Here is a 144,179-nt window from a genome sequence, read left to right on the forward strand (position 1 = left end):
CTAAATTTAACTTAACCTAAACTGATTTTTGTATGATGGATGGTTATAGAGAGAGGTCTGTTTAAATACGTGCCTCTCAAAAGCAAGTGGGTTCATTGAAAAAAAAAAAATGTGTAAAATGACTTTTGAAAAAAATTGCTTTGTCATGACAGAGATTAATTCAGTGATGCTCACCAATTGTGAATGTGCACTCTGAACAAAGCCAGATATTTGTTAAGTAAAACTGCCATTTTTTTTTTACTGAATGTAAAAGGAAATATATCATGTCAAAAAGTGCTGAATATCTTGATGTACTGTACTGACCGGTAATCTATATATTTGTTAGAGAAAACAAATACATAAAACATTATTAGGTTGACACAATTTGCATTTTATATGTTTTATATAATTTTCATACTATGCAGTGATCTGCATATGTCACCTGATATATAATAATTTGCATACTCCTTAACATACAATCTTTTGCATATTTTTAATAATGTGACAATATTTTACATGTAATTTGTACAACATCATTGTCTGTGTTTAAATGCGAATTGTAAAAGCATGAACTGTCAAAGCATTACTTGTCTGGTAGGAACTTCATTGGAAATGTATTTGCAATTGTTTTTGGCATTTTAAATCTAACTTACCATGCACTGTATACTTCTGCATGTAATCATAACTTTGATGGACTTTTAAATTAAATGTTCCCTTTTGGTGGAATGACCTGCCAAACTCAATCCGAGCAGCTGAGTGCTTAGCCATCTACAAGAATCGGCTTAAAACCCATCTCTTCCATCTTTATTTGACCCTCTAACTTTAGCACTCACTATTCTAATTATATAAAAAAATCTTACTAGCTTTCTATTCTTTTTGTATCCTATCTATTTTTCTTTTCATTTATTATACAATTATAAAAAAGAAAAAAAGCTTGCTAGCTAGCTTTCTCTATTCTTTTTCTGTTCTATTTATTTTCTTTTTATTTATTATATTGTTTAAAAGCCCTTGCTATTTGTACTGCGTTTAAGCTATCTGAGACTTGTTATAGCACTTGTATATCATTGCTCTCTTGTTGTTTTTGATTGCTTCCATTGTCCTCCTTTGTAATTCGCTTTGGATAAAAGCGTCTGCTAAATGACTAAATATAAATGTAAATGTAATCACCATATATACCATTTCCATGTATAATCTTTTTTTCTGGACTAGTGGACTATAAATGCAGAATGTACTATTTGAAAATGTTGGGATTACTCCACAAAACAATCATTGTTAACACCTATGAGCATGAATATTCATATTTTCACATTGCTCCATGTCAAGTCTTTCCCATGATGCATAGAAACTTGAAAGTCTTCAGGTTGAAAAGCTAAAGCAGCAGAAAGGACTGAAGAGGGTAAATACTGGAGAAAATGAGAAGAATGTGATGAAGAGATGAGGTGGACTGGAAGCAGTTGATTGACAAAAAAAAAAAAAAAAATAAGCAGAAAATGTAAGAAACGCAAAGAAAAATTTATAAAGGCAAGTCCATCAATATTTATAGACATTCTTTTCATGTCCTTCAGAGATGACCTTCAGGATGGACAAAATATTGGATAAACAGTTCAATGAGGAGTTCCAGAATTCCCACTGCCAATATCAGGAAACACGTTGAGTAGTCAATGTGAGGTCAAATCAGCCAGCACATTAAACAGCAGAACGACTGACCTGAACTGCTCAGTCATTCGATTGAGATGAGTGCAAATGAGCAAGTGTTTATTGGCACTGAAAAATATCACAAAATGATAATTTTTTCATGCAGAAAAAGCTCCCAAAGAAAAAAGAGAAACGCACACTGTAAGAAATATTAACATTGTATCCAGCATACTGGACTAAACAGGTTCTGGTCATATAATTAGAATATCATCAAAAATTTGATTTATTTCACTAATTCCATTCAAAAAGTGAAGCTTGTATATTATATTCATTCATTACACACAGACTGATTTATTTTAAATGTTTATTTCTTTTAATTTTGATGATTATAATTGACAACCAAGGAAAATCCCAAATTCAGTATCTAAGAAAATTAGAATATTGTGAAAAGGTTCAATATTGAAGACACCTGGTGCTACACTAATCAACTAATTAACTCAAAACACCTGCAAAGGCCTTTAAATGGTCTCTCAGTCTAGTTCTGTAGGCTACACAATCATGGGGAAGGCTGCTGACTTCACAGTTGTCCAAAAGACGACAATTGACACCTTGCACAAGGAGGGCAAGACACAAAAGGTCATTGCAAAAGAGGCTGGCTGTTCACAGAGCTCTGTGTTACAAGCACATTAAATTACAATTAAATTTATGTATTTACCTGTTTTGTGATTCGACAGCAGCTGAGAGCAGGCTGCCCTCCTGGTAACGTGATTGGGCTAGAACACATGTGCTGGAGATGTATTTATAGTCACAGGAGCGTTTTTACTGACGAAATGTGCATGAAAACCGCATTCGTCTTTTTGCACAGCACTAACATCTAGTTAACAAAGCTAAACAGCGTTGCCCTTTGTGTAAAAAGTTACAGAAACTGTTAAACGCACCAACTTAAATAATAAAATACACTTACCGGTTGTGGTCCATAAACAACGCCTTCTCCAGACAAAGAGGGAACTGCTCCATCTTTCAAGAATAATCTTTGTGCGAATCCGGCATTAAACTGATTTAGATTGAGAAAGTTGTCCTCAGCAAGCTGTCCTCAGCAAAATGAGCTGCACATAGTTTTACATGTGCATTATAATGTTCGGGAACCTAGTTAAACATAAATTGTAACCATTAAACTCAAAGTACAGCGTTCCTGGGAAGCCCAAACAAAGAGGATTGGACTCCAAGATAAAAAAAAACAGCGTTTCAACGACATGGCGATAAAAACAAACAGCTCTTCCTTCTCCGTCGGAGCGCAACAAGGCCACGCCCCCGTTTGTGAATTCATGTGGGCGGTGGTTAGTCAAAAAAACTGTTTTAGTGACGTCATTACTACAGGAACTAGAGGGCTGTAGTCCAAACGGGTCGTTTTTTGTAGGCGAATTCTGTTAAATCAAATATCTCGCTTGGAATTTTTGGCACTTTGAGCTTTAGAATTTTATAGATATTATTTATACTCTAACAACAACATTACACACTAACTAAAGTTTAAGACATGGAATCACGAAGAAGGGGACCTTTAAAATAAATAAACATTTGAAATATATAAGTCTGTGTGTAATGAATGATACACAGTTTCACCTTTTGAATGGAATTCGTGAAATAAACTTTTTGATGATTTTCTAATTCTAGAAGGCACGATTCTTTTGTCACATAAAAGTTTTGCTGGAAATGCCTAACTGTCTGAACACTGTGATCTTGTATTTATGCATTGAATAAGCACATCATTGTTTTAAATGGCCTTGAAATAAGGTCTCTGTGAAAACCCTGTGAAAGTTTTTATATTAAGATTACTTTAAAAAGCTTTCCTACCATGTGGTAAAATACACTTCCCTGCCCAGTTATTGAGGAATTCTATGGCCTGACCTCATTTGCTAGTCATGACTCAGGGAGTGGAACTATTTGATTACATGTCAGCTCAATAATTTGAAGCTGACATACAGCAAAGAGTGGATGACTTTTAGTGCATATGTCAATGTGGGTCTCACTTGTGATTAAGCTTGGATGCTGAGCAAGAATCAATCAATCTTAATGCATACCTCCAATGAGACAGTGATGGAAGGAACAGGGTACTGGAGGTCCAAGCAAGGAACCTTTTTCCAGTACCCCTAGTTTCCATTACAGTAATACTAAATAATAAGTGAATGAAAGAATAAAATAATAAAAATGTCTCTCTCTCTCTCTCTCTCTCTCTCATCAGAAGCCCTCTTATCACTTAGTAGTATAAAGTACATTAATAAAAGTGTACAGTATAGTGTACTGAAGCAGCAGTACATCTTTATTGATGCTATTTATGAGAGGTGGCATACTGCTCTCTATATAATCATTTGATAGTGGTCTTTATGCTAATCTGCAAAACATTATTAAGAATAATGGTAAAAATAAAACACAATGCATGAATAATAATAAAAAATCTACAAATAGGGATTGTTTTTATCTGTGCCTTAAATCACAAAGCACTGTAAGTAGAGATCAGTATGCTAAACAATAGTGTTGTTACAATGTGATTTAAATAAGTTTAAATAGTAAAGTGCAATACTTTGCTAATACCCTCTTATTTTGTTGGATGTCGTTTAAATGATGGAATTAGGCTATATCTTGAATCTCTGTAGCTACTAGCTAAATATGTTTAACACTGTAAAATGTTACCAATATCATTAGATTAACAGAGCATGTCCCATTATCACTCAACAACATACAGTAAATCAATAAAAGTGTAGAGAAGCGTACTGATGCACTCCGGCAGCAGCAGCACATCTCGAGTGTTGATGTTATTTATGGGAGGTGGCACAGGCTACTCCTAAATGAGGCGTGTCCGTGCTCAAATGAACTGGGACTCGAACATTTCCACTAAGGAGTCCAAAAACCCGAGGGAAAAGGAGGATGGTCTCACAGTTTTAGCTATATAACGCAGTGAACCCACTACCTCGAAGCTCACAGCGTAATATGAACGCTAGAATCTTGGATGCACGGTCTCGTGAAAGGTCCTGTTAGAGGAATCCTCACGTGGACGCAGCTGGAGCATGAAACCATCTCAGTAACGAGACTCAGGGATAGCACCTCTTTCTCCTCGTTGACAGTTTATAGTAGCGGTGTACGAACACACGCCGGTGTTTTCAGCACTTGGACTGAATATGTACGGGGGACATTCACAGGTAAGCTCGTGTACTTCTTTCATTTATTATTGGCCAACGGCGCATGTGGCATCTCATTTACCGATACTTGGGCATAAGATAATTAAATCTTCCTTAAATTGAAGAGTTTCTACTGTTCTCTAAGATGTATTTTAGCATGTGGCCAATGGGCAAAACAGATTTCATGACATAAGCATGAACTGTAGTCTAAGAGGAGGAGGACGTTAAGTCTGTAGAAAAAAAGAATGTTTCAAGGCATTATTTTGTCCTATTTAAACGCCTGTCTGAACATTGTGATCTTGTATTCATGCATTTAATAAGCTAACCATTGTTTTAAATTCCCTCGAAATAAGGTCTCTTTGAAAACCCTGTGAAACTTTTTATATTAAAATTACTTTAAAAAACCTTCCTACCATGTGGTAAAATACATCATAATCGTATTATTATAATTAGCTATATGCTATCCCATCCTGGATATACTATCCTATACTGTTTCATTATGTGAATTCAAGATGTGCTTGTATACATGTCTTGCACAATTTTTAAAATCAATAGTCACATTTACATTAACCAGTAAACTTGTGTGTATTTATGCACATGTATGTGTTCAGGTCTAAGTATGCACATGCAATTTATATAACAACTAGTCTTAGCATATGTTAGCTCATGGATTTTGAAGAACTTTAATGTGTTTAAAATAGGTTTATTTCCTTTTTAAACTTTTCAACACTTAAAAATTGGATGAAACTAAAATGAGCATTGATGTCATGACCCATGCATGACTGCTTGCTCAACATCTGTGCTTTGCACTTGAAAGGAATTTGATCATCATAGAGTCAGATGAACTTAGATATTGCCTTCTGCCATTCACATGACTGACGATCCTGTGCATAACTGCCATTAATTGTGTTTGCTTCCGAGTCTTCAAGATTAATGTGTCTTCTGTCTCAATAAGTCGTAAATCTGAGTAGTATGGTATTAGACCATAGGATTTTGTCACATTTCTCATGATTAAACAAAGGAAAATATGTGCTTTGTGATAAAATTAGTAATTGTGTATTGTATGTTTGCAAGTAATTTGCTGCATAATGATTTGTGGCTGCTTATTTTCATCAACAGTTCCCCTCTGGTACCTTAAAGGTGCAGTATGAGGAACAGTTGTGATGTTTTTAAATGTTTTTAAATTTCAAGTTGTTTAAAGGGGTCATGAATTGAGAAATACAATTTTCCTTGATCTTCCGACATGTAAGAGGTAATATTACTTATAAAAAAGTCCTGTAAGTTTCAGAGCTCAAAACTTCCTTGTTAGTCCAAAAACAGTTTTTATTGAAGTAAAGCTAAGAAAACGACTTGTTTGAGATATTTCCACTTTATGATGTAATAGTGCAGTGAAAGCCTACCTCTGCAGAATTAGATCCATGCTTACGTCTACATCATCACGTCTGTGGCCCTGCCCACTGGAGGATTAGAGAGATGAAGAGAGAAGAGCAAACTGGACTATAAATAACATTATCAGACAGTAATACCACAACATGTAAGCAACCGTGTTCATTCTAATGCCTAATCTGCGATCAGTGATTTCTGTATGTAATGATTCATGCACAGTCAGATGTTCTTTGACTGAAAATAATTTATTGCTGTTAATGCATTAGTAAATCAAGCCAGTGATTAACTATATGTTTTTTCTCTTAGTAGCATGAAAATAATCTGTTATTTAAATTGTGATTAAATTATATACAGAATATATAATAATAAACTGGAGCTGTCAATCACACAGTATGATTTTATAATCAATTAATCTTTTATTTACATCATGTTTGCACTGTTATTTATGATGAAAGCATTGAAGAAAACACGTTGCATCTGCTACAATGAACCTTTCATGCAACTGGGGTAGCTCTGAATATAATGCTATAATCAACACTTTTCACGATTAGTTAATCTCAACAGCTGTAATAGTTAAAATTTATAGAAGGGTTTTGAGAGCTCCACATGTAATTATTTAGTAGGTCAGCCAATCATAGCGATGGGCATTTCCTCTGAAGTCTCACAGCAGACACGCCCCTTCCAAAAGAGCATTCAAATCTGAGGGCTCAAATCAGGGTAGAAAATGGCCTTTTATTTCAAAATTGTGACATTTTCTGATGTAAAGATTGTAGTAACATTATAAGTGCACATCAGGAAACAATATGTAATAATTAAAAAATGCAGTTTATGACCCCTTTAAAGGCTCAAATGGTGCTGGTTTATGGATGTTACACAAGCTTCCCACAGATCTCTGCCACTCACAGCACTGCATGCCCTGAATCTGGTTATAAGACACAGAGAGTGACTAGTTAAATAAGAAAGAACTTTACATTTTCCTAAATTCTCAGATGAGAGAATGCATTTGATATGGTGCCCTTATGCCCACCTGGAACTCTTGTTATATTGCTATCGATTTTCAACCAACTCAGGGTGCATCAGTTTCATTTTACCCTGAGAAGGAATACTAATGAATAGTATGGTAGTAAATTCCATTTTATGATTTCAATCTCGGCAAAATAGCTTGCATGAAAAAAAAGGACTAAAAATGACAATTGGTCAACACACTTGATATAAACTTAAGGCTGAAAATGAATGTGATGGTGCCCTGGAAAAAATAGATCTCAAGCAATAATGTAGAAGGCAAAAAAGAAAAAGAAAAGAATAAAGAAAAATGATAGGAACTTTATCATGATAAGAGATCAGGAGGTCTTATACTGAACAAAATTATAAAATCAACACTTTTGTTTTTGCCCCCATTTTTAACGAGCTGAACTCAAAATACTTTTTCTATGTACACAAAAGGCCTAATTTTCCTCAAATATTGTTCACAAATCTGTCTAAATCTGTGTTAGTGAGCACTTGTCCGTTGCCAAGATAATCCATCCATACACCTCACAGGTGCAGCGTATCAAGATGCTGATTAGACAGCATCAGGGGCGGATCTAGAAAAATATTGATGGGGTGGCGAGAAGGGGGCAGGAATTTTTGAGGGGTGTCAGACATACGTATACTGAAATTTAGTCACAGTTATCACAGTTTGATGATAAATAGTATATGTACACACTACAAAGGGGCACAGGCTGCCATTTACAAACTTAATCTCATGCAATCAATGTCTTGCATTTGAAACAGTTCATATAAGGAATAAGTGACCATACAATGTGATCTCACTTAATAGGAGATTATCACAGGAAAGGCATTAAAGGGTTAGTTCACCCAGATAGCAAATTTATGTACTGTAATTAATAACTTACCCTCATGTTGTTTCAAACCTGTAAGACCTCCGTGTCTTTGGAACACAGTTTAAGATATTTTAGATTTAGTCCGAGACCTCTCAGTCCCTCCATTGAAGCTGTGTGTACGGTATACTGTCCATGTCCAGAAAGGTAAGAAAAACATCATCAAAGTAATCCATGTGACATCAGAAGGGTCAGTTAGAATTTTTTGAAGCATCGAAAATACATTTTGGTCCAAAAATAGCAAAAATGACGACTTTATTCAGTATTGTCTTCTCTTCCGTGTCTGTTGTGAAAGAGAGTTCAAATCAAAGCAGCTGGATATCCGGTTCGCGAACGAATCATTCAGTTCACCAAATCAAACTGAATCGTTTTAAACAGTTCGCGTCTCCAATACGCATTAATCCACAAATGACTTAAGCTGTTAACTTTTTTAATGTGGCTGACACTCCCTCCGAGTTTAAACAAACCAATATCCCAGAGTGATTAATGTACTAAAACAGTACACTGACTGAACTGCTGTGAAGAGAGAACTGAAGATGACCACCGAGCCGAGCCAGATAACGAACAACAGACTGACTCGACCCCTAACACAACCCTTTTCTTCCTGTTGGTGCAAGCAGTGCCACAAAAAGTGGGCATGTGCTATACCATGGGGGGCGACAAAACGATGGTTAAATTTTGTTTTTAATAATAAAGTTATATAAATTTATATAAAAGTTATATAAAAAAAGTTATATACATTTTAGAGGACTAACAGGCTAGGCGCCGGTGCCCTCATAAGATTCCATCAAAGAATTTAGACATAGAAGGGTAATATCGCAAGTGGGCGGGGCACCGTCAGCGCTGAGTGAGCAGCAGTAACATTAGTGAGTTGTTGTTGAAACTCGAAAAAGTTGGATAAAGCAACAAGCTTTCGGGGGCTAAATATAGAAAAAGAAAGAGGGAAAAGGAGATGGCATGTCAAGGGATGCGACAGCAGCTAAATAAGTGGATGGTGAAAGGCAACAGGTAGGATTTAAAATGTGACGTCTATGCTTGGAGGCTTGCAAATACATTATTCATGTTAACAGACTAGCTAGCATTTTCTAACACTGGGAATGTAGCAGACAGAATATGTAGACAGCTTATAATATGAAAAACCAAGGTTGCTGAGCTGAAAAGTGAAAAATATTAGTTAGCATGTACAATAAATGACTAGAAGCTGGAAAACATTACTTATGCAATAAGGCTGGTTTATCATGCAAACAAATAGATGTTATATTTGTACTTTTTATAATCCAAAATGTTAATGTAATTTCAACAGCAGCACAACCTTACTGCATAATAGTTGTCTTAGCTGATGCCATCACTAGGCTGATTTAAAATTTGAATTTAGGCTGCTATATTTAACAGTGAGTTTATTTCATTCAGGTGTGAGGATGGTGAATCAGGACAGACAGGGGAAGGCAACAGGTAGGTCTAACATTAGGTGGAAGTGTAGAGGGAGCCACTTGATACCAACAGGTTCATTTCTTAATATTATTAATATGGAAAAAAGTAATATGGAACATCTATTACATAATGTTTGTTTGACAATGTTTTAGTGGAGAAGAACACAGGGAAGGGGTAAAAGAGACAGACATGAGGTCGGCGATGGCATCAAGTAAAGATGAGACCAGTGATGATATCAGGTAGGAGTTATATTAGTTAGACCACACCAAACTAAATGTCCAGTTTGGTTTGAAGTTATGTTTACAAACCTATTCACTGTGTTCTTTTTGCATAATAATTAGTGCAGACAGAGATGGAAATAAACATTAAATAAACTTAATGAAACGTATAATTTCATGCCCATACATGATTATGACCGGCACACTTATTTATTTAGAAGTCGGGGTAAGGGGGGCACCCACATTTTTTGCTGTATACTCCTCTAACACTGGATAGTTGTGCCCCTTTGTGCGAGCAAGCGATCTGTCATGTGTGTGTAGGATGGCCGAGCTTAAGGAGCTGCCCCTGGAACTTACGCAATCGGCAATCAGCTGTTTTTTGTCTTATTTGTCTCTGTTTTGGACTTGCACAAACTGCTTTGCAATGCAGCAATTAAAAAAATATATATTTATGTGAAAATATGAAGTCTGTAAACGCCAGTTAACACAAGCCAGAGATGCTGAGACAGACACACAGAGAAAAATACTGTAGCAGGCAGATCACTCACTGTTCATGATGCACAAACTATTGGAAGAAAATCCTCAGTATTAATTTGGGGGTATATATGAATGTGTTTCTTAGGGGAACTGACGGTCTTCAGAAAAGTTTATGTGGTATTTTCTTTTAATCTCTTTATAGTTCATATTAAAGCAGTGTTTCAACGCAGTGCTGCTTTGTTTACAGCGGTAAAGGAAAGGCTTTATCTGGTGTTCTAGAAGTGCTTCCTGCTGTCAGAGAGTGAATCTGCATCTCATTCAGAGCATATGCTGTTTGCTTCGTTCAGGCATGTAGTAGAATTTCACAAAGCTAGTCAGAATATTCTGTTTTTGCTTCAAATTGGGTTATTCAAATTATGTATATGAAATTATATAACCAAATGATAAGAAATTATATGAATGATATGTTATGTATTATATAACTAAAATTAAATAACAGTATATATTTAGTTTAAAGATGTCAGTCTTTATTTTTATTCTTTTTAGGAAACAAAGAAAAAAATTCTATGTTGCTCAGAATTTTTTTTTTTACTCAGTCATTTAAAAGTAACACATTTTAGAGCTGTAACGGCAATAACGTGATACTGTGAAACCATGACGTTTTTGCTTAAGGTAATCATACAGTCAAAATCTCATACAGGCCCATGGCCAGCTTATCTCAAATTGTGCAGAACTTTCTTTGTAAACTAATGGATTGGATGGATTCTGTATCACAGTATGCTTAAATTTCATTGAATCCTCTGAGAACTGAAGACAGGACACATATGCTTGCTCACTATAAAATAAGTTCTCTCCTGCCTTCAGAAAGTGGGTCAGATGTGAACCCTGAGGCAGGTTGCTTTTCACTGCAGCTTCAACTGCTAATCACTTAAAGCATCTGAATTTGGCTGATAACACTGCAGCTGTTGTGCCACTTTTTCTGAACCGGATCACGCACCACAGACCACATACCACCATCTGACACAGCATCTGTGGTTGATGGCACACATATTCCCTGGTGAAAATAGGTGCAAAACACAGAGGATTATTGTAAATTGAAAAAAGCACAGTGAAAATAGCACAGGGTTTTTTTTCTCTTTGACTTTTAAGCATAGCACACAGATTAAACTTGCATCTTGTTCCGTCTTCAAAGTCTATTATCTCATGGTTTGTGTAAATATGCTGTAGCCAAACTTTTTTCTCTTGTTACTGTGACAATTTCATGGATTCATATAAAACTGGGGCTTTTCTCTTTCTTTGTTTAGAGTGTGGTTGCTGAATAATAATCCTTTGGTTGACATCAGTGGAGCTGACACTGACCTCGGATATGAGCAAAGATTAATGCAGCCTTAGGCTGCTTAATTCTCCATCGTATTGCTTGGAGGACTTTCAAGGTAGAATTTGTTTATGGTTCTTACCAGAAGCTGTGATCTTTGCTTAATATGTGTGCAATAAACTAGAAGTTTGGAATTATATTTTTCTTCCAGCTTTGAAGAAATCACAAGTTTATCATGAAGGTTTTAAAGGGTTAGTTCACCCAAAAATTATGACATGAATAACTCAACCTCAATTCATTTACTCAAACAGTACACTGACTGAACTGCTGTGAAGAGAGAACTGAAGATAAACACCGAGCCGAGCCAGATAATGACTCGTTCATGAGTCAAGAACTGTTTCTGTCAGACACGTCCGATTCGAGAACCGAGGAGCTGATGATACTGCGCATGTGTGATTCAGCGTGAGGCAGACTGACACACAGAGCGTCTGAACCGAACTGATTCTTTTGGTGATTGATTCTGAACTGATTCTGTGCTAATTTCATGAGCCCAGGTAAACCAAGGCTTGAATCAAGGGCAATAATCGCAAATGACGCCATTACGTCGAGATCAAAAGAACCGGTGAACCATTTTCTTCAACCTGTTTATTGAATTGAACTGTCCGGAAGAACTACTGGTGATCTGAAAACCGATGCAACCGGTTCTTGACTCGTGAACGAGTCAGTCTATTGTTCGTCATAAAAAAGATCCGGTTACATCAAACTATTCTATTCGTTCGCGATATCCAGACTGCTTTGTTTTGAACTCTCTCTCACAACAGACATGGAAGAGAAGACAATGATGAATAAGGTCGTTGTTTTTGCTATTTTTGGACCAAAATTTATTTTCGAAAAAAATTCTAACTTCTATACTAAATTCTATTCTCTGATGTCACATGGACTACTTGATGATGTTTTGACCTTTCTGGACATGGACAGTATACCAAGCACACAATTTCAATGGAGGGACTGAGAGCTCTCGGACTAAATGTAAAATATTTTAAACTGTGTTCCAAAGATAAACAGAGGTCTCACGGGTTTCAAACAACATGAGGGTGAGTTATTAATGACATAATTTTGATTTTTGGTTGAACTAAAGCTCTGGAGGACAATTGACTATCATTCAGTTTGATGTCCTTATTTATTTTTTTTGGAAATCTTATGGAACAAAGCTACTTCTAATTTGGAAAATTACTGTTCCTGCAGCAGTTCCATTATGATCTCCAGTCTTCTTCCAAGTGCTCCATCTTTGGCACGAAATAGCGTCAGTAGCTCGGGAGTGTGACGGTGTAACGCACCATAAATTTCGGTTCCAGAAGTACAGTAGTTGTTCATTGAAATTCTGCATTGATCTGAAACACGACGGCGACAAAGATATCACATCAGTTCTTAGCCTCTTAAACCTCTCATATAAATTGTCTAATCAATACTTTTTGCCACTGTCAGAGTACTGAAGTCCTCCTCCACAATAATTGTATATCTAAACATTCTGGAATTGTAAAGTGTAAAGAGTTAGATTTAATTTTAAGGATTTTAATGACATTATTGAAACTTTGTGGGGAAAAAAACGTTTTTTACGTCAAAGTAAGAGTTTTTATTTTTACATCTTGAATGTTTTCAGAAACTTTTAGTGTACGGTTTAGCTGTAAAATGAGAGAGTTTGTGCCAACTTAAGATTACCACACTTAAATTAACAGATTTCTGCATGAAAAGAAATAAAATTGCGGCTCTTAATCGTAACACTGTTAATAGACAGATTTCATGTCGATTTAGCTAAGTTAACTTCACATTTGCAAGTTGCAACAAAACAGTGAAACAGAGAGAAGTTATGTTACCTGCCTCGGGAAGACGAGCTCCACACACACAAGAAGTAAAGCCAACGGAAGTGCGTCAAGTGCCGTCTGAAATATAAGAGGCTCTTCCAGCGATAACCCCAAATATTGCGCTTTATGGAACCTTAAAATTAAACGCAATGTACTTATTTATGCAATTTCATAAAAACATACTGAGGATATGATATTAACACGCAAAAGACCTAGGAACCATGATAGAGAAAAAGGTAACCCACATCCTTTAAAATAAAAGTTTGACTTCGATACATAAGAATTCTTCCAAAATGTATAATGCTGTGTTCATATTATAGCGCAACAACATCACACTAAAGCCTTCCAACAGAAGCCAACTTTGTGTTGCTGCTGAGTCTCTTTTTCTTTAACTCATTTTATACTGTAATATACCACTACATGCGTTCTTCTTACTATCCCAGTGATAACAAACAAAGTTTTCTTACTTAAGTCAACCAGTTAAATTTTGCAAGATGAGCAATGTGGAAGAAAATGAACATTCACTGTCTGTAGCCTACTCTCTTCAAATGTCTTGTAGGCCTGCTGCATTTAAAAAAAAAGCGCACTTTAACAGGAAGTGCTTTTCAATTAAAATTAGCCTGATTACATTAATTTGAATTCACTCAGTGTTCTCTCCATTTGGGATTAGATAAATATAATGCTTAAGTTTTATTTAACTACAATGGATATATTTTATTCCAACCATTTTTATTTTTTAATGTAATTAAATATTTGCCTCAAATTCACAAACACAATTATATTGAATACATTTTAACCAAAAACATTAATTCAAATATACATGACGACAGAATAATTTCTTACAGTCTTGGGGGTTGGCTTGAGTTGTAGAGTTGTGGGCTGGTTGCAGTTTTTAATTGAAAAAATTATGTTTTAATGGTTTCTCATTGTTTATGTTAAGTGGGGTGACCTGATGAAAAATAAATTTCCCTGTTTGCCTGAGGCTATGGATTACAAGTAATAATTTGTTAAATAATGTTCAGTTTCTTGCACAGACCTCAACTATCATAGGCAATTTATAGTAAGGTTAAATTAGTTTAAACACACAACTTATTGATAGCATTTTTATGAAATGTATTTTGTTTTTTTTAAATGGCTTCAGAGTTTAAAGAAAAATCTTCCTGATGTTTTTCTGTTGCTGGACCATATATTGTTGCATTAAATGTTCACTTCATTGATCACAAAACAGCACAGTAAGATTATCTCGAATTTCAATAGGGGACCAACACTGTAGTTGTTAAACTCAGCAAATACATTGGGATGTTTAAATGACATTCTGCAGTGTTAAACATTGCAAGTGAATTGTTTCTGCTCCAGCTCTCAGCATCTCAGTATTGGCTTAAGTGCTTAGATGTGGTGCTTAGATATATATATATATATATATATATATATATATATAATTTTATATAAACAGAACTAAACTGACACAACTCGATGATTTCACTGTTGTAGGGGAAAGACTCTAGAGCGGTTGCTATGGTGCTGATGGAGCTACCAAGTATGGCATCCTCAGATGGAAAACCCCTGCTCACCGTGACAACCAAGGTGGGCTGAGACTGAGCACATACACCCAACAACAGGGAGCACTAAGTGTGAGTGTGAAGCCTTTTCCTCCCATAGAAAACCGTTATAAGAAAACGCTTAATGTGGCTTAATGTACTAAGACAGTGATAAAAAAAAAAAAAAAAAAAACTCATTAAACATTATACTAATGAAGAATACTACAGTATGTGCAAAAAATCAGATGAGCCCTGAATATGAATGCAACTTGTTTAATAACACGTTAAGCCTTATGATGTTTTTCTATAGGAGGAAAATTAAACATTAAACATGTTATTAAACATGTTGAGATCATATTCAGGGATCATCTGATTTTTTGTAGATAGTATACTTTATTAGTATGATGTTTAGTGAGTTTGGTCTGTTAATATCACTGTTATAGTAAATTAAACCATGTTAAGCATTTTAGAATGTCCCATAATTTTCACGCATCAGGAAGCCGCTATCAATATGCGAAGAATAATCTCTTTTGGATGGGTGATCACTGTTCACTTTCAATTTTGCGATTACGTGCACATTGCATAAAGGAAGATCAGATATTTGTCATTTACCTCAGCAGCAAATCCTCAAGCATGGTCTGTGAGCCATTCTTCCTCTCAACCCGTGATCAGTGAAATCTGACTCCTGCAGGTTGTGTTGGATGCAGGGTTTTTAAGTCCGCATTTATCAAATTGGGCTACATTGAAACTGTTGCCATGACTTGAATTCCCCCATGGGTTAAAGGTTTGAAATTACATTCAACTGAAAAGCTTGTATATTCAAACATTTTGCATTCTATAAAACTGTGAGATAAATTAAGTTTTGTGAAGATGGGCCTCTGGTAGGAAGCTTTTTAGATGTGTTTATGATCAATATGCTTAACAGTGACAGTAAAATATGTATATTAGGTATTGAATAGGGCTGGGTATCGATTCAGATGTTCCAGATTGATTCGATTTCGATTCACAAGCTCTCAAATCGATTCAATTTTGATTTTGTATTAGAGCTGTAATCGGGCCTTAAAAGTTAAGGGGGGGGGTAGTACTGCATCCTTCATACCTCAAAAAAGTCTATAGTTTTATTATATTCATAAGAGAAAGATAGTCTGTACCGATTTTTCCCGGAAAAACACGACCGGCTGGAGGCGTGACGTGTGGGCGGAGCTAAAGAATCACGAGCGCCAGTAGGCTTTTGCGTTGAGAGCCCTTGGAAGCTGTGACATTACGTGAGGACAAAACCAACCAAAACAAACCATGGCTAACAGTCAGATTCAGCGTTTATTTATGATCCAGAATCAGATCCAGAGGCTGAAATTTAACAAGAGCAGCATCAGCAACAACGTCTCTGTGTGGTATGTACTGAAACTGTATATATTTGCTTAGCAGTTTTGGAAAATGACTAAGTTCCACTTTGTCGTCTTTTTTTTTTTTTTAAGCTGTACATGTGGAAAGTGCAGTTTGTTGACAACATCGCATGTTGTTTACTTGATGTGCTTACGCGCCGATAGCTAAGTTAACAACACAGAGATATTTTAAGCAGTTTTACTCACCGCATGCGGTTCCAACACACGATCGTGACCCTTTTTCGTTGGGACTGCATTATCCTTAAGAAATAAATGATGTGCAAATCCGGCGTCAAACTGGGCCTGCTTTGTAAAACAAGCATCTTCGAAATGCAGGGGAACAAACAAAAACACTTGCACAACTCTGTTGATGCTCTGTAAAAATAAACTCCATCCACTGGTCCCTTAATGCTGTTTCTCTTTTGGTAATCTGTGCAGGGTTGTCTTGCCCTGGCAACCAAAACACACTCCTTTTGTGACATTTCGCGATGCTCTCGCTCTGATAAGTGAATGTCTGTTGTGCTCTCAGTGCTCTGCTATACCGGAGCGCGCGCTCTTCCGGCAGACGTGCCCTTAGGACCCATATAAGGAAATTCCGCTCCATCTAACGTCACACAGAGCTATACTCGAAAAAAACTTCCCGAAACTTGTGACAAACTGGAAGGAGTATTTTTGGAACAGAAATACTCCTTCAAACGTACAACTTAATTTTTAAAACTTTGTCCATGTTTAGCATGGGAATCCAACTCTTTAACAGTGTAAAAAACTCAGTATGCATGAAATAGCATTTCACCCCCCCTTTAAGCCCGACATGTCCCGAGCCCGACACGTACATTTTGATTGACAGCTTTTTAAAAGCCTGAACCCATTTACAACCCGATATTATTCAAATGTACGCAGCACACAGCTCTTTTGCCTTTTGTCAGGAATGAGTCATTTATGGTTTAACATAATTTATACATGACTAACGTAATAGGCCACTTGGAAGTTTGAACAAAGAAATAAAATAAGTCCTCTGAAACATCGTAACATCTCAGCACTCTATAAATAGCCCTAGGTATAGGCTCATTTAGTATATAAATAGGCCAACGCACCAATAAAAACAATTCTTTCTTAAAAAATTTAATTAAGATAAATTCTAAATTAAGATGGGTATTTGCCAATAACGAAATTAATTAAGATAAAGGCTCTGCCGGATTTGCTTCGCCATAGCAGCTGACATAATAAAATAATAATGCCAACATTAGCTTATATAGCCTGCTCTGTCTACATTATGCTTTTAAGACTCAAATAATATTTAGTTATTATTTGAAAAACATTTACTCACCAAGATTAGGTAAGGCCTAAGTGTTTTTGTGCAGGAAAATGATTGAATCCACTGTAGATGGCTTCAGCACGCTCCTGCGCTCACTGATGGTGCGTCATTATTCACTCATTATTCTCATTATAAACAAGTTCAAAACTTTTCCAAACTTCAGACTTTGCTTTAGTTGCTGGTGCTACCAAAACATAATCGTTAGAAGCAAGCCTCCGTTTCAACTAGTCAGCATACATTTTCGCATCTTTCTTGCGCTGATCGAAACACATTACATGACCGCTCATTTACCTCACAAGCCCGAGCCTGGCCCGATTGGTTCGATTGGCAATGGGCTTCTTCACACTGCCTGAACATGTGCAATTGTGCTTTTGAAGACAACTGACCATGCGCACCTGTCCGCGCGGTTGTCTGCTCAGAGCCTCGGTACACACTCTCCGATGGCGATGTTTACATCAAGCCTGCATAGCGGTCCATAACGGACTCGCGGACGCTGAAAGTATAAGAGGCTTTAAGATGCAGTCTGTAAGACGCGAACGGGAGCATGACCTGACGCACAAATGTGCGTTCACAAATGTAGCCTGTGTTGATCCAAATATGGAAAGAACTTTCGATTTTAATAATATGAGGTTCTCTCCAGAGATGTTTTGCCACATTTCTTCAATTAAGGATGATTGCTGCGTAGTAGATGGTGTTTTCATTTGCTTTAACTTCAAGCGAGTTGCAAAAGTTTTGTGTGTGTGTGTTCAGCATATGGTGAGCCGCATTTGAATTCGTGACAGGCCGCGGGTTGAGAACCACTGCTTTAAACAGAATGAATGAATGACAGGTTCGTTGGTAACATCGCACAAGGCACATAAGAGGGTGACATCTAGTGGAGAAGATTTGTAATTAGATTAACGCTAATCTTACGTTCAATGTCTGCGGAAATAAATATGAAAAAAAAATTGATTCATGGCCTTTGAGAATCGATTTTGAATCGACCACATTTTAAAAAACGATTAATCGAAAAATCAATTTTTTTTACCCAGCCCTAGTATTGAAATTACATATTTTGAGTTTTGATATTTGAGATTGCGCTACTTTGGGCGCCTTAGCCTTTACTTTGAACACCAACCAACCACACTGTCCTCTTTTTGGAAAACTAAATTATGGTAACCCTAGTTAAACTGGATTGTGGGTGATTTGTCAATAAATCTCTGCAACTATTTTGTGAATTCACCTTAGAGTGTAAAAAAGGAGTATGGTACTTGTAGGATTTCATGATGGACCTTGTATTCTTTACACATTACCAAGAGGCCTTTACCAAGGCTGATAAATGGGTTCCCTTATGTGTCCCATATTTATCATTTATTGCTTCTGTTATGAAGTGAGGGGCACTCTCAGTGCTTACTTGTGTCAGGGCCAGTTGTTTTTTAAATTATTGAAAGCCATAAAAATTTCAGTTATTGACAAGCCACAAAAAATGCCATTGTATTATGTATGGCAAAAATCCAAAGATTTGCATCACAATTTTTTCTAAGGCACTAGGCTAAACTGTTAGCTTGTGAACCAAAACTAAAGGTGCATTCACATTTTATTGTGTGATGTGACGTGACATACAGCCAAGTATGGTGACCCATACTCAGAATTCATGCTCTGCATTTAACTTATCCAAAGTGCACACTCACGGCAGTGAACACACGGATCAGTGGGCAGCCGGGGACCAGTTGGGGGTTCGGTACCTTGCTCAAGGGCACCTCAGTCATGGTATTGCCAGCCGGAGACTCAAACCTTAGACGACAACCTTAGAGTTAGGAGTCAAACTCTCTAACCACTAGGCCACGACTTCCCCAGAAAGTAGCCTATGCACTGCCCGGGAATCGAACCTGGGTCGCAAGAATGGGAATCTAGCATGGTACCACTACACCAGCGGTGCAACGGAGTAATATTAAAGGGTTAGTTCACCCAAATAGCAAAATTATGTCATTAATAACTTACCCTCATGTTGTTCCAAACCCGTAAGACCTCTTTGGAACACAGTTTAAGATATTTTAGATTTAGTCTGAGAGCTCTCAGTCCCCATTGAAGCTGTGTTAACGGTATACTGTCCATGTCCAGAAAGGTAAGAAAAACATTATCAAAGTATTCCATGTAACATCAGAGGGTCAGTTAGAATTTTTTGAAGCATCGAAAATACATTTTGGTCCAAAAATAGCAAAAACTACCACTTCATTCAGCATTGTCTTCTCTTCCGTGTCTGTTGTGAGAGAGAGTTCAAAACAAAGCCGTTTGTGATATCTGGTTCGCGAACGAATCATTCGATGTAACCGGATCTTTTTGAACCAGTTCACCAAATCGAACTGAATCATTTTAAATGGTTTGCGTCTCCAATATGCAACAAATCAACAAATTACTTAAAGCTGTTAACTTTTTTTATGTGGCTGACACTCCCTCTGAGTTCAAACAAACCAATATCCCGGAGTAATTCATGTACTCAAACAGTACACTGACTGAACTTCTGTGAAGAGAGAACTGAAGATGAACACCGAGCCGAGCCAGATAACGAACAATAGACTGACTCGTTCACGGGTCAAGAACCGGTTGCATCGGTTTTCGGATCTTTCGATTCAATAAACCGGTTGAAGAAAACAGTTTACCGGTTCTTTTGTGCTCGACGTAATGGCTTCATTGGCGATGATTACCCTTAATTCAAGCCTTCGGTTTACCCGGCTCATAACACTATCACAGAATCAGTTTAGAATCAATCACCAAAAGAATCAGTTCGGTTCAGATGCTCTGTGTCAGTCTGCTACACGCTGAATCACACATGCACAGTATCATCAGCTCCTCGGTTCTCGAATTGGATGCGTCAGACAGAAACAGTTCTTGACTTGAGAACGAGTCATTCTGTTGTTCGTTATCTGGCTCAGCTCGGTGTTCATCTTCAGTTCTTTCTTCACAGCAGTTCAGTCAGCACTGCTATATGAACAAAAGTGCAATTTTGGTTTGCAACACTTTAAACAAATAAGGTGCTTTTTTACAGCCGTATTCCTTTTACATAGTAGCAGTAAAATATTTCTTGTACATCTTAACTTATAACATTAATGTTATTAAATTAAATATAAAACAAGCTATTTGTAACTGACAGGACATTAACGTTTTTATAGAAAATATTTTATAGTTTGTTATAAAAAACAAGTTATGCTCAGAGTCCAGAGCCTCGATCATAACAGGCACTTCCTTTTAGAGACCTGCACGATCATGGGACCCATCACAGCAGATTGTGGTGCAGGACAACATTTGATGTGCAGGTAGAGACTCGTGTGTGCATGATGCGGGATATTAATTAGGGTGTGTCCACACTAGGCAATCTCAACCCCCAAAGCCTGGTTCGTTAGACTAGTGTGATCGCTCCATTTTTTTAACAGTCCCTGGCTCATTTGGAAGAGGTGGACCGGAGCGTGGTTCAGTTATATATAGGTCAGTGAGTGTGAGCCTAACCACACCAGAGTGCAAAGCTTTCTGATTTTGCTGCATGATTGCGTGAATATTTCTGAGTGGCAAAAGCAATAGATGTGTACAGTAATATATGGTGTTAACGTACCATACGACTCAAAATAATAAACCACAATAATTTGATCGGGAGCATCCCCTCCTGTGACCCATGATTTGTCTATATAGCAATGGACTTTCATAATAATAAAAAAACATAATAATGCATTAACTTGCCCAACCCTAATTTATTTACAGAGGTATATGATGTCACACTTGTCCATGTGTGAAGACGTTGTGCAGTGCAAATCCATGAATGAATGTTCCAAAGTGAAGTAAACTTCAACAGATTTCCCCTGCTCAGGGCGTAGGGAGCAATGAACACTGTATAGGGATCATGTCAATCGGAACACAGTTCATGCTCAGAGCTCACTTCTAACAAGCTGATTTTCTGAATCAGGCTTGTTAACAAAGAGAGACATGCAAAATATGCAGAGCTGGTGGGGGGGGGGGGGGGGGCACAAGGACTGGAATTAAGAACCACTGGTATTGTCATTATAATCCATAATTATGTCCACACTGGATGCAACAAATGTCTTGTTTTTAATGGGTTTTAATGCTTTTGGTCGGTTCTCCGGGACACACAGGGGCATAACATTTCCCTCACATGCTTGAGGTATTTGGCCAATCACAACGCACTGGATAGCTAACCAATCAGAGCACACCTTGCTTTTCAGACCAGTTAGCTTTGTAAAAATGTATGTGTTTCAGAAAAGTGAAGAAAAATGTACAGTATGTGGAAAATTTGTTTTTTGAAACTTAAACCACATAAACCCATTTCATTACACGAAATACACAAAATAATGTTCCTTTTAGCAACATCATATGACCCCTTTAACATATGTTTAATAAATAAAAAACACTGTATTTTTATAAAAATGGACCTCCAAACTTATGTAGGTATAAGGAAGTCACTGGCAACCATCTGTCAGCTTTTTGGTGGCCTGCCATTTTTGAGGATGTCCGCATATTACTCTCTCCATCCTGTGGCAATACTGTGATCCTTACCGTGGTAAACCACTTTTCTAAACTTCCCTCCAAATGCCTTGTAAAAGCCCTTTGCTTTGAGACAGCCCGGGTAGTCATTGACCACCTCTTTCAGATTCATGTTCTTCCAGAGGCCCCAGTTATCCTCCTATTCTTGGAGGCAGTTCTGTCGACAGCTGGGTGCCTCCAGCAGTCTGTCTTCAGGATTCCATCCACAGACCAATGTCCAAACCAAGCACACTAATCAGGATTTCAAGCAGATGCGCCAATGCCTGGCTATTCGTAACCCCTCATTTTTGAATCGGCAGTGTCCTCGAATGGTTGTCTTGGTTATCAGGCCCCTTTTTTTCTCTCCCATGCTGCCATTCTCTCAGTCCAGGCATGTATCCAGCACGGTCATTGTACCTGGAGGAGGGCCTGGGAGGTGTTGGTCCAGTCTGGGAGATGTACCAAAAGGACTTTCGGACTGCTGTTTCGAAATATGTTTGTGGGCAAAGGTTATGGCTCTCTACATGAGATTTGCCGCTTAGCGTTCCATCACGTAAGCTGGTACCTAGATTTATTCAACCATACCCTGTTGTCAAAGTCATCAATCCGGTAGCGGTGCAGCTTCTTCTGCCTAATTCTCTCCTTTGTGTTCAGCCTGTTTCATGTTTCTCATATTAGCCCTCTAGGCGCCACGGTCGAGTTTACTCGACAAGATGCGGCACTGAATAAAACGGACGATTTTGTCAAATAGGGTGTAAAATTTCATTTGACATCCCCTCCACTAGATGGCAGATGTCATACTTCATCTCTGACTCAAAAAAACGTCCTGCTTCTATACAAAATCTTCGAGCTAGAGCACATTGAATCAGTGCAAACAAAAGCGGAGCTAGTGTGAGAGTGAGCCATTTTATCAGAGCAATATTGTCAACGTCAGCGAGTATTTGCATTAGATGATGATGATGATTATTATTATTATTATTATCTAATGGCATCAATAATGCTTACCCGCAATAAAGTGTTGGGACTTCTATTCGCGGACCCTGATTCTAAAGGGGAATATCTGAATTCTGATTCTGAATATCTGCCTTCAGAAGATGATGGTGATTCTGAAAGTGAAAGTGTAGCCCTACACCAAGCACAAATGGTGAATCCTTTGCCCAATGTAGATGGTCCTTTGCCCAATGTCAGTAGTGGAAATAATGTTTCCCGGGGTCGGAGTGTTCATTGCAAAGTTTAGGGGAACGAGGCGGGAGATTTTTACTGCGCTAGACATGTAGCTTTGTCTTCGGACCATGTGCCTCTCCTCAATCGCGGCGACAATATTGTGGTGGAGACTTTGTCTAATGCCACTGGGTATGTTAGAAGAGGTTGAAGTATTCACAGGACAGTTAGGGGGCAACGTGGAGGCAGGGTGGGGAGTCGCAATGTCGACGACAGTAGTCCAGAGGTGTGCACACTCCGCGCGTGTGAGGCAGATCTGGCCACACTGCTCGTAGCAGGAGCAGAGGCTGTGTGACACGGGGCAGAGGGGCTTTTATGCATAGTCTATCACAAGCTGATGGTAATGCCAGTTTTGAGTACTTGGCCAATGAGGATGAGTACCAAAGTTGGATCACACCCTTTGATCAACCAATTGATCTTAAAGAGAACTCTCCAAAACCAATTCGCCCCTAGATTTTCTATCACGCTTTCTCTCTGATAATTTCTGAAATTTACTTGTAAATGAGACAAATTGATATGCCCATCAGTTTTTAGCCTCCCATCAACTCCATCCACACTCCAGATTTCATCAATGGTCTGACGCAACTGTAAGCCTTCTTTTCTCTCCATTTGAGTATGGGTCTGGTAGAGAAGTTAGAGTTGGAGGATTATTGGGCCGAATATTGGCCAACAGCAACACCTGGATTTGGCCAGGTGATGTCCAGGAATAGATTTGAGATGATTTTGTCTTTCCTTCAATTCACCAATAATGAGGAGTGTGTTGACAGGGGTCAGCCAGCTATTCAAAATCCGCCCAATCATCAATTTGGTCATCCCCCGGTTTTCAGCAATGTATAGCCCCAATGATTGCAAATAAAAACAGACACTATTTCAACTGAACAGAGATGACATAACTGAATTCAATGATGAACTGCCTTTAACTATCATTTTGCATTATTGAGACACTGTTTTCCAAATGAATGTTGTTCAGTGCTTTGACGCAATGTATTTTGTTTAAAGCACTATATAAATAAAGGTGATTGATTGATTGATATAGCCCATCTAAGCAGCTGTCATTGGATGAAATGACCATTGCGTTCAAAGGAAAATCAACCCTAAAAATGTACAACCCAAACAAACCAGACAAATATGGCTACAAAGTATTTGTTCTGTGTGAAGCAAAGTCAGGCTATGTGCTACAGTGGTCCATGTACACTGGACAAAGTAGGCCTAATTCAAGTGATTTCGGTGCTACACACCTTATTGTCCGTGAGGTGATGGCCCAGTACACAGGGAAAGGGCGTGAGGTGTACATGGACAGCTATTACATTTCGACAGCCATAGCAGATGAGCTGGCAATCAATGATTCGGGTTTGTGTGGGACTGTCAGCAGTAAGAGGAAGGGGATGCCAAAGTGCCTCAGCCATGAACAGTTAGCTTGTGCATGGCATGACACAAAGCGCCTCACAATGCTCTCTACACTACATTCCAACACATAAGTCAGAAAGCGTATCAGGACCAAACACACTGATAGTGGCTATAGGGAAATAAATAGGCCTGTTTGTGTTGATGACTAAAATTCGTTCATGGGGGGTGTCGACACAGCAGACCAGAGAATGAAGACCTACCTCTTTCCCCATAGGTCAAGGAAATGGTACAACAGAATTTTCAATGCCATTCTCAGTGTAAGCATGGTGAATGCCCAAATATTTTACTGCTGCTGCACTGCTGCTCCTCACAAGCCCCTGAAAGTCTTCGTGCAGGATGTCATCACTGCTTTACTGGAAGAATTCTCCAGGAAAGAGAGCAACAAAGGCCGAAAGCCGTCCTCACTGGGAGACTTGCCTCAAAGACTCACTGAGCGCCACTTTATCTGCCAGGCTGATGGTTACCCAGATTTTGTAGTTTGTTCTGATCGGACCTGCTCTAAAGGCCGCCGTCAGACAAAATACATGTGCAGACAGTGTGGGGTGAATCTTTGTGTTGTGCCTTGCGATGAAAGGTACCACACCATGAAACACTACAAGAAATGTCACCTGGATGGATAGGGAGTCATTATCTCTACAGCAAAAGGCCTGCTACATAATTTCTTTTTTTTTGTTTTGTCTGCCATTTATTAGTAATGATTTACACTGTTGATTTACTATCTATTTCCCTGACCATTTAGTTGTGTACAATATGTGTTCTTTTTTGTGTGTTCATGTCCTTGAGATTTGTCAGCTAAAAAAAACAACAACCAAAAAAGCCAACAAAAACCACAAGAAAAATAAAATAAAAATAACATTGTCTCTCGTCTTGTCTCGTCTGTCTCTCGTCTTGTATCATCGTCTCACTCATGATCTGTGTGATCCTTGCCGTGGCGAGTGAGCTTTTGAACTAAACAGGTCTTGTCTACTTGTGTTTGTGTGTCATATGAATAATATATATGTGCCCCATACATGGAATCAGAGTGCTTACTGTATGTAGTAAATGGAAAATCTCTAAAGCAAAAGGCCTACCGCTACATGCATTCGGTTTGTTTCTACCATTTATTAGTAATGATTTACACAGTTTGTTTACTACTTACTATTTACCTGAGCATTCAGTATTGTGCAATATAGCATACAGAAGGTGAGGGACATTTTGGGGTGAAAGAAGGGCTGCATTTTATAATTTAAATGTAAATTTTCATGAAAATCCAATAATCCAAGATGGCCACCACAATATGACGTCATAATATGCAAATTAGATGGAAAAATGTAATCCCTACATTAACTTTGGGTCATCCTTAATATTTCTACAATTTACAGAAAGTCTCTATCTTTTATCACTTTTAAGATATAGCCTTTTGAAATTAAGATGTCAAAATCTACCTTTTTAGGAAAAAATGCGTTCTCCCGATTCTCCTCATGTCTCAATTCCTGTCCCCCCTCCACTGCTGATGGTTGAGGGCACTCCTGCCTTCATCGTCAGATAAATTATTGAGTCCAGACTCCATGGATGGGTTTTTTTTATCTAGTGGACTGGGAGGGATATAGTCCGGAGGAGAAATCATGGGTCCTGGCTCGGGACATACTGGACCACTTGCTGATTGAGGAATTTAATTGCTGCCAGTCTCATTCCACCATGTGGTGTCCCTGGGGGGAGAGGTACTGTCAGGTCACAGGTTTGATCTGTCTCTTCTCCTGCACATGTTTTTGTTGCCCTTAGCGGATAGCCTTCTGCATTCGGCATGGCCATGCACATGCTCAAAGCTGTTTCTGATTTTCTCATTTTGTTTCTCATCTTCTTTTCGTTTTCACTTAGTTTTTTTCTGTTGTACCAGTTAGCCTGTGGCTAAACAACAATGGGAGGAAAGAGGGCATGACATAAACTAGAAACAAGAATTTTAAAATAAAATATCGATATATAAATATGAAAAAATTTAAATTGGAAACAATAGAAAAGTCTACATAAATGTTACAAATAAGATCAACATTTTTGGAAATCGATGCATGCAGACCTGCCAACATGTACGCATTTTTCGTACTCTGCACGCATTTTGTCCCATAAATACGCTTGTACGATTCGCTGCTCTCTAGGTACGCATTTTGTTGCGTCTCGCATTTCGCCGATTTCAGTTTCTATGCAATCTATGACGCTGATTACTGATGGCATGTAAACGGTTATTTTTTAAATGTCGGGAATTTCCCCAACTTATTAAAAAGCTACGTTCATTACAGTAGTGAGCATCATGAACATGATAAACATCAGACGGACATGACCTTAACACATATAACAAAGTGTTCGTTCTGAAATCTGAATTTATTCAGAGAAATAACTGACTATATACAGTACGGATTTAAGAAATAAATACAAAGCTTTATTTCCCAGATAGTCAGATAGTCCCAGATTTTTTTTTCATTATAGAGAAATATTAACAACATAATTGTATAATTCATTGTAATATATTAAAATCCATTTCTGATACTAATACGTTTGTTTAATAATTCCTGAATAACTTTGTTAATAAAGAAATAAGCCATTTTTTTGTTTGATCAGTTACCTGTGTCGTCAGTGCGCAGCAGCCAGACACACCCACCTACACGATTTAAATATATCGCTTATCCTGTCCCAAAGACCGTAAACACTGCAGATTACATCTGAAGTAAATATTACTTTATTACACATAACATAAAACCGAGTCCCGTTTGACTGATCAGCTTCAAATCGAGTTATTTTAGGACAGCAGTTTGAATGTAACTCAATGGTGCTCTCTGCTGGTAGGGATTAGTAAGATGGCGGATCGAACACTTCCGGTGGCTTCACTGCCTGTTGGCAGTTTAGAACGCGATGAGCGATCCAGTTATATATATATATAGATCAGTGGTTATGAGTCATTTTCTCCTGATAACCCCGAAAAGAACTTAAATTACGCTTTCAGTTTTGATCGTAGAGATAAGAGAAAAATCGAATCTGTAAAGGGTCTACTTTGTATTTGTATACATGCATAATAACAACAAAACTTTGTGAACATAAAATAAAGATAACAAACAAGGTGTGCTGTCTGCAGCCTTTGTCTGCTGTGATATTCATTTACAAACACGTCATTAAAATGAACTGTAACTCAGTGAATACTCAATGAAGAGACATGAGAGATATATCTATAGAAAGATTGACATGTCTACTTTAAAACTAAACAAGTGCCGCCGAAAACAAATATTCTGTGATAAAGTAATCCATATGAAAACAACGCGATGTCTTGTCCGTTTTTCACATTTCCCTTCATTATCTTCTAATTCGAACACGCCCCGCGCTGAACGTTCTATTCAAATTCTAATGTTAAATTATTTTACTGTTTGCTTCGGAATTACTGGAATAAGATATAAGTCGCGCCAAAATGTGATGTGGTTGAGCATTTGAGATTTGGATTTCCTCAGAAAAAAAGAATGAAGCACTTTATTCAGCAGAGATAATAAACATGAGTAAGTCTCTTATTATTTACTTATATACTTGTTTTCATATAACGTATAAACATTTTACTAGTTAGACTTTTTCCAAACTATAATTCCTGACTAAATGTATAATCAAGTGAAACATTATGAAGTTTCAATAACAATATGCAATACTATACCATTCAAAAGCTTGATGTAAATAATATAAATTTAACAAATAAATGTAACTGTAACAAATGTAACAAACAATGCTGTTCTTTCAATTAATTCCCCCGAAAAAACCTGGAAAAAAAAATATTCTCAGCTCTTTTCAACATTAATAATAATCTATTAATATGAGCACAGAGATGTTTAGTTCTCTGGTGACAAGAAAAGTCATGATTGCCTCCAAAGGCAGCATTTGTTACAAAGAGACTTTCACTGATGCACTACTTAAAAAAGCCAAATCTGCAACCTTTAACAAGTTAAACAATGCAAAAGTTTAAACACTTTGCATGGAAAATTATATAAAAAAAAAATGTTGTTTGTTTTTAGCAAACTGATTTTGATATTGATAACTGCTGGTTTTGCACATTTATTTAATGTTTTGATTTATTTATTTAGAAAGAATGTCCTCAGTTTACTTTTATTTCTGACTTGATTTTCAGGTGGAAGAAGTTTCCATGGGCTATGCCTCCAGAACAAAATGTTCGGAGTGATTGCAGAAATTGTATAACATTTATGGTCTAATTGTATATGTTATGGAGTAACTAATAAATCTTAAGTGGTGAAAGGATATTATGTGTATAATATGTATTATGGTGTTAGGTATCTAATAGGTTTCTCACAGATGTGTGTGCAACGGTGGCGCATACATTGGCGGTGGGCTGTAAGGTTTGCGCGCCCGCGCGTGTGTGTGTGTGTGTGTGGGGGGGGGGGTGTAGTACTCATAAAATTTCTTCAAGGTTGGCAGGTATGTGCATGCTAAGATGAAAAGAAATGTGTTTTATGTGTTACAGTTGTGTAGTGAGCAGCAAGAGAGCCGTCCGTTACTGAGCCCTTCTATTGATGACTTCCAGAGTGAGAGCAAGAGTGATACATCCACACGGCCAGTCACCTCCAACACAGCAGGTTCTCCCATAATTATTGCTCTGTCATCTGTTTCTCCTCTCCTTCTCACTCATCTGCTCTTCTTCTCCTATCCTATATCCAGTTGGTGTTCCTTGGCATTTACTTTTAGTCTAAATGAATCCTTTAAACTCAATTTTTTTAGGAATTAGTTTTTCACTATTCATGATTGAAAAGTGTATATTACCTAAGAATAGAATATCTTGAAGGATTTTTTTGTTTTTTGGTTAATAGAATAAGAGAATACAGGTTTTAATTTTGGATGACTCTTACTGGCAATGTTTTGTCTCTAGGTTTGTACACAGGACTAGACTTGGTGGACTTGAGTGAACCTTGTGAGAGAAGGTGGAGTTGGGACAGATGGAGTCCCTGTGGGTCTCGAAAGAATGGTTTCTCTAAGAGTGGCCTTCACAAGAAGAAGACTGAAGAGACTGAGCTGCTCCAGGTGGAGACAGAGGCATCATCTCCCAGCTGTTCTAACCCTGAAAGAGCCTTATTAGATTCAGGTATATAGCTTGTTAATGAAAGACACTTTGGCATTGTTTAAATTCACCATAAGTCAGTTTAGTTGTCAATTTAGATTTTTTTTATTTGCACTAATTGTATTTTACTATTGTACTTTGGTGCCATCAGAGGTTACTGAGACTTAAAGCATTAGTTCACCCAAAAATGATGTCATTAATAACTCACTCTCATGTCGTTCCAATCCAGTAAGACCTCCATTTATCTTCAGAACACAGTTTAAGATATTTTAGATTTAGTCCGAGAGCTCTCAGTCCCTCAATTGAAACTGTGTGTACGGTATACTGTCCATGTCCAGAAAGGTAAGAAAAACATCATCAAAGTAGTCCATGTGACATCAGAGTTAGAATTTTTTGAAGCATTGAAAATACATTTTGGTCCAAAAATAGCAACAACTACGACTTTATTCAGCATTGTCTTCTCTTCTGTATCTGTTGTGAGCTGTGTTAATTTTGGCAGCCATTTTTTATTTAGTCTTAGTCTTAGTTTTGAGACAAAAATAATTAATAGTCTTAGTCACATTTTAGTCATTCGAGTCTTTCATAGTTTTATTCTAGTTTTAGTCGTCGAAAAGTCATTGCATTTTTGTCAACTTTTAGTCGTTACTTTTAGTCAGTAGTTTTAGCCAAATTGTTTTATATGTAGTTTTCAAATTAAAATAATCATTAATTCTTCTCTCTTTAAACCCGATCAATTAAGCTTATGAGAAATTTGAATCAAGGACTGAATTTTGAAATTTTTGGGGTGAACTATCCCTTTGACAGAAGTGAAAAAGGAGCAACTTATAAAACTATTATAGCATATATATATATATATATATAAGAAGCACAATTAGACAAATACAATAGAGATACAAATTAAACTTTTTCAGATAATGTAGGTTTTACTTAACATGTATACATTTATTTAACATCTTCTGTTGGGTAACATTAATGACAGATAGGTATTTAATTTGGAATGCTGTCGCTTTAAGACGGAAGGCATGCATGAAATACTGACACACGTTCAGTTTTCATTCACCTGTTCATGTTCACTTAATCCATAACCTACTGTATTTACATGATATACTCTACATGATAAACATTTGGACTGTTGTGTGTGTTTGAGCGCTGAGAACTGAGAGAGAGAGCACTTCTATCAGCTTATTCCGCCTATCCCGCCATCACTAACTTTAAGTTAATCGACAACGAATTGTGACTCCCGGGAAAAACGAGACGTCTGGTTACCTTATCCCTACCCCTTCGGGTGCTGAGGCCTTTGTTTCAGATCGCTAGTTCACGTTTTATTAGTCTATCCGTCCACTGCAGCTGCTATACTGACTAGATATGCAAAAGCCCCTTCCTTATCTGATTGCAATCCAATGACATGGATGCACATTTTGAAAGACAATAGCCTATAGGAGACGTGGCATACACTATATTAAGACGTGGCATACACTTCACTGTCTCACAAGTCTTCACTGTTTTAATTCTATCTATCTATCTATCTATCTATCTATCTATCTATCTATCTATCTATCTATCTATCTATCTAAATAAATAAATAAATAAATGTGTGTGTGTATATATATATATATATATATATATATATATATATATATATATATATGTATGTATGTATATATTAGTGGTGGGCATAGTTTAATGTTTTTAATCTAGATTAATCTCACTGTGATCTTGAAATTTATCTAGATTAATCTAAATTAAAATGGCTCATTCGAATTCTGCCGAAGGCAAAAATGTTTTTTAGATGATAGTATACTGATTTAGTTACTACTTTGACATGACAACTGAAACTAAGGTCTGTCTCCAGAATCACACCAAGATTCCTGAGTTGATTTTCAGTTGTTTGACCCCTAGAGTCAAGGTATTCATTCACCTTGAAAACTTGAAAGTTCTGGCACATCCAACTATTAATTTCACCAATACATTGGCACAGGGAGTCAATGGGTCTGTAGTCATTTGGAGATAAGGCTAGGTAAATCTGGGTATCATCAGCATAGCTGTGATAGGCAATTTGGTTCTTTCTCATTATTTAACTTAGTGGGAGCATATACAGGCTAAACAAGAGCGGTGCAAGAATTGAGCCTTGTGGGACTCCGCATGTCATGGACGTCCACTTAGACTTATGCTCTCCTAGACTCACATAATAGCCTCTCCCTTCTAAGTATGACCTGAACCATTTGAGTACCATCCCAAAAAGCAGGACCCATTTTTCCAGTCTCTCTAGTAGTGTGTTGTGATCAACAGTGTTAAAAAGCAGCACTGAGATCTAGCAATACCAGCACTGATATTTTGCCAGAGTCAGAATTTAAGCGAATATCATTTATTATTTTAATGTGTGCTGTCTCTGTGCTGTGATGCGGTCAGAAACCAGATTGAAAATTGAACAGGTATCCATTTAAGTTTAAGTATTTTTTCAGCTGACTAAAAACTACCTTTTCTATAGTTTTGCCTATAAAAGGAAGATTAGATATTGGTCTATAATTGCTCAAAATTGTGTTATAAAGATTGCTCTTTTTCAGGGAGTTTGAAATATTTTCAGAAAGAAGTGAGGCGTTCACCACTTCTAAGGGATCTGCTTCTAAACAATTAAGTACAGTTTTGAAAAAAAATGTGGGAAGTTTGTCAAGATACCAGGTTTTAGGTGATTCACTATTTCATCAAAATTTTTTGCTATCAATTGCAAGTAGACATAGTATCTTTTTGATATTGTTGCCAAATCTGTCTGACCTCTGCATTGCTTTAGGATGTGCCAATTGCCTTCCTGAAAGGGCTGGACGATTATGGCCTAAAGTCAAAACCTTGATTAATTGAACATTTTACCTCGATTATTTTGTTGCTGTTTAGTTTTTTTGCCCTCATAGTTCACTTACAAGGTTTGTACTGTAAACAGGGCCATAATTGGGGTTTGCGGGGCCCCGGTTTAGGTTGTACCAAATAACCTGAAATAACTGACATGGGAAAATTACGTCGGTTAGAGGTTCTAAATTTCGGTTTTGATTACTTTTCGATTAATCGTCCAGCCTTACTGCCTGATATTGATGATCTTCTCAGAAAAGAAGGAAGCAAACTCATTGCATTTGCTGTCTGAGTGCATTTCACTTGGAATCTGACTTGGGGGGTTTGTCAGTCTCTCAACAGTGGTAAAAATAGTAAGAGTGTTGTTTAAGTTACTGTTTATAAGGTCTGAGAAGAAATTCTGTCTAGCAATAGCTAGTTTCACATTAAAAGCATGAAGGCTGTCTTTATAGATGCTACAGTAAATTTCAAGTTTCATCTTCTGCCACATCTGCTTGGCTTTTCACTAGGGCTGAACGATATATCGTTATCATATCTATATCTAGATATGAACTTTCAAGATATTACTATCGAAAAAAGCAATGATATACACGATATAGATTTCCCCTCTCCGCGCTCGCCCTGCATACAACTCTGGCAGTCACAACAAACATCAGTTTTACGAGTGCCCTTGACTGCACCGCTAAAGCCAGCGAATAGAGTAGAGTAAAAATTGAAGTTACTTACACAATGTGTATCTGATATGAATAAAGCGTGTTAAATTATAATGGAAAGGAATATTACCTCTATTATCCTAAAATAACTCTTCCATAGACATCAGTGTGTATTTTACAAACTCTAAATGTATTGTTTTTTTAGTACTTATGTGAATTTATATGTTTGAAACCTAAGATAAACAGTATGTGGTTCTGAAAAGTTGTGATATATGACAGCTCTGAGCGCGCCTGTCTCTGGCTTAATTCATCTTCGGCCGTTCCAACGTCTATGCACACTGTACAGAGACAGCGGATAAATTAGAAAGAAATAAAATGAGTGCGGGAGATAATGCGGCCATTGGCAGTGCAGAATCTGACTTGGTGCCAAAACATAAATCATCTTCCATAATTTGGAATTATTTTGGATTCAGAAAAGATGATGTAAACCAGAGTGATGTGTTGTGCAGGTCGTGCTTAGCAAAAGAACACGTAGTCATATCGTATTGTATCGATATCGAGATATCTGGCATAAAAATCGAGATATGAAATTTTTTCCATATCGTTCAGCCCTACTTTTCATAGTCTGAACTGCTGTTGATCTTCTGCAAACTGATTTCTGTCCGTTTGTTTTCTTACTAACTATTATTGGAACAATATCATCAATAACATTCTTAATTTTTGAGTTAAAGGAGTCAAGGAGAATATCAACAGAGTCTGCAGAAATGCTTGGTGTTAAAGATATAACCTAAGTACACTTGTGTTCTCGTTTATGCATCTCCTTCTGACAGAGACAGGTCTATATACAGTGGTAGCAGAGATCAATATATCAAAGAAAATACAGAAGTGATCAGATAGTGCTACGTCCTTAATAACAATGGATTAAATGTTTAGACCCCTACTGATGATTAAATCTAGAGTGTGTCCACCTTTGTGTGTGGGTCCATGCACATGCTGAATCAGATGTGGAGAGAGAAAAAGCATGGAGAGAGATCAAAACAAAACGCTGGTCACGAATAAAGAAAAACAAGGATTTTGAAATAAGCCAAGAGAAGACTGGTTTTACTTTTCTCCTACATCTCAGAGGAGCGTGCACGATGCATACGAGTAGTAGACTGTATACTATACAGAATGTCATGGGAGTGATTTATGGCTTTGACCTTTGGCCCCTCCCCCACATGACATTGACCTTTTGACCTTGACCTTTGGCCCCTCCCCCACTCGTCTTTGACATTTTGGCCTTAACCTTTTGACCTTGACCCCTCCCCGCCTGACTTTGACCTATGAACTTTTAATGGTGACAGGTGTTGCTATGACATGTTTGTAATAAATTAAGGTTATACATCATCGGCGTGAAATGACACCATCCGTGAATAATCGGCAGCTGTGACTTGTCATCTGTTTCCGTAATAGATCATGTCATAAGGGATTATCCTAATGACGAGTGTGATAGAGAACCTGTTTGAAAAATAGACACCAGCCCTCTGATACGTGACTATACAGTGCAAGGTGTCCATTAGGTGAAAGATAAATCTTGTCTGTGTGTGAAAGATTTTATGGTCTGTCTGTGTGGGGTGGGCTTTCCCCTCACCAGCGGCAGCATTGGATTGGATTCACTTAGATAAATAGGATCCCCCTCAGATTTATGAGGAAATCAGAAAAAGAACTGTGATATAAATGTATTTATTTATTTATTTTAAAAACATGTGTCCCAAGCTACAGATGTAGTCCCTCATTTAGGAACGAGCTCCTCATTTTGTCGTTTTGGCTTGTCATTCTCTACCTGGTTCTGTCTCCGCTTCACGCCTCGTAATGCCGTGTAAATATCACAGTCATCCAAATGACAAAAAAAAGCATTACCATAAACAGTGTATTTTGCGACACCACAAAATAAACGATATAGCATAAAATGACACGACAGACTTTTTATTTTGTCCATCCAATATATTTTGTCATATCGCACAGCCCTATAACTGGTGTTGTTCTATAACTAAAAGTGTAGGCACTTGGACCAATTTTTTTGGACCAGGCTCTCAAAATTGATAGACAAATAAATGTTGTTGTTAAATCAGCACTGTTTCAGTTTAGGATGATTGCAAAAATAACATATTTTCTTTTTTTTTAATGATCTGGAAACTGTTGTTCACACATTTATTTAAACAAGATTGGATTATTGTAATTCACTGTATTTAGGCATCACTCAATCTTGTTTATCTCACCTTCAGATGGTCCAAAATGCTGGAGCCAGACTTGTGACAGGAACCAGAAAGAGAGAAAGTATCACTCCAGTTTTGATTAGTTTATACTGGCTTCCTATCAAGTCTAGAATTCAGTTTAAGGTACTGCTATTTTTGTACAAATTCATGCCAGGTTTGGCACCATCTTACTTTCACTCTGACATTCTTTCTATGAGACTAATAGGCCTCTAAGGTCATCAGATACTTTATTGTTGTCGGTACCTATAACGTGCTTGAAACTAAAGGAGATGTGCATTTTCTGTGGCAGCACTAGGCTGTTGAATAATTTACCATTCATTGTACAGTATATAAGATCAGCCATCTCTGTCCAGGTTTTTAAATCGTTACTTTAGACTTACCTTTTTAAAACGGCTTATGGTCTGGAATAATTGCAGTATAACAGTTTATTATGTCTGATTTTATCTTTGTTATAAATTTGTGATTGTTTTATATTGTTATTTGTTTTATTTTTTTTTTGTGCAGCACTTTGGTCCACTTAGTCCTTATTAAATTTACTATATAAATCAATAAATGTAAACTAAACTTTACAATATGATGCAAAATTTCACATTACTAAAAAATTGGACAATGTGTTTTTATTATGATTATGATCTACCTGGGTTAACCCAGACGCCATAGATATGGTAGCTGCATGAAACCCTATAACACATTAGGCAAGTTGTCCCTTATAATCTATGAAAAGGCTTGGATTTATGAAATTGATTTAAGTGTAAAGCTCTTTTAATTAATTTAAGAGGCGCTTATGATTAAATTTATAGCTGATTTAATCCAGGCTCTCTTAGTGTAATACATTTTTTTGCCCTCTATTTTTTTTTTTTTTTATCCCATTGGCCACTTCATCAGGAAGCAGTTACCCTGCACTTTAGCACTCACATCAGCATATTATCAGATTTAAAGAACTGGAACTAAATGGGTGGAAAATTAAGGAAATGTTTCAAACATTCATAATTTTGGCTTTTATGACACTGGTCCCCCAAGTAGGAATGTATTAATTTTTATTTCAGCTTTGTTGTTTGTCTCAAGCTTATGCTAGAAATGGTTTAAAATGTAACTGTACACTGACTTATTTTAACCTTCTGGAAAGCTTTAAAAACTTGCACTGTAAAGCTAATTTCCAGTAGATTATGCCTTAAGCTTCTGTAAGATAAACCATTGCCATGTTTTCCCTGTTGTACTATATTTATCATTCCACAGCCCAGCTGCTTTAATCAATTGCGAGCTGCAAGCTATAGCCTAGTTGAGATAGGCAAGCCTTAAGCTGTAAGCTGTATCCTTATCTGCTGCTGGGTAGCCTTAATCTACCTTTTGCGCCAATGTGTTGTTTCATTAAAGGCAGTTTGTGACAGCCTGTCAGTTTTATTTCCTGTTTCACTCTATATTCACTTTCCTGTCTCCAGCGAGCAGCTCACCCTTGGAGAAATGGGAGGAGGTGAGCCTTCACCCAGACGGTGCCTTGAATGGAGGGCGGAAGTTGAGATATGAGAGGAAGATGTGCACCTCCAACCATTCATCTAGAGAGCTTTTGTGGTAGGGACAGGTTTACACGTCATTGTGCATGTTATCATGGTATCCTAAACAGGCCTGATATGATATGTTTCCATATTAAGTGTTTAATGTAGTCACAAGATGTGCTTAACTGTTTTTGGAGCCATAAAGATCAACTTTGTTCTGCTTTAATAATTAATATGGGGATAAAACAAAAACAAAGTATGTTGAAATGTTACATTCTATTCCCCAAAACCATTAAAATAAGTTTAATAAGCCATTTATTGTTCAAAAGAACATTAACACATAAAAAAACAGCTCTGTCACTAACAGTGTGTATGTTGAATTATAAAAAAAATCTGTTCTTAAATACACCATTCCAGTATTATAAATGGAAGTTAATATTTTGAGTCCATTTTACATATTTTATAATTTTCTCTTCAAATCATCCTAATTGGCCTCTTTTTCTGTCTTTCTGGTAAAGCTACTGGCTTATAAAAAATGAATGAATACAAAGTGTTTTTAAGAGTATGTTCATTTATATTAGATGTTAGATTTGAGTTGTTTAATTCAGTTGCCTTTGTGAATCATTACCATTATTGCAAGCAATAATATAATTATTTACAGCATCTTGTCCTTTTCAGGTCTGCAGACTTTAAAAGCACGGAGTCAGACCCTGGGCTATCCCCTCAGGTACACACTAATGATAATTTGATCTCATTGTAAAAGACTAAAGAAAAATTCAATATTGATCATCATCTCCCCTCATACTCAGAAAAGTATTCCTGTGTGCTCTTAAAATGGTACAAACCCTTCTCATTAGGGCCTTCTGAGAACAAAATTGTTCAATTAGAAAGAATAAAATAAAATACTGGAAGTACTAAAATCCAAATAGTAAGCTGAGGTACCTGAGAAAAAGGCACATACATCTTTGTATATGACAGGTACAGAATGATACTATAAAAGGCCTTCCATGTTTCTAAGATGCATTTAGCTTTCTGTAGCAGTTATCAGTAAAATGACAGGGATACAACAAAAGGTTGGAGTTACACTGCTGTGGTACTGCTGTAAAAATGTTTCTTCACAGCCTCGTTCTTTGGCATAAAAAAAACAAAAAAACAATTTACCCTCACAGCACAGCATCTTCTTGACATGATGCTTTCCAAAGGAATCTGCTACAGTGATTGAGGGAGGGGGTGTTCAAGTTTTCCCGGGTCTGTGTACGCAGCAAGAGGGTGGGCATTATGCTAATGTTATGTTAACGGCTTGGGATTCGCTTTAAAAATACTTGTTAAAATGACTTTGAGTCGACTCTTTCTTTTGAGAGACAATAACTTTATACACGGTGCACTTTCAGATTTAAAACTTTGCAGGATGTTTTCATTCACTGTGTTACACACTGCATGAAAGGTACATAAAAAAATCCATGATAGGGGCACTCTAAATATAGCAATAATATAGACTGAAACTTTATACTGCAGACAACTTTAATCCTGCCTACTGAGGAACTGAGATCATGAATAATATACAATGGCCCCAGTAAGTATTCAATAGACCAGAAATTGTCTAAATGTCACTGCATTAGATAACAAAATCTCAATGAACGGACACACACTTAAACATTTCACAAAAAAACACTTGTTAGTCTTTTCATGATAAAACAATAGATTCACTGTTCAACTGTTTAAGACAAAATATTTCGATTCTGTCACAGAGTCACCGGCAACACCAGATTATCCAACTTCATTTATCTATGTTGTCTCCTTATGTTTGCTGACAGAAGATAAGAACAACAACATGCAAAACAATGCAATGTCAAGCAATGATCAGAACCTGGACTTGTTCACTGAGCTTGTGCAAGCTATTCACCAATCGCTTCAACTTCTAACGACCTCTCCTTCAGTATTTGCCTTACCCAGTCCCATGGCCTGTCCAGCAACGTACTCTGGTGAGGTTGAGGAATGCAGTGGATTTCTCCTACAATGCCCGCTTTTCTTCAAGATGTAGCCGCAAATCTTCCCCAGCGAATGGGCTAAGATTGCTTTATATTAATTCACTCTTGAATTAACTCGTCTTGACACACATTGCAATTGTCACGGTTCATGAATGCACCGTCTCCGGCTGTGTTGATTGTTTCATGTGGGTGTTACCGCTGATCGCTGCAGCTCATTCCAACAGCCTACTTAATGCCCTGTCTTTCGTCTCTTGTTTGTCAGATCGTTGTTTGAGGTCCTTGTGGTTCATGTCTGTTCGTCCTTCAGCGTTCCTGCTCATGCTCTGTTTCCTGTTCGGCCGCTTCTGGATTACTGCCATCATTCACGGATCTATCACCACCATCACCTCTACCAACGCATTCAAATCACCCACTCACCTGTCTGTGCTGCCGTCGAGGTCCCTGCGTCACTCTCCAACATCCATTCATCATAACCTCCCTTCAATAAACATCATTTACTTGCATTTGCCTCCTGTCCTCCATTGCAGCATCACAGCAATATGCATGATCCATATGGGATGCCATCCGCCCAATAATGAACTCACTTATGGCTTTTGTCACCCACTTTAGAGGTTTTTGGACAGACAGCCAACAATCTGTCTGTCAATGATCAACTCTTCTGTTTCGCCAAGGCCAATTCACTGTGAGTGATTATGCGCTGCAAATCCCCATTGTAGTGGAAACCAGCGGCTGAAATGAGACAGTGCTCATCACTGCATTCAAACAAAGGCTGAATGTAAACATCTATCAGCAAATACCCATTTATGAGGATGTTGTGGGACTTGAGAATTTCATCCAAAAAGCCATCTGCATCTCACACTGCCTAACAGCCAGCACATTGGCCCAACCTCATGCTTCTCCTTAACCCGCCTCATTATCTGTCACACCTCCAGCAACAAAACCAATGCAAATTGACTCTTACCACCTCACTTGTACAGAGCATCAATGGAAAATGAAAAATAGGCTGTTTCTGTACTGCAGATCTGCCTGAAAAAATGTCTAGCATCTTATATTTGCAGATGCCTCTTAGTCTGATTCATCATCTGATCTTAGTCTGTTCATCATCTCATGTATATTATAGTGTGTAACTTAAGTGTCCAGATATTTTTTGGGGCCACTGTATACTAAAAAATGTATATTGGCCAAAACTTTTAGGTTGCTTATTCAGCATGATCTGAGGTCTAAGATGGTGTTACAAAACGACTGCTGGTTGACCTTATCTGCATGTGTGTAACCATCTGTGTGTGCAGCGGTCCCAGCTAGGCAGTAAATTACTGCGGAGACAACACTCATTAGTGGAGGAGTTTGTTCGAGCCAAGGCTGCTGTGGAGGTGAGACAGAGTCCTTAAAATATACACAAACACACATGCTACCACAAGAAAATCACAGCTACTTATTCATTTGAAAGGTTTGAAAAAGGTCTTAAGTAAAATTCCAAGTTTTCATACCTCAGGGCTTACTCGCAATGTATCTGGTCACCTGAGAATTTCAGTTTCTTGCATTCTGTAAGGTCTGTCTCATTCTGTAAGTTAAGACTGCATAATTGGTGTATTTTTAGCCGAACAGTGCAGCATCAACAAAAATGTAATCTCAAAGTGGCTGCTTTGTGATGATGTCAGCTCTTATCTCTCTAGTCTTCCATCCAGAGATGCTTATTGGGCAGTAATATTCATAAGACATCCATTTTAAAGTGATGTGCTCAGTAAAGAAACCAGTAAAAAAGACCAGAGCGTCTCTACTGTAGCTATATTAAACGGTGACACTAAGATCCAATGAATATCATGATTCAAACTGTCTGAAGTTTTCTGCTTCCCTTGTATGAAACTACTGTAACCTTTATAGCACACTCAAATATATGTATGTATTATTATTTGATCAATAAATTATTTTAAAAGAATAATTAAATTGCACTCAATTTAAAATAATGCTTTTCCATTTTAATATACTTTAAAATATAATTGCTTCTCAGAATGATCCTTCAGAAATCATTTTCAATATGCTGATTTATTTTCAATGATGGAAAGAGTTGTGCTGTTTAAATAATAGTATTTTTTTACTGTTTTGTTTTTTTTACCTGTGATAGGCCTACTTCTTTGGGGTTTATTGATAAATAAAAAAGTAAAAAAGAACAGCATTTATTCAAAATAGAGATGTTTTCTAACAATATCAATATTTACTATCAATGTTTCTACCAATTTAACAATTCCTTGCTGAATAAAAACAAACAAAAAAATAAAAATACTGACCTCAAGCTTTTGAATAGTAGTGTATAGTTACAAAAGTTATATTTTAAATAAATGTTTATTTATTTATAAAAGAATCACAGGTTTTTAACATTGATAATAAATCAGCATTACATAAAATGTATTTTAAATTAAATAAATTTATCAATGCAATTGCTGGCTTGATGAACTTGCAAAAATATAAAATGCGACCCTAGACCAATAAAACAGTTTTAAGTGTACATTTTTTATTTTTTATTTTAGATTTACACAAAATCTGAAAGCTGAAAAAATAAGCTTTACGTTGATGTATGGTTCATTAGGATCAGCCAATATTTGCCCAAGATACAACTATTTGAAAATCTGGAATCTGGAATTTGAAAATCTGGAATCTAAGAAAAATAAAAAATACTGAGAAAATTGCCTTTAATGTTGTCCGAATGAATTTACGTTTTTATATATTAACGGTAAGAAATTTACAGAATATCTTCATGGAACATGATTTTTTTTTAATATTCTATTTATTTTGGCATAAAAGAAAAAATCTATAATTTTGACGCATGCTATGTTTTATATAGCTAATATATAGCCCAGCAACTTAAAGCTGCAGTTGGTAACTTTTGACGCTCTAGCAGTTAATAAACAGAACTGCTTGCATCTTGTGGAAGAACATCGTAGCCGGAACTACTTTTCTCTGTTTATGTCTATGAAAAATCACAAAGGTACTGGGTTACTCCGCCGCGGTACCCCCGAAGCAATCTAAAATAGTCTGAATATAAACACTTATTATAGGTGTACCCTAGTGATTCAGGACAAGCTAAAAAAAGGGTTTGGGAAATGGATTCATGGTGTACTCGCTTATTATATACATTTTTCTACATTTTGAACACAAACAAAGTTATGGACCGCAGCTCTGATTGGTTATTTTTTACCGGGAGCGATGTATTTCTGCAAATGGCAATAGGACCACTGGGAGGAGCCAGAGGAGCTTGATTTTTTTCATAGATTATCTGTCTCATATTCTACTGTCAGGACATAATGACAGGTTTAACAAATATGTCAAAAATATATATTTACAAAAGTTACCTACTGCAGCTTTAAGATGGGCTTTGTGGTCCAGGGTAACAAATACTAATGTATCCAAACTTTTGACATTTTATATATATTATTTTTTTTTTTTTTTTACATTGTCCCAATTTTACATTTGAGCCCCTGCCCCTCAGGAACTCTGCATGTGCCTCCACATTTAATAATAAAACAGTTGATGAAAATATAAAGCTAGTGTGCAGGTTTTCTGTGCTAGTTGGCGATTATTTGAGTACAGATGAATGACTCTGGAGAACTGAGGCAGTTTTGCATCTATATGGCACCTCCTCTTCATCGTGACAGAGCTGTTTGAGGGAACCGCTGGTGATCTATAAAAAGATTGATCATCCATATACCCATATTGGGCTGATAACAGACACATTTATTCATTTGATTAATACCCGCGTTTCAGTCATGCAAATGTAAAAGATGAGTGTGTATGTGACTGTTTGTTGTATGTGATTGAATACAGTGTGCAGGATTTTCTCTGATCAATTGGCCAGTCCAGTGGGTACCTTCATCACAGATCCAGCACTCTCCTCTCATTTCCCTTTAATGCAAACTCTTAGCAATCGATTGTGTGTTGCAAGATTAATTTTAGCTGCCAAGAAAAATAAAAATATTTTTCCAGTCAGTGTTGCTTTAAGAACTGGGTTATTCAAGCAGTACTCTTAAGGGAGCCCAAGTAAGCAAACAAAGAATGCTGGGTGGAACACACACTAGCAAACCTTGAACAAATGCACAGATAGTTATAAAAAGCCTTTTAGATTACTGTCATAGGCATGAATGAAGTTCACAGGGATATTTGCTGTGTTTGCCTGGTAAAATAAATGCCCTCATTCATGAAAGCGATGCTGACAAGAATATTCCAATATTATTCAGACTTTGATTGTATTCCCAATATGTATGTTATGTAAACATGTAAATCTGTGAACTGATTTCCAGAAATCAGAATCTGAAGACAGGTGGTATAAACCAAAATTAATCAGACTTCTGTGTCATGTAACCAACTTATTCTGGATTACACGTCTAATCAAATATTCACTTGTACGGTATCTGTGCATGTCCAAATTTCAGTAATTTTTAGAACTACGTGATACATGGAAAATGTATCACACAAATGTAAATGATGTGATCTGAATGTGGTCACTAACGCCATCACTTTTTGTTCTTTTTTCCCATGGTGATTGAAACTGTTGAAAGGTCTCTCTCTCTCTGTGTGTACAGTATGTGTGAGTTTGTAAAAAAATGAAGACAAATTCACACACATGCACACCTACACACGGTCTGAGAGTCATTTAAGATAATACTTTCCTTTAGGGTTTTGCAGAACGTGATGGACTGTAACTGGAATCTGCCCGGATTTATCATACCTCATCCGACACATAAAACAGTGTATAAAAATACACATGCATACATTGTATGTGTCATGAACTGGGCTGGGAGGAAGGATGGATATGTGGATTTTAATAGATCCAAAACACAGGGTACATCCACAGAAGGAACTAGAATAGACACACATACGCAACTTGGTAGACCCAAAAAAGAAAACAGGGGGCAGACTATTCTTAAAATACTTAACGAGGGATAGACAGGTGAGGGTGATCAACTAATAACTGGATAATGAGGACCAAATATGGGCACATGGGGGAACACACAAAAAAAGGTCTATAATCCTGATATATCTCCCCCTCCCAAAAGGCGAATCCTCACGCCGTAGATACAACATGGAGAGGGATGTGTGGGAACTTGGCAGGAGGATCCAGGGGGCCAGGATGGAGCTGAGTGCTCTGGCGACCGAGGCGGAAGCAGAGATCCGCAGCGTAGCCGGAGGGTCTGAGGGCCAAGGTGGAGCTTGTGGGAGGGAAGAGCACAACGGAGTTGATGAGACAAAGCAATGAGGTGAGACCAGAGGAGCGGAGAGTCCTAAGGCTATGGCAGATCGACGCCCGGCCAAGTTGGAGCCGGAGTGGCAAGGGAGCTGGGAACTGGAACTGGTGGAACGACAGGCGAGGAGGCGCTGGGTCTACGGGCAGAGGCGGAGTCCGGGCCTCAGAGGCCTCCTTTCAGTCTCTTGATACTGCGCTGGCTCGTCAATCACAGCGGAACTTGCTCTCCATCCTCGATGGGTTCTGGCTCCGCACAGCGAGGAGATGGTGGTCTGGGCTCTGGGTCGAGAGTGGAACTGGCAAGATCCTTCTCAGAACAGACGGTTAATGGGATCCATTTCCATTTGGTCATTTAGCAGATGCTTTTTTCCAAAGAGACTTACAAATGACGACAATCAGGTTTCAAGTGGTGCCAATCACAACACACACTGGCCCAGCCAACCAATCACAGCACATTTCTTATTTCAGAAGACGGTCCTTCATTTGATACAGGAACTATTCAAGCCATTCATGACAGACTGGAGAGAGAATTGTAATAATGTAAAATATGTGAAAAATAATTTGTTTTTTGAACAAATTAGTATCAGAGACTGTTCTAGTACACCCCCCAAAACAAAAAAAAAGAGCATAACAGGACCCCTTTAATAGATCCAAAACACAGGGTATATCCACATGAGGAACTTTAGTAGACACACACAACTTGATAAACTTGACAAAGAACCATGGGGCAGACTTAAATACCAAACTTAACGAGTTATAGACAGGTGATGTGAATCAACTAATAATGGGATAACGAGGACAGGAACAGGAATGACCAAATATGGCCACATGAGGGAGAAAACACACACAAAACAGGTCCATAATCCTGACATTATGGTGCGTCTGCTGACCTCTCAGATTGATAAGAACTAGATACTGTATGAAAGCTGAGAGGTCCGTCTGTAATCCAATCATAAATGTGCTTCTAGCTGATTATATTCTTGTGAATCCATAAAGATGAATATGTTGACCTTGTGACCTTGCTGCTTTAAATCACTTAACAGCTTTTTTAGCTAAAAACAATATGTCCTTATAAAACTGGAGCATGATTGTGAGTCTGGCTAATCCTATGTGGAACAATTAAAATGAAATGTTCAAATGCTATGTAGTCTATCCTGTATTCCGTGCTGGAATAAGTTATTGTTAAAGCAGCATTTTATAGATGCCAAATAACATCTCTGTAATTCTGTACAAAGTCACATTTTATATGGTATTGCAATCTTGAATGTGTCCTGAAGGGCTGTTAAACTGTCTCCCACAGTCAGACACTGAGTTCTGGGATAAAATGCAAGCAGAGTGGGAGGAGCTGGCACGGAGGAACTGGTTGGAGGATGCTGACAGTGAAGGCCTGGTTCCACTCAACTTTTCACCCACTGAGAAGGTATTCTCAACCAATCAGAATGCTCTGCATTACTAATTCTACACCATGGGCTGGGCCCCCCTAGCAAATTCCAACAGGGTCTTAGGATGACTTTATTTTAAATGATAAATGATTATTATATTAAAAATAATCTAACTTTATACATCCCCTATGGTGATTTTTTTTTCTTCTGTTTTTTTTTAAAATATGCTTAAAGACAAACCGTGTGCATAATTTTCTCCTTAAAGTATGGAAGTTCTAAGGGGCCATGCATTATTATAATTTTTTCCTTCTTGTTTTCTCGTTATAACAACTTAATTTTCTTGTTATCTTGACATAACCAGAGTGGTTTCTCGTTATAACACTTAATTTTTTCATCTTGACATAACCAGTAGTGGTGGGCGATACTGCAAAATTTGGTATCGATCCGATACCAAATACATCTAGGGACAGTATTGCCGATACAGATACCAATAAGATACTTTTTACTTAAAAAAATAAAATAAAAATAATAATTTGTGTAGGGGAGTGCAGTAGGTCTATGTCATTATTTAGGCGGATGATTGATCAATTATTTAGGCAATATTTTTTATTAATGTATTCAAGTCCACAAAATTTTTAGTTATAAGGCACTGGAGAATGAATTCTTTACAGCGTTTAAAAAAATAAAGAAATAAAAATAAAGAATTAAAAAAATCCCTTTTTTCTGGTATTAAGAGCAAATGAAATAAAGTGAACACAATTATTGCTGAAGAACAAACAAAGAACAAATATACCTGTGCAATTACATTCCCTGAGCCCCCCTTCTGGACTTCAATGTGCTATCAGCTTCGCTCACTCTGTTTGCTGCTCCTTGGCACGTTGTGTTAGTGAGTCACATGACGACACAACAACGAATCACAGCAGAGCAGCTGGAGGGGGAGGATTTGCAAAGTTGGGCCAGGATGTGAAAGCAGCGTTTGGTTTGCTCAGGATTGTAGAGGTAGAAGACACAAGCAAAGTATAATGAACGTAGATGAGAGATATTTAAATTATAATATCGATTCAATTACAATTGTATCGCTCCGATAACAATACCAGTGTTGGCATCGATACTATCGATATTTAGATCGATCCGCCCTCCCCTAATAACCAGAGTTGTTTTCTCGTTATAACGACTTAATTTTCCTGTTGTCTTGACATAACCAGAGTTGTACCCACAACTTAATTTTCTAATTAACTTGACATAACTAGAGTTGTTTTCTCATTATAACGACTTAATTTTCCCATTATCTTGACATAACCAGATTTTTTTTCTCGTTATAATGACTTAATTTTCCCATTATTCTCTGTACATAACCAGAGTTGTTTTCTTGTTATAACACTTAATGTTCCCATTATCTTGACATAACCAGAGTTGTTTTCTCATTATAACGACTTAATTTTCTCATGATCTTGACATAACAAAAGTTGTTCTCTAAGAAGTTACAAAACTGCTCCAACAGGTGGCACTAAAGACCTGAATACGTATAACTGATGGGGTGTTGTATTCTGTATTTCTAGTTTACAGGTGCTGGTCATATAATTAGAATATCATCCAAAAGTTGATTTATTTAACTATTTCCATTTAAAAAGTAAACATTCTTGTTTTCTTGTTATAATGACTTAATTTTCTTGTGATCTTGACATAGCGAGAGTGGTTTTCTCATTATAATGACTTTTCTCATTTTCTTGACATAACCAGAGTTGTTTTCTTGTCATAACACTTAATTTTCTCATTATCTTGACACAACCAGAGTTTTTTTCTCGTTATAATGACTTAATTTTCCATTATCTTGACATAACCAAAGTTGTTTTATGACAAAATGTTAGCTTATACATATAAATCTTGGCTTACATAAATTTTTACGTATGCCATGTCATGCCATGGCATCATTAAACTAGCATCTAACAATGGACAATTGTTTTTTTGTTTTGTTTTTTAACTATGGTTATCTGACTATAAAGGCTGCTGTAATTTGCCCCTGACTAAGCATTTAAAGAATTTGGAGAAAGCGTTTCAATAATCCTGTGAATGCACTTAAAGAATGCATAATCTAATCGTTATAATCGAATCAAATAAAATTTAATTGTGAATAGAAACTAATTGAATCGTTCTAAATTTGCAAAAATCATTCTTGAATTGAATCGAAAAAAAATGTGAATCAAATAGAATCACTGCCTACCCAAAGATTCACAGCCCTACTTTTTAGGTTGGGTAGAATTTCAGACCCAGTTTGTTTGCTGGTTTCCATGGCTGCAATATGCTGTGTCTTCTGCCAGCTGGCCACCCAGGATGCCAAAATATAACTGAATAAATTTCCAGTGGGTGTAATTACACATATCAAAACAAAACATTTCAAAGTAGGATAATTGGCTATAGGATTGTTTTTCTGAGAAATGAGCAAGTGAACTGTATGTTTTCTAAATCTATAAAATCATACATTTACTGCTTAGTACTGTAAATAAATTACATACAGCACCTTTAATCAAAGGAAACCACTCTATTAACCCATCAAATGTGCTTTTCCATACCACCACATGAAAGAGCCACACAGATGGGAAATCAAAAATTACCTGTATTACAGTGTATGATGTAGCTGTCCATCTGTGTAAACAATGTGCAAATAATTAAACCAAAAAGTACACAATTTATAAAGTTATTGGCTTCTAAAGTAAGGAGTCGACTCTGAATCGCTGAAACGAGTCGTTATAGATTTCAAATCTTTTGCCCATCTCTATGTACGTCACTAGGAACACTTTGCATAATAATCTCAGCCTACCGTCTTGGGAGAAACGGAACTATGACCAGCACCACCCCCCACACACAGACGCTCTGGTTGGTGTGAGAGCATCATGTCGAGGAGACCGTTTGTTTTATTTTCACTGCCAAAGAATGAAGATCAGAAGAACCAATGGCTAAAATTCATTTTCACCACAATACCAGAGCAGTACAACAAATCCCTTTTCTTGTGTTCACAACATTTCACTGAAGACTGCTTTTCTAATCTCGGTGAGTACAGCGGGATTTTCAAAGCGTTTGGCCATAAAAGATGGTTCATTACCAACTTTATTTAGAACAACGAGCATCTCCAAATCACAACGCGAAGTATGATTATGAAGTTATGTGTCTGTTTTCTCCCGAGCGTCTTATCTGTATGTGTGCTGTCTGCAGCCTTTGTTTGTGCTGATCGTCATGTACAAACACGTCATTAAAATGAAGTGTAACTCCGTGAATACTCAACGAAGAGACAATTTGAGAGATATCTATAGAAAGCTTGACATGTCTACTTTAAAACTAAACAAGTGCTGCTGAAAACAGATATTCTGTGATAAAGTAATCCATATGAAAACAACGCGTCTGTTTTTCATGTCTCCCTTCGTTATATCTAATGTGACCACGATATATGGGAATACACCCACACAGAAGAAAAAGCAGCGAGACTGTTCAAGTTTTTTATTTTACTGTTTGCTTCGGGATGAGAGGAATAAGACATAATTCACCCCAAACAGATGCTAACGCATAGTTTACCGTGGAGGTGTGTGCGGAACAACCAATCCAAACTGATTATGTTAGTTGACCAATAAGAACACAGTATGCAACCGAAAGGTGGGGTTTAAGGAAACTGAATCTTTTGAACAGCTTCGCGCGAACCGTTTGGGGATCTCTGAGAATTGAGGTAATTTTAAAATGATATTTTGACAAAATGACAATGTTTTTTAACCTTGGATGGATTTAAACCTAATGTACAGGACTTATAAACAGTGATAGGAAGCTTAGAATTTTCATCTTACTGGCTCTTGAATGTATATTATGATGGTTGCCCTCTGTATTGCATATTATGTTGTGGCAGAACTGATAAAGTGGTAGATTATCACTTCAAATGTTATAGACTCCAGATACTGGATAATGCTCTCTTTAATCAAAAATGTTCTTTTATGTTTCATCATTGTGTACTTCCAAACAGTACTTTCTATTCATTAAATTTGCTTTGGGTGGTTGATAGGATGCTGCTTTTCAGTATCTTTGGTGTTGTGGATGGTTGCTTAAAATTAATTCTAATTTTGTGCAGTTCATTAAAAACTATTTAGAAGTTTCTTAAGGACATCCTCCTTTTTTATAAATAAGAAAATGAAAGGGTTTAGTTGTGTTTTCTAATGGTATGTTGGTTCTTGTAAAAAAAAAAAATATAATAATCTGCTGTGTGCATTACTGTAATCATGATATTTCTCTACATTATTTTCATTTACACTGGCTTGATGGGAGTTGAACACCCAGTGTTGCATTTTTTATGTGATGTTTAGTATTTTAAGAGCCTGTGGCAAGATGGAGCAGTCTGTTTTTGCATTCATTTGAGTCTTAGTTTATAGTGTAGTGTCCTGGATGGTGTGAATTTTGGGCAAATGGCTTTGCGGTGGATCATTTGAAGTGTGAGTTCCTGTGCCCTTTTCTTCTCCCCATGCCTCTTATTAGCCTGACTGCATTTTCCACTGCAATATTAAAGACCTCAACATGATCGAATTATCAACACACCACCATCTACCTCTTCAAATTTTGAAAAGCTTGCAATAAGTCCTGCTCTCAACTATTCCATTAAAATAATCCTAATACTTGCTCATGGTTTTTAATTTGTTTTCATTAAAGGATTAGTTCACTTTCAAATAAAAATTTCCTGATAATTTACTCACCCCCATGTCATCCAAGATGTTTACTTATTTCTTTCTTCAGTCAAAAAGAAATGAAGGTTTTTGATGAAAACATTCCAGGATTATTCTCCTTATAGTGAACTTCAGCACTGTTTACAAAATAAATTTAATATGTGTCATTGAACATTACTTTTGAACGGTCCTCCTTCTCCATATTTGTAAACATTGACTGAGTCAATGTGTCAAGCGTGACCTTTTCAACGTGATTACTTATTACGTGAAGTCCTGGAAGGAGCATCGCAGGGCAGTATAATGCAAGCATTTCTGTTTATAAAGCATATACATTTATTTATTTATTTATTTTTAGAAAATGACTGATTGTTTCGCTAGATAAGACCCTTATCCCTCATTTGGTATTTTGTAGAGCCCTTTGAAGTTGCACCGAAACAGTAATTTTGACCTTCATCTGTTTGCTAGCCGTTGAAGTCCACTATAAGGAAAAAATACTGGAATGTTTTCATCAAAAAACTTTATTTGTTTTCGACTGAAGAAAGAAAGATGTAAAGATCTTGGATGACATTGGGGGTGAGTAAATTATCAGGAAATTGTAATTTTAAAATGAACTAATCCTTTAAGCTTGTTTTATTTGGTCCTTTTGCTTCCAGGGTTACTGCTTCCATTCTAATAACCCTTACAAAGACTACACCGATGCCTTTGAACAGGGGCTGCAGAAATGCAGGGATGGGGATCTGAACAGTGCTGTACTACTGCTAGAAGCATCCATCTTACAAGACCCTCAAGACTCAGAGGTAAAGAACTCCAAGAGAAGTTCATTGAGTATTTGTGTGAGTGTGTGTGTGTGTGTGTGTGTGTGTGTGTGCGTGCTTTAACCTTTCATACAAATTAGCTCTTTTACAAAACTTAGCAAGTTTACTGTTTATTTAACCAAATTCAAAGGCAGCTTGCCATTTTTTGCAATTAATATTATTTAACATTACATAGTTAACCTTACATAGAATAAATGGGAAAAAAAGAATGCATTACACAGAGCATAAAGGGGGGGGGGGTCCAAGATGATAATGGTTGACTAAATAGCCTATATATATTTAGGTAACCATTATCATTTTGGTGCTGTATGTTTATCAATATTGTTGCTTAATATTTCTGTAAAAACCATTCAAAATACTGTAGCAGCAACTGTTTTCTGTATTGATAATAATACAAAATGTTATTTGATCAGTATATAGAGTAATGGCTGCTAAAAACTCAACCTTGCCATCAAATTAATAAATGTATTTTAAAATAAAGTAAAATTGAAAATAAGGAATAATTGTCCATACACCTTTGTTGAAGTCAAGTCACCTTTATTTATATAGTGCTTTTAACAATATAGATTGTAAAAAAGCAACTGAACAGTATTATATAGGAAAATAATGTGACAATAAAGCAAAAATCAATTCATCATTGAATTCAATGATCTCATCATCCAGCTCAGTTCAGTTTAAATAGTATCTGTGCAATCAAGTTAACAAAAATGCTGGTAATGAAGTGTCCCCAACTAAGCAACAAGAGGCGACACTGGCAAGGAACCAAAACTCCATCGGTGACAGAATGGAGAAAAAACCTTGGGAGAAACCAGGCTCAGTCAAAGACTGACTTTCCTCTGGCCAGACGAAACCAGCAGTTCAATTCCAGCCTGCAGCAAAGTCAGATTGTGCAGAAGAATCATCTGTTTCTTGTGGTCTTTTCCAGGTGGTCATCTGAGACAAGGTCATTACTGGGAATCTGTCTCTGGGGCTCATCTACTTGTCCTGGTGTCCGCTGACATTCAGGGTTGTAGAGGTCCTTTCTAGGTGCTGATCCACCATCTGATCTGGATACATACTGGATCTGGGTGACTGCAGTGACCATATGATCTGGATACAGACTGAATGTGGTGGCTACGGTGACCTCGAAATAAGAGAGAATCAGACTAATATTAGTGTAGATGCCATTCTTCTAACGATGTAGCAAATAAATAGTGTGTTATGGGAACATAAGAAGTAGCAGTGTCTCTTTTACAACATTCTCTACTAATAGCGGAACTGAAAGTTCAAGAACAGCAATGCTACCACCTTGCTACTGAGAAATGTCATGTAGCTTTAAAGTTGCAGTAATATTTTGCAGAAAATTCGCAGGGCAGTGCTGACAAGAAGATTTTACTGGTATGCTTAGAGTCTCCTAAATTGGAACAACTAATTTTTTTGCTTAATGCACTTTAATTGTGTGGAAGTAATGCTGAGGTCCAGCTGAAGATATACTTAAGTATATCTGATTGTGCTAAAGTGGAACTATTGCAAATATACTTCAGGTTCACTTCAAATATCTTGCACTTAAAGCTGCAGGTAAAGCTAGGTAACTTTTGTAAAAATATATTTTTTACATATTTGTTAAACCGGTCATTATGTCCTGACAGTAGAATATGGGACAGATAATCTGTGAAAACATCAAGCTCCTCTGGCTCCTCCCAGTGGTCCTATTGCCATTTGCAGTTACAGACCGCTCCCGGTAAGAAAACAACCAATCAGAGCTGCGGTCCGTAACTTTGTTTGTGTTCAAAATGTAGAAAAATGTATATAATAAGCGAGTGCACCATGAATCCATTTTTCAAACCGTGTTTTTAGCTTGTCCTGAATCACTAGGGTGCACCTATAATAAGTGTTTATATTCTGACTATTTTAGATTGCTTCGGGGTACCGCGGCGGAGTAACCCAGTACCTTTGTGATTCTTCATAGACATAAACAGAGAGAAGTAGTTCCGGCTACGATGTTCTTCCGCAAGATGCAAGCAGTTCTGTTTATTAACCGCTAGAGCGTCAAAAGTTACCAACTGCAGCTTTAAAGAAATCATAAAATCTTATTAAAAATGATATTTAAATGTTTTTGCCATAATATTAAGAAATGTGCATTGTACAATAAAGAAATAATCCAAATAAAATGTAATTATAATTTTATATCAGTAAGTCTTAAGTGATATACCAATAAATATGTAAATTAATTTGAAGTATACTTACAGTAGTATGAATATTTTTTATTTTTAATATGGCATAGGTTATTTTTTCCTAGGGGTGTGAGTGCGAGTGTGTGTGTGTGTGTCTGTATTGTATGTGTTTTCATTTATATGGGAGAAAGCAGGAGAAATACACTAGTTCTTCCATAGATAATAAAACAGAATTTTGGGGGGAAGACCTAAAAATTGTTTGTCATTTTTATCCTATTGTTTAATATATTTATATGCTTGATACATTTTTTTGTGGGTTTTTGTTCTTTTGCAGTTGTAGGCTGTAACTAAGGACATTTGAAATAACTGAAATCATTTGGCGAAGTGATATTAAACTGTAATGCATTCAAGACCTGCCTGGAACTCTTTAAAGGGTGTGTTTCCCTAAACATTCATTAACCAATCAGAATCAAGAATCCAACTGCCCTGTAGTATAAATTGTAACTATGTTACGCAATATAATCGTTTTATATAATTATATATATTTTATATAATTATATATCATTTTGTTAATTGTTATAATTTATTACTGAATTTTTTATTAAATAATTGCAACTGGTGAGTAAAAGACTTCTGTCAAAAACATAACCAATGCCAAATGTTTGAATAGTAATGTATAGAAGATTGGGGTGACCAATAAATCTTAAAGTTTAAGAATTTATATTTAGATCATTCTAAATCAGTCCCTTATGAGGTTCCATCTCTGAGAGCTGCTGTAATCAGTAGAGATCAAGGCGGCTCACTAGAAATTGCAAAATAATTATGTACTGTATTCAATTCAGTTTAGTTTGAATGTTTTATCCCTTTAAAAAATAAAAAAGTAAAAAGGCAAGTAACTTACTTAGTGTTTTTACCGACAAAGAAAAAAAATAAATAAAATAAACTTAGTAATTTAACTGCACAAAGCAAATATGTTTGATTTCCACTGCTAATCCATTTTATTCCTCACAGCTCCTGCTATATCTCATTATTGGCCAGTCAGCACCATCAAATATTTAATGAAGCTTCCCATGGTTTAAGTGCCAAGGCGATCCCAGACAGATGGCGTAAACCTCTGGGATGGCTTATGAATATGATCCTGTTTAACTTGAATCAAAACCACATTAAAGTCCAACACCATCACCCCCAAAGTGACGGGCCATTACATGCATTGGCCAAGCATAAAGAGAGGGAACAATAATATGATTCAGAAAACTGGCAGGCCCACTAATTTTATACTGTTTTACAGTGACCTTCAAGCTATATATGTTCAAGCTGTTATATTTTAGTTTTTCTCTAATAATTTTGTGACTTTGTTTCAAACAATACTGCTCTTTTCCCCCTCTACAAAGACTTGGCAGGTTTTAGGTACCATACAAGCAGAGAATGAGAATGAGCAGGCAGCCATTGTTTGTCTTCAGAGGTGAGTAGAAATAATAGGGGGGTTTGTGATTTATGCGGAGTCACAAGTCTTATTATATTTGCAAACATGTTACATGATGTATGAGGAAATTACCTTAATGCTTTAAGAGCTTTTGCACAATTAGTGGTAATAAGTCGAATTGCAAAAATAGTTGTTTGTCGTCTGTTTTTTTTTTTCAAACAGATGTTTGGAGCTGTGCCCAAACAATCTGAAGGCCCTGTTGGCCCTAGCAGTGAGCCTGACCAATACAGGACAGCATCCGGAAGCATGTGAGGCTCTCCACCGCTGGATTAGATACAACCCAAGATACAGACATCTACTCCAGGATCACAGCCCTCTAGATGGTTCCCCACTGCCTCGCCGCAGAGGGTCCTTCATATCCCACATTTCCACTCTCGGATGGTACATTCACATTCACTCACAGGAATTAACGTTCACATACTGCATATATAAATCATATGTATGTGGTCTGCTTTTTTTAGTTTTAATAAAGGCGGGACTAGCGTGGCATAGTGGATAAAGGTACTGACTGAAAGATTGTAAATTAAAATTAGGAGTAGGTGATATGACCAAAATCACAATGCTTTTTTTTTTATGAATAAGGTTATGTTACCAACATTTTTGATTTTGAAATGACACAATTTTTGTTAACAGTTTCAATACTACAGCATATATATTAGCAAGGGTGCACATAAGTGGTCCGCATGTGCGACCAAAATAAAAAATGCGCTATATAAATAAGTTCTGACAGCAAATTTGCGTACCGACATGGCTGACAGCTGTTAATACACAATTACCATTTTAGATTGACAAACTGTACAATATAAGATTTATTTTCAAACTGAAAGCATAAATCTAGGCTATCCCATGCCGTTTTCAAAGCACAGTGCAAAACTGTATTCATTCACTGACACGCTTTAATCAGCAGCAGCATTAAATTCCGGAAGCGCATGTCAACCTTTTCCTTCAACGCGGAAGTAAGCCTATGGGTGAGACTTCCGGTTCATTAGACGTTATAGGTAAATAATGAGGAGAATGACAACAGTAAAACTGTTTGCTCTACAAACAAGTATGCTCATAATTAAGATAATATATTAAAATAAAATAAGACACACCAACTTACAATATCAAGCAGCAAAACATTCAAAAAATTGCTGGACGGAGTAGATGCAGATGAGACTGGAAGCCACACCCATTTTACAAGAAGGAAAAGGTGGATAATTACTTGCCAGCAATCCGCCAAAATAGAAGCCTGCTGATTTTAGGTTTGAAAATGAATGAAAATGAATCAGGTACAATCATATGCACAAAACTAATAATGCAATCAAAAGTAGTGTATTATGCACTTTTTTCATTTAAAAGTACTGATATGAGCTGCATGATTGCGTGAATATGTCTAAGCTGCAAAAGCGATAGATGTGTAAAGCAATATATTGTGAGAGTGCCGTGTCACTGCGTCTCATACGACTCAAAATAATAAACCACAAAGTTAACAAAACAATGCATTCTACTGTGCTGAGAAAGTGCTTTTCTGCTGCATTCATGCGCTATTGGAAACGTCCTATTTCCCCTTTATGAAGTCGTGATTACAAGCTCTTGTATTCTTTTCCGTTCAAAATAATAGTGGACATTGGTTTGTGAATTCTGATGCTTAGGCTAAATAATTTGATCGGTAGAATCCCCTCAAGTGATTTGTCTGTGTGTGTATTCCGAGCCAGTGACCTACAGACTTTCATAATAATAAAAAAAACTGTGTTAACGAGGACCAAACCAAATCTCCAGGTTCTCTTATGAGAACAAGGCTGAAAAAATTATGTGCACCCCTGTGTATTAGGCTAACTAGTGCAAGTAATCAAGATGTTGATAAACAATCAATAGTGTAATAAAAACAAAGATACAAATGACAAGTAAGACAAATATGTACAGTAGAAGACATAATAATTTAATAAACAAAGCTTTACATGTTTTAGGTGTGTCTCACAGTAGTATTCAAGCACAAAATACTACATAAAAGTAATAATCACATTTAAAATACAACACTGTATAGTCATCATTATATGAATTAAGTTTTTCCTTTTTAAGCAATGAAAGTTTATCAGTCCAGCAATGAGTGATTTTCTCTTCTTTAGTTTTTTGATTAACAATAATGACACAGAATTACTGTTCATAATCACTGTTCAAGGCTGCTGCACTTTAAGTCTTAACACATGGATCCAATATGTTGATTAACATTTCTACCACGTGTTTTAGGTTCACTTAACCATATAATATGACCAACTGTATTTGTGTAAATACTTGCCATAATGAGCATTTCGACATGTTATTGTGTAATGAGGGGTAATGAACTACCTTTTTCAATTACTTTTTCAACTACTTTGAATAGGCATGGCAGATTGTAGAATTGGAAGTAAACATCCACTGGTATGTTTGGCTAACAGTTGTGTACATGTTTGATCATCCTTCATAGATGGATGCTGCTTTGATTTGGGTTAGAAATGCATAAATACTCAGTACATATTAAACAATCTGTAATAACAAACAAAGAAATAGTGACCACATAATAAAAACAGTTACTCACACTTGTGTGGTACAACATTACAGTCAGATCCAATATAGTCTAGCAGCATCGTCTCTTAGTTTAAATCTTTCTGAAAATCCTGTGTCTAATTGTGCCTTGTTTGTCAATGAATTCATGGTTAAATGAATTGAACAAAGGACCAATGTTTTACTGACGTGGTCTGGATCTTCATTGAAAATAAAGAAAATAAAAGATGTTTTTATAGTACAATGACCTCTCATATTTCTTAAGATCAATTTTAAAATTTGGATTTTTAATACTCAGTTGATGATCCCTTTAAAAAAACTAAACTAACTTGTCAAACAGATTTCATTCCAGCAAGTCACCCTCTTAATTTTCTCATTCATTTTTCTTTATTGCTCTGACATTTCGATAACTTTAAGCAGTCATGCCTGCACAGATACTGCAATAGAATCAATATAGTGAAATCTATATTGATTGACAGTTTACATTATCGCCATTAAATATAGCTTCATATTGCCCAGCCTGGTTTAGACTTTGGCTTTGTTTAGTGTTTTGCTAATGCTGTTATGTGTGTGTATATAGCTCTCAGCTGGTGGAGGTGTTGGAGTTGTATCAGGAAGCAATGCAGCAGAATTCTGAAGGAGTGGACCCTGATCTCCAGACAGGCCTTGGTGTGCTCTTCAACCTCAGCTCAGAGTTTGACAAAGCTGTCGACGCCTTTAATACTGCACTTTCTGTCCGGCCTGAGGTGAGCCAGAAGGTCCTATTCATCACTATTTTAAATACTATTCTATCTGTTATGCACATTGATTTAGTAGTTCATGCATACAAAATATAGCCATTGATTTGGGAGCAGGGTTGTTATAAATATACATATTTTCAATATCAAAAGTCAAAATAAATATCTTGTGTGGCTACCACCCGCTTTAGATTTAGATTTGAGTGCATCTCATCCTCATGGACTGAAAAATATTTGCCGGTTATTGCTGTGAGATGTTAGTACCCCATTTTTACACCAAGGCACTTGCAAGTTCTTGAACACCTCTGGGGTGACACATTGTTACACATGGTTTGATGCAGCAAGGACATCAGCTATCATTCCAGTGTCCCTATATTACTGTTTTAAGCTGTCCAATAAAGATCTATGAAGCGTATTTGGATTTTACAACATTATTTTTAAAATACAGTATCCTGAGAAAGGGACATTTCCTGACATTCTTAAGCAGTATAAATGCACAGGATAGTGAAAAACTGTCTCAGGTTACGTATGTAACCATAGTTTCCTGAGTAGGGAACGAGACACTGCGTCCTCTTGGGGCCGCTATGGGGAACACCTCGTCATGACCCGTGTCTGAAGCATACATTGAAAAAACACAAAGAGCACGTAACTATCTTCTTTGTCTGAAGCTTGCGTCCGAAGCATGGCAGGGAGCTAGAGGACACAGTGTCTCGTTCCCTCCTCAGGGAACTATGGTTACATACGTAACCTGAGACAGTTCCCTTCGAGGGAACTTCGAACTGCGTCCTCTAGGGGCCGCTATGGGGAACATTATATCCACGCCGCCATGCTGAGGGGAGTGCAGGCCAGAATCATGGCGAGCACTAAGTACCAACTCTACAATTTCCATGGGAGTTGCCCCTGGGACGTTTAGACAGCTGTCTGTGACAGTACCCCTTACAGCCAAAGGCCTAAGCTACATACCCAACTTAATTGTTAGGGCCTCGGCCCAGGGTAGAGTTGAAGGCTGAAAGGGATAAGGCTAAGAACCTAGCATTTCTACCAAGTCTTGCCTGTCACACAGGGGCTACCGCTAGCTTACACATAAGGTTGCTGAAAGAGCTGTCTCGACAGTTCTCTAGTAGCAACACCCTGTTTAGAAAGGTATCCGAGGATACATAGGTGGAGTGGTGCCCAAGATGAATGGGGCTTTTACCAACTCAAGAAAGGGCACGAAGCAACCGCGCAAAACCCTCACCATATTGGATTGTAGAAATAACACAGAATACTAGCGTGCGAACTTACCACAGTGTGGATTTCAGAAAGTGTGCAAAGACTTCATGTGCACACTTACCATAGCATGGATTTTCAAATACTGTTCTAAGGAGGGGCTCTCGTGGCACTCTGATAGAGCAGCTCATAGATGGAATGTTGCATTTCAAAACAGTATGTTTGTCATCTACTCGAGTCATCAACTCGATCTATGGAAACAATACTGGAGCGCTCTGGGGAAAAAACAGAGAACTCGGTCTCATATGAGAGGAGAACTCTGAGCTCAGAGTAGCGCTTGCTAGTTGTCGCCATAATAAACAGAGAAAGATCGCCCTTACCGGTTCTTTCAGATGCACGCTTCAAGCAAAACAGTCAGTGAAGATGAAGAAGATAATGACGTGCTCTCCCGGTGCAGATTTATAGTCGCGCCGGTAGTGACGTCGGAGGCTGTCGCCGGCCAACAAGTTGGTGTTTTTTCAATGTATGCTTCAGACACGTGTCATGACGAGGTGTTCCCCATAGCAGCCCCTAGAGGTTTTCCCATTAAACATAAGGTTATCTATACACTGTTCCAGCAGTTAAGCAATTAAGGGAGCAATAATTTTTGCTATTCATTTGTTGTGTCTCCCAAAATGCATAATAAACATTCTAAACATTTAGTCCTGGTGTCCTCTACAGTGGAAATGTATGAAAACCAATATCATGTTTCTTAAAAAGGAAGTTATATTTTGGTTTGAAACCCCATAACATTTTCTTGAGCTGTTGATTTAAGACAAACAATTTGAAAATTAATAAGATTTAAACAATAATTACAAGATATTATCATGTTTCCACATGGATGTACAGTTGTATCACTAAATTAATGTCAGCCATTAAAATAAATAATACGGTAATAATAATTCTCTTTACATCAGCTTTCAATTAGCAAGTAATTTATAAGCATTTTAAAGTGTGTTATGTTGTGTATAATTAATAACTAGATTTTAATTGATATTTTATGTATATATATATATATATATATATATATATATATATATATATATATATATATATATATATATATTATCTTTATAAAGTAGGTTTCATTTTTTCATTCGATCTTATATTACTGTATTTTTTATTGTTTCACATGAAGTAATGCTTTTTTAATGTAAAATACTTGCATTCCTCGTATGAAAGATGCTATTGAAATATATAATATAATATAATATAATATAATATAATATAATATAATATAATATAATATAATATAATATAATATAATAATACTTATTTGTGTCCAGTCTTTTTAATGCAGAAAATAATACTGTAGGATTAAAAAAAAAAAAAATTTTCTCTGAAACTTTCAGATGGAAAACCCCGGTCCTAGATTGCCCTTTACTCTGCCAATTCTATGTTTTCGTAGGACTATCTGCTGTGGAATCGCCTCGGGGCCACGCTGGCAAATGGGGACCGCAGTGAGGAGGCAGTAGAGGCCTACACCAGAGCTCTGGAGCTCCAGCCAGGCTTCATCCGTTCGAGATACAACCTCGGCATCAGCTGCATCAACCTAGGGGCACATAGGTAATGAACCGAACCACTGAGCAGGGGTTGATGGGAAAGAACTGTTTGTCTCCTTAGCGTAGTTATAAATAGGCTAAAGCAGCTTTCTAAACTTTCAATTTTGATGACAGTCTGATTGACCTTTCTCTTTTCTCTTGCAGGGAGGCAGTGAACAACTTCCTGACAGCTCTGCACCAGCAAAAGAAGAGCAGGAGTCATCAAGTGATGTCCAGCAACATCTGGGCAGCTCTGCGGATTGCCCTCTCCCTCATGAACCAACCAGAACTTTTCCAGGCAGCCAGCGTGGGAGATCTGGACCTCCTAATGAGGGCCTTTAACATGGATATATGATCAACCTTGCGCCTGTGAAATCTATCATTCATGTACAATAGGCAAAAAGTTAATGTCAATATGATATGCACAGCTAATTTTGATGTATTTATGGGCAGCCTCTGTCTTCTTCAGAGGTTATTAAAGAGGGTGTTTATCTCCTATAGAGCACAAACAGAATAGTTGATGGGTTTTGAAAGTAGAGGAATAAATGTCAAAGAGAGTGAGAGCTAAAGCACCTTTTCCTTGATGTTTGTTATATTTTATAGGTTATCAGCAAACTGTGTATACTTTTGAAAAATTAACCAAACCTCGTTGTAGGAATATTGTTTCGCTTGTGGATGGGAATTGAGTATTAATCCTTTCAAAAACCTAGCTGTTTATCACGGCCAATTCTGAAGAACTTTTGTTCAGTTTGAGTGTTTTTAATCTGTTCATTTTACTATGTTAATTTATGTGTCTTTCCACAAGGTGGCGACGTTGTTTCGCTGAAAAGAGCATAGCAATATATCCAGTCCTCTATTAAGCCCAGTGAGGCCAAGTGCAGTGTGAAGAGTGATGCTAGCTGAATTTCACTTCAGGACACTACCCTTTCAGGGTGATCTGTGCCCATGTGTGCAGGCAGGGCGTGTTCCCCAGGCTTCCAGCAAGACCCTTTTAATGCTGCATGCTCCAGGGCATTCTGGATCAGGGCTCGGTGGGAAGCAACTTCAAAGACTCTGCATGAAAGGTCACAGCAAAAGCAGTATCATGTTGAAAGTGAGTGAGTTTATGTAAGACCGTTAGCCCAAACATATAAAGGGACTAAATACATTCACAAATCTATGAACAGCGTTTTGGGCATATAGTTCAGTTGTTTGGCCTGGTAAGTTTGAAGTGCAATTCATGTGACTGAAATTGCTTTCTATTTATATGGATAGAGCAGTTTCTAGCGAAGAAGCCATGTGCTAGAACAGTTATGATTTTGGCTCCTTTATATACAATTAGGCTGGATATTTTCGTTGAAGACATAACTATGCAAACCAGCAATTTATTTATTTATTTATTGCTAAAATTAGCAAAAAAAAACCTAACTAACTTTGGTGTCTTTATAATTTTGCTACTATGCATTATGAGGAAAACTGGTGTAACAGGAGTTAGCTGAAATAATTGAAGGGCAATGAATGACACACAGTATTTAAAGACATAAATAGCATTTAATAGTCTTTATAATTTAGTTTGGGCAAAATCAGATAAATTGCTTCATTAGATGCACCTACAATTTAAATAATACAAATGAAATCTGATGATTGCATGTATGACACACAAAAGAGATTTCCCTATTTTATGGTCTATTTTAACTTTAAAGTGAATGTAACTACTAATGACATACATTTTTGACGGACCAAAATTCCAACACAAATACACTATATATGACAATATTTAAACATACATATGCCATGTATGAACACAGTATGCGGGCATTGATGACATGTATTGTAGTGAATTACACTAGTTTTGCTATGACCAGGGCTGCAGAGCAGAATAGCAAGAGGAAATGTATTTATTTATTTGTAAAATAGATTCTTTCATGGAACAGTCACACAATGTATGCATGTCTACTCATCATTTATCATCTTTCAATCCTACATTAACATTAATATTAACAAGATGCATTTATAACCAATTTATTAAAGTTGTATTTTAGAAGAACTGAAATATGATTGTGTCTCTGAGTTTCCTTTCAAATCTAAGGGCACCCCTGACCTTTAAATTATTTAGAAATCCTGTCACCAGGGCAGCACCCACAGGCACACACTGAACACTGCTTTCCTTCTGTTTGAAATAATGCAGTGGTACAAATGTCATCTTATATTATACACAAATTAAGACATAACCTTGAATGACCTTAAATACTGTAAGCATTAGATTTGATATGGGTTATCCAAGATTTCCTCTGCAAGTTGAAATTTTAGACACCTTACATCATCAAGGCTCTGAAAATAAAGCTGTGTGGTTGAAAAGGAGAATGGCTTAAAATTAGTTTATGGATTTCTTTAGGATTTTAGGGAATGGGAGGATGTGAGGTGGATGACTTGGCAAGTTTTGTGTTTCATGAACTGTCATATCATCTTCAGATATAAAGCGACTCAAAATACTTTCTTTGTAACTGGAATAACTTTAGTGCTGTCTGTACCTTTGGGTGCATATATAGAAATTCTCAGCCCTTAATTAGCTTTTGTGGTATTTGAGCAGTTTTCAACAAGCAGTTTTCTAACCAATAATAAATGAGATACATAAATGCAAATATGGTGTTCATCCAGTGGTGCAGAATGTGTGAAATCAATTTGTGGGCATGTAATAATTCAGTACAATTTTGTCTGAATATGAACATAATTAACAGGAAGCAATTCAATGAAGCACTTGAAATTAAAGAGTTGGCAATGCACTACATGGAAAAGATTTCCATTTTAATAAATTGCTGATAGGCCTTTATTACGTTGTGATCCTACATTCAGGAATCATTCCTGCTTTTTGTGCATACACCTAGATAATGTGAACAAATGGTAAATAAATAAATATGGCAAATATTGTTCTGTTTAACACATTCTCAGCTGTGACACTGACCAAATAAACATGCAGTCACATCTACTGTCTCTTTAAGACCTCATCTCCCCACTTCCACTATTCAGCCTCCCCCATCCAGCCCCACCTTGTCCCCACTAGCAGTTCTCTCAGTGCTGGATGTTAACTAAAGTCCCACTGCTTATCCCAGTGGCAGTGCTCCTACCAGCACATACTCTACAGAGGGAGTCAGGTGCTTCCACTGACCGACGTCTCACTGCTGGACTTCAACATTCTAGGTAATACTGAATGTCAGTTAATACTGATTTTGTAATTTAATTACTTTTTTATTTGAGTGCTCTAGACAGGGTTTATAGAAGTGAGACTTGTAGTTTGCATTTATTAACCCATGGCATGCCGCAGATGGCTTCATTCTTGTCAGTACTGCCTAATGCATATTTTTATTTTGACCATGAATATTAAATTATAATTGCATTCAAACTTAAATTCTAAATATCTCTTTATTTATTTTTTATTAATTGATTTATGTTTGGAAAAATTGCCTCTGAAATAAAAAGTCACTCAAAGAAGCTGAAAATTGGCAACCACATAAATAAGTGAGAATATTTTGAATTTATTCTGTGACAAAGTACACTTTTAAAAAACACTTTTGCTGTACAATATCATAGATCAGACTTTTTTATTTTTTTATTTTAAATTACCGAAAGTAGTAGATTATATATAGATTAACACAATTATGTAATTAAATTTTTTTTTTCGACTATTATTCTAAGACTACATACGCATTGTTACAAATCAAATGCTTGTGACCCTGTATGTATCAAATTACTTCAGTCATTTTTATAATTGAGGAAGCTGATAGTCAGAACCATTTCAAGCGCGGGTGACTCCAGCAGGTAGGCGTCGATAAATGTCAAACTATTTTGATAAAAACACATTGGCTTCATGATAATATGCTATATAAACTAATAAGAGCTAAAATATACTCATTTTTTTCCGCAGGTACACTGAATACCCTTAATTTCAAAAACACGAAAATAATTTATATACCCCCTGCATCCAATTGTAGCCATGCTCTCAATAAATATCAGCATGGGCGTGGTAATCGCTCTGTGAATTGGCTTGTTTCGGATGTAAATAATACGAAATGAGAGCGTTAATATTTTGAAAAAACAAAAAATGTATAATAATAATAATCTGCTCACCCCTACAGGCGGTAGGAAGATCTTGTAGTGTTGTTGTTACATCAGGTAATGTATCAATGTTTGTGTGGTGGTCTGGAGTAACGTTAACTGGCATGATACAGTCACTGTTTGCTAGCCACTACGCTAACGTTAACCAAATCATAATATAACTAATGTTATGTTATTAACTTGACGGATGACAAATCTGCAGGGAAATGTTATATACCTATATACCTTTTGTCGCGTAAATAATGTCTTATAGGGAGGTTTCTGTGTAGTGCAACATGTGCAACGTTACATTTAATCCTATTAAACTCGATGACCAACACGAATGTATGAATAAACGGGCAGGTGTTCGTCTCTGTGTGGATATTTTATTTACAACTTCTTTTTTTTCTCTCGCGCGTTTATCATGACTGGTTTAACAGGTTCTGAGTGTCACAGGTTAAATGAGTGACTAACAACATCTGGATTAAGTAGGATTCATCAGATTACAAATATCCCAATGTTCATATTCGATTTTGGATTAAAAAGTCAATCCAGCTAGATCGAGCATGTGAAATATTTTTTCCGTTTGAGAGGATTCTATCTTCTCTAAAATTTACAGAGCTTTTTTGTATACAGTATGTTATTCTTAATATTATTGTGTGTGTTCATGTGTACAGTGTCTGATTTCGGAATGTTCTTTGCTAAAATGCACACTGATCATTGCTTACTTTTCCTGTAATTTGGTTTACTATGGTTGGGACCAGCAGTCTTCCTGTTTAAGCAGCATTGCTTGTTATGGTACTGTGTTTCCCTAAAATAACTTATGCTGAAATGTAGATTTCACAGAGGTCAGGGTAAAGCTGAATGATCTCTAGGGATATTCCCATATTGTGTCAAACCACCAATGTGGCAAGACCCTGCATTTTATTCAGTTACTCACTATTTGCTTTTAGGCAGAAATCAGACTGAAAGCTATAGGTAAGATTAATTGAGTCATGGAAAACATGGGAATTTTAAAATGCAAAATCTGTTATATTCTATAAATCTATGTTATATTCCTAGTTATATTCAGTCTAGTAAAAACATTGATGCTACTGGAGCACTTTGTATTCTTCACAAACTATATCCAAAGGGGCTGTCCTACTAGGTCTGTGGGACCTTTGACATGACATTCAAATGAATATGTGGAATTGTGCATGAGTGGCTTAAATTATTGATTCAGCATGAGTGCTCCGTTATTAAGCAGTCCTTTATTGACTACTTAACGTGACTTGGTGTTTGTCTGTGCATTGCAGGTCTTTGTCAGTATTATCAAAGCTGGGAAGGGAGTGAAACGCTTGGAGGACCATGAGTGAGCTGGAGCAGTTGCGGCAGGAGGCAGAGCAGCTGCGCAATCAGATCAGGGTAAGAACTGATACCCTTTCTGATTAACTGAAAGGATTTTGCCACTCTTTCAGTCCAGTCTATTGGCTCATTTTGTATTGGTTCGTTGAAGTCATGTCAGAAAGATCATATTTATTTATTGAGATGATTGCACTTGAATGCCACCACAAACACCTGACGTTGTAATTATGACTTGCCAGCACATGAATACGTAGTAGGACTTGAATGCACCATGTCTTCCATATCTAATACATCTGATTCATATCATGAGCTCATTAGAAGAGATATCCATGAATTGAACAGAGTGTTTCAGATAAGAGGGACATACAAAATGTGCAGAGCAGTGGATCCCCAGGACCGTAGTTGGGAACCACTGAATTAGCAAAAGCAGTTGTGTGAAATGTGGAAAAGAGCCAGGGGCCAGCAGAGTTGATTGAAGGAGCTTCAAAATCCTTTGAGCTGTGATAATTCACACAACATACTTATTGATACATACGATTAGTTTCAAAAGTTTGGGTTGTTTTTATTTATTTAAATTGTCAGTAAAGGATTTTACTAAGACAAATGCTATTATTTTAAACATTCTATTCATCAAAGCATCCTGAACAAAAATGTATCAGCTTTACCACAAAAATATAGGCAGCACAACTTTCTTTTTTCTGTATTGATTAGAATAAGAAATGTTTCTTGAGCATTGAATCAGCATATTGAAATGATTTCTTAAGGATTTGTGTAACGCTGCTGGGATATCAGCTTTGACATAAAAGGAATAAATTAAAATTTTAAATATTAAAATCAAAGTTATTTTAATTTTTAATAATATTTTATGATATTACTGTTTTACTGTATTTTTTATTTAAATAATTGCTACTGTTGCAATCATAAGAGAGTTCTTTAAAGAATACAAAAAGAAAAATCTTAGCAACCTCAAACTTTTGAAAGGCAGTGTATAAGGAAAGTATAAGTGGTTAATGTATGGATATATTGGCAATGCTGATTAATTGGCTGATATTTTGCCATTTAGAGTTTATCTGCATTAGTACATTTATGGTACCCATTTAGCTGAAGTAGTAGTAGTAGATTCTCATTGAGCCAGCTCCAAAATGTATAGTCCAAATGGTTCAAAATATGTAATTGCATAATAACTGTCTGTTGCTTGTAATTTGTTTCTCTGTTCTTATTTTGTCATTGACTGTTTGCTTGTCTTCGGAAAGCTTGAGTTTTATTATTTATTATTTTTATTTTTTTTACTTAAGCTAGTATTATTTTTTTTGTATTATATTGTAATTGATTATTAGAATTAGGAAATTTCAGTGACAAAATTTTTATATAGTAAAAACCTTACCTACCTTTATTTACTTAAAGGGGATATATTACATTGTTAAAAATAACATTATTTTGTGTATTAGTGTAATGCAATGTGTTTATATGGTTTAAGGGAAAAAAAAAAACACATTATTTTCCACATACTGTACATAATTGTTGCTCCTCTATGGCCCACCTTTCTGAAACGCGTTGATTTTCACAAAGCTCATCATTCTGAAAAGCAAGCTGTACACTGATTGGCCAGCTATCCAGTGCGATGTGATTGGCTGAATACCTCAAGCATGTGACAGAAACATAACGCCCCTTAATAAAACGGTCATGCAGCGACAAGACAAAAACAATAAAACCCATTATAAATGATGCATTTGTTGCATCCAGTGGGGACATAATTACTGAATATAATGACTTATATTCTCTTTTTATGAGTTGCATTGCGTAGCCCGTGAGCCCGATGCATCGTCACAGAAACAAGAATGAGATGCATTCTAACATAACTTGACTAACTCAGTTAGTGTGGGCTCGTTTAAAATATTGCACATATATAGGCCATTCAGATTACTTGTTAAAGTGCAATGAAATATCTTAAATCTGCAGAGAATAGGGTTGTGCCGATAGACGATAGAATCGTGTATCGACGATAGAGATATCGACGATAGCATACTTCTATAAAAAATATAACACTGGCATCAGTTAATTTGAACTTTTGAATACTTTATATTTAACGTGTTCGTTTATGTCCAATATTAGAGTTAAACTGTTGTACTTTAAATGAAATCTACTATTGATTTTCACCATTGACATTTAGATTGATAACTTCCGTGTGCAGATGCGGGTATTTGTTCACAGTGTGTGTGTGTTCACTGCTCTGTGTGTGTACACTTTGGATGGATTAAATGCAGAGCACGAATTCTGAGTATGGGTCACCATACTTGGCTGAATGTCACGTCAATTTCACTTTCACTTTAACGCTAGTTTATCAGTATGTTTGAAAGTATATTTTTTTATTTGATTATTGGTGATTCCATAGGCTCTCTAGTTTCGCACACATACGTGGTTTAGAACACCAAATAGTTATGCTATGACATGAACAAAGAGTCTCTCTCTTGCTCCACATATGCATGATAATATTGTAATAAACTATTAAAATAAACATATCGCCCAACACTAGCAGAGAATGAGTCTAATATCGACTTGACTTTTGACATTGACATCTCCTATCGTCGATACACAGTACTATCATGTATCGGCACAACCCTAGCATTACATATTGCGCAGCGTAACAAAACTATGTCTGCATTTGTGAGATATACTATTATCGTGAAATAAAATGACTCATTATGCAAAATGTATCATATCGCCCACCCCTAAGATGTCTTGCATGTCTTGAGCAGCAAGTAATCGGCATTTACCTACTGTACATCAGCTTTGTTTATTGGAATAGTTTTTTGTGCTTTTCGTTTTTATTTGATACAAGTTTCATGTAGACCTGAGTGCCAGGAAATAGACTATATGTGTTTTCCTCCGCCTAGAATGCGGTAGAATGACTGCACTCTGATATGCTGCTGTTCCCATTGTAGGATGCCAGGAAAGCATGCAACGACTCCAGCTTGTCCCAGGTAAGCAGCTCTGCCACCGTCCCTGCTGGATCCCCCTCCTTATAAGAGCAGATCTGGTCTAACCCATGGCTATGGGGCATGTCTATGGTCACTTGTTCTCTGAGCTCAGCTCAGACATGCAAATGGGCTGCTGACGTACATGCTGAACATGCTCTTGAGTGCGCTGAAATATTAAATAACCTCTTACATGCCAAGTCCTCCATCAAAATTTAAACACTCAGCCCACGCCCTGGTGGTTTTAGTGATTTAATATTTCTATTTGGATTATTTATTTTTGCATTTGAAAAGAAGGCTCTTGTACTCTTCAAAGATGTTTAATTCTTAACTTCATTCAGTGTTATGTTAATTTTAGATAATCACAATAAGTCATATCAACTAAAACAGCACCTTTTCCACATGTGAGTGATCAGTGGCACACCTTAGATTGATGAAATGCCCCCCTGCTTGCTTTATAATGTAACTGTAAATTAAGATTTCTGTGTGTGCTTAGATTACAGCTGGTCTGGATTCAGTTGGAAGGATCCAGATGAGAACGAGGCGGACACTCCGAGGCCATTTAGCCAAAATCTACGCCATGCAGTGGGCTACTGATTCTAGGTCAGTTGATAGAGAGAGAATGCGTGGGCTGGAGGATGGGCGCACTCAGAGGAAGCCTGCACCTCTGTCAGTGTACACTGAATGAATAATACAGCAGACCTCTCACAACGCAGGGGTGTTCTAGGATTGTGTAGGCTGCCTCCTGTTCCAGGCTTTCTTTTCCTCCCTTTTCTCCTCCCTCTGTTATTCACCCCTTCTCCAGCTGTGCATCCATTCTAGTGCTTTAGGGAGGAGACATAATTGCGTGACACTTTATTTGAAGGTGTCCTTGTCACACATGTTACATATACTTACTATTATAATAACAATTAATTATGTGCACATAACCCTGAACCAAACCCTTATCCTAACCCTAACCATGTAGTAAGTGCATGTAGTTAATATTATTCAGTACTTATATGTATAATAACACTGTAACAAGAACACCTTAAAATAAAGTGTAACCCATAATTGTTAGATAAGTGGAGTTTGTGTCCATAGTTGCTATCAGTGTTTGTCATAAATTATCAAAAGCATTTGCACTGTGTTCATGTTATAAGCATCAATCTTTGTCTGCATGTTAAACTTGAAGTATTTTTAATCTGTGATGTGTATTATGAACAGTGGTTTACTCTTTAACCCTTTTTTTTACATTAAGGTTACTAGTTAGTGCCTCACAAGATGGCAAACTCATCATTTGGGACAGCTACTCCACAAACAAGGTTAGTCCAGCCCAGCAAGTGAATGTACATCTAAAATACACAGCTGTTGAACAAAAATATGTATATAACTGTCATAAATGTAGTGACTTCTTTCTAAAAAAAAAAGAACAATATATTATTATAGTGAGTTAAAATTCACTACATCAGTTGACCTAGACTGTTATATACCTCCCCGGTTGCCTCAGTGTGCACAAACAATGTACACTCGGAGTATTTCTCCATACAATGGGGCACCACGCAAGGGTGCCATCTCTCTCCCTTGTTATTCGCCATACCAATTGAACAATTGATCAATTTGGGATTAGGCTCCTAAAAGATCTATTCTTAAATAATACTTTTTGATCTTTTGAAGATCTTAGAAGTAATTTTGCTTTACCTAGGTCCCACTTTTTTTAGATTCTTGCAGATTAGAAGTTTCATCAAGAAGATATTTGTCTCTTACCCAAGAAAACCATCTTCCTCTCCTATCGAGACACTGCTTGATCTGAACCCTCATAGCAGGGGACTCATCTCAAGCATATACTCTATTATTACATCTATAAACCCACAGAACATTGATGATATTCGTAACGCCTGGCAAAATGATTTGGGCAGAGAAATTGCAGATGGAGATTGGGAGGATACTTTAAAACGAGTACACTCCTCCTCACCTTGTGCTAGGCATGGATTAATTCAATGTAAGGTTCTTCATAGGCTCCATTTTACGAACTCCAAATTAGCCAAGATTTACCCTAATGTTAGCCCTGTGTGCAATAGATGATCTCAATCTCCTGCGACAACTGCCCATATGTTCTGGTTGTGTCCTGTCCTGAATGAGTTTGGAGGGGAATTTTTAAATCATATATATATAAAATATTCAGATTGACCCTGACCCTGATAGAACTCAGAAAAGACATTAGCTCTGTTATAGCCTTCACTACACTACTGGCGAGGCTATTTTAATATTGTTTCATTGGAAAAGGGCAGACCCTCCAACACATAGTAGCTAGATAAAAGAAGTAATGTCTTAAATTCAGTTGGAGAAGATTAAATACATTGTGAGGTTCAAAACGTAGGTTTCATAACATATGGTCCCCCTTTGTAAGAGATTTTGAAGAGCTCCCCGGCCTCTGAGATTGGAGTTATTTACCTTAATCCTTGTTTCTTTTTGCAGCATCTCTCAATACTTTGCATTATTTGTACATATTCCCTTTTATATTTATTTATTTTTAGTAATTTTTATTTTTTAAGTTTAATATGTATCTTATGCATTTATTTATCGGTGTGAATCTAAAGCTTTTATGCCTTTTCTTTCATAAATCTGTTACTGTTAAAACAACTTGTATCATTTTTCCTCCATTGTTTTTCTGGGCCAGTATTCTCAAAATGTGTACTTATGTTTCCTATGAAAGTGTTCCTCTTCTTTTGGGAGTCTTTAACTTCTTTGCTTCTCATATGTTCCCTAATTACTGTTAAGCTTTTCAAGTCTAAAGAAAATTTATGGACCTTACAAACATGGAACACTGTTTTTCCTCAATTTATTATTATATATTTTTTTTTCGTCGTGTGTACTGTATATAGGGGGGAGGGTTTGATGTTTGTTAATGTAATTGTATATGCTACAACCCAATAAAAAGTATTTACACAATCAGTTGACCTAAATTTTGTAGAAGCTAAAACGCAAGTGTAAATCATAAAATTCAAGTCATCAAAATGAAAGTGGTAGTTTGCACAAAAATAATTTTCTTATACTTAGCCTCTTGGTGCTTCAACCCAATTGGAGGATTTGTGGAACATCCATGGTCTTGTGCTAAATTTGCAACCATATATTAGCATACTACTCTTCTCTTACTATTTTTTACATTTTGTTATATGACAGAAATAATAGGAGTAGTATGCTAATCCTTTTTTAAGAACGCGAATAGCAAGTGCAACAATTTTTGTTTGGTTTCTTTTCAGATTCATGCCATTCCATTAAGGTCATCATGGGTGATGACTTGTGCCTACGCTCCCTCAGGGAGTTACGCAGCCTGCGGAGGCCTGGACAACATCTGTTCCATCTATAGCCTTAAAACCCGTGAGGGCAACGTCAGAGTCACCAGAGAACTTTCTGGACACACAGGTAAAATCTGTCAGCAGCAGGATTAGCATCATTAGTCTGCATATTTAACATACAGTGGGTTGAAGCTCCTGTTCTAAGATATACTTTTTCCCCCTTCCTCACCAGGTTATTTGTCATGTTGTCGCTTTCTGGATGATAGTCAGATAGTCACCAGCTCTGGAGATACTACATGGTGAGTCCATCACAGCTTTAAATGACTGTCCCATAGACTGCCATGTAAAATACACTGTCAAGGTCCAGTATGAGAAGCTTTTCATACTTTTCTGATCCTTGACAGTTTATTTGACAGTCTATGGGACAGTCACAAGCCTACCGGTTTTTATCCAAAATATCTTTAATTGTGTTCTGAAGATGAACGAAGCTTTTACAGGTTTGGAATGACACAGGGGTAAGTGATTAATGACAAGATTTTCAATTTGGGTTTGGAGTATCCTTTTAACATTCTCACGGAGAACGGTCTTGTCAGGCTGCTCTGAAAGAACAAACTCTGAAGGACACAAGGGACTGGGACTGTTAGCTGAGAAAGATCACAGTACATCTCAATTCTGAAAAAGATGCATTATTCGCACCCACTACTGAAGGAACTGCCAGTGTCTTCTGCTTGTTTTTAAAGGCTGAGTAATTCCAAACAAACTTGACAACAAAGAATATGATTTACATGTAGCAGATCAAATTCTCCATGTTATTGAAGACTCTCTTGCATAATTCTTCTCACAGTGCTCTCTCAGCCTAGTGATGGCCGTGATAGCACATGTACATCATGGAGACATCTATTTGATATCTGCATTTAAATCTGCAAGATGTATTTTTGTGTTTGTTCCATCTGAAATAAGTCTTTAAGACATATCCTATTAGATTTTAAATAGACATTTAGAAGATGTCTTTAAGATGTTTTTGATAAAAAAAAACAGCTTTTTCTAAGACATTTATCAGATGTTTTTACACAGCAGATTAGTCACTTTTTACACACTGTAACACTGGCCCGTTGTTTCGGAACCTGGCGTGTTTTTCTCAAACCAGTTATAAAAAAAAAAAAAACGATTTTCTCTTATGTACAATGTCTTGATTGTTCCAAATGAAGTACTGGTGAGGGCAGAAATTGTGCTTAAAAATAAATTACCATGTAAGTAATGCCTGATAAAAAAATGTAGATAAATTGTAAGGGATTTTAGCAATATTATAATAACAGATCAACAGGAAAGGGAGATCACCTAATTTGGAAAAGTAGTCATTGGGGTTAAAATCCCAGATTGAGTTTGGATTACACAAAAACTGTTTAATACAATTAATTTTGAAAGTGTTGTTCTAAGAAGAGAAATCAAGGAAATTCAGCCCACCATACTCATGTGTTCATTAATACAGACTTCTTAACATAATGGATTGATACATTATTTTATCAACTGATTTACAGATTTTGATGTCCACATATAGAGAGAGTGCAGAGTATTTAAGCCTGGAGATGCCAAAATGAGCTGAAAAGAATACACGTCACACCTCTGTTTATCAATTTGCACTGGCTTCCAATAGCTGCTTGCATAAAATTCAAGGCATTGATGTTTGCCTACAAAATCACACCTGGCTCTGCACCCATTTACCTAAATTTATTACTTCAGACTTATGTGCCCTCTAGAAGCTTGCGTTCTGCAAGTGAACATCGCTTGATTGTGCCATCCCAAAGAAGCACAAAGTCACTTTTATGGACATTTAAATTAAATGTTCCCTCCTGGTGGAATGACCTCCCCAACTCAGTCCGGGCAGCTGAGTCCTTAGCCATCTTCAAGAATCGGCTTAAAACATCTCTTCCATCTTTATTTGACCCTCTAACTTTAACACTCACTATTCTAATTCTATTCCTTAAAAAAAAAACTAATCTCTTTTTATTCTATTTTCTTTTCATTTATTATACAATTATTAAAAAGACCTCAAACACTAGCTTGCTCTATTCTTTTTTTATTCTGTTTTCTTTTTCTTTATTATATTATTTAAAAGCCCTTGCTATGTGTACTGTGTTAAAGCCAGGACTTGTTATAGCACTTATATAACATTGCTCTTTGTTGTTTTTGATTACTTCCATTGTCCTCATTTGTAAGTCGCTGAAGACCCAGGTCAGACCCATAGACTGAAGACCCAGGTCAACAATAAATTAAGATTTTCTGTTTATTATAGCATTATAGTTTTGTATTGTTTGCAGTGTGATCAACGTTTGCGTAAGTACTATTAGACATGTTAGGGAAGTACATTTTTATTGTATTTTTTTAAATGAACGAAATGACTCGAAAAAAGATTTGTTAATTTTGCTGAACAAGACTCAAAAGTCAGAGTCTATAAAATTATCCGAACTTCCCATCATTAGTTCATATATGCCCAAACAAACTGAGCTAAGGCGGGACCCACGCCAGGTTCTGAAACAACGGGCCAGTGTGAAAGCACCCTTATCAAACGAACAGCACTAACAGAGAAATGGCACCAGAGTTTGTTTTAATCGAACCAAACATGACAAGTGTGAACACACCCTAAGATCTCTTCACTGAGGGACTTCTGGAAGAGTCCTTCATGAAAGGAATTCAGTTGGAACGTCCCTACAAATGTTGTCCCCTTCGCAAAGTGCCCATCAAGAGTACAATAAATGCTGTTTGAAATAAAAGGTACTGCAATATTTCTTGAGGTCTTTATCCCCAAAAATTTCAAATCTTTTGAAGTTCAAAGCTTATAGGCTTCTGTATGCCATCTGCCCACAGTGACTTCTGAGATTTATAATGGTTCGATTTTCTCAAGTCTGCATTTTCTTTTCAGTGGTCAGTTTGGTGATCTTGTACTGAATGTGAACCAGCTGTATTTCTCCTTTGCAGTGCTCTGTGGGACATTGAGACCGGTCAGCAGACCACCACATTTACAGGGCACACTGGAGATGTGATGAGCCTGTCCCTTAGTCCAGACTCTAGGACCTTTGTGTCAGGTGCCTGTGATGCATCCTCCAAATTGTGGGACATCCGAGACGGAATGTGCAGACAGTCTTTCACCGGACATGTTTCTGATATAAATGCTGTCATTGTGAGTGTTGAAGAGAAATGTCATCAGCAGTGTCTGATACTTGGTTCACGTCTTATTGAGCCCATGCAAGTCTTTCATAATACTTATTGTTTATTTTTAGTTTGTAAATGCTTATATCCATTTTCAATTGTGCTCATTTCTTCAGTTCTTCCCGAATGGTAATGCATTCACTACGGGCTCAGACGACGCCACTTGTCGTTTGTTTGACCTTCGCGCAGACCAGGAACTGATGATGTATTCGCATGACAACATTAACTGCGGCATCACCTCTGTGGCCTTCTCTAAGAGTGGCCGTCTGCTGCTCGCTGGCTACGATGACTTCAACTGCAATGTATGGGATACTCTAAAGGGAGAGCGTGCAGGTCAGTACTTCTCTCAACCCTTTTGACCACACAGAAAAAACTCAAGCAAGCACCTTTAACTGCCTAAATCGAGCAACAGGACATCACAGTGCAGACAATAAATTACAATAAATCTCACTACTTCAGACTAGTATTTATATACTGGAATGACAGCAATGTCCAATTTAGTCAATCTTAACTTGTGTTACTACAGAAGACCATTTTCCCCCAGGATGAACAATGAACATACATGTGATTCACATAGACAGCCACTAATTTGTAAGACACTTATCTCTTTTACTATGTTGCTCTTGTGTTTTAAGGTGTTCTAGCTGGGCATGACAACCGGGTCAGCTGTTTGGGGATATCAAGTGACGGCATGGCTTTGGCCACCGGTTCTTGGGACAGCTTCCTTAGGATATGGAACTGATCTCACTGGGTTGTACTTTTTGGAGCCACTCGTTCTGATCATACAATCACTGTAGTGCACCGCTGACACACAGGACCCTTCCCCCTCCATCTCCTCCTTATAGAAGACCTAGTTTCTTCATCATCTTTTCTTTCTTAGACCGTATTTTCCCACCATCCTGCAAGAGGTGAGGATATTGAAGAGCCTTCCCTGGCTCTCTGTCTTTTGGGATTCACGTATGACTCAAGGTGGTGAACAGGCTTTGTTGTGTATATATCTGCCATTCTTTGTGCTTGTATGTATAACATATACACTTCTGACAGTGTTTGGGTGTCCTGGTGTGTGGATACTCGTGATGGATGTCTTCACTATCCCCGTTTTCTTTTCCTGCTTATTTTTATTTTCTTTGTCCCCAGTCACAGTGGTATTTGCCACACAGTGGCCAGTGTTATTAACTAAGGGATTAGACTGCCACAGTATTGTAGGCCATCAGTGTTTGACCGTTGACCTTAATTTAGTTCGCATTAGGAAGCATCAGTGTTGAGTCTGTTGTGTCATAAATGGTTCAGGCTCAGCTTGCTAACGTGTAGTTGTGAGAGAAACACTGACGTCACTGAGCTTGTCTGCTATCCTCTAAGCTTGACCGTAATGTTTACCGTGTTTCAGTGTATTAAAAACTGTATTGCAGTCTGCACAGAAGGATTTACCATCAGCCTGTCTGTCCATCTGTCTTTATTATCACTAGATATACTATCTGAGATTTGCTGCTTTCCAAACTGATTCGGCTGGATATATGTAATAGATTTATAGTTAAAGGGATCGTTCACCCACAAGTGTAATTTGTTGTCATTTGCTCACCCTCATGTTGTTCCAAACCTGTATGTCATTGTCAAGATTGAGATGTTTATGCTTTAATTTTAAGAAATTTAAGTTGGTATTAATTTTACAGTTGCAATCAAAATTACTCAACCCCCTATAGACTGCAGTACTTTACAAATACAAGCTTTTTTAAAGATCCAGGATAAAATCAAAATTGTATCTATAACAGTTCACTGGCATATTAAAAGTGATATTGTCAATATATAATGTAATACTTTTGAGTTATAAGATTTGTTAATAATACTGCTATGTCATAATTATTCAACCCCTATTCAACATTGCTGTTTTTAAATCACTTATTTGCATGGTGGGGAATAAAACAGTCTCAAAACACAATTAAGCTTTTAGAAACTTATTAAAAACAGAATTAGCTTGAACCGTTACACATACAGTTTGGCCTATGCATGTGTTGTAGTTGAGTAGTAAAAATGTCAACAGAGATCTCACAAAAGCTAAAGAGAATAAATATCATAGTACTTTAGAAAGGCTAAGGCTATATGAAGATTTCCAAGACATTGAAAGTTCCTAGAGACACAGCTCTCAGCCTTGTTTCTTAGCTTAAAGTGTGTTTTATCAGAAAATCTTTGAGGTTGTGGAAGAAAAAGCACAATAACATAAAATGTTTAATCAGAGCAACTGAGAAAATTCTGCAATGTTAAGCCAAAGACTTGCAAGATGACCCAATGAAAGGAGGGAAACCATTTCAATGTAAGAAGAACACTAGACAAGTATTGCCTTTATGTTGAGACATCTTGTAGAATACCACTCTTGATCAAGAAGAACAAAGGACAACATGAACTTGATAAAATTCATTTGTGTAGACTTGTGGAGCTCTGGAGGAATGTTATATGGAGTGATGTGACCAAACTGGAACCTTTTGGACCCATGGATCAGCGGTATGTCTGCTGCAAAAAGGCAAAGCTCATAAGCAGAAGAACACCATCTCCATCCTCAAACTTGGAGGTGGATCAGTCCTGTTATGGGGTTTCTTTACTGTAGAAGGAAGTGGAAATCATGACGGTATGAAGGACATCATGGATTCTTTAAAGTGTCAGGCCATTTTGACAAGAATTGTGATGCCTTTGGTGCAAAAACTGAAGCTGATGATCAATGGACTTTCCTGCAGGCCAGTCATACCAAAGTACACATCCAAATCTACTACTGCTTGGTTCAGGGATCAGTCATAGAATGTACTTGAGTTACCTGTTCAGTCTCCAGGCTTAATTCTCATTTCAAATATCTGGTTGAATTTGAAGAAAGCAGTGGCAATGTGAAAACCAAAGATGATCAGTGATCTGAAAGCTTTTTCAGGTGTGGAATGGGCCAAAACTGTAGTAGAGAGGTGACAGAAATTTTTTCTGCACAAAGGGGGTTGACTAATTTTGAACATGAATGTTTAGAGCCAATTTGAATTTTATCATGATTCATCAATGTTCCATTCTCAGAATCACTCAAAAGTGTATTAACAAACTTTCTCTAATACTTTACTGATGTCTTTGTTAAATTGATTTCATAAAATTTTATCCTCCACAGCAAATTGTCTTGCAAGTCAAGGGGGTTGAATAATTTTGATTGCAACTGTACCTCTGCAACCAGATTGAGTGGGCTGAATGAACTCAAGAACTGAATCAGAATGAACCAATTCCTTAACAATCCAACGAGATTGCATATGTCACTGTTATCAGTGAATTACGACTTTTCACGAAAAGCTGTTCTATGTCTTAAGACCTAAAGTGGTACAAATATCATATGGACCACTTTCATGGTGCTTTTACATCTGTGGATGCACAAAAAATGGGTTTGGAATAACTTGAGGTGAGGGTAAGTGATGACATTTTAATCTGAACTATTTCTGGAAAGTTTAGGGTTAAGTCTTTTGTTTTAATCCAAACACCAAACATGGCCTTGATGCTTTGTGAGACTTTACCATTTGTGAGCAGGCTCAAAGTGCAACCTGATACCTAACAAGAGGCCTTGGTCACTGCCACTCTGACATTGTCTGCCTTTCTACACACGTTATGAACACCTGCCCTCTGAGATGAAGACCTAGTTAGAACTGTATGCTTTTGCACTAGAAAATAGTCACGTGAGACTGCACACACTGGTGTTTCTGCACATACAGTATTTCATTTAATATGCTTCAGCTCTGTGACAAAAAAGCTGGAAAAACTGTCATGGACCACAAGCTACACTGATGTGAGTATTGAAGGTATAAAGCCCTTTGTCTGCTTCTGTAAAATAACAACAAAAAAATGCCAAATTTCACTTGAACCATAAATAATCAGTTTTAATTTGTGCCAATCAGTATGAATAAATATATAGACTGGCTTTGTGGGCATATAAAAATCTGTAAAAATGTTATTTGTTTGTTTTTTATTGTGGTTATTAAATTATTGGTATTTCTTTTTTCAGATATGTTTCGGACATATTAATGATGGCATTTTTATGCTTGATTTATAACATTACAGTTCATCAGGTAAATTTTTTTTTTCAATTATTAATTTGAATCGTCGTCATTTATGATATGAAAGGACATCCAACAAATGTGGAAGGAAGATCTTTTTTATTATTATTGTTTACAACATTGAGGTGGTTAAGGTAATTAAGGTACATATACTCTACGTACATAGTGAATGAAGGTGTTTTTTTTTTATTTTATTTTTTTTAGTAAAACCAACATTATTCATATGACATCCAAGTCTCCTCAAAATATAGCCTTATAGTTCTTTAATTGAATGTTCCAGTCTCAATAAAAGTTCAATAACAGTCTCATTCAACAATGTAAGGTACACTTGTAAGTAAATTAGTTCGGCAATTTTTTTCTGAGCATATGAGGCAATTCCAATTACTGTGTACGGCATATTTGGCAGTTCTATTTTTATTATTTGGGTTACGTAATTGAAAAAATAAATAAATAAAAATAGTTGTTGTAAGTGTAGTCATTTATCCATGATTGTTGCTTTTTGTATGTGTGTGTGAAGACTAATTAGATTGACTTTATCTTGTATTGAATTCTGGAACATTCAATCCATGAACATTCATTACATTTAAAGTTCAACCTGAACTTGCCAGTTCATCATTAAAGTACATGAACATGACTGTAAGGAGAAAGCAGCATAATATCCTATGGATAATTCAACTAGGGTACTGAGTCTTATCCTATGGATAATATCAATCACTTGCAATACCACAATACCACTGCTTGCTACCTTAACAGTTTTAGAAACCTTAACGGTATGACAACATGCATGGCCTTTTAAGTTACTTGAGAACTGAATCGTAGTGCTTGTAGTCACCAACTGTGAAAAGTGTTAGAGCTATCATATTAAATGATCCAGATCTTTGCAATCACCCCCCCCCCCCCCACCTCATTTACAGTAGGCACTCGTCACATAAGCCCTAAATATTGTCTGCACATCTGCTGGCCTTCCGGTTAGAGAAAGTGAGAGCTTCATTTTCCTGAATCTGTTGTAAAACATGGTTGTTTTTACTGAGGTTGTAATGCTGACAAGAAGCGCTGGGCGGTTTGGTATTGCTTTATTTTTTAGGATTGTGGCGGTTTCAAGGTTTATCATGCCTTTTCCCTGACTGGGCCATTATGTGTCTCAGAATGCACTTTTGCACACTGTTGCAGAACCACTGCATTTAATACATTAAACAAATGCATGAAACAAACACAGCAGATGAATGAGTATGCAAATTCACACTCTGCCAGCAGGTGTAAACCGTAGGTGTTTCCTGCTGTAAACGAAGCAGTGCTGCACTTATAAACACTGCTTTAATATGTATTATATGGAGGTAAAACGAAATGAAAATACCATCTGCATTTTCTGATGACAGTTCCCCTCAGAAATACATTCATATAAACCTCCACTCCCAGTTCAGTATTTAGTATTTTCATTCAGTATTTTGTGGAAGAAAACAGACAGTGCTGGAAGCAGCTAATGATCATCAGATTGGGTAAAACAGTGTAAAATAAATAGAATCTATGATTCTGAGGAAATAAATAAGTTAACATATAAATATATTAATATTTCCCCAAGTATGTGCACTTTTGGACTATAGCCCTAATGTACGCTTTTCGGTGAAACGACAGTATGTGAACACATATAGCAGATGTGACTGAATATGAATGCATGCTGTTATTCTACTAAAAACATCATACATTAACGAAGTTTATGTATTTACTTCAACTGCAATAGACACACATACAGTACTTTGCAAAAGTCTTAGGCCACTAGTATTTTCACCAACAAATAAAATGGTTTTAAGACAGTTATCTCTATCTTTTCCTGTAGTGTGTCAGTAGTGAAGCATGACTGCTGGTTTGTGCTGTTTTATGATGGTCTTAAACTGGTCCTGGGCAGGAGCAGCACATGAACATAATAATAATAATAATAATGATTATGTAATAACAATAGTAGTAGTAATAATCATGTGATAATGACACATACCCAGCGCATACCACACCTTCTGTCAGTATTTAAGTATTTTTTTTTTTTTTTGTCAGTTCATTTAAAAAAGAAGTGTGATCTTTTGAGAATATTAACAACAGACTGTCACCAACCTTCAGACAAATTTTGGTTCACCAAAAAAAGCAAGTGTGCATGATTTAATAGTGCATTTTAGCGATATATCTACATGGTGCAAAATAAATTATCCTTACTGATGTAATGGACAAAACTATCTGAATGGTCCTGCATTAACTGTGACCTTATGATGAGAGCCAAGATGATTTTGTTTTTAATTCAGTTATTCAGTAATTCTGAGTTCTGAATTTTTTGTCCCTCACTGGTGTGTGTATTATGGACTGAACCAGCAGACAACTGCCTCATGATTCTAACACACACTCCTCCTAATTTTCTGTAAATGCTTTATTGAAAACAGATTTGTATTATTTGCATCATGTTGGTTCAGAAAACGAAGATCTCTTGCTGTGGGTTCCTTTTTTTATATTTTATTTATTTATTTATTTTTAAACATAATTTATTTGTTTTTGTACAGTGGCAGTAACATCTGTTACTATTTGTTGTCATAACAAATAAATGCTTTTCATCAAGGAGATTGTTTACACTAAATTTGCTACAAGTAGGTGTTTGTCATTAAGAAATCTGATTTCCTTAGGCTGTCTGAAATATTGGACTGATATAAGTGTTTTAGATTCCATGTAATTTTTCATTCAGCAGGCTTTGTGTTGTTCCAGCACTGAACACTGGAGGACAGTCTTAACCATCCACTGTTTCTTGCTGCTCTAGTTAATGTTGAATCTGATTAGATATTGTGCTGAAAAAGATTCTAGTTGTGACTCCAGATCAGTGGCTTTATGCCTGGGGGAAAAAAAATATATTACTGGATCAGACCACTTAAATCTAAAGTGTGTGATTTCTGCACTAATTGTGTCACCAATGACAAATGCAAAAAAGGTAAGCTTTCCAGATGAATTTCCAGAACCTTCCCGTCAGTCAGCTCTACAAACTCATACTTTTGATTGAGACAGTACTGATATGTTTTGGAGTTGTTCGGATGCTCAATATTTTCAGAGACCTGCCTCATATACTGTACCATGTCTAAGTAGCAACTTTTTTCACATATTTTACATAATCTCTCCTCCCAGTCTGGCATGAACGGCTGAAATAGTCTATGTATCAAAGGAAGGCCCTGCCTTCTGAGATACGAAATGTGCTGTGATTGGTTAGCTGTGCCAGTGTGTGTTGTCATTGGCTCCACTCGGTGCCTGGTCAGGAAATGTCTTGCTCCTTACCACAGCCGCCTGCTGCAAGCTTCAATGTATCAATTAAATCAATTTAAGTGCGATTTAAACCCGGACGATTGTAACCACTCTAAGCTTGTCTGCCGTGGGAAGGCTAGCGTGTCTCAGACATAGGGATAACACTCGTCTTCTCTTTTGCTGCTCAACCAGGTCTCGTGCAATATCACAAAAAAGATATTACAAATCCCCAGAAAACATGTATTGTAGTCCAAAAGAGTCATTTGTTGTAGATTTTGAAAAGTGATTTGTTCAAAAGAATATCTCCTTTTGAATTACACTTTGAGCTTTGTAACTTTGCAGATCTTTGTAATGATCAAACAACAAAGTTATATTAACTAAAGTTATATGATAAAAATAGATTTAGAATTAAAGGTTGTTTTGGATCTATATAAATTCACTTCTTGATCTAGATTTTCAGATAAGGTAATTCAATCAGGCTTTGATGAGGTATGCCTTAGAGGAATCAGTTTACACATGGCTTACTTAGAGTTTTCTTTTTATGTTAATCTGCGATAAACACAAAACTATTTTTAATATTTAAAACTATATCAGATTTAATCTGAAGATGTAGCATAAAATACAATTGCAATTTGTAATGGAGAAAAATATCAAATGAAAATGAAATGCTGTTCTGTGATGCTGCCCCACCTTTACAGAATTAACAATAGACAAGGATTTGCTTTCAATTAAAGGTAATTATCTCCAGTATGAGCTGTCATCCTCTCTCACATACATCAAGACTGTTCTACCTGAGGGTTTTGGAGTGTCTCTGGACACTCTCCAGGCGCTGAGTCTGCGGATCTCTGTTTCAAGCTCCATCTCGCTCTTGTCAACCTGTTGGCACATGCAGGCAAAGATGGCCATCATCTCTATGCAAGAACACAGTCAGGCCTATCCTTCACACATCGCCCACACACACTCATCCTACAGATCATATAAACCAATATGTCAAACATCTCCAATAATATTGCATGCAGGTCAGTGAAGTGGAGTGTTGTTTTTTGAGTTGTCATCTTGTGGATGAAACGTTAATTCAACATTGCCATGATTAAGAGCTGGGAAAGGTAGGTAATGTCACATTATTTACCTTTTACTAAGTTCATGTCTTTCTGTTGAAAGACAGATGTAAATATCTGGATAAAAGGGTCAATGCTGGAACATTTTTGTTTTCAGTGGGAATTCAAAAAGTAGATTAAGAAATAATGCTTCAGTTCTAGGATTCTGCTGTTAATCCATATGGTGTTTGTAGCATAAATTTGTAGTCATATTTACTATTACAGTATTTGGCAAATTTTTGCTGGAAAAATCTAGTCATTTCAATAGGAATCAATGTGCTTATTAATAGGAATTGTGAATTTTGCTAATTAATGGGTAAACGATTTCCCCTCATGCATATTCTGGATGGAATTTGAAAGTGACTTCAGTGTGAGCGGTGCTTCGTACTTCCCTACGCTACTGACAATAGACAATTAACCTTGTTTTTTCCCTCACAATATTTCAAAGGATGACGCTGGTATAACTGCAGACACATTTTCCATTGCTCTGAGAATTCCTAATCATTTCAATAGGAATCCATGCAAATATAAATTTTGCGTGAGGCGAAACATTTTCCTGACACCAATTTCACAGTGGGTTCAGTTTGGACATGCAGATTTCCTGCATTAACCAACAGAAAGCTGCATTGTCTGACTTTGAAAGTGACAACTTTGTGAGCTGTGCTTCAAACATAGCAACACTATTGACATCAATTTATCTATGATTGTGTCAGCACCTTAAAAACCATATTTTACAAAAGGGCATAACAGCAATTCCCAGGATATCCCATTTAAGATTCTCTAGGGTGGAAAACCGTAGCATGCACACTTTTAGAGAAACACTACCAGATGTCTTTGATAAAGGACAAAAATGAGGAAAAGGCAGATTTATGAAATTTAGCAAGTTATATCAATGTGCAAGGTGCACGTCTCTTCTTACACATTCGTCTTCTCTGTGCACCTGCCCGCAACCTTACAGGTGTTATTTATAAAATTGATTTATGATGCAGTTTAATATATAAGAGAGAAATATAACCCTCACTCCCGCAGAATGCCACACCTGCCTAAAAATGGCACCACACCAGTATATTTGACATTACTGTATTTATATTGGATGTTTTAGAACTTAAATAACTTGGGACCTGAAGCACTTCCTGATTTTAAATGATTTTAATCTGATATTTCTTACCATTTCTGCAATGTCATAGAGATAGCCAACTCCTTCTGGGCCTGGGTTCCCAAGGGAGCAGAGGAAGAGGTGACCTGTGGACAAAGCATATTACATCACTTTTCAAGCCTATTTATGTTTAATGTGTTGGCTATTAGATCATTAAAACAAGTGATAAAAACAAAAATACTTGGACAGTTTCTTGCAGTTTTTGATCCAATAGACTCAAAGCTTTTGCTTTAGCAGGCCCCAGGAAACAGTTCACTAAGAATGTAAGACCCAGTGAGAAATGAAAGTCAGTGTCCTCCACAAAGTCTTCAAAGAGCCTGGCAAAGTTCAGGTCATAAGTAATACTGATCTGAATCCTGAATACCTCGGGCAGCAGGGGGCAGCAGAGGACGCAGTTTAGTCAAAAATATCCTTTGCCAGGGAAAGCTTGTTTACTGGAGACTTTATGTCTGATGTGAAAACTGTGCAAGAGTGTGTACCCATGATGTCTCTCTGAGATGACCGCACACAGCTGTTTATACTGCCATTTTCACCATTCGCTCCTCCACATAGGCCATGAGGTTCTGCAAAATGCAAACCATCACAATAAGAGTCTTTATGTCAATTAGAAAATAATACTGAAGATCTAAACTGCACCAGATATTAACACTTAAAGGTGCCATCTGTAATGTTTGGCAAAAAAAATCAAGTCATACTCCACATTCCATACCAGATGGGGGCAATATGCCTCAATAAAGTGAATTGGTCTACTCTAGAGTAACAAACGAGAAACGGCATAGTCTCTATGCTCCGCCCCTACTTTCACAACAACACTACAGCCATAGCCGAAATCTAACTGTGCGTTCACACCGCCGGCGTCTAGAGCGTCAAAAATCGCTCTTGCCGCTCTGCTCACGACGCTGCAGAAAGATTTGTGAGCGCTCAGACGCTCTAACGTAGATCGAATGCTTATTTTGTATTTAAAGCGGCCGCAAAGCAAACAAGCTTGTTGATCTCGTGCAGACTACCCACAAGGAGTTATAAGTTAACCTCATTAAATATTGTTGTGGACGAAATATTATGATCCTTTACTTAAAATGAACAATCTCAGACACCTTGTTCCACGTATCACTTTGAATTTATTTTTTATGTCCTTGTACGCAAACAGGGACACATCATAGATTAATACAAACGCTAAACAGCAATAATCAACCTGTCCTTTATTCTGCTTGGGAAGTAATGTGCTAACTCTCAAGCATTCACCGTGAGACACACACAATTGACTCTTTTCACACGCTTTCACGCCACACATCAGTTTTTTCACGCACAGAAAAACCACGAAGCAAAGAGGACACGGAGACCAACAGACTAGACAGAGCAGGTTAGTTATGATATAATAAAATGGGTAACGTTAAGTTATAGCTAGCTAATTATCAAACGCAGCTACGGTTAGCCATCGCTAACATTAGCACGTTTATCGAACAGCCTTCGATACATTTCTATGTTATAACTTCCCGAAAACAAATACACAAACATATAAAACAAACTTCTAGCGAAATACTAACAGCATCTAACTTACCAATCGAAAAGAAATGTTGAAAGTTCAGAGTCGAACCTCATTTCTTTGAGGTCCATCAGTTGTCTCCAGCGATTAAAAGCAGTGCCGATGTTTACTCGGGTTCGGCTCCTTTTCTTATCGGATTTGATTTGTGATTCCGAGCGCGGTTGTTTCCCTGTAGCAGGTGGTGGTCTCTTGCCAAGGGCTTGAGCCATAATTTCTCTCTGTCAGGCACGCCGACAAGCCGTGCGAGTTATTAGTGTATTGCAGGTTGGCTGGTGGTTATGTTGCCCGCATACCGCCTCCCATGGCCGAAACTGGTATTACGACACCTGTCGAGCCAGGGCTAGTAATGCTAATGCTAATTAAGGTTGATATCTCTGCAGCACTATAACTTGACATTTTTTTAATGACATCATCGCCCTTATTTCTTCTCATTCTTTTGATGCGTGTAGGTCATGTTATGGATATTTTTACCTCAATTTTTGCATATGGCACCTTTAAAGGTGAAATAGGTGATTGTCTTCAGAAACATTTTTGTTATACTGGTCAAAAGTCTCTTCACATCCTGATAGCAATCATTAAGTAAGTGGTTTAAATTTATTTATCTGTATTTATTGGTCCGAGCGTTTTAAATAGCTTTCCTACCTGCCTGTCAACGTATGTATCGTCATACCTCTGTGCACTCTGTTTGCGCAGACAGAATATGTAATTAGCGCATTCATGCACGCTGTGCAGACAGACCTAGAATGGCAGACAAACATCAACAACCCGGTCTTCCTTCCTGGTATTGTAGTAGTTATACAATTTTTTTCATTTTCCAGTAACTCCTATTGCACCTTTAATTATTCTGTTATTTTGACTATTGACATTTTAATTATATGCAGTGAAACAAGTTTTAATATCTTCAGTTTTGATTTTCAGATGAATTTGCAGGTTAAGGTTTTTTTTTTTTTTCAGTGTGTCTATGGATCTGAATTTCTGTTATACAGTTTTCAAATTATATGATCCACTTAACTATCCATTTTTAATAATTATGCTATCTTAGTAACGTGCATTTATAATGCTGCACAGAAATATTGTTCTTCATTAGACTAATCTACAGGCCTTTACACAGCTTTGTACCCTCTTCAAATTCTGTTTAAAGATACAATGGTGCATACTATTAATACTAAAATAATATGATCATAAATTCTGTGTAAAAGTATGTAATGCTAAATACTTACACATAATTTATTATTTATTATATAAAAGCCTGTAGATTAGTCAAATTAAGAACAATATTTCTAGTCTGAGTTTCTAGGCCATTAAGAGACCAGTTTATCATTGCTGTAACGTTAATCACAGACACATCACTGCCATCACAGACAGTTCTTAAAGGTAATTCTCTAGACATGAATCAGTGAACAGAACTTGATAGTTCCCATAATGCACTGCTTAACAAATTCATGTGTTTGGGTTTCTTTGGAATATGTGTCATACTTCAAAGTTCATTTTTAATGATTTTGTTTCTAATCTGACTTTAATATGAATAGAGAAAAAAACTCACAGTTTTGTACAGAGCTAAATTGAGGCAGGGGCAAAATCAGAGCAGAATTCATCCACAAGAACATAAAGGCAACAAATCTCTTCTGTCATGAAACATGAGGTTCAAATATTAGATACAGACAATACTTAACCAAAATAAGTATTTGACCATTAGAGGTACCGCTGCAGCGTATACGGCTAAAATGCATTTGCAGCTTTTAACACCTAAGTGGCAGTTAAACAATAGGCCTACACTTAAAGTTATCAGGCTAATGTGTCAAAATCTCTGGTTACTTGTGTAACCCATGTTATTTTTCATATGTTCACATTATTGTTGAGTAGCTATGATGTAATGGGAATGCCCTCTGTGTGTCCTAATTGTCTGAATACCCACAGAAAATCATGCAGGCACCACCTCGAAAAATGCAAAAAATGCCTCTAGTATGCAGCATGAAATGCTCGGCAGCAGATGCAGGGTCTTGTCTCGATTCAGAGAACATGGGTTATGCATCTAACCTGAGACGTTTTCTTTTCTGTATCTGGCCCAATTATGAACAAGATAGTATCCATGGATGGTTAAAGTGGACAAGACCCAGGAACCAGGAGCAATGGTCCACCATGGGTGAGTGAATGCATCTATGCACAGAGATGTTGGTAAACTTAAGGGGGTCGCACAGCGGATGAGAAGCACAGGGCGGCATCGCACCACATCTTTAAAATTCGAGCACATTGTTTTCTATGGGTGTATGCACACTGGCGTCATTCGGCGTCTGTCTGTGTTGCCCAGCTTCTACTAAGGACGCTCATCAAATTCCTGCCATGCCACAGAGTGCCATCTGCATAATTTTATATTAAATAACATCATATTTGTTTCAAATCATTGTTTATACGTGTAGCGTATCAGACCCAAACCAGGCAAATTAAAGAGTCGATCAGGACTGTGGTTGAAACACGAGCCGAATTCCTGAGAAAGGCAACAGGAGGTTGTAAATCATTCCTAGTGCCACAAGTCAGAAGATAACCAACCAACCAACTCTTTCACATAACAGCTTTCAACTTTAACACCACTAGAACAATTATTGACAATTTCAATTTGGAGAAGAGATTGTCAAATTTGGGGCAAGTAATCAAGATGCAACGCCGGACATCACATGTAAACCCATTAAAGTAATAAACAAGATCCTTGGATTGACTTCCCCCTACCTAGCAGAACCTGACTGAAATTCATAAGGGGACCTTTTAACCTCTGGTCTCCACAGAAATCTTTATGTCAGAGAATGGCACAGAAACTGTCTTTTCTAGATATAAATGGACCAAAATGAACTCAAAAGGACTTATAAATGAATATGAGTCCATTCCTTATCTCCATATTCATTTATATGTAACCCACACATTTGACTATCATGTTTATAATCACCTATTGTGTATGTCTTTTAATAACTATTGGATAGCTTAAGGATTCATATTCATGTTTAGTATGTATGTGTTTGAATCTGCTTGCTTATGATGTTTCTGACCATCAGTTATTTGTCAAATGTATAATATTCTTGTTATAGAAATCATGTCCAAAATTATACCCTGCAAGAGCGGGAAAATTTGGACCACTTGCCTGATAAGATAACATATGATTTATGATACCCAGAGCAAAGACAATATCTAATTGGTCAAGACAACATTTGAGGTGTGGCCAAAAAGCCAGTATAAATACTAAAGACATCATCAATTTTGCTTTTAGCTTGGTTTTAGCTTTTGCTATCAGTCATGCCGGCTTTAAGCTTGTAGCTTTGCATTCAGTCATCACTGTTAGCATTCTTTGAGCGCGGTTCCAGCATGCTTTCTATCTTCCTGCAACTTGTGTGAATGTGTGAGTCCGTGTGCTTATGTGTTAGATTAGTTTATATGTCTTAGATGTATCTAATAAAGCCTTATTCATATTGAAAAGATAAGTATCTTGTGTTTTCTGCTTACAAGTTAATGTCTTTAACTGCCGATCTTGGTACTGTGCTAATTAAGTTTTCACTATAGTTTGGATATTAATATCCAGTGCAGATTCGATGTTAAACGGCTCGTTCAGTGAATCGCAGGGCGTCTCGGTGATCAGCCTTGAAACAGTGATTCTGTTCAAATCCCTTTAAAATCTTAAATGGTTCCCTTTGAGATAAATTGACCTGTTTCCCTCACATGCGTTATACCAAGCTACAAAATACTACTTAAATTAGTTGAACAGCTTGAATAAAAAATGTAAACATATATACTTAAATGTAAAGTAAACATAGTCCTTTTAATCTTTTATTTTTGGCTGGCCCTGGTACACACTTTTGGACAGACAGGGGAAAAGTGGCTAATGGGGCTGGGCCAGAGCAGCATCCATGCACTTTGTGACATTCCATCTATGCTGGTATTGGCAGAACTTGGAGCTTACCTTGTCAGCAACTTTGTCAGTGATGGCCTTTATCTTGTCTTTGATGTTCTTGGTTAGGAAGTTGAGTTGATTTCGCACAGACTCCAGCCGATCCATTAGAACCTCATGATCTTCAAGTGAGAACACTATGGATTTACAGATGTTCAAAAGCAGAATAATCCAGTTGTAACAACAACAAAAATACCATGCTAATGAACAAACTGGTTTTGCACTGACTGAGAGAACCTTGGTTCAAAAGTGGTACCAAATATTGTTTTTGGGAGCTTGGAGTGTCCATTAAGTGTGTTATTGAGTCATCATTATACCACAATTATCAGGAATCAAGTCACGATTGCAAATAATCAAAATAAGATTTCAAGATTTTATCTACGCTATCAACATGGGTGACGTTTTCCATTCTCATCATTGACTGTTCATATTGCTGAATCACAACAGACCATCTATTAATGCAATCATAAATTACTGTGAATTTTCATCCCTGGATCCCCAGAATGTGAAGTACACTCACCTATTCAAATTTGCTAACTTGGCTCAGTGATTGCCACTATGGAAATGGCTTCATGGAATATATGAGGTATACCAAATAGATCACACATCTGGGAGCCAGCAGCCCATGGCCTGAATCGATGCAAACCAGCTTGCTTAAGGAGACCGTCATCACGTCACACCATTTCTGGGTAAAGCTGTCATAAATTATCTTCTAGTCTAAACAGCATACAGACAGGACTAAGGCTCATTTTCCACAAAGCTCCTCTTAATCTTCATTGTTTTTAACCTCACTGTCAGACAGTGATTATCCTGGAGCCAGTCACCACAGTTTGAGCACATTCTCACATCAAATGTTCTTTCAAAACTCTGGAACTCCATCAGTCACTCTTGGAATCCTTCGGCCAAAGCACTGCCTTTAAATAAAAAGCACATGCCCCATTTCGGTTCCATAATACCACCAATATATAAAATATGAAATTAATATGTGTGATGGAGCATCATTTTTTCACACTTAAAGTTGTATTTCAAACAACATTCTCAATATCATTGGGCCACTCCAAGATTTATTAGCATCTGCCTAAGAGTGTTTTATGGTTGTTGCACTCATTTTTAACTTGAATAAGCCTAGTTTTTCTTGGTCTTCCTCCAGAGCAGTGTCAAAAGCAGAAAGCTCTGTACTGTGTGACCAAAGCAGTGGAGCCTACCAGTCTCTGGCATTCCCTGGGCGTGGTGAATCCTGGCACTCAACACCTCCTTGGCAGAGACAAAGAAGATGCGGTCAGGTGCCTTGTTAAGGTCTAATACCTTTAGCTCCCCCACTAAGAAACTGACACAGCGATCTATGTGTTATTTTAGCAACTAAAAAAGCATGAAGTAATGAACTACCCCTCCATTGATACACTTTAATTAATATCATTATAAACGTATAGTTCATAAACTTTTTCAATATATTTTCATATCTATTTATATGTGAATATACAAAAAAACCTTCTCAACTGTGAAGCACTGTATTATGTTTGTGAAAAACATTGGAAATTATGAAGTGTAAGCACTCAAATTTCTGAACCTATAAATCTGAAATATATGAAGGAGGAATGATAAATTATACAACAATCTGCATTGTTTGCAGCAGTTTCATGTGGTGAATCACTTGTGGCTAATAAATATGGGTTATAATTCATATGTAATAAAACTTACATCTTCCAGATACTCTGGCTTTAAGACAGATGTGTCCCAACGATTAGTTAGGATGAAAATGTTGGGCTTTGATATGCACTCATTCACTTTGTGGAAGAAGTGGTTCTCTTTTCAATGTAGAATGAAACAAATAAAAACAAAGCATTTAGATAAAAAGAAAAACAGCAAAGCATTTAAATTAAAACACTACAGACACACTTTTTTCAGTGATTAGTTACTCCCTCTACTAACAGTGTTTATTATAGTAGATTCAGAGATGGCCACAAGCACAAATACATCAGCATCTAAACAAAACGTGTCAATCCAACTGTCCAACTCTGATGTGACATCTATTCCTGGGCTGCAGAGTGAGAAGACGAGTGTGAGTTATTAATATTTTATCAAACATCACATCATGTTTAATTCTTTATTGCTAATTAGATCAGGCAATTTGATGTCTGATTTTCATTTCAGCAATTTTAGCACATATGATACCAAGAATCCATAAGTGCTTTCACTTATCCTTCTTCACAAAACATCAATCCTTGTAGAGATACTTGCCAAAGTTAATGTATCTGCCAAGGTTTTAGTTTAGTTTACTAATTAAATACTTTGCACACTTTGAAGTATAGTCTCAGTAAACTACTAGTTTAGTGAACTTTACATCATACTGTACGTGTACTACTATGTCCCTATTTAGGTTTTAATTTGTATATATTTTGTTATATGAATATCTGAACATGCAAAACATCCAAAGAAAGAACAGGGTATCTGCTTGTAATGAAAAATATTTTATTCTAGCTTCATGCATTCTTTTTTTAAACACTTTAAGTTACATAAGTTACTGTTTTACAAGTTACATAAAAAATAAAGAAATAACATTTTGAACAAAAAGCTGAAAAAAGACTATGAATTAGATTCAGAATGATAATCAAAACGTAGACGGAGCCGATCAACACCCCAAAGCTTAACTGAAATGATTACCTCTTCATTGTTCAACATTTTATTCCATAACATTAGTTTTGATGCTGTGTCATGTCAGATGATCGTGTTAGATTACATGTGTTAGTATCTGTTAATTCTTTTTTTCTTCCTCACTTGTTTTTTTTTCTTCGTTTTTTAGTTTTTTAGAAAATGTGTGCATAAGATGTGTACTAGCACCCTCTACTGTATAATAATAAAACCACGGATTCCAGGAGTATAGCTCAAATATATTTAGACTTTTTTGTAAATATATGAGGAGTACATAAAGCTCATTTCTGAGAAGTATTGTATTTATTGTTTGAGGCATTTTGGCATGTTTAATCAGTTTTCAGTGTATGTTTTAATGAGTAGTGGTTCTAACAGAATCATTTAACAGAATCAAACTGTTTTCCTTTATCAATTGCATGTGAGGTTTCTCATTTTAATTACCCTGATCATTTTTAATAATTTGGCCAAGAGATGGTGACAATGTTCCCTTGTTCTAATTTAAACAAATACAATCTATTAGGCTCAAAGACTCCAGCATTTTAAAAGCCTTTTTAGTTTCGTGCACACTTGTGGTCTAGTCTAAAGACCACACAGATGCTGTTTCTCCCCGCCAGAAAAAAACAAGAGTAGAAGACTTATACAAAGAGAGGTGTGGTGGTTTGCTACATAAAAATGTGTCACTTTCTCCTAACTGTCATATTTTTTAACAGTACAATTCTGCACATCTGAAAGGCACATTTCTACCCTCTCACTGTTCATAAATTTAAGATATTAGTCATTAAGTCTAAATAAACACTACCTTCTTTCTATTTGTGACATTTATTTGATTTCCCTTTAATTCATATTGATGAAGCATCTCTGAGTAAAAGCAGACCACTTTACAAACCCATAAAAGAGGCACTAGGACCCTGCAGCTGAGGATTACGGAGAGACTAAGTGCTGACAGAGAAGGTTAACTGAGCTAAACACAAGAAAAACAAAAGAAGGAACCTCACTGTAATAGAGAGGCATGGAGAGATGGTCTGATAAATGACCCGGAGCTTGAAGATAGACAAAGTGACAGGTCAAGAATCAGAGACTGACATCAGTAGGAGTGCACAAACTAGAAGCAGAGGAGGAGTCTGGTATGAGAGGAAACTAAAAAGAGTGGAGCGCGAAAAGGAGATCTTCAAAACAGAGAGATCCTTTCTGATGGACCATTGAAATAGATGTGGAATAAACTGGAGCCTGGCAACAAGGACTTCAACTGGCAAAATACATTTTCATCACTGAAGGAATTACCGAAAATATAAACACAAGGAACTGTGAGAGCAGAAGACAATCAAACATCATTAAAAACCTAAAGAAGACGTGGAGATACCACCAACAGAGAGAGTATACCACACACAGGGTTTATCACAGGTAATCACACTGCAACTGAACAACAGACTTTAACCATCAACACAGACACACACACACACACACACAAACACACACACACATAGTGGGTGATTATAACACATAGGCTGAACATCCCTAACTCAAGCTTAGAGAGTTTAGACTATAGTCAGGAGGCATAGGGAATCTTGGCTATCACAGTGGACAGGCTGACTGTGGGTAGAATGGGTAAAAGCATGGTGAGGCCCTGTGGACAACTCTTATTGCACTCTGAACGCTCTGTCCACCAAAATATGAACTGATCTAAGAACAGATTTTTTTCTCCCATGTCTCCATCCCCACCCTGGGAATTAAAGTAGAACATTAATAGATCAGATACCAAATTATATTTTCCAAATCAAGAGCGACCAAAACCTAGAGGACTCTTCACAAAGAGTGTTCATACTTTGAAGAACCAGCACTCTGATTTCTCACCTCCACTCTTGGATATCCTTATGTATTAAGTACCGTTTTCATCATGTTACCCACAGGACATTTGGTCACCTCTCTGTGTTGGGAATGAAATGAAGTTGAGTAAGTTAGAAGTCCACCTACACTGAACAGACACTGCAGCATGAAGCTCTGGCATGGGGCAAGAGGGGCACTACTGGCCTTGCTGCTGAGTTTACTGCTGTTTTCCTGCACCACACAAGAGAGTGAGAAGAGTCTGGAGCTGCAAGAGGAAAACGATACAGTCAGCACTGAGAGCCCTGTAAGTCAAATGAAACACATATTCGTGATGTTACCCATTTGAAGCTTAGCTATTATTCAAGAGGTAAATAGGCTGTGTAGTTCACGCGTGTTTCAGTATAGATGGAAATTACATAATTAACAATATGTCAAAGTGCTAACGCTGTATGTGAACGACTGCTGTTTCCAGTGAATATGTGCGTGAGGCAACAGCGCGATCAAACAGCTGAAACAAATAATACTTAATTTTTGGTCACACATAAGGCAGAATTCAAAAATGCAAAGTGTTGGTAGTTTGGAAAAAATCAAGAATAATAACAGAGTTAATACTAATTATTGCTAAATGCTGGACCGTTCCCATTTCGCTCTGCATATGGAACCTGAAGATTTTTTTTTTTTAAACCAAGAATGAACCGAAATGAAAATGAAATGAAAACATTTAGCTTATATATATATATATATATATATATATATATATATATATATATATATATATATATATGTATATATACACACATAGGCCTTATATTTATTTACTGTTTAATAAAAATAGCATGCATATGATCCTTTGTGTAAAGGTCTTCTTTTATTTTTTGTTTTGTAGACTGTAGCCTAAGACTATCCTACATTTTGAAATTAACAAATTGTAAATTTTTTATGTTTTTTTTTTTTTTTTTTTTTTTTTTTTTACATGTTACAATGTTATATCATAATGTTATTGTTGTTTTACTTCCTTCTTTTATCTTATTTTAAAATGACATTCATTTCGCAATCCGTCCCTTTGCGCCACCTGGCGGTAGTTTCGCGAATGATTTTAACAATTACAGTGCCGCGGCGGTAAAGCCCAATTAGGCTGTCCACCATCTGTACACCTGCTGTTCACCTGTCAAGGCTTTAAGGCAGTACAAAAAAGACACTGTACAATCTCGTAAATCAATGCTCTGAATTTTACTTTAGGGTATGTAAAACGTTAGTCATGAGGGGAAAGTATATGGTAATGACATTCATAAACTTTGCAGAGTATGTGAGTTCACTGTAAAATACAGATTAGCTGAAGCTCTGATATGCTTATCTTTTACAGGATATTGTATCCTCTGACATAACAATCGTGAGCCCCCACAGGACATGGATAGCCTTTAGGGACAACTCAAACAAGGGTGGAAATAAGAAACCAAGAGGAAATAAAAGGCTGTCCAAGGTAATCTCTGATCCAATGTATAGGCATTACACACCATTCTAAAGATAAATAATATCAATAAATAGAATAAGTGCTTGAATAAATATGGAATAAAAGCTTTAATAAGTAAAGAAGTACTAAAAAATGGTAAAACGGTATGAAAACATATTAAGCACAGCACACACAAATAAAACTAATTAGGCCTATGTGACAACATGTCAGAAAGTGACAAAATGTTCACCTCTTCAAATGGATTTATCTTATTATGTAATGTAACCTGAAACTTTCTACATGTCCAGCATGGCCTTCCAGGTCCACCAGGCCCTCCTGGTCCCCAGGGGCCTCCTGGTCCTCCGGGCCCCCTACTGCCTCATCATGCAGAATTGATAAAGGACTTCCAAGTCAAACTAAAAGGTATACTTAGATTTAAGGTACTAATAATTAAACTACAATATGTTAAAATGGCATTTGATCAGAGGTTTTCAATTCTGATCATCGGGACCCATTGCCCTACACATTTTGTATGTCTCTCTTATTTAACACATTTAATTCAGATCAGTTTTTAAAGAGAAAGCTCCATGAACTAAAATTAATGTATCATATAAGGTAGACATACAAAATGTCCATTTATCTACACGTGCACCATCTAATGATTCAGTTCACTTGTGCTAAAGTAATAGTTTTCTTCAGTGATGGATGCACACTACACAAATACACCAGATGCTGGTGCACAAATGTGTTAAACTGGTGTTGAGTAACTGCTTTGACAACATATTTCAAAAGTTTGTTAAAGACATTTGAATATGTTGGTTACCATGGCCCAACAGCTTTTTGTTTTGGTTTGTCATTGCCTGATGTTTGGGATATGTGTTGTCATGTTCATTTGTTGGGGAGGCTGCTCGTCTGATTGTGGGCTGGGCTGATCTCTTAATAGATGTAATTTTCCAGGACATGGATTTGACTTGGCCTGGTCAAAGAATTACAAGGATTCCAGATTGTGTGTGTGTGTGTGTGTGTGTGTGTGTGTGTGTGTGTGTGTGTGACTGCTGGTGTATTGCCAGGAAAGCAGAATGGGTAAAAGCATGGTGAGGCCCTGCGGACAACTCTCATGGCACTCTGAATACTCTGTCCACCAAAATATGAACTGATCTAATAACAGATTTTTTTTCTCCATGTCAAAATCCACCCTGGGAATTAAAGTAGAACATTAGTAGATCAGCGACCAAATTATATTTTTCAAGACAAGAGCCAACATAACCTAGAGGACACTTCCCAAAGAGTGTTCATGCTTTGAAGAACCAGCACTCTGATTTCTCACCTCCGCTCTTGGATATCCTTCAGACTTAAGTTCCGATTTCATTGTGTTACCCACAGCACATTTGGTCACCTCTCTGTCAAGTCATGTTCAGCATTGCTTGATGTTTGGGAAACAGTATGTGTTGTCATGTTTATTTGTTGTGGAGGCTGCTAGTCTGATTGTGGGCTGGGATGATCTCTTAATAGGTGTAATTTTCCAGGACGTGGATTTGACTTGGCCTGGCCAAGGAATGCCAAGGATTCCAGATTCTCTCTCTCTCTCTGTCTCTCTCTCTCTGTGTGTGTGTGTGTGTGCATGTTTGTGTGTGGAATGAGTGTTGGAGTATTGCCAGGAAAGCAGACACAGGTCTGTTTGTGCTCTGTTGCAGTGAGCTGCAGGCTGTTCTGACAGCAATTTAAAACATAAAGGCTCTTATTCACACAGAAAAGTGCAGTGGCGCCATAGGCTCATACATTCTTGCATTCTCATTCCCTCACACTTCCATCCACTCTGTCTGTCTGTCTGTCACACACACTCAAACACTCCAAATATTTACATATTCTATTCATTGTGAGATTTTTTAATGACTTTATATGCAGCCATGTGTCAGTCAAATACATTCCCAAACATTTTACACTGGCTTTTTTCAGTGTTTTTGAGTCTGAGAAGGTGCCTAATCTATTGGGTTACACCAAGTCCCAAAACCTTTAAAATAATAATAATAGATGGGAATTAGTTCTTTTTTTATTTTGACATGGCAACTTTATAATCCTGCAATTACCTTTCCACTCAGAGATGGTAGGAACTTACTGTCTGCTCTGCGATCAACCCCCTCGTGTGGCCACAGCTTTCCATTGCCGACTGCAACACAACCTGCTGGCCCACCGTCGCAGTCTGCAGGAGCTCCAGCCCTTCAACAATGTGAGTGGAAAACAACTCATTCCAAACTAGAAACAATTTAGTCATTTCAATAACTTTGACATACAGTAGCACCCCCAGAGTTGTGAACTTCAATGTAAACTCTTAATTAGGCTTTCATTTGTCTGATGTAGCTCTAACCTCTAGATGTATGGTTTAGGAGCGATGTTAGCTATGGCTGATGTTGAAACAGACTGGCAAGCATTGGAGAAGGGTTGGCAATGGAAGACAGTGCCAATGGCGTAGTAATTTCATTTATGTGTTTTCCACAGCCCTCAAACACAGAGCAGTTCCCTCAAAGAGGACAGGGCTTTAACACCAGCAGTGGCCGGTACACAGCTCCAGTGTCTGGGTTCTATCAGCTCACAGCTAGTCTGCTACTGGGTATGTGGTTCAAATATGTTTTGGGGTGTGCTTCTGCCCCCAACATTCAGACCAGTTAACAACCAATAATTATTTTTGAATGGCTGATTTTTAACCTGATAGTATGGTTACAGTCTTAGTTTGAATTTAACATTGTGCATGGTTTATGTGTCTATACAAGGGAGAAAAATCAATATCACCAGCTCTAAAACCTAAAACAGAGCCCTAAACAGAGGTGCTTTAGCAGAATTTCTATACTTTGAAAAATTTCCCGAATTTGATGAATAACTTACCATTGATGAAGTGACTTACATTGTCAAAATGTGTAACCATTGCACCTTTAGGACTAGTCTAGGTTAGGTTGTCACTTGGCCAGTATCTTCAAAATAATTCAAAAGTCTACCCCTAAAACAGAGATAGGCAACTATGTTCTTGGAGGACCACTATCCTGTAGAGTTTAGCTCCATCTCTATTCAAACGTACCTGTAAAATCTAACCAAAGTCTTCAGGATTACTAGAAAATTAAAGGTATGTTTGTTTGAATTAGGATGGAGATGAACTCTGCCCTCCAGGTCCGCAGCTCCCCCAAAGGGTAATTATTAGTACCTTAAAGCTGTACGATCAAGATTCAAGATTTATTTGTAACTCACAAGTTACATAACATACAAAAAGCTGTGAAATGTAGGTCTGGCATAATTTATTTTTATAGACTGTGCAAAAAAATAATAATAAGAAAATGTAATAAAAAAAAATATATACAATATATTAAATTACTACACATATGATGTGCAGAGATGCTACACAGAAACTGCTACACAGATGAAGTGCAGAAATGTAAACAATGTGCAGTGAGGATGAGTTGCATAGTTAGCATTTGAGGATCTTAAAGGTCCCATTACATGAAATTTTCACTTTCTGAGGTTTTTTAACATTAATATGAGTTCCCCTAGCCTGTATATGGTCCCCAAGTTTCTAGACATTTTAATCGGTGTATATCAAGATTTTAATATCTTTCTCTGCCTTTGAGAAAAAGCAAGCTCAACAGGGCTGATCTTGAATCTCCTCCTTGTGACGTTATAAGGAGAAATGTTACCTCTCCTTTCTCTGCTTTGCTCACACAAATATTTACATATAAATCAGTCGCAATGTCAGCACAGGTGTTACAAACAGACTTTTATGATAAGGATTTGACAACACCGCCACAAACAGTGAGTAACAGTGTTCATTAATGCCTGACTTGTGATCAGTGATTTCTGATGTGTAGCTAATTATTCAAGTTCACACAGACTTTCTTTCTAAATTGTTTAATACTGATGCATCAGTGAATCAAGCCAGTGACTAAACGATCAACTTCACGTTGTTTCTCTTAGTAGCATTAAACAAATCTGTAATTTAAATTGTGATTTAACTACAGAGAGCGATCAAAGAACGCTCGCTTTTTTTTTTGGAGCTGTCACACATCGCGAGTATATCTGCACTCTTACCTAAACTGCCGTTACAATGAATGACACTGTTATGCTGCACAACAAAGCTCTTACTGTATTCATGTGGTGTATTCATGTGTTTGCTGTTAGTTGTGGTGAAAACATTTTGTGAGAGAAAACGTGTTGCAATAATGACGAGATCACTGCATTCACGCGATAAACAGACTCTTACTCAATGCTCATCACTGCAGCCTTACATGTGATGTGAAAAGATCTAAAAAATAATTATATAATCAACACTTCCACGATTCGTTAATCTCGACAGCTGTAAAAAAGTAGTAAAAAAAAAAAAATTATTATATATATATATTGAGAGGGGTTCCACATGTAATACGCATTTCGTATGCAAAGATGTCAGCCAATCACAACAGTTGTCATTTACTCTGAATCTCACAGCAGACACGCCCCTTCAAACAGAGCATTCAAGCCAGATTTTGCCTTGAAACGCTTCCGACACGGGTGCTCACGCAGGCAGTCTGCAAGCTCTAACCTGTTAACATGGGAGCCGAATTAAAAACAGACACGCCACGCAGCTGAGACGCTTGAGCCACGCATCCAGTGTGTCGCCGGCCTAAGTCGCATTTATTTAGAACCATGCACCAAGAGAAAACATTACCATCTACAGCCGCAAGAGGGCGCTCTATGTCTTCAGTGTAGACTACAGGAGCACTGAGCAGCATTAGAGCGCCCTCTTGCGGCTGTAGACGGTAATGTTTTGTCTTGGTTCATTTCTCTCGGTTCATGTCAAATTAATTTTGATAAATAAGTCGCACCTGACTATAAGTCGCAGGAACAGTCAAACTATGAAAAAAAATGTGACTTATAGTCCGGAAAATACGGTATTTAATGCTTGTGCATGACTGCATACTAATAAAAATGATTTGCCCCCGCTCTCTATTATAGATCAGTGTGTGTCCCATAGTAAACCAAATAAATATTACATGATAACAGTTAAATACTCTTTCCCTTTTTCTTTCTTTTCATTTAAGGATTCTAAGATTATTTGTACCAAGAATAATAATATTATATATATATATATATATATATATATATATATATATATATATATATATAATTATGTGCAGTTTAATGCACTTGACTGATTTGCTTAATTTTTAAATGATAATGTTTCATTCTGTTTTGACTTGCCATTTCAAAGACTACATTTTAACAATACAACACTTCATTAAAATGTCTGTGATTATTTAACCATGATCATGCAATATTGTATTTATCTTGTTTATCATGGGTCACATATTATACTGTCAGATCTTAGCCTGATTTGGGCCACATATCACTGGACTTATCTTGGCCACACTCCTCCTATCATCAATCGGCCCTCATGTTTTTTTACGGATCCCCGCCGTGCCGTCATTGCCACACATGGCCCAGCTCTGGCTTAAAGGGTACATGCCATTGCCGACAGGAGGTCAGCAGTGCCACCTTGAGGCCACATGTGGGCCAAGTCCGTTTGCTGTTTGGGGACTTATCTCATTATTTATTTATTAAGATAAGTTAAGAGTTGCTTTTAGTTGAAAGAGCTCGAAAATGTATTTTAGTCTAGGACTAGGTTTAAATCTTGTCTGTTAAACTGGGCATATGATATAGTTAATATAGTGTCCTATTATTTGTATAGCCTACTAAAATAAGCAGAAACTTAGGCATAGGGCCTATACAGGTTCTGCATGCTTTTGAAGTCAACCCCTGAATAATTCAAATTTAAATAATTTTAAATAATCAGATCATTTTAATTCATATTAATTTAGAATAAAGATAAACCTAGATTACAGTAATTGTCTAATTAGTGATCAGTATTGTTTTTTTTATATAATAAAAAAAAATTATAGCACATTAATAATAGCACATTAATCAGTCACTTTGCCACTTCTAAACACGTAAAAAATGACAATGCAATCTAAGGCTAATACATATAGGTCTACGATGCAATCAGCTGCTGGGATCATTATTATTTATCCAGAATAATTATAATAATATTAGGGGCAGCTGTGGTCTAATGGTTAGAGACTTGGACTAGTTACCCGAAGGTTGCCGGTTTGAGTCTTGGTGCTGGCAGGAGTTGTAGGTGGAGGGGAGTGAATGAACAGTGCTCTCTTCCACCCCCAGTACCCATGGCTGAAGTGCCCTTGAGCAAGGCATTGAACTCCCAGTTGCTCCCCGGGTGCTGGATACATAGCTGCCCACTGCTCCGAGGGTGTTTTAACTTCTCACTGCTGTTTGTTTGCACTTGGATGGGTTAAATGCAGAGCACCAATTCCGAGTATGGGTTACCATACATGCCAAATGTCAAGACATTCACTTTCCTTATCCTATTAGAATGAAATAACTCCATGATGCTTCTCTGTCTCTGTAATTTACTCTGATAAGATGTTTGACTGAGTCGATTGGAAACTGTTTTGTATTATTCCTGCATTACATCAGTGGCGTAGCAAGTCAATGTCCAGCTCAGTTCACTTCACCTAGGCCTTGTTGTTGATTTTTGTAAAGTAAATAAAGTTATGTGGATCGTGCTTCACATGCTGTATAAATGCTTGAAAATAATATTCAACGTTTTCAAGTCCATTCGTTATTTGTTGCACACAAGCTACACAATTATCACAGCTTTGTTACTACAAATTCCCTGCTTTTAATTTTATGACAAAATAAATAGAAAATAAAGATTTTGGTCCCACTTTATATTAGGTGGCCTTAGCTACTATGTACTTACATAAAAAATAAGTACAATGTACTTATTGTGTTCATATTGTATTGTAAAACACTTTTGCTGCTATTGAGGTGGGATGGGGTAAGGTTAGGGAGAGGGTTGGAGGTATGGGTAAGTTTAAGGGTGGGTTAAGGTGTAAAGTATGGGTCAACAGTGTAATTATGAATGCAATTTCAGAAATTAAATACAGATGTAATTACATGTAGTTTTTTTTTTTTAAATATAAGTACCATTTAAAAACATGTATGTACACAATAAGTACATTGTACTAAATTATTAATTAAAATGTAAGTACATAGTAGTTAAGGCCACTTAATATAAAGTGGGTCCAAGATTTTTACGCTCTTTAATTTGTAGATTGATAATTCGCCAGTAGTGGCATCATGAATCAATGATATTTTCCTCTTTAACATTTGCAGCAAGAAATAAACATGAATATTTGAATGCATGTAAAAAAATTATAAAAATAATAAGAACAATTTAATACAAACGAATGTCTCATAAAATCAATCAATCAGAGTTTAAAAAAACGACAGTTAGTCTTAAGTTTTATTGCTGTTTTTCATATATATATCAGTCACTGACATCCTCCCTAAATGAGGCAATTATTACTGTAGTCCCCAAAAAAGGAAGGACACAAGAGGAACTGGGTTCTCATAGACCAATTTCACTCTTAAATACAGATAAAACAATTCTGGCAAAAATATTAGAAATTAGTAATTAGAAATTTGCTGCATCCAAATCAGATTGGCTTCATACCAAAACATAACTCTTCCTCTAATCTTAAGCATCTTTTTTAACATTATTTACTCTTCCAGTGGCTTGCAGGAAGATCTAGCCATTTTGTCATTGGATGAAGAGAAGGCATTCGATCAAATTGAATGGCCTTACCTATTTGCTGTATTGAAGAAGTTTAATCTCAGAGATAATTTCATTTCATGGATTAAATTGTTGCACTCTAGTCCATGTGCAAGAATTCTCACAAATCGAACAATGTCTTCTTGTTTTGAGTTACACAGGTACAAGACATGATTGTTCACTGTCACTTTTGTTTGCATTATTTGTCCAGCACATGGAATTAAAGGCTGTAAAACTAGAAGTACTGATAATACATTTATGTTTTATGCAGATGATGTAATTATATTTATTTCTGAGCCCATTAGTAGCATTCAAGTTACTATCTCTTGTGGACAGGGTTAACACAGTTAAGATGATATTTCTCCCAAAATGTATGTATATAGTGCAGAACATTCCTGTATTTCTGCCTAAATCTGGACTCTATCCTGGATCCTTTTGTCTGGAACTATAAAGCCCATAGGATTTCTAAAAACCACCTGTGTAAACCCGAATTACAGGGAGGGCTCGGCCTACCTGATTTCCTTTATTATTATTGGGCTGCAAAGCTGAGGGCCTTGACGTCATGGATAGATTTCACTCCGGTGAGGGATACTGGCTGGTGAACAGAAGTAATGTCTCCCATATTAATGTAATACTTTTATCTACCAAAGGTATTGCTAGTTCACTTTATAATCATAACCCATAATCAGAATTCTGTTCGTATTTGGAAATAATGACACATTTCAAATTCACCCAAATGTTGTTTTTGCTCTCTGTCTCAGCTCACTCTATCTATTTTGCCCTTCAATATTAGATAGTGCATTTGAGTTTTGGAAAAAATTAGGGTTACGAAATGTAGGGAATTTATATATAAATGGAAAATTTGCTTCCTTTTAGCAGCTGTGTGATACATATCATATTCCTTCTAATCACTTCTTTAGGTACCTTCAAATACAAGATTTGTGATGTCTAACATAGCTAATTATGTCACAGAGACACCCATGTATCTGGACACATTTCTGGAAAGATTTCGTAGAGATGGTAGTACCATCTCCTTGCTCTACATGGGTTTAGAAAAGGTGAAAAGAACATATATGAAGAACATTACATCTGCATGGGAAGAAGATTCCTAGTGAAATTTTTGGAACAAAGTCTTAAACTGGTCCACAGATGTTCCATTAATGCAAGACATTGTCTCATTCAGCTTAAAGTGCTTCATAGGCTTCATTATTTCAAGTGTAAACTAAATAAAATATTTCCAGAATGTCACTGTGTGACAAATGACAGTTTTTAGATGCCAGCCTATCTCATAGCTATGTCTTGTGTCCCAAATTATAGTTTTTGGAACAAAATACTCCAAGTTCTTATCAGATACATATAAATTTTGTATCAGATATTTTGAATTTTTGAGACTTACACGGGTACAACAACAGTTTGTTTTGGAAGAAAAAAAGAAGTTCCATTTCTTAAATTATGGCTGACAGAGTTGACGGGTACACTACATTTGGAAAGAATCAGATATACGCTAATAGAAAAGATTTAATTTGAAAAAAAAAAAAAATGTGGTCCCCATTTATTTTCTTTCTCCAAACTTGTGATTAATATGTTTATTAGGCCTTCAGAACTACTTGTACCACTGGATAGCACTTTTTCAAGTTTTTGGGTGGGGGTATTGTATAAAAAATAAAAACAAACTTTTGTTAAATTATTATTTTAATAACTAATGTTTGTTTTTCATTTTCTTTCTTTGTTTATTTGTTATTTTATATGTTTGAATTTAAAAAAGTGTAATTACAAGTGACTATCTGAAAAATTATTTTAACAAACATAAAAGGTTCCAAACATATTTCTAAATTAACTTAATAAATAAATGAAAAGAAATATGACCACTTTGCCATTAAAAACCAAAACTGAAATATTGTAATGGTAACCGTATGGGGAAGAGAGAAAGAGAAAAGAATTCTCTGATAAGCTGTCGGACAAGGAACTAAAAGGTACCCTGGGCTCGGCTGGCCCCCAAACTGCCCAGGCCCATATGCACCTGCACCCTGCATGCCCAGAAATTACACAGCATCACATTAAACATAATTAATGATGAAGAGCTGAGCAGTTGCAGATATCATTACAATCTATCAATAAATGCAGTATTGTAATGAATTAATCAATTCTCTTTCTGGCTCAAACTGCATTGGCTAAGTAAAGGGCAGTCACGTGATGAACGAACCACTCAAAAAACCCGAAGACTCAAAAGAGGCAAACTGATTAGTTCAGAACTCATAGGATGTCATAGGCATAATAAACTGAATGAATCACTTGCCGAGACAACTTGTTCGTTCCAAGTCACATTAAAGATTCGTTCAAAATGAATGAATAGTTCAAGAACGACCAACCACTATAGACGCTGGCGGCTTGGCACTCCGGCAAATCGGATTGAAAAACTCACTTGTTTTGAATAAAGCAGACTAAAACATGGGGAGGATGAGCCCAAACTTGCATCCATTTTAAAAGTAGTGCTCGTCTGAATGTGACTGGCCATTGCATTCATAAACCCTACAGAATCGTTTGTGATTGGTTTAGAATGTGCAGTGCTGTAAAAACACATCTGTCTGTATAAACCCAGAATATAAACGCGATAAGTTTCACATAAATGGTTTCCCAAAGAAAATCATTATAAGGAAACCACTGAACCATTAAGTGGATTGCGTTCTTATTCTCGTATTCTCATATTCATGTTAATATAGTGAGTACTGAATTTGATCTTTTAACTTTACTTTTTAAATATATTAAAGCACTTCAAGTGTTTTTTTTACAACGTTTGCAGCACTGTTTAATAATTGAAATATTGCAGCGGGTGCTTAATATGGATTGCTGCATCATGTATCTTTTTTTTTTTCTTTTTCAGAATCCAGTGAGTCTCAGAAGAAGCCTTATGCCAGGCAGAGGGACAGTGTTAAGGCCTCTATATGCATAGAGTCTCTTTGTCAGAGTAATGTGTTAGTATGATCCATAATCAGCAATAGCACTGACAGTTTGAACTGTCATTCTAACTCACAGTCAGTCAAGCAAATGAGCCCTAAACCATGATTAATGTGTTTATATTGATGCAGATCTTTGGAGACAGTGACTGGAGTGAGTGCAACAGGGGGACTATTCAGTATTCTCCTGACCGGGACTCTTTACCTTCAGGTATGACTGACTGGCATAATAAACTGAACAAGAATTAAACAGATTACAGAAATTGTTTGCGCTAATAACGTTGACAGAAATTAAGTGACTGGGAATATTTGGGCCCAGTTTTTATTTTTGTTCAGTCACAGGGACATCTTCTGCTTTAGGGCCCTTGACAATCTTGTCAATCCCCGTCAAAAATGTGATGCTTACTTTTTGGCTTTTCATTTATTATGACTCATTATGAATGTTAAGACAACACACCAATTAATAAAAGTGGATACGCTAGAGTGCATATCTTAAATATTTCTTTATCAAAAACATTCTGTTGACCCATAAAACAAACAAAAAGCGTGATTAATATAGGTAATTTTTTTTTTTTTTTTTTTTACAGGCTGGAGAGTATGTATCTATTCTTATTGACAATGGGACAGGCTCAGCCCTCACAATTCTCCAAGACAGTCTGTTTTCTGGCATTCTTATTGGAGTATGAGGACACAAACCATAGACTTCAAAGAAGCTCATTTTATCAATGACAACAAAATACATATCTTTATTAGGTAAGGTATTCAGGACATATTATAATAATAATAATTGCATAAGAGGGACAACACTTTTCAAGCACCTACAAGAGACTCTATGTATTACCATTGATGCAAAGGGCAGCAGGATTGCACTGCTATTTATTTCCTATATAATAGCAACATTTAAACTCTGTTAATAGAGGTGTATGTATTTTTTCATGTGGTATGTTCATGCATTCCATCATTAACCGGGCTGAAGTTTTATTTATTTGCATTTCCTTTTTAAATGGATATTGATATTTGTATATATTTGCAATAAAATACTTGCATAAATGCTGAAACATGCTCTGGGAATTTATTTAGCCGAATACAGAGATTTATATTAATAAAATACTTCTTGTCACTGCCTGAGGAAAGTGTTTCAACATGCATTTGAAACTTCCTGCTGTATGAAAGATTTTCATGTTTTGTGATTGCTTACTATAACTGTAGAAAATAGGGAAGAGAAGTATTAATGGCAATAATAGAGTAACTACCACATTTGCAGGGTAAGTGGGGTGGACTTGCTTGAAAATCTTAGGAGAAAAAACCTAAAAGAAGCAGGTTATTTAGGTCTTTTCTAGCAATATTCAGAATTCTAGCAATAGGGACAAATGAAAATGGTTGCATTTAGGGTGATTTAAAACCTTTAAACCTTAAAGAAGCATGGCACCTTGTGTTTGGCACTGTGGAACCCCCTCAGGAGAAGCATGTCTCAAACTTCTCTCTCTCACTCAGCACCAACAAAACACTGCCAAACGCAATAAACACATCTTATGTAGAGACATAAGAGACAGACTGTGAGGAATAAAGCTGCATGATAAAGGTGACGAATGACAACCTGAGACATTTTCCTTTCACCTTCTGTCACACGGCCAATTCTATAATATCTAGAGAACAACAACAACGACAAAAACATAATAATAAAGAAAATAAATCTCTCAGTGAGCAGTGCTGTGTCAGTTAATTAGGGTCATGCACAAATAGACATACAAAATACAGAGACGACTCTTTGGCTGCTTTGGACCATTGCTGCGATAGGTCAGCGAGTCCACCATATTGGTCCAGGCTAGACTGCTCTGTAAAAAAATACAAGTAAACTTGGAGCTGCGACTTTTCTGGACAAAAAGTTGAGAAAGTTTATATTTATCTACAGATTTCAACGGTTTATTATCTACGTGGAGTACAAAAAAGTTTCTGCTTGTAATTACACAGAATCTCACTTATTAGAACTAGAAAGTGTTTATTTTCATAAAGAATTGTGAAGAATCATGCTTGTCAAGCATAGATATGGTTTATTTTCATTATCTAGATCTAGAATTTTTTTTTTAGGGTGGCAAAAGGGGTGGCAACACCAAAATCAAACCCCCATGCATAGTTTTGGGGGATTTATGATCTGACATACACAGTTGTGTTCACAAATATTTTAATATCATTAAGTAATCGTCTATACTGGTTAAAATGCAAAATAAATAATAAATATTTCAATATCCATCACAGCACCAAGCCAATAAAAAACTTAAACAGGTTATAAATGTTTCTGAGCTTGTATCACTAAAGAAGACATGCGGTTCTATTAAAATAGGCTAGATGGTATGATCACGTTTAGTGCAAGTTTAAGAGCAACACAAATATTTGAATTTCCTGACATAAGAAAGAAATACAACATCAAAGCACTGGAACTGGATCAGTTTTGAAAACAATGTTTGATTTTCTGTAATTAACAGAGATGGGAATGTCTGTAATCACCCAGAACAAACTCTATCAACCATATACTCTAGCAACACCCCAGCAACTTCAAAGCAAGAGCCTAGCAACCACCCAAAATATCCTAGCAACCAACTAGCAACATTTTAGCAGACATCTAACTGACCAAACCCATTTACGTTTATAAAAAAGACTTTGAGACAAGCCAGCATAAATTTGTCAACTGTTACACTCATTTTCAAATCTTTGCCTCTTTTTTCAACTTTACACACAGAATTTGCAATGCACTGCATTCAGAATATCACAAACACATCTAAAAAGCAAACATTTGCAAACACTTTTGCCATAATATTAATTCCTTTTAGATTTTTGTGTGTAACAGTGTTGTTTTTTTGTTGTTGCAAAAAGTGTTTTATGAAACTGAAAACTGAATCAAAGGCTGAGCACACACACACACACACACACACACACACACACACACACACACACACACACACACACACACACACACACACACACACACGCACACACACACACACACACACATCCATAAATATACACACATACAAAGAAAACAAGTAGACAGAATTGAAAGAGAATACAGAAAGCTAGTGTTGTATATACAGTATATATATATATATATATATATATATATATATATATATATATATATATATATATATATATATATATATATATTAGAAAAACAGTAGTTAGAAAACAAATGGAGAGTGCAGGTGACAGTGGGTCAAGTGTTTGTTTAAAAAAAAATAGATAACATAGATATAAAAGAGATTGCTAGAGTTTGAGGGTCAAATAAAGATGGAAGAGATGTGTTTTTAGATGTTCCTTGATGATGTATGTGCATTAGTGCAAGCAAAATATATTTTGCTTTGCAAGATAACAATTTTAAAGGTAACCATGTAATTGAAAAGGCAATGATTGACATACTGTAATAATGTTTGTAATTGTATTTTACCTGACAATTACTGTATTAGTGTAATATATTACACACTTTCATTAGTGAATTTATAGAATAGAACACCTTTATTGCATGGCTGTACTTTGAAATTTAAGATCTAGTAGCAATACACACTTACAAACAGTTCTATTCATTCCTTATTCATTCAGAAATACATCCAGTTAAAAAGGTATTAAAAATAGTTGGAAACATGAATATGTAGATATAAATAGTTTTGGATGAAAAGCAAATAATGAGGCACATCAAATTGGAATAAGTAATTGTGATGTTTGTAATTTTGCAATACTAATGTGTTGCCAGTAACTCCTCCATGGTTATTCCCAATGTCTGTAGTTGACTTTCAGGTTTTGGTGAGTATAAATGATAAAACAGACAAGAATCTAAATATTCAATAGTACAGAAATATATACAGTATTGTTCAAAATAATAGCAGTACAATGTGACTAACCAGAATAATCAAGGTTTTTCGTATATTTTTTTATTGCTACGTGGCAAACAAGTTACCAGTAGGTTCAGTAGATTCTCAGAAAACAAATGAGACCCAGCATTCATGATATGCACGCTCTTAAGGCTGTGCAATTGGGCAATTAGTTGAATTAGTTGAAAGGGGTGTGTTCAAAAAAATAGCAGTGTGGCATTCAATCACTGAGGTCATCAATTTTGTGAAGAAACAGGTGTGAATCAGGTGGCCCCTATTTAAGGATGAAGCCAACACTTGTTGAACATGCATTTGAAAGCTGAGGAAAATGGGTCGTTCAAGACATTGTTCAGAAGAACAGCGTACTTTGATTAAAAAGTTGATTAGAGAGGGGAAAACCTATAAAGAGGTGCAAAAAATGATAGGCTGTTCAGCTAAAATGATCTCCAATGCCTTAAAATGGAGAGCAAAACCAGAGAGACGTGGAAGAAAACGGAAGACAACCATCAAAATGGATAGAAGAATAACCAGAATGGCAAAGGCTCAGCCAATGATCACCTCCAGGATGATCAAAGACAGTCTGGAGTTACCTGTAAGTACTGTGACAGTTAGAAGACGTCTGTGTGAAGCTAATCTATTTTCAAGAATCCCCCGCAAAGTCCCTCTGTTAAAAAAAAGGCATGTGCAGAAGAGGTTACAATTTGCCAAAGAACACATCAACTGGCCTAAAGAGAAATGGAGGAACATTTTGTGGACTGATGAGAGTAAAATTGTTCTTTTTGGGTCCAAGGGCCACAGGCAGTTTGTGAGACGACCCCCAAACTCTGAATTCAAGCCACAGTACACAGTGAAGACAGTGAAGCATGGAGGTGCAAGCATCATGATATGGGCATGTTTCTCCTACTATGGTGTTGGGCCTATTTATCGCATACCAGGGATCATGGATCAGTTTGCATATGTTAAAATACTTGAAGAGGTCATGTTGCCCTATGCTGAAGAGGACATGCCCTTGAAATGGTTGTTTCAACAAGACAATGACCCAAAACACACTAGTAAACGGGCAAAGTCTTGGTTCCAAACCAACAAAATTAATGTTATGGAGTGGCCAGCCCAATCTCCAGACCTTAATCCAATTGAGAACTTGTGGGGTGATATCAAAAATGCTGTTTCTGAAGCAAAACCAAGAAATGTGAATGAATTGTGGAATGTTGTTAAAGAATCATGGAGTGGAATAACAGCTGAGAGGTGCCACAAGTTGGTTGACTCCATGCCACACAGATGTCAAGCAGTTTTAAAAAACTGTGGTCATACAACTAAATATTAGTTTAGTGATTCACAGGATTGCTAAATCCCAGAAAAAAAAAATGTTTGTACAAAATAGTTTTGAGTTTGTACAGTCAAAGGTAGACACTGCTATTTTTTTGAACACACCCCTTTCAACTAATTGCCCAATTGCACAGCCTTAAGAGCGTGCATATCATGAATGCTGGGTCTTGTTTGTTTTCTGACAATCTACTGAACCTACTGGTAACTTGTTTGCCACGTAGCAATAAAAAATATACTAAAAACCTTGATTATTCTGGTTAGTCACATTGTACTGCTATTATTTTGAACAATACTGTATCAGTAACTCATTAACATACAGATGGATCTAAAGATCCTGAAACAGGACAGAGCAGCAGCAATATATGTTCCAAGGATATATATGTTAACACATTAAACCATTCAGACAGAATTTAATGTTCCAATAGTAAATTAGAAATAAAGGGATTATTAAAAAATACTAAATATTAAAATATATAAGGCAAAATGGGATGGTGATAATAAAGGACAGCATTTATATAATATTCAAAATGAGAGGAGAATTTTGGGGAACAGTAAGGAAGACAGCATAATAGCTCGACTTAGAATTGGACACACGGCAATTAATCATTATTTATAATAGGAAAACATGAGTCTGGACTTTGTGTTAAATGTGATCTTTCTGAAACAGTTGAACATATTTTAATAAAATTTAAGGATATGAAAACGGAAGATGACTGATTAACTGACAGAAACACTTCATATAGAAATAAATCAGATCTCACCTCAGCTGTTCAGTGTTTCCTCAGGCAATTTTTTGATTCACAATGCAGTGTACATTGCCATTGATTCCACTTGTTCCAGAAACTCCATTCTTTGATGATTCTTAGTTTATCAAGACAATCATCTTCATCTTCACTGTCCAGCTGCTCTGTCAGTGAGCTGGTATCAGCAGAAGAGGACGAAATGGCTTTAAAACTGTATGCTGCGGTGGTGCCAAAATGTTGTAGAATGTCATTGGGTAGTTTATGCTGGTAACAAGTATCATCAGCCAGCTTCAGTCCATACACAAGAAGTATGGAGTTAAGAGTGTGCAGTGACAGTATTTCTTAACTTTGACTTGACCACACTCATTTGGCTGAACAGCCGTTCAACCTCTGCATTTTGAGTATGGCAAGGAGAGGGCAGTGTAGCTTTGCACAATTCTTGAATGGATTTTGAATTAAATTTTGTCAATTGTCTGGGGCTGGTAGCTCAGCTACATTTATCATTTCAGTGTTGCTTTTATTGTGCTTTATTATTTCCTTAACACTGAACAGAGCCATGTTTCGTAAGATTTCGAGATTGTCTGGGAGCCTTGCTTGCAGTAAAAACATCAGATGTTGATGCATAGTCTCCAAAAAACCTTTTCATCCTCTGGAGCAAGACTGAGTTGGGACTTTGGGCTTTGAAAAACTACCCAAGATATGGTGCTGGACTGAGATGACCATCAATGGCATCCTTCAGGACATCAATCTTTGCCATAGCATTGACTACTCTGCTGCAAACTGATTGTCCAAAAGCTTGAACGGATCTCTAATGACTTCACTGCAACTGATTTTAAAAATGTAAGATACATAGTTGGTCTTGTTTATGTACATGGCATGGAGCACATCTGACATGTAACAATCCTCACTGGTCTTTGTCAACTCAAAGTGGAGTTTCATTTCTTCCCCTTTGTCCAAAATACAAGTTACCACAGGCTCAATTGATAGCCAACGTGTGGCACACACTTACGAACCTGTAGGGGTTTCTAACTACAGTTAATGGTGGGATACATTGCTTTGCCATTTTGGGGAAATCAAAAACCAGTTGTTTTTCCCTGATTAAGGATTCAACACATCTTGGTATGGTTTCTTTGGATGCTGTACTGACAGCTAGTTGTAAAGAAAGGCACACACCACGGATGAGTAGAAAATTGGGCAAAGTACATTCTTCTTTTAAAATCTTGTGGACTCCATTGTGCACCCAGGTCATCACAGAGGCATTATCAGTGCCAATACCCTGAAGATTCTCTTTTTTTTAAGGTTACACTTTTCGAGAAACTCAACTATTTCCTTTCCTACTGATTTTGCATCACCCGCCACCAATTGAACCAGCCCAAGAAATGTGGACACAAGTGTTCTTTTTTTAGCACTAAAATACCGAATCTCCACAGCCAGGTGTTCTGAGACACTGACATCAGTCGACTCATCCGAAAGCAGAATTAACTTCTCACCCCCCACCTCTGTTGTTATCATTTTCAGAAAATAAGGAGCCAATACTCCCTTAATCATTTCTGTGCATTTGGCGTGATGCATGTGGAAGTTCCTTGCTGCCACAGAATCTGAAAAGGAATCTGACAAGCAATACCTAATTAGTCGCATGCTAGCAGTGAACAATGTTCCGCAGTGGCCATTGCCACAGTAGCTTCTGCACTTTTGAAGTTATCCACTTTCTTAACTAGCTGTGGTAATGTAAACAGCTTAGCGGGGTTATATGGTTTTGATTTATTTATATGCTTTGCTGTAGTACAATGTTTTTTGATGTCATACATTTTTGCAAGCATATCTGATTTGCAGTATGCACAGTTTGCTCGGCAGTCATCCCCAACTACTGGCTTGAGCCATCCTTTACATTCAGGTACAGACTTCAGCTCTTTTCTGTATTTCTGGCTGTACAGTTTTGATTGAGACATGTTGATAGATGTACAGTATTGTTCAAAATAATAGCAGTACAATGTGACTAACCAGAATAATCAAGGTTTTTCGTATATTTTTTTATTGCTACATGGCAAACAAGTTACCAGTAGGTTCAGTAGATTCTCAGAAAACAAATGAGACCCAGCATTCATGATATGCACGCTCTTAAGGCTGTGCAATTGGGCAATTAGTTGAATTAGTTGAAAGGGGTGTGTTCAAAAAAATAGCAGTGTGGCATTCAATCACTGAGGTCATCAATTTTGTGAAGAAACAGGTGTGAATCAGGTGGCCCCTATTTAAGGATGAAGCCAACACTTGTTGAACATGCATGTGAAAGCTGAGGAAAATGGGTCGTTCAAGACATTGTTCAGAAGAACAGCGTACTTTGATTAAAAAGTTGATTAGAGAGGGGAAAACCTATAAAGAGGTGCAAAAAATGATAGTCTGTTCAGCTAAAATGATCTCCAATGCCTTAAAATGGAGAGCAAAACCAGAGAGACGTGGAAGAAAACGGAAGACAACCATCAAAATGGATAGAAGAATAACCAGAATGGCAAAGGCTCAGCCTATGATCACCTCCAGGATGATCAAAGACAGTCTGGAGTTACCTGTAAGTACTGTGACAGTTAGAAGACGTCTGTGTGAAGCTAATCTATTTTCAAGAATCCCCCGCAAAGTCCCTCTGTTAAAAAAAAGGCATGTGCAGAAGAGGTTACAATTTGCCAAAGAACACATCAACTGGCCTAAAGAGAAATGGAGGAACATTTTGTGGACTGATGAGAGTAAAATTGTTCTTTTTGGGTCCAAGGGCCACAGGCAGTTTGTGAGACGACCCCCAAACTCTGAATTCAAGCCACAGTACACAGTGAAGCATGGAGGTGCAAGCATCATGATATGGGCATGTTTCTCCTACTATGGTGTTGGGCCTATTTATCGCATACCAGGGATCATGGATCAGTTTGCATATGTTAAAATACTTGAAGAGGTCATGTTGCCCTATGCTGAAGAGGGCATGCCCTTGAAATGGTTGTTTCAACAAGACAATGACCCAAAACACACTAGTAAACGGGCAAAGTCTTGGTTCCAAACCAACAAAATTAATGTTATGGAGTGGCCAGCCCAATCTCCAGACCTTAATCCAATTGAGAACTTGTGGGGTGATATCAAAAATGCTGTTTCTGAAGCAAAACCAAGAAATGTGAATGAATTGTGGAATGTTGTTAAAGAATCATGGAGTGGAATAACAGCTGAGAGGTGCCACAAGTTGGTTGACTCCATGCCACACAGATGTCAAGCAGTTTTAAAAAACTGTGGTCATACAACTAAATATTAGTTTAGTGATTCACAGGATTGCTAAATCCCAGAAAACAAAAATGTTTGTACAAAATAGTTTTGATTTTGTACAGTCAAAGGTAGACACTGCTATTTTTTTGAACACACCCCTTTCAACTAATTGCCCAATTGCACAACCTTAAGAGCGTGCATATCATGAATGCTGGGTCTTGTTTGTTTTCTGACAATCTACTGAACCTACTGGTAACTTGTTTGCCACGTAGCAATAAAAAATATACTAAAAACCTTGATTATTCTGGTTAGTCACATTGTACTGCTATTATTTTGAACAATACTGTAGAAATAAATCAGATCTCACCTCAGCTGTTCAGTGTTTCCTCAGGCAATTTTTTCATTCACAATGCAGTGTACATTGCCATTGATTCCACTTGTTCCAGAAACTCCATTCTTTGATGATTCTTAGTTTATCAAGACAATCATCTTCATCTTCACTGTCCAGCTGCTCTGTCAGTGAGCTGGTATCAGCAGAAGAGGACGAAATGGCTTTAAAACTGTATGCTGCGGTGGTGCCAAAATGTTGTAGAATGTCATTGGGTAGTTTATGCTGGTAACAAGTATCATCAGCCAGCTTCAGTCCATACACAAGAAATATGGAGTTAAGAGTGTGCAGTGACAGTCTATTTCTTAACTTTGACTTGACCACACTCATTTGGCTGAACAGCCGTTCAACCTCTGCATTTTGAGTATGGCAAGGAGAGGGCAGTGTAGCTTTGCACAATTCTTGAATGGATTTTGAATTAAATTTTGTCAATTGTCTGGGGCTGGTAGCTCAGCTACATTTATCATTTCAGTGTTGCTTTTATTGTGCTTTATTATTTCCTTAACACTGAACAGAGCCATGTTTCGTAAGATTTCGAGATTGTCTGGGAGCCTTGCTTGCAGTAAAAACATCAGATGTTGATGCATAGTCTCCAAAAAACCTTTTCATCCTCTGGAGCAAGACTGAGTTGGGACTTTGCTCTTTGAAAAACTACCCAAGATATGGTGCTGGACTGAGATGACCATCAATGGCATCCTTCAGGACATCAATCTTTGCCATAGCATTGACTACTCCGCTGCAAACTGATGACAAGAGGTGAACCTGATTGTCCAAAAGCTTGAACGGATCTCTAATGACTTCACTGCAACTGATTTTAAAAATGTAAGATACATAGTTGGTCTTGTTTATGTACATGGCATGGAGCACATCTGACATGTAACAATCCTCACTGGTCTTTGTCAACTCAAAGTGGAGTTTCATTTCTTCCCCTTTGTCCAAAATACAAGTTACCACAGGCTCAATTGATAGCCAACGTGTGGCACACACTTACGAACCTGCAGGGGTTTCTAACGACAGTTAATGGTGGGATACATTGCTTTGCCATTTTGGGGAAATCAAAAACCAGTTGTTTTTCCCTGATTAAGGATTCAACACATCTTGGTATGGTTTCTTTGGATGCTGTACTGACAGCTAGTTGTAAAGAAAGGCACACACCACGGATGAGTAGAAAATTGGGCAAAGTACATTCTTCTTTTAAAATCTTGTGGACTCCATTGTGCACCCAGGTCATCACAGAGGCATTATCAGTGCCAATACCCTGAAGATTCTCTTTTTTTTAAGGTTACACTTTTCGAGAAACTCAACTATTTCCTTTCCTACTGATTTTGCATCACCCGCCACCAATTGAACCAGCCCAAGAAATGTGGACACAAGTGTTCTTTTTTTAGCACTAAAATACCGAATCTCCACAGCCAGGTGTTCTGAGACACTGACATCAGTCGACTCATCCGAAAGCAGAATTAACTTCTCACCCCCCACCTCTGTTGTTATCATTTTCAGAAAATAAGGAGCCAATACTCCCTTAATCATTTCTGTGCATTTGGCGTGATGCATGTGGAAGTTCCTTTCTGCCACAGAATCTGAAAAGGAATCTGACAAGCAATACCTAATTAGTCGCATGCTAGCAGTGAACAATGTTCCGCAGTGGCCATTGCCACAGTAGCTTCTGCACTTTTGAAGTTATCCACTTTCTTAACTAGCTGTGGTAATGTAAACAGCTTAGCGGGGTTATATGGTTTTGATTTATTTATATGCTTTGCTGTAGTACAATGTTTTTTGATGTCATACATTTTTGCAAGCATATCTGATTTGCAGTATGCACAGTTTGCTCGGCAGTCATCCCCAACTACTGGCTTGAGCCATCCTTTACATTCAGGTACAGACTCCCGCTCTTTTCTGTATTTCTGGCTGTACAGTTTTGATTGAGACATGTTGATAGATGTAGGTAAGTCTCTTCCAGATCAAAAATTCTTGAACATTTACATTCACTGAGTTTTATGGTTGTTTTAATAATTTTACCAAACAAATATGAAATGTGTGCTACTGCCGCTGCATCCAGCCAGCAATTTTTAGTGCTGCAGCTTTGTGCCTGGCTATTTAGACCTTATATAGCCCCACCTCTGCACTCTTTGTCTTTATTCTTGTTTTGTGTTTCTACAGCAATCTTAAGATTTTATGAATAAATAGCTCATCTTGAGTTAAGTCTGCAGTCACGACTGCTCTTTATATTTGAGTCTCTTTTCAAAAGTTGCTAAAAGTAGCCAAATAAATTATTAGAAATTGCTACATTTGTTGCTAGGTGCTTTTTGAAAAAAAAAAAAGTTGCTAGGGTAGTCTGAAAAGTTGGCAACACTGAATAAGTTAGCCTGAGAAAGATCTCGATTTGAAGAGTAAACAAATAAGGCTGTTGTACTTAACACTTCACAAAATACAATATTACAACAATACTTAATATTTATCATGCAAACAGGAGTTTCTGCCTTACATAAATCTGCATCGGTTTGCATTTGGGTGTTATTACAAATCATACAAATATTTATGAGTATAGAAATGGTTTTGCTTAAATTAGATTTAAGTCATAAGCATTTTTTTTCTTTTTTCTACTCTTCTACAGAGAGTAATCGGACAGTCTCGGATGTTGATGCAATGGAGTAGAAACTGTTAGAAGCTACCTTCCAGAAACAAGTGGTATGTTCTGACATAACCATTTAGCAGGTTCACAGGAATGAATGTTAACGTTTTTTTCAATTACAGTACTTTGCAGAAGTCTTAGACCACCATTTTTTTTTTTTTTTTTACAATTTATTAAACTATTATATTTTTTTTAAAATACTGCTTATACAGTTCCTGTTTTCTGGTTGTATTCTAATAAAAATCCTGAGATATAACTATAGAGTCATTATACCATTTCCAAACCACAAATATAATGATGGTCTAAGAAATTTACACAGTACTGTAGCTTTTTTGCAATGTTTTTGTAGCACAGGCAACACAATTGAACTACAAGTATGAAACATCATCGATGTGATACACATAATAGATTACAACTTCCAGTGCACCATCAAATAACCTATGGCTGCACGATTTTGGGAGAAATGTTATTCTGATATTTTTTTGTGTTGTCTCCCCAATAATGATAATCTTGTTTTCTGTTATGTTGCTGTGGTGGCAGAAATTGGCGGGAGTACTGTGGATGAAGCCACAAGAAGAATGATGGCCTTCCTTTTGGACCACCCCTTATCAAGGGTGTTAAATTTTGTTGGCCGGCATGAAAATGAGAGGTACGAGGGCTCAAACTGCTTGAGGTTGTATGAGGTATGTGTATTTGCTGTTAGATTATTTACAACATTAATTTACAAACAGAGGTTATTGGGTAGAGTTGAGTTTGTTCTTTGTAAATCAGTGGAATCAAATCAGTCTGACTGAATGCAAAAAATTGTCTATACTAGGACAAACAATATACCAAATTATGAGAATATGGACCAGGTGTACTGCCTTTTTTTAGTGATAAGTAATTTAATTTGTGATGTAGTGATCACAAAACTCACAGTTTATAATAAATAACGAAATTCAAACTTTATTAAAGACACGAACACTAATACAAGTGAAGTGATACAAAAATAAGAACAAATGAAGACGTCAGATGCAAAATCGGTCTGAAATTTTCTTCTAAAATAATTTTTATCAGTCTTATGTTTATGTTCAGTTATTTAACTGTATTGGCAATGAAAAGGACCTATACATTGCCTAATAAAAATTATAATTTTTTAAAGAATTTCAAATGGACAAATTTTGACATTTGTTATTAAATGAGAGAAATGTAATTTTTGTGTGAACTATTCCTTTAAATGTTGCCCTGTGCCCTTGTTTACACAGAAACCATTTGTTTATGATAGAATATTATATCCAATACCATTATTTCCTGAAACATAAAAAAATGGAGATGACTGCTTATTTATTACAAGGGCTTAAATATGGAATTTAATCTCACATTAATGCTCTTTATGTGTTTTACAGGAAGCTTGCATTGTTTTCCTCTTACCAAATTACCAGAAAAGAGGCAGAAAAGTCAGTGCAAGTGACTAATCAGTAACAGGAGGAAACTGTTCTGCGAGGTCACATAGTGGAGAGCAAGATGGGTAAGTCTATATCAAGATATTCTTGATTTTTAAAAGGAAATACAATCTTTAAAAAAAACAAGAATGATCAGTTTTAACTGTGAAAAAGTGGCACAGTGGTTGGTAAAATGTCTTTTCAAAGGGCCGTTGGGAGAGTAAGGACAGTGGAGTGAGCATCTGTACTGTTGGTACAGTATTGTTCAAAATAATAGCAGTACAATGTGACTAACCAGAATAATCAAGGTTTTTAGTATATTTTTTATTGCTACGTGGCAAACAAGTTACCAGTAGGTTCAGTAGATTCTCAGAAAACAAACAAGACCCAGCATTCATGATATGCACGCTCTTAAGGCTGTGCAATTGGGCAATTAGTTGAAAGGGGTGTGTTCAAAAAAATAGCAGTGTCTACCTTTGACTGTACAAACTCAAAACTATTTTGTACAAACATTTTTTTTTTCTGGGATTTAGCAATCCTGTGAATCACTAAACTAATATTTAGTTGTATGACCACAGTTTTTTAAAACTGCTTGACATCTGTGTGGCATGGAGTCAACCAACTTGTGGCACCTCTCAGCTGTTATTCCACTCCATGATTCTTTAACAACATTCCACAATTCATTCACATTTCTTGGTTTTGCTTCAGAAACAGCATTTTTGATATCACCCCACAAGTTCTCAATTGGATTAAGGTCTGGAGATTGGGCTGGCCACTCCATAACATTAATTTTGTTGGTTTGGAACCAAGACTTTGCCCGTTTACTAGTGTGTTTTGGGTCATTGTCTTGTTGAAACAACCATTTCAAGGGCATGTCCTCTTCAGCATAGGGCAACATGACCTCTTCAAGTATTTTAACATATGCAAACTGATCCATGATCCCTGGTATGCGATAAATAGGCCCAACACCATAGTAGGAGAAACATGCCCATATCATGATGCTTGCACCTCCATGCTTCACTGTCTTCACTGTGTACTGTGGCTTGAATTCAGAGTTTGGGGGTCGTCTCACAAACTGCCTGTGGCCCTTGGACCCAAAAAGAACAATTTTACTCTCATCAGTCCACAAAATGTTCCTCCATTTCTCTTTAGGCCAGTTGATGTGTTCTTTGGCAAATTGTAACCTCTTCTGCACATGCCTTTTTTTTAACAGAGGGACTTTGGGGGGGATTCTTGAAAATAGATTAGCTTCACACAGACGTCTTCTAACTGTCACAGTACTTACAGGTAACTCCAGACTGTCTTTGATCATCCTGGAGGTGATCATTGGCTGAGCCTTTGCCATTCTGGTTATTCTTCTATCCATTTTGATGGTTGTCTTCCGTTTTCTTCCACGTCTCTCTGGTTTTGCTCTCCATTTTAAGGCATTGGAGATCATTTTAGCTGAACAGCCTCTTTATAGGTTTTCCCCTCTCTAATCAACTTTTTAATCAAAGTACGCTGTTCTTCTGAACAATGTCTTGAACGACCCATTTTCCTCAGCTTTCAAATGCATGTTCAACAAGTGTTGGCTTCATCCTTAAATAGGGGCCACCTGATTCACACCTGTTTCTTCACAAAATTGATGACCTCAGTGATTGAATGCCACACTGCTATTTTTTTGAACACACCCCTTTCAACTAATTCAACTAATTGCCAAATTGCATAGCCTTAAGAGCGTGCATATCATGAATGCTGGGTCTCATTTGTTTTCTGACAATCTACTGAACCTACTGGTAACTTGTTTGCCACGTAGCAATAAAAAAATATACGAAAAACCTTGATTATTCTGGTTAGTCACATTGTACTGCTATTATTTTGAACAATACTGTATGTTTGTTTGTGAAATAATGTATTTGAGTCTTCAGATAGTATATACAAACAATAAAAGTTGTGTCAAATAATTTCTGACAGCAGCTTCATTTTCCTTTTTTAATAATTATGTTTTATAAAGTTGTAAATGTACAAGTTATAATGGTCATGTTCAAATCACTCCAAAGAATCTTTTTGATGCACGTTTTATAAAAGTTGTAAATGTAGTTTAAAAGTTATAAGCCATGTTTGAATTATTCCAAATAAACTTTGCTTAAAAGCATGAATGACTGGTTTCTGTTTATTGTAAACCTTTATAATTTTAGTGGATTTAATGTAATGTTTGTTTAAAGGTTTACTGTAAAATAAGGTAACCCAAACAGACACATATTAGCCCATATGTATAGCTGTTGTAGCCCATAAGAGACCTACATAAGACCTAGTTGGGTCCAAATTCTAACCCATGTAGGCACCAAATGGGAGCCACCTGGTTAACCCTATCAAGGGTCCATCATCAGCCCATTTGGGCTAACCCAAAATCAGCTGGGTCCCAATTGTGTAGCCCAAGTGGGCCCCAGATATCAAGTGTAGAATAAAGGTGTAAACATATTCTCTGTTGCCCTGTCAAATCCAGTCATTTCAATAGGAATACACACAATCAGGAGTTTTTCTTAAGGGCAAAAACATTCCTCACACAGATTTGGTGTTGACTAGAAAACTACTTGTTTTAAAAGTGACTTCTGTGTGAGCTGTGCTTTATTCACTATTGACAGAACTTTTTTGCATGACACACTGCAAATAAAACTATCTTTCTATCTTTGCCAGATAGAATGCTTATAATTGTATTGTGAAAATGCATTTTTGGTGTGGGAAGAGCTACCCCATGCCATAATGCATAAACAGAAACCAAAAATGAGTGTCATTTGCCATGTTTAGTTAGGAGAAAAATCACAGAAGAGATCTGCCTTCACAGATAAATTGTCGTTTTATGTAAAATCTGGTCAAGAGTGTTCAAATCATGGCTTCTATGTTCTACCGATGATCTAACTTGCTGTCAAGTTTAAATCAAACTGTAAACAACATTCTTGAATATATATATACATATATATAAAGCAGGGTTGGAACTAAAGGGCCATCACGGTTGACTTTTCACTCCACTGACGCACCAGTCATATACATGCAATTGTGGGAGACTGGAAAAGCAAGTTAAATGTATAGTATTCAGTTCCAATGTATTGAAAAAAAATGTTGTGAACTGTCTGTGAATTCACAATGAGACCACAATGACCAATAGAGAATCTTGGGCTTGTGTGACCACACTTCTACAGGAATGCATAAAAGAAAGACAGATCTCCAGAATCAGGACTGCTGCCTTCAAGAGTGTCAGTATCAGAAACACAACTAAGGAGTGGGTGAAAAAGAAATGACAAGAGCAGAGAGTTTTTACATAAATTTTGCACAGTCTATTATCGTTTCATACAAAACTATGACACATTTTTTGACAAACTGTACACACAGAAACAAAGTCTGCAACTTTGTCACTCAAAGTAGCCTGGTAAGTTTACAGAAAGATTATATCCATTATTTTATATAAAGATGAAATTAAATAAACAGCCCCGGGGGGAGTGGAACATTCAAGAGTCCACTTTTCTCTAGTAATAGACAGTCCACAAGATGATTCCAGTTCAACATCACCTAGATTGACATGCATTTGCTGGATGACAGAATCTGACAGAGGAATTCACTGGTACACAAAACATTGTTTCCATACATCAGAAGCCAAAAAAAAAAAAAAAAAGGAAAATAAAGAAGGGACTCAGGTTCTGGTATAAATTCAGCTGCCACGGTTCAAGAGATCAGCTGCTCAGTGCAGGGAAGGTTAGAATAAACGCCATGTACCATGTGTACACCAAGCAGATAGCAAGGGGCATCATGAGCCACAACATCTGACCCTGGATAACTGGTACCCACCACCATCTGTCCAATACGTTGTAGGGAAAAAGCTAAAACCTTAGCCACCAATTAGGGTTCCATGCTGATAATAGTGAAGTGCTTCCAGACATCGGTCCAAGCCTGCATAATTGTTCAGACCCTCAAGGAAGCTGGTATTTTAGCCATGTGTGGTTTTTTGTTTACCCCGTCTTCACTGTAGTCGGTTTAACCCCATTGTGCCCGGGAAAGCAGGTGTGACCATTCCTACCGTCCCCGACCTCCCCTCATAACACCACGTGGAGCCCCTCGCCTGATATTTGGGCCCAAATTGGGACCAGGGCCACCTGGGTTTGGCAGTCCACCACGGCCCCAACTTCCTCTTCCTCCCCTTGATGGAGGTCCAAACCCACCTTCGTCTCTTGGTGACGGTCGACCTATGGGGAGTTAGATAATATTAGTATACAGAATGACTTATGTGTTTTACATTAAAACAAACCACTCCCACTTATCCATCCCTCACCTGCTCCTCGGTCATCAGGCCCTGCACCAGAGGAGTCCATGTCACCAGTGCCCGGTCCGTCATGCCATGGCCGTTTGCGTGGTGGCAGAGAGGCCATATCCATGCCCTGTAGAGAGGAGGAACGCTCTCTACTGGCTGGAGAAGGACTGTCATGAATATTGTGATCTGGCCGCTGACCATCCTGATAACTCTCATGACCTGAACACACACACACACACACACACCAGCATGATGATTTTTTTTTTTATATATCCTAAATTACATTTTAACCAACTATAAGACAAAACAAACATGACAGCATCTGGGCCAGCACTTGCACATGCTCCCCAGGCTTAATGACTTAATATTTTCCAGAATAGAGTTGTGCCATTACAGTTTGTACCTGCTAAAACCATCTGTTTTGGTTCTGATTATCATGTTTATCGCACTGAAATCAAAGGTTTGAAACCATATGAGTTTAAACTTCTGATATACGGTTTTCTGAGAGCACACATGGACAGAAAGCACCTGTCACAGCATGTGAGTACTAAACTGAGGTCATTTTAAGAGTTTATCCATGGTCACACAACACGTTCTCTTTCTCAACTATTTAATTTTTCAAACTAATTGTGTTTAACAAGATACTTGCCAACACAGGAATTTTGCCATAATTTTGTATGTATTTAATCGTTTTGGCACAGTTAGCCACTATTTTGGTATTTGTGGCCAAGGCCGATATATCGGCCGATATTTGACATTTTTCTGCTTGCCGATGTGTTCGAGGCGGGACTTTTATTTTGAAGGCACTGAGAAAGGCTGCACCTGACCACACACAGCTCACATTCTCCCTCTTGTTCACTGTTGTCGTTAACAGTTCTGAAGTGTGACGTGACACACAGCCAAGTATGGTGACCCATACTCAGAATTCGTGCTCTGCATTTAACCCATCCAAAGTGCACACACACAGCAGTGAACACACACACACTTGTGAACACACACCCGGAGCCGTGTGCTGCCATTCATGCTGCGGCGCCCGGGGAGCAGTTTGGGGTTCCATGCCTTGCTCAAGGGCCTCTAAGTTGTGGTATTGCCAGCCTGAGACTCAAACCCACAACCTTAGGGTTAGGAGTCAAACTCTCTAACCAATAGGCCACGAATTAATATATATATAAAAAAATATTATAATGATTGCTTTTATTTTATTAGTAATAGAAAGGCAAATATTATAATACTTTCTCGTTTGCCGTTAGCATTAAGCTAATACACATTTACATCATGTAAACAAATCTTTGAATAGCTAGTGAACATTTAATTTAACAAACCTTGCAATCCAGCTGTGAGATCTTGTGAAATGTGCATTTGTGTGTTTTAAACTTTAAACTTGTGATTTCAAATTATGCGTTATATGCATTTGCCCATGGTCACATTCATGTCATTTTCTCTGTGTGCTGTATGTAAAATGAGTGTTACTCTGGCTCCATTTGAAAAATATGATTCCCAATGCACACAAACTTCCCAGAATACTGAGTGACATGTTGGTTACAGTGTTTACTTCCTTTTTAATTATATAAATTTTATTAAATATTTATCTGAGAAAATACTAAATATAAATAAATAAATTTATTGGTTTTATATCGGCTATTGGCCACTTGGTATCAGCATCGGCTGTCAAAAAAAATAAAAATAAAAAAAAATAAAACAATATCTGTCAACCACTAATTCTGACAATGCTTTTCATACTTTTCTGGACCTTTACACTGTATTTTGCTCGGAAATCCATGGGACAGTTACAAGCCACCCATTTTCATCCAAAATATCTTAAATTGTGTTCCAAAGAGGAACAAAGTGTTTTGCAGGTTAGGAACGACATGGGTGTTAGTGATTAATGACAACATTTTAATCTCGGTGTGGAGTATCCCTTTAAAGGACGCCCACAAACTATATCCTGTCATCATCTACATTACATATAGTGATGCACCAGTTGACTGGCCATAAATCCGAATATATAGTTTTATTTATTTTTTTTCGGCCGGTTTTTCCGGAAGTGCGCCTGTGTACACAGACTAGATAATTTGTGAACATGACATCTGTGTGGAAGTACAGTATTTCAAAATCGGTTTTCTTAATCCCGCTTCAGATGAATTTCTGACCATTGCTGCCCACTGCCGTGATTTTTGTGTCCAGTCCGGCTGGCACCAGCAAACATATATGCAATATAATTTTCATGCATCAGGGAGCCGCTACCAATATGCACAGTATTTAAATTTCAGCCAATTAAATCTCTTTTGAATCTCTCGCTGTTTATTTTCACTTTCGATTTCAGGATTACGAGCACTCTGTATAAAGGAAGATCAGATATTTGTCAATGAGCTCTGGATCTGTTGAGCAGCAAATCCTCCAGCATGATCTTGTCAGTCATCCCTCCTCTTAAATCTGATTCCTGCAGCTTGTGTTGGATGCAGGGAAGTCTGCGTTTCGTTTTTCATGTAATTAGGCTACCTTTTATCAGTTACTTATATTACATTTGAGTGAAATGCATATATTGACACATTTTGCATTCTACCTATGATAAAACTGTGCTAGATGTTAAGTTTTGTGAAGGATTACCACTGGTAGGAAGCTTTTTTGGATGTGTTCTTGTTCAAATATGAATAACTACTTTGAGCGCTACTTTAACCAACAACCAATCCAATTTGGAAAAAAAAGCGAAATGCTTACACTAAATGTCAGTACCATCTATGTTTGTATTGAATTTGATTACTGCACAGTTACCACCTTTAATTTCAGATGGTTACGGATATTGTTTTTAATAGCCAAAAGCCAGTTTGGCCTGTTAACTGGAAATTGAATTGGACAGTTTTCTTGTAAAATTAATTCTTTAATTAATTCTTCATGTTTTAAACAAAGATCCCATGGTTTCCTGTCACCTTCTCATTGTTCATTTCTTGCTACTGCTCTCTCTACATTGCTTTTGTTTCTGAGGCAAGTCATAGAACATGTTGGAATGCTTATTCCTAACCAGCCTGACATCCAATTTGGCTTTGATCTTATTGTTTTGTTGTTGCAGACCTTAAAAACTGTCTGTGACTGGAAAATATGGTGCAAAATCATGTAATGTGCACTCAGCATTATGGCCTCAGTGAAAGAATAGGAATTTGCTCAAGCACATCTAAATGCACTGCAACAACAAGAACATCAAATCGGTATCCCCTTCATGCGCTTCTACCTGAACCTCGCCCTCCCTCCCAGCCCTGCTGCTTTCTTCCTCCTCCATAGTCACAGGGATAATCATCGGAAGTTGGGAGAAGCCCCTTTCTTTCTACACCATCTTAGAAAGATGTCATGTTCAAACCTGACACCTCAATTTTAATAGACGCAAGGTGGGCTGAAGGACAGGTGAATGGAAAAGGTTTTACCTCCTCTTGGCGGTCCACCACGTGGTCTACCTCTTCCACCCCAACCTTGGCCCATGTCTTCTTGAGAATCAAAGCTCTCATCTCCACCATACTCATCTTGGTAGCCGCCCATTTCACCACGGCCACTCGGGCCACCCCTCCGGTATCTGCACATTCACAGCCATACAATAAAGACCATGTATTTATCAATCAGTTGACAATGCTGGTGAGAGATCAAAAATTTAGCCTGTAAAAGTTTGCAAGATTAATCCTATTCTTGGAATCAAATAAATTAGCTTTTGGTGAAAAATCCCAACTAGTGGGTCAACTAGGTGGCAACACTGACTTTTTTCTTTTAAGAACCAGTTTGGAAGATGGAATATGCTAATAAAAGCAAGAGAAAGGACTCATAAAGACTCATAATGACTCAGGAGGTCATAACGTATCTGCTTCTGTACAAGTTTGTCAAAAGTAGGGATGTCAATTTCCATGATTAATTGTTGTTTAAATTAACTATCAATTAATCGATTAATCGTTAATCTTAATGCTGCAAAATGTGTCTACTGCTGCAGCACACAGTCAGGATGACAGTATGATAGGATATAAAAAAGTCACAAAAAAAAAAAAAAATGCTTACTCACTTGAATTAAAGGGGTTTTAGCCTGAATTAAATGTTATTAGCAGTATTATAAAATTAAAAGATGTGATAATGAGCATCTGATAAAATGAAGAGAGCACGCCGTACGTTTTGAGATAATTTTACTTTGTTGACCGTTTTCTATTCTGGAACGGAGACCGCTAAATGTGCCTCTTTAAATGGTTTTGTGGTGCTCGTTGTTGTAAATTAAAAAACAATTGCAATGTTTTCAACTGACATTATGGCATTTAAAATAAAATTATACCAAATATAACTGTGGTACGTGTGGCTGTGCTGCGCAGTCAGAGAACCGCTTCCTTGGGTGCTGTTGCAAAACACACCATTACTCACATCATTTTTATGTGAGTATTATGACCAGGGCTGTAACTGAGGTTAGTGAGGCCCCAGTGCAGTTTGTACCAGTGGGGCCTGTTTAAAATAATTATATTTGAATGTTCGTTCTATTTATTTATTTGTGCAACTTATACCATGTTTAAGTTTTTCAAGTTTGTATATGTTCAGGTACAAAAACTGAATAATCAAATGTAAAATAGCACTGCATAGTCTTCAATGTAAAATAAAATATACAGTCAAACCAAATTTTATTCAGACAACATTTCTTACATAATCACAGTTTATTTGCTATAGTTTAGAAATGGGTAATAAAATAGAACAAGAAATCTTATGGCGAGTTAAACTGTGTAAGAACAAATTCATCTTGATAATGTCAGCTAACTTTGATAGAAAGATATGTAATGGATTGCAATCAACCAAAACTTCAGACAGCTGTTAGTATAACAATATTTACTCAACACTTTGTTGAACAATTACCAAGCAAGGCTTAATTTTGTTCAGTCTGTGTTGTAAAAAGGTTGCAGCAATTAAAGTAAAAAAACATGTAAGCAAAACATGGTCAGTTCAAAGTGTCTGAATACATTTTGGTCCCAAATTTAAACTGTTTATCAATTTCACTGGCAGTCTACAGTATAAAGAAATTTTGTGTATAATATGTCTCAGTGCGCCCTAAACACCAGAACACTACGGGTGCTGAATTGGGCTCTTTCGCATCTCTTTCTGTTTGTTTAAACTGAGATTTGTATTCGTTTGTTCAGGTGCAGGAGGACGCAAACTTCCTGAAGGAGAGCTCAGTTCGGTGTTGCTATCTGTGAGACACGGCTCTCTGCATGCGCACCAAACACAGCACACGAGTAGCCTCCTCATTTGAGCTTTCCCATGTCTTGTGTTTGAATGCTTTAAACTCTTTTGAATGTTTAAATTGGCAAGGTTTAAAAACACGTGAAAAGTTGAGATCGCTGGGGGCGTTCCCTCAGCCGTGGGCCCCTATAATCGTCACCACCTTTCAGCCAACTAGCAAATCAGCCAAAATCAGCCAAAAAATACTGAGATATTAATTTTTGCCCATATCACCCAGCCCTGTTCCCAGCTGCCTTAAGATCATTAACAAGATCCTCCTGTGTAGTTCAGGGCTGATCCCTCACTTTTCCCATGATCTTCCTTACCCCATGAGGCAAGATCTTGCATGGAGCTCAAGACCAAGGCCAACTGATATTAGTTTTGCATTTCTTCCATTTCTGAATAATCGCTCCAACAGTTGTCTCCTTCTCACCAAGCTTTTTGCTGGTGGTCTTGTAGCCCATTCAAGCCTTGTGCAGATGTACAATCTTGTCTCTGACATTCTTTGACAGCTATTTGGTCTAGCCCATGGCGGTGGGAGAGGTTGGAATGGAAGATAGAGATTGTGTGGACAGGTGTTTTATACACCTAACGAGCTGACATTAGGAGTAACTTGTTAAATAGGCAGAACTAATTTGTGTTCCACATGGGCACATAACCAATCTGTGGGAGCCAGAATTCCTGTTGGTTGGTAGGGGATCAAATACTTAATTCACTCACTGAAATGCAAATACATTTCTAACATTTATATAATGTGTTTTTATTTCTGGATTTGTTGGTTGATATTCTGTCTCTATCTGTTAAAATAAACCTACCATAAAAATTACAGACCCTTTTATTTGTAAGTGGGCAAACTTACAAAATCAGCAGTGTATCAAATAAATATTTTTTTTTCCTACAGTACCCCAGGCTTTAACTTCCAGAGTTTCAGTTTTAAGAATCTTTTTGAATAATAGTTACATTTCTTTCTTCGTAAGTAACACTTGTAACACTTACGAGTCATCTCCATGCGGTGGCCGTCTTTGCCTCTGGTTAAACTCCTCATCAGAGTCCTCATAGCCATCATATCTGTCAAAATGTGTCACCACACACAAACATCACATTCTAATCCCCCAGCCTCCTGCCATTTAACATAATCAGCTTTCTAGTTTAACATAGTGCTGAATGAAACATACCTGTTGTGTCCCATGTACTCTCCATCATTCGAGGAAAACCTTTCTTGGGCCTCCCATGGTCCACCAGAGATTCCTCTGTGGCCTACAGAGTATTCCTGCCCAGGACCTCTTCTCCAGCCTTCTTGATAACCCCCATCATCACCCCAGTACTGGCCCCCATCTGAGCCCTGACCAGGATCTTGTCGCTCTGTTGGGGGTCCCATGTGGTGGTTAGGTGGTCCTCGAGGACCATCTCCTAACACAAACAGAAAGGCAAAATGCAAACAAGTCACAGTTAACTTTCACATACTAGTCTTGATTAAATTACCTCGCATATGAATAACTTTACCCCCCACAAGAGTTGTATTACCTTTCCCGTTAGGACCCTGCTGTCCTATTCCATGCATCATTGATTGAGGCCCAGGATTATGTCCCTGGAAGATATGCATAACATTTCAGCAACAGAATCTACCCTGACTTTTATTCAGTTACATCTTTTTATCCTAAAACTTTGTGGATATGTTTACTCCAACTGTTTCTTCACCTGGTTGAACTGTCCACGGTTTCCATCACCCATGTGTGGTGGTTTGCCTTGCATATATGGTGGAGGGCCCTGCATGTTTCCTGGTGGCCCTTGCATGTTGTTTGGTGGTCCATGCATACCCCCTGGAGGAGGCCCCATTCCATGCATATTTCCCTGCATGGTACCATGAGTCCTGGGTGGAGGCCCCATCATACTTCCTTGCATGGGTCCCTTAGGGCCCATCATGTTTCCATGAGGCACAGGTCCCCTCATGTCTTGATGCATCATACCTCCCTGTGGTGGCCCCTGTCCTCGTGGTGGTGGTCCCATCATACCAACTGGAGGTCCACCAGAACCTGGGGGCATTCCTGTTAGGGGAGGTCCTTGCATGCCTCTGGGGCCAGGTTGCATACCATGAGGACCCTGGGGTCCCATATTCCTGTGAGCGCCTGAGTGACGTGGAGGTCTGTGCATGTCTGGACCCATCATGCCCTGAGGAGGGGGACCCTGATGCATGGGAGGTCCTGGTGGACCCATCTGGCCTGGTGGCATGAAAGGACCAGGTATTCCACCTGGTCCCATTGGAGGCACGTTGTGGTGCATCTGTTGTGGAGGCATGGACTGAGGAAAGCCTTGTGTCGGTGGGGGTATCGGACCACCCTGCCCCGGAAAGGGTGGCATTGGCCCTGACTGTCCAGCAGGGGGAGGCATTCCCTGCTCTTGCAACTGTGCCATTCGCTCAATCTTCAGTTGCTATGGACAAAAAACATAACTTCTTTATTAATTAAGCAGTGTACACACATAATACAATGTTTATTCACATTTTTGCAGCACAATGCTAAAGCTGTATATGCAATCATATTTGCAGACCTCAAGCAACACTGGGTTTGTATACTGCAGGGCAGCCATTTCCTGCTCAATCTCTGCTTGCGTCTTCTTTTTGCCATCTACTGTCTTCTCATCCTTCCTTTCTTTTAGAACCTCTCCGGGAGGCATCGCTGGAACCTTATTCTCTGCCCAGGCCTATTTGAGAAAATAAAAAATTGAGGAACACATCTACTCTGGCAGTGCTACCAAAACCTATGTATAAAATTATCATACTGACCTGCTGAAACTGAGCTGGAATTGGCTTTGCATAAGGAACCTTTTTAGTCGGGGGCTTTTTTTGGTCCTTCAGCATGACCTCTTCCATTCCCCAGTCTAGCCCTGGAATGCTCATCTCTGGTTCTGCCGCCATCTCTTTGCCTGAGCACATAACTACCAACTATAAACAACCAACAAATTTAACATCAATAAATATTAACTGATGTATTCGTGTCTTAACCTGTTTGTTCTTGTTCCATGGCAGCCTTCAGCTGTTCTGGGATCCCCATGCCAGGAATGGCTGCAACACTACTGGTCTCTATGTCATCTAGAATACCACCCCCCGCCAAAAAAAAAAAAAAGAAGATTTATGAATTCATATGTATATCCTCTATAGGGCTTTTAAATTGTAAGAGGTCAATACTAACCATACTCCACTCCATCCTCTGACATTCCAGGCAACAAGTTCAGATTGTATCTGTCCCGCATCTTGTCCCCTGGCCGATTTCTTGTCCAAAATTTGCTGAGGAAGTGATCACAGCAATGAGCTACAGTCTATGCAAACTAGAGCATTTTAGGTTTATAGTTAAACATATTTAGTTTTGACCATTTACTTAACTGCATGGAACATTTATTTGTGAATTAAAACTTAACTATAAATAAATGAGTGTGTTCAATAGCATATTATTCTTATAACTCAAATTTTGGTAAATGTAACAACCTTATTAGACACATTTGGTCGCTACATCCATGTTTTATGACACACACACTTACCTGGTATGATCATTAGACCCAGAACACAAGATGTGGCCCAGTGGATGCCAGGCTAAACTCCAGATCATTCCTTCATGAGCCATCTCCATTCCTCCCACCTCTTTTTCCACACTAGCAAAACATTCCAACAACTTCAGCAGTCAAATATAATTTTTTTTAAACTACTCTGCATAGTATTACATTTTGAGTAATGTTACCATATATGGATATAAAGTACAAATCTGAACGGTGCTTACCCTGCATGCCAAAATAGCAATGATCCATCAGAGCCTCCACTGGCAAACAAGCCCTCATGAACTGGGTGCCAAGCTACAGCTGCAACCAAAAAGAGAAAACATATGTATACAACGTATACAGGTGCTGGTCATATAATTAGAATATCATCAAAAAATTAATTTAACTAATTCCATTCAAAATGTGAAACTTGTATATTATATTCATTCATTAAACACAGACTGATATATTTCAAATGTTGATTTCTTTAATTTTGATGATTATAACAACTAAGGAAAATCCCAAATTCAGCATCTTAAAAAATTAGAATATTGTGAAAAGGTTCAATATTGAAGACACCTGGTGCTACACTCTAATCAGCTAATTAACTCAAAACACCTGCAAAGGCCTTTAAATGGTTTCTCAGTCTAGTTCTGTAGGCTACACAATCATGGGGAAGGCTGCTGACTTGACAGTTGTCCAAAGACGACCATTGACATCTTGCACAAGGAGGGAAAGACACAAAAGTTCATTGCATTGCTCTGTCTCCAAGCACATTAATAGAGAGGCGAAGAAAAGGAAAAGATGTGGTAGAAAAAAATTGTACAAGCAATAGGGATAACCGCACCCTGGAGAGGATTGTGAAACAAAACCCATTCAAAAATGTGGGGGAGATTCACAAAGAGTGGACTGCAGCTGGAGTCAGTGCTTCAAGACGTATGCAAGACATGGGTTTCAACTGTTGCATTCCTTGTGTCTAGCCACTCTTGAACAACAGACAGCGTCAGAAGCATCTTGCTTCAAAAAGGACTGGACTGCTGCTGAGTGGTCCAAAGTTATGTTCTCTGATGAAAGTAAATTTTGCATTTCCTTTGGAAATCAGGGTCCCAGAGTCTGGAGGAAGAGAGGAGAGGCACACAATCCACGTTGCTTGAGGTCCAGTGTAAAGTTTCCACTGCCAGTGATGGTTTGGGGTGCCATGTCATCTGCTGGTGTTGGTTCACGGTGTTTTCTGAGGTACAAAGTCAACACAGCCGTATACCAGGACGTTTTAGAGCACTTCATGCTTCCTGCTGCTGACCAACTTTATGGAGATGCAGATTTCATTTTCCAACAGGAATTGGCACCTACACACAGTGCCAAAGCTACCAGTACCTGGATTAAGGACCATGGTATCGCTGTTCTTAATTGGCCAGCAAACCTCCCTGACCTTAACCCCATAGAAAATCTATGGAGTATTGTGAAGAGGAAGATGCGATATACCAGACCCAACAATGCAGAAGAGCTGAAAGCCACTATCAGAGCAACCTGGGCTCTCATAAAACCTGAGCAGTGCCACAGACTGATCGACTCCATGCCATGCTTGTTTTGCTGCAGTAATTCAGGCAAAAGGAGCCCCAACTAAGTATTGAGTGCTGTACATGCTCATACTTTCCATGTTCATACTTTTCTGTCGGCCAAGTATTCTGTCTTTGTATTGGTCTTAAGTAATATTCTAATTTTCTGAGATACTGAATTTGGGATTTTCCTTAGTTGTCAGTTATAATCATCAAAATTAAAAGAAATAAACATTTTGAATGTATCAGTTTGACTTTTGGAATGGAATAAGTGAAATAAATAAACTTTCTGATGAAATTCTAATTATATGACCAGCACCTGTATGTATACAAATTATTGCTTCAGCTGCACAAGATTAATACACAGTCTCATTAGGATTATACCTGTGGCTTCTTTCTTATGTCCTCTAAAAACCTGCAGCTCCTCTTTGAGGTTGCGAATGTCAAACAGTTTGCATAAATGGTCACGTGACGCCGTCAATAGCCAGTTTCCATTGAGGTTCCACTTCACCTCCATGACTGTATTTTTATGTGCATGTCTGAGGACAAAACACAACCGTAAAATAAGTAGTCTTTCTTAAATACTCAAACTCAAACCAAGATTTGCAACGCAGCTAATTGTTTTGTTGTTAAATGGCTTACTACGTCTGTTAACACCTGTCAAACCATTTGGGCATAGGTAACAAAGATTACAATATTTTTCTGTCTTACAGGGGTCTGCTTGCTTACAGTGTTGCCAGACTTTGTCCAGTCTTTGGGTCCCAAAATTTGATAGGTTGCTGGCTGTCTTTGCTGCCAGACACCACCAAGCCCTTTGTGGGATGCCAATCGACACACTTCACATCTGCTCCATGACCTGGAAACACATGCAAGTTTGAATGAGTGTGTGACAAAAGTGAAACCTGTTGTGTATTTGCATACATATTTTTTTATTATTTCAGAACAACATCCTGTTAAGAGTGACACCTTTTTAAATGTTTAATCATTTAATTAGCACTACTTAATATAGATCATACGCATGCTATCTCTTTTTTTATTACAATTCTATGAAAAGGAAAACCACAGCAGAACAAAACAAGTTATATTGGATTAAACTCCATTTCTAATCGATTCACATACCACTGAAAAACCGTACATTTCAACAAAGCATATTGAGAAAATGGACACCAACATATAAAGGCAGCATTATTTTAAAGGGCACATTGTGTAATTGATTGTCACAAAAACAATTAAGCCAGCATTAAAATGTTATTCTGAATCCTTAATAGTTGTATTTTTATTTGATGAGATAAATGAACGTGTTTGCACAAACATGAGTCTACAGTTAATGTTAGTTAAAAAGCGAAAATCTGTTTTTAAAGTGTTCTCTTCTGATGCAAATCAGTATGATCATTTTTTTTAAATAACTATAAAAACCATGACTAAAAGTCCTATTTCTATCATTGATACAAGTACAGATCACTGCAAATGGGAGAGCGCCATGGCTCAAAAACATTTGGTATTTGGAAACTGACGTCAAAAATACATATTCCATTTAATTTTAAAGTTCTTACAATGTTTAACACCTATGCTTTTCACCATCTTCACATAAAATTGTTCATTTGATTATAGTTCTAAGTTTGAGCATGTTTAACTTTCAAAACAACAATATTGTGCCTTCCTTTAAAGGATAGTTCACCCAAAAATGAAAATTCTGTCATCATTTACTCACCCTCATGTCGTTCCAAACTTGTATGAGTTGCTTTCTTATGTTGGACATAAAATAAAATATTTTGAAGATTGCCATTTACTTCCATAGTATTTTTTTTCCTACTATAGAATTCAATGACAATCTTCAAAATCTCTTATGTTTAACATAAGAAAGCAACTCGTACAGGTTTGGAAATCACACGAGAGTGAGTAATTGATTAAAAAAAAAAAAATGTTTTGGGTGAACTTTACCTTTAATTGAGATTGAAATTTTATTTATTTATTTGTTTGTAGTAAGCGTTTGGAATTCAGGGTGTTTTTCCCCGTCTTAACAGATAAAGGTTTTGAGGTAACAGATAAAGGTTTTCTTTAATAACTTTATCAGAAAGCTTCAATACCCTGCCACACACATAAATTATTTGCCTTACTCTACTGCATATAAAAGAAACAAACATGAAATGTGACAAACATTTGACTGGTACTGTTATTGAACTGAATATAAAAAAATGAAAAACCCTATAGTCCCACCATAGCCATAGTCTCTTAACTAATTCTCAAAGGTTTTAATGTATTGTATTTTTTTTTTTTTTACATAGTACTCCATTTTATTTGAAATAAATGTATTATGTTATGTCTGTGCATTTAAGGTTGATTGATTTATTTCTAAATGGTACAGGTCAGGGAATACATGTCTTCAAGGTTATACATGTTGTTGGTATTGAAAGGGACCAATACCTCATCTTCATTGCATTATAATAATTGTAAATTATGCAAAGGGAACAACTGTCTTTTTAAACTTACACACATAAATTTAAACACAGATTTACCAGGTTCAGTGCTTTATCTGTCCAATATTAGCTACAAACTCAAACAGGTCTAATGAATATTATTGCAAAACATATAAATAAAAAAATAAAAATAAAAAAAAGGAAAAAACAAAGAAACAAGGAACAAAAAACTGATAGCCCATGGAAAAATTTGCAGATGTGTGTGAAAGGTAATGTGAAGACTCTTTTTGTGAACCCAGATGACAGTGTCATTTTGTTTAAAGCGAAGTTTTTGTGTATATCTCCACATCGTACATAACATACCTCTAAGAATTCTTTCCTCATGACAGCGCAGAAAGTCCCAGATGCGTACAGTTCCATCATCAGAGCAAGTGGCAAATTTATTATCCGTAGGAGAGAAACTGAAGACACAGCAGGGAGAGAATCAAAAATGAAGGATAGCATAGCAGTTCTCTGTGGGGTGGGCACCTTATACCCTGCCCTGGGGGCCCTTTGAGTGAATCTGACAAGGAATCATCCATCTCTTTAGCAGACAACTCAGACTACAGAACAGTCTTATCATAACTTACTTATATGCATCTTTAATACAACAAGATGCACTTAAAGACATTTAACACTGACTGCAAATTTCTGTGTGTTCTGAGCCTTGCTTTACAATATCAGAAAATGGAATGAGCACATCAAAGGTAATTGCTTTACTTCAATTAGTACATGTAATCATGTATGTTTCAAATAAAATCATCCCTAGACAGTCTGCACTTTCCTCCAGAGGGCACATAAGCTGGTTCAAGAATTTGCCAAAACTGAGCCAGCCTCAGTTCACCAACTCACTCTTTTGACCTCCAAACACACACTATTATTTTACGGTCTACACACAAAAATGGCAGAAGGATCACCCCACCTAACAACATACATTACCCACAGTTCTCAGATGCTCTTAATATGCACTGATTTTTTTTCAGAACTACAATAATAATAATAATAATAAAATAATAAACCACTGAAGTGAGTGAAAGCCTCTCTTCAGTCTTTTTTACTTCAACCCATGAGCCATTTGTATGATCTGATAACACTGGCATAAATTTTGTGGCTTCTTTTTCTAGATATAGTAAAATAAATTGCATTAGAAAGGATGTTACATACTCTGTATTGTGTCTGAGCTAACAAAATAAAAGGGAGTGGCAATGAATTATAAACCTGGATTTCAATGTTGATGAAATGTTGCCATGTGTATTTATACCCATAGAGTTGTTTCGCTCAAAGTGAGTTATTTATTATTAGAAATCTTTATTTAGAGGCAGACTTTTTATTAGGGACTGACTGAAAGCATGACAAAGCACAGCTCCTCTTACTGGTAAACCATTGTGAACTGAAACTTAAAGAGTTGTGTATATTTCCTGCAAATAGACCTGTGCAGACACGTGTCCAACTCCTCCACTATGGAGGCTCTAAAAACCCTTCCAACAAACACTAACGGTTGTTTTTTTGTTTGTTTTTTTATTTAATTCTAGACTGTATGTCATCACCTTAGAATATAAATAATTGTGAATACTTTATTTAAAAGTGCGAAAAATACACCTTTTCTGTACATAGTAGTTATCTTTATAAAAGATGAGAATACATAACTCAAAAGCCACAGGTGACATACATGCAGTGTTGCAACAACACAAAAACGTAATAATAAAGGACATAAACATTGAGCAGCAGAGGGAAAAGTATATCAGAACTAACAGCACTGAGGATAGCCCCCTACAGGCGGAGTAATTCCCCTGCAGGGGCAGTAACAGGCTTGGGTTAACTACAGAAAATGGTAGATTGTGTATAGACCTGGCCTCTCTAATCGCCTCCTTGTGAGCCTGGAACATCTTGACATTATTCATGTTGGACTGCCAGTACTTCACGTAACCTCCATGGTCAGCAGTCAACATCCACATGTCATTGTGAGACCAAGTCATTGCCCTGACAGGGCTATCATGCGCCTATGAGAGAAAAATAAATATGGATGAATAAATAATGACCTTTTAGCTAAATTTTGAGATTGTGAAGTATCTAAGATATGGTCTCTGGTTACCTGCAGAATTGTTTCGAAGTTAAATGTGAGCCCATTCCATAAAGTAAACTCCCCACTGGAGGCACCTGTTACAAGTCGTCTGCCTTCAGGAGTCCACTAAAAGAAGGAAAGAAAAGGATAAGGAATGGTTAAGACTAACCAAAGGAGTAGGCTGTACATGGGTTATATAGCAAAATGACGCATTTCAACACAAAGCATCAAACTCAATTTTAAGCTTGGAACTTACCCGCACAACAAACACAGGGCATTTGACTTTGTTGGTGGAGGTTCTGACAAACTTTGTTGTAACAGCATTCATAGGGTTATTAAGCATACCAACTGGAGGAACAAGCTGCAAAAAAGTATGAGAAATATATGAACTTGAAGAAAAAAATATCTAAGAACTAACCAAAGTAGTTAAACATACATCATTGTAGCATCCTGCATCAGGTTGAATAGCACGGAAATCACGATGATCTCGTTGCCACAATCGATTCTGAAATGGAGCATTTTGCCAGATGTTACATTTGCCGGATGTTAAACTGCCACACTGTTACTTGTTGTCAGGTTTATACCTCAAGATATCTGATGACAGATGGATTATAATCAATGGTCTTGCGGTTCACAGCTTTCCTCATGCGTTTGCCATCGAAAGTGAGCTGCTGCATAGCCTGCTGCTGGGCAAAGTCCGGCCTCTTGTAGAACACCTGACGAGGTGCCTGGTGTTGGAACCGAGGCATATGGAAGAACCGGGGAGGTGAGCCAATATCTGTTGCCATAGTGACAGTTTTGTGACACCTGAGGATGTGAAGAGAAATACATTTTCTATGAGTTTAGAGTTTATTACACTGGCTAACTTTAACAAAATTTTACATATACACCGACATAAAATACATTAATACAACGGTTTGTTTTTATGCATTAAGTGTAGTCAGCAATGGATATTTAAGGGTTAAATGTGCCGATATTTCAAACCACTTGGAAGTAATATTAAGTAACCGAAATATAGGCACATTTAACACCTTAAGTATCCATTGCTGACTACACTTAATGCATAAAACCAAACCGATGGTTTAATGTATTTTCTGTAGCTATGTTAAATTTTGTTTTGTGTAAAAACTAACTTTTATGTTTAATAAGTTTGCTCCCAGAATCCAAAGCTACCTTGCAGCAAAATAAAAAAAAGAAATAAAAATAAGGTAGACTATCATTTGATAAAGAAGGAATACCTCTAATTCTATCGTGCAAGAAACTGACTACATTACTAAGTTAATCCAAAGATCTTCGAGATGTGTGGAGCAATAAACAGAGTAAATTAATGAAGATGAATGACAGACCACAAAAGCTGTGGCATTTTGCAAATGATATCAATGCAAACCAAAACTGAATTTAAAAGCTTTTTACAGATGTATGGAGAGGCTAGTTTTACATGTCTGAGATATTACATCAACGTTAATTGTTGTAAAGCATCTGGAACCACAGTGTAAAATACCTTTAAAATGCATCATACTTTTCACAGTAATCCTTCAAATTGAAATAAATCTTTAATAAAATGTGGTTTCATCTAAAACAGTTTTGGTTTTTACTGCACTGAGAGCAAATAAAAATATATATAACACTGTATAACTTTAAATAGAAAAAATCAGCACAAACATCTTAGTTGGTCACAGTATGAGTTTCAAATCAGAGATTTGAGATCAGAGATTCTTTCAAATATTAAAACACATGCAACCACTAAAGACATCCTCCAGTTAAAAGCAATATTATCAAAAAGGCCTGGATAGTGTAGTGCCAATTTCACTGCCTTTCCAAAAAAATAAAATAAATAAATAAATAAAAATAAATAAACAAAAGAATACACACAACAGTGCACACATAAAAGTGGAATTAGATCAATGTATAACGGGACCTAACAGGATCAACAGCATTTATTGGAACATTTTAGTGTAAATACAAAAGACAAAAAAAAAACCTAAATTCAAAATCACTAGTTATATTCAGTTATTGCAATAGAACCAGGTATATTTCCTTGTGATTTGAAGTAGATGTGTTTTAGTTGTAATTAGTATGCAATAATTACATTGTGTTTAACAATTAGTATACTAACGCTGGCAAGCAATTATTATTGAAATTTAAACTGTTAAAAAAAAAACAGTGTGTTATAAGAGTGATTGACGCTGCTAATGACTAGGAAAATGCTTCAGGAAAAAAAAAATATATATATATTTATTCAAGAAAATTGTATATATTTATTTTGTGTGTATCTGAGGAGGGAGAAAACAAACAAAGTAGGTCTGGACAATAATTCAAAATCAATATGTATCGCAATATAGTTTTTTTTTTTTTTTCAATAACAGTGATATGAATTTTAAACACATTTCTGAAATCTTGATACACATTACCAGTGTTTTCCATAAGTCGATATATTTGTGAAGGGAACTGACTGTCTGACTGACAGAAAAGTTTCGGTTAAATTTTTATTTTTATCTTATAAAGTATTGTTCATAAGCAATGCTGATTTGATTACATGCATTACTGGGGAGCCCACTCACTAGTTTTATCACACTAAAAGAGCCTACTGCTGGCAGAGAATGAATTTGCATTTTCAATAAGCCCGTATCTAAAAACATTTCCAGGTCAATCTTTTTTTCTTTTTTTTTTTGCAGTTGTTTTATGCAGTGACTCATGAAATGTTCATACTCTTTTCTGACTGAAGAACATGTGTTCCAATCAATAAGAATAATCAGCCTACACAACCAGTCCAAAGTTTTTTTCTTTTTTAAGAATTCACTTCTGCTCACCAATTGATCCACAGTACAGCAAAAAACTGTACAATTTTTAATTTTTTTTACTATTTAAAATAGCTTTCTATTTGAATATGTATTTTATTCCTGTGATCATAGCGTTGAGTAAAATGTTTTCAGGATACTTTGATGAATAGAAAGATCAGCACTTATCTGAAATAAAAAGCTTTTGTAACATACAATATTCAATTCAAAAGCTTGGAGTCAGTATATTTTTTTATTTTTTGAGGGGAAAGAAATTCTAGAAATTAATACTTTTATTTAGCAAGGATGCTTAAAATTTTATAAAAAATTATAAAGGCATTTATAATGTTACAAAAGATTTCAATTTCAGATAGTGTTCAGATCGACATCGGAATTATATCATAAGAACCAAAATTACATTTAAATTCAGCAATTCTTTTATCAAAAGCGACTTACAAATGAGGACAATAAATGCAGTCAAAACTAACAAAAGAGCAAGAGTGTGCCTATGGAATCACCAATAATCTAAAAAAAAAAAAACTTTCAAACATACTGATAAACTAACATTAAATATAAAAATAACTATTTAAAACAGCTAGTTCATATAGATTAGATGGACGCAGCTGTCATATTGCGCATCCTGTGAAAAATTTTCCGCATCTGCGCATGGAAGTTATCAGTTTAATTGTTCCGCAAAATTGATAGTAGCTTTCATTGAAAGTGTTTGTGGATGAAGACTTTGTAACGGCCAAAACTATGTATTTGCATGCATCACATTACAGTGCGGTGTGCCCTTTAAGAGACTGATCACTTAACTTATAACGCACACTATGTGGAGATGACGTATAAGGACTACGTGAGAATCACTATGGATGATAAATTTGCTTTGCCGCATTGTTATTATTTTGTCTTTACTTTATTTGTAACGCCAAGAAAGAGTGAATCGCTCATGTAAGAGGAGAAGGCGTTGCTGTGTACCAGCCATTAAATGTGTGGGACACCAACTCCTCGTTTTCTATCTCTTTCATTCCATGGGTTAAATGAGTTATCCGAATCAAAGCGTTACAACTTCTTCACCGACTACAGGTTCTAATCCTCTCTTGCGTGTGTGTATGAAATGCGCTGCTGATGTGAAATAGCTGGGCTGCTTGACAGCTGAATTTTAATAGGCCACCTAATAAAAATAGAAATAATGGGAGAATGAGCTTAATATCGTCTTGACTATCGACAGGTTGGTTCACTTAGTTTTGTTGTTAATTTGTGGGAACGTCATATTAACTCGTGGGAATGTGATATTAAGTTGTGGCCACAAGATCATTTTGTTGAGGTAACGACATCCTTATGTTGTGGCCTCGAGATGTTATGTTGAGGGAACGACAT

General features: G+C 37.0%; 4 protein-coding genes and 1 pseudogene across 8 annotated transcripts in view; 3 read left to right on the forward strand and 2 right to left on the reverse strand.

The window, feature by feature from the left end:
• Nucleotides 1–4,477: 4,477 nt before the first annotated feature.
• On the forward strand, nt 4,478–61,413 carry LOC128022630 (PEX5-related protein-like). Of its 3 annotated transcripts, none has more exons than XM_052610368.1 (14): nt 4,478–4,808; nt 14,848–14,940; nt 29,212–29,323; nt 29,614–29,826; nt 36,991–37,120; nt 37,723–37,771; nt 40,322–40,402; nt 45,569–45,688; nt 50,998–51,141; nt 54,704–54,774; nt 54,958–55,176; nt 57,899–58,064; nt 60,712–60,869; nt 61,010–61,413. In XM_052610368.1, exons 1-14 carry the CDS (start codon nt 4,788–4,790, stop codon nt 61,197–61,199), a joined length of 1,767 nt encoding a protein of 588 aa, XP_052466328.1. In that variant the 5' UTR covers nt 4,478–4,787; the 3' UTR covers nt 61,200–61,413. The 3 variants fall into 3 exon arrangements, with proteins under 3 accessions (XP_052466328.1, XP_052466345.1, XP_052466337.1); XM_052610377.1 differs by lacking the exon at nt 4,478–4,808 and adding an exon at nt 11,482–11,612; XM_052610385.1 differs by lacking the exon at nt 14,848–14,940.
• A 3,203-nt stretch (nt 61,414–64,616) lies between these two features.
• On the forward strand, nt 64,617–79,647 carry LOC128022647 (guanine nucleotide-binding protein subunit beta-4-like). 2 transcript variants are annotated; one of them, XM_052610405.1, is made up of 10 exons: nt 64,617–64,639; nt 66,211–66,319; nt 69,202–69,240; nt 69,731–69,837; nt 70,475–70,538; nt 72,477–72,639; nt 72,745–72,811; nt 75,489–75,690; nt 75,836–76,052; nt 76,355–79,647. In XM_052610405.1, exons 2-10 carry the CDS (start codon nt 66,263–66,265, stop codon nt 76,459–76,461), a joined length of 1,023 nt encoding a protein of 340 aa, XP_052466365.1. In that variant the 5' UTR covers nt 64,617–64,639; nt 66,211–66,262; the 3' UTR covers nt 76,462–79,647. The 2 variants fall into 2 exon arrangements, with proteins under 2 accessions (XP_052466365.1, XP_052466358.1); XM_052610398.1 differs by lacking the exon at nt 64,617–64,639 and adding an exon at nt 64,840–64,993.
• Nucleotides 79,648–83,785: 4,138 nt separating this feature from the next.
• On the reverse strand, nt 83,786–93,443 carry LOC127939635 (mitofusin-1-like; annotated as a pseudogene).
• Nucleotides 93,444–94,371: 928 nt separating this feature from the next.
• LOC128022658 (erythroferrone-like) lies at nt 94,372–108,360 on the forward strand. The gene is made up of 9 exons (XM_052610416.1): nt 94,372–94,824; nt 95,331–95,551; nt 96,611–96,727; nt 97,006–97,120; nt 98,797–98,924; nt 99,194–99,305; nt 107,230–107,320; nt 107,435–107,513; nt 107,890–108,360. Exons 2-9 carry the CDS (start codon nt 95,414–95,416, stop codon nt 107,986–107,988), a joined length of 879 nt encoding a protein of 292 aa, XP_052466376.1. The 5' UTR covers nt 94,372–94,824; nt 95,331–95,413; the 3' UTR covers nt 107,989–108,360.
• A 15,369-nt stretch (nt 108,361–123,729) lies between these two features.
• The window catches only part of LOC128022663 (pre-mRNA 3' end processing protein WDR33), a 22,789-nt gene continuing 2,339 nt past the window's right edge, over nt 123,730–144,179 (reverse strand). The window contains exons 2-22 of one of the 2 annotated variants that reach the window (XM_052610441.1): nt 140,607–140,829; nt 140,459–140,527; nt 140,279–140,383; nt 140,053–140,148; nt 139,809–139,960; nt 138,285–138,382; nt 136,234–136,360; nt 135,889–136,043; nt 134,191–134,269; nt 133,955–134,065; nt 133,609–133,703; nt 133,422–133,508; nt 133,203–133,342; nt 132,968–133,120; nt 132,119–132,850; nt 131,945–132,008; nt 131,596–131,827; nt 131,417–131,488; nt 128,611–128,756; nt 125,216–125,413; nt 123,730–125,129 (exon numbers count right to left, since the gene is read on the reverse strand). In XM_052610441.1, coding sequence (XP_052466401.1) covers nt 124,960–125,129; nt 125,216–125,413; nt 128,611–128,756; nt 131,417–131,488; nt 131,596–131,827; nt 131,945–132,008; nt 132,119–132,850; nt 132,968–133,120; nt 133,203–133,342; nt 133,422–133,508; nt 133,609–133,703; nt 133,955–134,065; nt 134,191–134,269; nt 135,889–136,043; nt 136,234–136,360; nt 138,285–138,382; nt 139,809–139,960; nt 140,053–140,148; nt 140,279–140,383; nt 140,459–140,527; nt 140,607–140,810 — 3,285 coding nt within the window. In that variant the 5' untranslated portion in view covers nt 140,811–140,829 and the 3' untranslated portion in view covers nt 123,730–124,959. Of the gene's footprint in view, nt 125,130–125,215; nt 125,414–128,610; nt 128,757–131,416; nt 131,489–131,595; nt 131,831–131,944; nt 132,009–132,118; nt 132,851–132,967; nt 133,121–133,202; nt 133,343–133,421; nt 133,509–133,608; nt 133,704–133,954; nt 134,066–134,190; nt 134,270–135,888; nt 136,044–136,233; nt 136,361–138,284; nt 138,383–139,808; nt 139,961–140,052; nt 140,149–140,278; nt 140,384–140,458; nt 140,528–140,606; nt 140,830–144,179 lie in introns of both variants that reach the window. The other variant, XM_052610430.1, reaches the window with a different exon arrangement.

Source organism: Carassius gibelio, chromosome A2 (assembly GCF_023724105.1).
Source record: "Carassius gibelio isolate Cgi1373 ecotype wild population from Czech Republic chromosome A2, carGib1.2-hapl.c, whole genome shotgun sequence".
NCBI lineage: Eukaryota > Metazoa > Chordata > Actinopteri > Cypriniformes > Cyprinidae > Carassius > Carassius gibelio.

Excerpts from the sequence above, each read along its gene's own strand:
- LOC128022630 (XM_052610368.1), top strand. The coding sequence starts at position 4,788 with ATGTACGGGGGACATTCACAG. Across the intron at positions 45,689-50,997 it reads ACTTTTCACCCACTGAGAAG|GGTTACTGCTTCCATTCTAA; the intron begins GTATTCTCAACC and ends TTTTGCTTCCAG. Across the intron at positions 51,142-54,703 it reads AAGACCCTCAAGACTCAGAG|ACTTGGCAGGTTTTAGGTAC; the intron begins GTAAAGAACTCC and ends CCCTCTACAAAG.
- LOC128022647 (XM_052610405.1), top strand. The coding sequence starts at position 66,263 with ATGAGTGAGCTGGAGCAGTTGCGGCAGGAGGCAGAGCAGCTGCGCAAT. Across the intron at positions 69,838-70,474 it reads CAGTGGGCTACTGATTCTAG|GTTACTAGTTAGTGCCTCAC; the intron begins GTCAGTTGATAG and ends TTTTACATTAAG. Across the intron at positions 75,691-75,835 it reads CTGATATAAATGCTGTCATT|TTCTTCCCGAATGGTAATGC; the intron begins GTGAGTGTTGAA and ends TCATTTCTTCAG.
- LOC128022658 (XM_052610416.1), top strand. The coding sequence starts at position 95,414 with ATGAAGCTCTGGCATGGGGCAAGAGGGGCACTACTGGCCTTGCTGCTG. Across the intron at positions 95,552-96,610 it reads CAGTCAGCACTGAGAGCCCT|GATATTGTATCCTCTGACAT; the intron begins GTAAGTCAAATG and ends TATCTTTTACAG. Across the intron at positions 97,121-98,796 it reads CTTCCAAGTCAAACTAAAAG|AGATGGTAGGAACTTACTGT; the intron begins GTATACTTAGAT and ends CTTTCCACTCAG.